The 127,602-nt window shown below is 42.3% G+C and overlaps 11 protein-coding genes across 12 annotated transcripts in view; 4 read left to right on the top strand and 7 right to left on the bottom strand.

Moving 5' to 3' along the window:
* Window positions 1–10,700: 10,700 nt before the first annotated feature.
* Window positions 10,701–26,882, bottom strand: cpe (carboxypeptidase E). Its single transcript, XM_086157445.1, has 9 exons — window positions 26,449–26,882; window positions 16,763–16,959; window positions 16,445–16,612; window positions 15,744–15,861; window positions 14,882–15,064; window positions 13,610–13,749; window positions 12,931–13,030; window positions 12,070–12,188; window positions 10,701–11,816 (listed from the first exon to the last, which is right to left on the bottom strand). The coding sequence occupies exons 1-9, from the start codon at window positions 26,708–26,710 to the stop codon at window positions 11,718–11,720; spliced, it is 1,386 nt and encodes a 461-aa protein (XP_086013571.1). The 5' UTR covers window positions 26,711–26,882; the 3' UTR covers window positions 10,701–11,717.
* A 4,131-nt stretch (window positions 26,883–31,013) lies between these two features.
* On the bottom strand, window positions 31,014–35,590 carry msmo1 (methylsterol monooxygenase 1). Its single transcript, XM_086157432.1, has 6 exons — window positions 35,458–35,590; window positions 33,876–34,169; window positions 33,296–33,444; window positions 32,482–32,608; window positions 32,241–32,395; window positions 31,014–31,810 (listed from the first exon to the last, which is right to left on the bottom strand). Exons 2-6 carry the CDS (start codon window positions 34,128–34,130, stop codon window positions 31,621–31,623), a joined length of 876 nt encoding a protein of 291 aa, XP_086013558.1. The 5' UTR covers window positions 34,131–34,169; window positions 35,458–35,590; the 3' UTR covers window positions 31,014–31,620.
* Window positions 35,591–36,045: 455 nt separating this feature from the next.
* On the bottom strand, window positions 36,046–48,753 carry klhl2 (kelch-like family member 2). Its single transcript, XM_086157431.1, has 15 exons — window positions 48,239–48,753; window positions 45,749–45,868; window positions 45,545–45,651; window positions 45,328–45,449; window positions 43,652–43,814; window positions 43,257–43,366; window positions 43,016–43,132; window positions 41,760–41,909; window positions 41,556–41,673; window positions 40,540–40,737; window positions 40,317–40,418; window positions 39,665–39,793; window positions 39,425–39,565; window positions 39,202–39,345; window positions 36,046–37,570 (listed from the first exon to the last, which is right to left on the bottom strand). The coding sequence occupies exons 1-15, from the start codon at window positions 48,304–48,306 to the stop codon at window positions 37,542–37,544; spliced, it is 1,818 nt and encodes a 605-aa protein (XP_086013557.1). The 5' UTR covers window positions 48,307–48,753; the 3' UTR covers window positions 36,046–37,541.
* A 4,609-nt stretch (window positions 48,754–53,362) lies between these two features.
* On the bottom strand, window positions 53,363–55,862 carry med28 (mediator complex subunit 28). Its single transcript, XM_086156218.1, has 4 exons — window positions 55,684–55,862; window positions 54,586–54,652; window positions 54,366–54,478; window positions 53,363–53,917 (listed from the first exon to the last, which is right to left on the bottom strand). Exons 1-4 carry the CDS (start codon window positions 55,840–55,842, stop codon window positions 53,714–53,716), a joined length of 543 nt encoding a protein of 180 aa, XP_086012344.1. The 5' UTR covers window positions 55,843–55,862; the 3' UTR covers window positions 53,363–53,713.
* A 380-nt stretch (window positions 55,863–56,242) lies between these two features.
* Window positions 56,243–61,536, bottom strand: lap3 (leucine aminopeptidase 3). The gene is made up of 13 exons (XM_086157443.1): window positions 61,325–61,536; window positions 61,040–61,155; window positions 60,523–60,577; window positions 59,909–60,014; window positions 59,665–59,824; window positions 59,425–59,589; window positions 58,724–58,882; window positions 58,522–58,646; window positions 58,011–58,099; window positions 57,840–57,942; window positions 56,927–57,006; window positions 56,723–56,835; window positions 56,243–56,640 (listed from the first exon to the last, which is right to left on the bottom strand). The coding sequence occupies exons 1-13, from the start codon at window positions 61,409–61,411 to the stop codon at window positions 56,454–56,456; spliced, it is 1,545 nt and encodes a 514-aa protein (XP_086013569.1). The 5' UTR covers window positions 61,412–61,536; the 3' UTR covers window positions 56,243–56,453.
* A 1,205-nt stretch (window positions 61,537–62,741) lies between these two features.
* clrn2 (clarin 2) lies at window positions 62,742–65,722 on the bottom strand. The gene is made up of 3 exons (XM_086157444.1): window positions 65,157–65,722; window positions 64,398–64,577; window positions 62,742–64,003 (listed from the first exon to the last, which is right to left on the bottom strand). The coding sequence occupies exons 1-3, from the start codon at window positions 65,407–65,409 to the stop codon at window positions 63,735–63,737; spliced, it is 702 nt and encodes a 233-aa protein (XP_086013570.1). The 5' UTR covers window positions 65,410–65,722; the 3' UTR covers window positions 62,742–63,734.
* A 1,365-nt stretch (window positions 65,723–67,087) lies between these two features.
* tapt1b (transmembrane anterior posterior transformation 1b) lies at window positions 67,088–78,019 on the top strand. 2 transcript variants are annotated; one of them, XM_086157427.1, is made up of 14 exons: window positions 67,088–67,295; window positions 69,790–69,920; window positions 70,013–70,131; window positions 71,675–71,837; window positions 72,086–72,221; window positions 72,679–72,776; window positions 72,862–72,931; window positions 73,399–73,479; window positions 73,695–73,804; window positions 75,057–75,116; window positions 75,434–75,502; window positions 75,589–75,665; window positions 75,766–75,938; window positions 76,046–78,019. In XM_086157427.1, the coding sequence occupies exons 1-14, from the start codon at window positions 67,115–67,117 to the stop codon at window positions 76,297–76,299; spliced, it is 1,722 nt and encodes a 573-aa protein (XP_086013553.1). In that variant the 5' UTR covers window positions 67,088–67,114; the 3' UTR covers window positions 76,300–78,019. The 2 variants fall into 2 exon arrangements, with proteins under 2 accessions (XP_086013553.1, XP_086013552.1); XM_086157426.1 differs by having other exon boundaries at window positions 76,043–78,019.
* A 181-nt stretch (window positions 78,020–78,200) lies between these two features.
* On the top strand, window positions 78,201–103,368 carry prom1b (prominin 1 b). Its single transcript, XM_086157430.1, has 29 exons — window positions 78,201–79,293; window positions 87,339–87,400; window positions 87,667–87,693; window positions 87,785–87,990; window positions 88,640–88,760; window positions 88,871–88,934; window positions 89,053–89,142; window positions 90,141–90,164; window positions 90,465–90,682; window positions 90,762–90,836; window positions 90,949–91,012; window positions 91,133–91,141; window positions 91,265–91,424; window positions 91,601–91,753; window positions 91,855–91,978; window positions 92,113–92,216; window positions 93,201–93,285; window positions 93,376–93,522; window positions 93,743–93,814; window positions 94,978–95,070; window positions 96,418–96,435; window positions 96,600–96,653; window positions 96,745–96,825; window positions 97,156–97,224; window positions 97,486–97,575; window positions 98,965–99,080; window positions 99,672–99,771; window positions 101,746–101,780; window positions 101,893–103,368. Exons 1-27 carry the CDS (start codon window positions 79,047–79,049, stop codon window positions 99,739–99,741), a joined length of 2,643 nt encoding a protein of 880 aa, XP_086013556.1. The 5' UTR covers window positions 78,201–79,046; the 3' UTR covers window positions 99,742–99,771; window positions 101,746–101,780; window positions 101,893–103,368.
* Window positions 103,369–106,289: 2,921 nt separating this feature from the next.
* fgfbp2b (fibroblast growth factor binding protein 2b) lies at window positions 106,290–107,863 on the top strand. The gene is made up of 2 exons (XM_086157429.1): window positions 106,290–107,309; window positions 107,541–107,863. Exon 1 carries the CDS (start codon window positions 106,575–106,577, stop codon window positions 107,295–107,297), a length of 723 nt encoding a protein of 240 aa, XP_086013555.1. The 5' UTR covers window positions 106,290–106,574; the 3' UTR covers window positions 107,298–107,309; window positions 107,541–107,863.
* Window positions 107,864–115,978: 8,115 nt separating this feature from the next.
* Window positions 115,979–118,381, top strand: LOC147229003 (fibroblast growth factor-binding protein 1-like). The gene is made up of 3 exons (XM_086156185.1): window positions 115,979–116,065; window positions 116,125–116,255; window positions 116,357–118,381. The coding sequence occupies exons 1-3, from the start codon at window positions 115,979–115,981 to the stop codon at window positions 117,051–117,053; spliced, it is 915 nt and encodes a 304-aa protein (XP_086012311.1). The 3' UTR covers window positions 117,054–118,381.
* Window positions 118,382–125,385: 7,004 nt separating this feature from the next.
* anxa5b (annexin A5b) overlaps window positions 125,386–127,602 on the bottom strand; it is an 8,663-nt gene continuing 6,446 nt past the window's right edge. The window contains exons 9-13 of the mRNA XM_086157425.1: window positions 127,331–127,424; window positions 126,807–126,902; window positions 126,659–126,717; window positions 125,859–125,981; window positions 125,386–125,777 (exon numbers count right to left, since the gene is read on the bottom strand). Of these exons, the coding sequence (XP_086013551.1) occupies window positions 125,715–125,777; window positions 125,859–125,981; window positions 126,659–126,717; window positions 126,807–126,902; window positions 127,331–127,424 (435 nt within the window). The 3' untranslated portion in view covers window positions 125,386–125,714. The remainder of the gene's footprint in view (window positions 125,778–125,858; window positions 125,982–126,658; window positions 126,718–126,806; window positions 126,903–127,330; window positions 127,425–127,602) is intronic.

Here is a 127,602-nt window from a genome sequence, read left to right as displayed (position 1 = left end):
AGGGGATTCGAGGTGTGATCTCTGAGCGCAAAGACGCGCTGCTGCTCTCTCAACAAACATCCGCCTCCTCTCTCTCTCTCTCTCCCTCTCTCTCTCTCTCTCTCTCTTTCGCTCTCTCTTTCTCTCACACCAAGACGACGCACCGCCTACACACACACACACACACACACGCACACACCCTTCAAAACAACCCAACTTTTTTTGACACCCCCTCCTACTTTTAAAAAACTCCCGCAAGGGAGCATCGATCGGATGGTCGTGGGTCACCGGAGCCCCACTCGTGGGTAAGAGTAAAAGGTGTGTGTGTGTGTGTGTGTGTGTGTGTGTGTGGAAGGGGGGGGGGTAAAAGTAACACTCGGGTTCCAAGTTGGCCCATCACCTGCTGCACGATGGCCGTGAAAAGGTCATTTAAAGGCAGGTGCCAAATGGGCGGCTGCAAAACCATAAAGGCCCGCAGGCGTCAGAGAGAGGGTTTTTATTCGCGCCGCTGCAACAAATCCGCAGATAAAATAGAAATTGCAGTGTAAAAACAAAACATAGATAGACAGACAGACGGGGAGGCAGCAGGGCAGAGAGCTTAGTGCCTCACCAGACTGTCATTCACCTATGATGTCTCCGCTAATCGGTCATAAAGGTCATGCGGGTTCAGCCTCCGCCGCAACCCAAACAAAAAAAAAAAAAACTTCTGCTCCTGCGAGACATCGCGGAGGGTTTACTGAACCCCCCATAGAGAACAACCTCTGCAAAAGAGTTGGGGTGTTTGGGGTTCTGGACGCGGAGGAGTTACCCGCCATCGATAATCTCTCTCTCTCTCACACACACACACACACACACACGACCACACACACACACACGTACGCAGGCACGCACACATAGACAGTAAAAATAATACTGCAGCAGTTGTTGACAGACGAGCGGCGCAGCCTGTGTGTGTGTGTGTGTGTGTGTGTGTGTGTGTGTGTACCTTGCCAAGGTAAATCCTCCTGAGACGAGTTCGCCCTCCGCAGCTTACCTGCCGCGTCCACCTGGCCGGCGCGCAGCGCTCCGCCGCGTCCGGAGGCGCGCCATCCCGCTTCCAACGCACGGTATCCGGTCTGCAGCGGCGGCGGCGGCGTTCGCCCTGCACCGGCGGACCCGAACGGTACCTTCAACCCCCCAATTTACTACCGGGAGATTACCGGAGCGCTCCCTCCCCGCTGCCCCTGACTAATCCTGCCCTCGGGAAGAGGTAGCGGCGCCCTGACGTCACTCTATCAATCCAGCCGCAAGCTGTCCACCGCACACGCCCCGAGGCATGGACGCAAATCCCTTCCAGGCGCGTGCACACACACACACACACACACACACACAAACACACACACACACACACACACACATGCACGGAATGCATTCGATGTCAACCATGCATTTGCGCCCAAAAAACCGGTGACAGATGCGGATCCGCTCCCGCTCGAGGTTGTTTTTGTTCCGGCTCTCTCGCATCCACGTGCACTCGCAGTCGTGCGTGTGACAGCTTCAAGATTGACATGTGCCAAGACTTCCGGGAGGGGAAAAAAAAAAAAAAAAAGTTCCACCTTTCACCCGGGGACACATGTTGATGATTGATATTGAAATAATACAAAATGAGAACTTGGATGTGAGAACATGGAGAAGCAGCTGAGGAAGATTCTCTGTCAGGAGCATCAATGATTCTCATCAGCTTCTCCATGCAAACATCTGGAAGTTCTTACATTGAAGTAATATGAAAATGTCCCATCTAAAACAGCCCGGGGCTGTTGTTATTGGGGAGGAAAACATCTGCAAGGGAAGTTTCTCTTTGTCAGCGTTACGCGATGTTCGTTGCTATGTTCAATGGATAGACGGTTCGATCGGAGAAAATTGTGGTTCCTGTAAGTGTCGTTTAGGTGGAATTAAAAACTAACTTTTAATTTGGTTACTTCAAGTTATTTCTCTCATCTTTTGGTGCCAGATGTCGCTTCCTGCTCCCAGATGCCTCCTTCATTCCTGAGTCCGGATTCAGAGCCGAAGGTGGAGGGGAGCGAGGAGTTCGGCCTCCGAGGTCCGTTTATTTAGTTTCAAATTTTCCTCCGTTTGATTCCGTCTGTGTTTTAGTTTCACGTTTGTACCTGTTCTTGAAAATTCTGTTTTAATGTTCTTTGTTTTCGGTTTCTCCCGTTTCGGAGCGTGTTGGGTTACTAAATACAAACCTCGCCGCTGAAAATAAACAGACCTTTCATGCCTGACCTTTTCAAACACACGTCATATTTCCCTATTTTTCCGGAAATAGATCCTAAAACAAAATTTCCAATCTTTGAGATCCGGTTACCGTCACTGAAATTCAATTTTGATATTTATTACCGGCAGGAATGTTACGGCCGATTGTCTTTCTTTTGATATGTTAAACGAACCAAACTTCCCGGTGTCTTAAGTTTCCACGGCCTAAATAATCTGAAACTTTTGATTTGATATATTGTGTGCGTGATGAGGTTTTCCCTCCTGGATTGTGTTTTGGCCTCTCCAGCCACTTACTGTATCTCTCCGCGGTTCCCGTCCAGCCTCCTCCCTCCCAAACAGGGTCTAATATTGAGATTAATGCAGTGTGCAGGTGTTTGTGCCCCTATTTAAAGCGCCTATCGATCCCTGATTCTCTGGAACTATGAAAGTACCAAGCCAGCATTCCGACCCGGTCCCACAGTACGTGTGTGTGTGAGTGTGTGTGTGTGTGTGTGTGTGTGTGTGCATACACACTCAGCAGCAGCCTCTTGAGATCCCCCCCCTTCTCCCCATTATGCTGTGGTCTGCAGGTATTGCTGCAATATTATTAGTTTTCCACAAACAAACTTCCGCACATCAGATTATTCTGATTTCAGACAATCTGTCTTCCTTGAAAAGGAGGTTTTCTGGCCTGTCAGAAGTTGGGGAACTTTTTGGAAAGTGCATAAACCTTGACTAAATGTAAAATGCGCAGCCTTTTACAGTTCTGTTTTCCGAAAAAAAGGTCAGTATGTACTTGTTGTTATTGTTCTGTGATTTCCCCCATGACTGCAATCGCACAGTCGAGAAAGTACAAAAATTTAAAAAAAGGTAAACGGACAAATACATAAATTAAAACCATCGCGAACAAGGGGGGGGGGGGGGGGGGGTCGTAAAACATTTTCACAACCCCGCACTCTGGAGAATCACTCATTCCAAGCCCGGTTTTGGAGGAGGCCCCGCAGCCTCTCGTTCGCCGCCAGAGTTTTGATTCACACCTCCAGTCGCCTCCGGAGGATCCGGCGTGTTACTCGCCGCTCGAATAAATGACAGTTGTTTCTTCAGCGCTAAAACAAACATCCGTCACGTCTCGGATGCAACCGTACATTCGTAAGAGCCGTGCGAAGTCCCTGTGTAAACAGAAGGAGCGAAGGGAAGACGGGGTACAGAGAGGAAATCCTCCGTGTAAATGGCAGGCCGTGCATGCCATTCTCTCCGTCTCCAGGTCCCGTTTCCTCTCCTCTGCACCTCTCGTGACTCGGATACGCAGCGTTCATCTCTCTTCTGCTACCCTGGGGAGGGTTTTTTAGGCGGCGGCTGCACAGTGTGTGTCAGAGAAGGACAATAATGGAAGCGTTTCCTCTCCGGCGTAGGGGAGAATACAGGTGTAGAGATAGCTTAAAATAACAAAACACAGCAATAGGGAGTGTTTATTTCAAATATCAATCACGATATTGAGCGAAGTGAACTGTGTCTTCGTGAACGCAGCGGAGGGATTTGTTCGACTGTCCTGTCATTGACCCCGAGTTTGTCTGTTTTGCATTTGTTAGGAAAAAACGAGTTTAGCTTACTTTTGTGTTTCCTCTGGAATAGATTTTATTCAAATGTAAACCATTTCCAAGTAGTCACACGCAGTAGAGCCATTGCACTCCTGTTGCTGATTATGTTTTCCATTTTTTTTTTTTTTGGCCGGGGGGTGTTTTGTAGTGAAAGTATGAGTACGGCTCATATCTTGTGGCCACAATATACTACGTGCACGTTAATGATAGGAAGCACTTGAAATGCACAGCTCTGCAGCTGGAATTTAAACTGTTGCACCTGCACTTTGGGAGCTGCGCACCAAGCTGGACTCTGTTTTACTTACATTGCCTATTTATTGTCGATAAAATCCAAATGCACTGTGGACAAGCAAAGTAAGAATTTCATTGTACAGGGAAACGCATTTCCACACCGTAAATATGACAATAAACACTATGAATCTTGAATTACATGTTTTGGCTCAACTGTCCCGACTGGAATTCCGAGTTTCAAGTAAGTTTAAGTAATCAATATCTCAGTGCCTTGAAATCTTTCAAGTGCATTATGGATAATATGTCGTGGCCACATATGATATTTTTTTTCCAGCCACTTCTGGGTTCCAGTCTGTGTATAAATAGTAGGTATAAAAAGAAAAATAAAGCCCATGACTCTTTTCAAGAAGAATACAACAATAGGTCATTTTTACTGGTTTATAGCGATCAACGTATTCATTATTACTTTTATTATTTGGTGTGTCCACTGAGACCAAAGCTGGGCATTTTACTTTTATATCCGGCCCGCCAAACTACTTTCTTTAAATATTTTAACAAGTATTTTCAATCGATAATGAATTTAGAAACTTTTTTTTTTTCCCTTTTGTTTAATTTGGAAGAATAATTAAAAACAAAAATAATGTCAGTACATTTAAATGATCAATAATTATTTTAAAGTTGAAATAAAATGCCAAAAAAAGTAAATATTTAAATTGCAGTTTTCATTTTGTTCATTTTACATGATACCAAGTTGGCCCGCGCATAAAAATTAAATAAGAAATGCCAGCCAAAATAATTGCCCACCCCTGACTCAGACCTTTCACAAGAAAATTCAAGCTATAACTTTTATTTTTTTATTTTTATTTTTTAAACTGATATGGCCTTCTGTGTCGCTGCTGCAAATCTGGATCAATCGTTCAATAACAGAGCGATCGTGTTTGGTCAGCCGGCGTCGTATTGAAGGGTTACAGAGCGAGAAGCTCGCCGAGAAAACAGTAATTCCATAACGGAGCAGCTTCTCCCATTGACACCGTCTACTGGAAGGCTGAAAGGTGAAGATGTGTGTGTGTGTGTGTGTGTGTGTGTGTGTGTTTATGCACGTGTGTTTGTGTACTTGTGCATGGGGCCGCTTGCAGCACACCGCTTGCTGACATTGCACTTATTCAGGAACTTGTTATTGTATATGTGTGTGTGTCTACTCAGATGCTTTCTTTCACAGAAAAGTTAGCATGTCCTATGGAGAGGGCGCACATAACAGTACTCATTGGTTAATTTGAAAAGGCTGCTTTGGGGATTTTGCACTCCTGAATTTGCTGGAAGTGCATTACGTCCTCAGCAAATCCAGAAAGAGGAGTGTGTGTCTATGTGGGAGAGAGAGACAAGGAACTTTTTGAGTCCTAACAAAATGTGAAGACTCACTGCAGGATTCCTGCAGGTGGTGAAATGCTTGAATCACCTACAGAATGTGGCGTGACTACGGTCCGTAAGAGCAAATAAAGGTATTAGACTCTAATTTCTAAAGTAAATAGAGGGTGGTAGGAGATATCCCTGGTGTATTTTGGGGGAAAATCAGTTGCCAAACCAATAATGATGGGATGAGATGAGATGTACTTTAATGACCCCATGCTTGGGAAATTGTTTAGCAGCAGCAGCAGCAAGACATACAAGGACAAGACAGTGACAAGCTACCTGAAAATACAAGAAATAAAATAAAATAAAATAAAATAAAATAAAATAAAATAAAATAAAATAAAATAAAATAAAATAAAATTTATATAAAAAATCCTCTCGCCAAATTTACTTATATACCCAATACACAGGAATAAATAATGAGAAAAAGTGGGAAATCTTGCTATGTCACCATCATTAATGATAGTCATAATACTGTATTATGATATAACATATATTTCTTCGACCGTATGATAAGATACATATATGCACATGAGGATTGTTGTTTTACTTCCTGTGTCTGCTTCTACTTCCGATTAAGGTATTATTTTTTCACTGGTCGGGTAAAAGAAGAATTAGCATCAAAATATAATACACTTCTTACCTTGTGCAATTTTACTGACGTCTCACTGCTGCTTCCCTGAGAATGTGTAAAACCTTGAGGCCGTCTTATCCCTCCGTATTGTTTTCCCCTCCAGATAAAGCCTGTGAGTTACCGGCTCTCCTGACACACTGGTGTGGACCAGGATCCCCTTTGATAGGTCATGAGAAGTCGCGCGTTTACAGATTTTATACCTTCTTCTTGTCTGGCCGCCCAGGAGGCTCCTGAAGACGGGTCCCAACCTCCCTTTCGAGTTGCCGTCGACGCATCGGGGCGTTGATGCTTTGTTTTCATTGATCTCCCGTGGCTTAGGAGTTAAGCTGACCATGGGTTGCGTCTGACCTTTTGGCTCTTCGCGCCTCTTCACCTGAAAAGCTGTCTCAGGGAGGATGGGATCTTCCTCCACAACACTCTGGCTTAACTCCTCATTCTCTCTTGGGGTTTATTTTCTCAGCGTCAGTCGGTGAGGAGACCCACGCGCACACGGTCAACCCTGCGCTCTCCTCGGATATCACTCCTGCTGGGCCTGCCTTCAGGGTCCTGTGTTTCTTGCTTGCAGCGCCGTTCCTATCTGCTCACTTCTTTTGCACTTCTTTTCCATCCTTGTTGATTCCTTGGCTGTTGGCCGTTCCCCGTACTGTTCCTCCCGAGGGTTTCATCCAACGCTGTTGGGTTGCTGGTGTTCTCTTGTCCTACAACGGGTTTGTCGTTGCCCGGCTGTTTGCTCTGAAAGGTTGCCACTCCTGGGTGGAGACGCCAGAGTAAGGTTTCCTTGTGCCGTTTCCCAGCATTTAACATCAAGCTGCTCCAAAACAAAGCATATGTAACAATTTGTGTGTCTTTTCTTTTTTATTTTTCTAAACAATGTAGAGTACACCACAGCAACCGCGTTGACATGCCGGAACCTAGGAAGGGCGCAGTGATCATTTTTAAGAAAAAAAAAAAAAAAAAATTCACAAAAAGGCAAACCAAGAATTCAACGGAGCGTTTCGTCTCCACTTTCAATGTCAGAGTCTCAGTGAATATAATAAGCTGAAGTATGGCAAGTTGTCATATTTCTACAAAATCCCCACCTGTTGTCGATTAATATCGGGTCGGGCGACGTCCACTTGGATCAGGCTTCCTCTCGGTCCAGCGCCAGAAGCACCTTGATCAATGTTATTGATGAGGATATGCTAATGGCAGAAGCTAACAGGAACAGTATGACTAATAGGCTGTAGGGTCCATTGATCTGCAGAGTTAGCATCTAATGGGAAAACAGCTGATTCAACCGCAGAGTTGAACTTAAAGTACGAGCCTCTCCGGCCGTGTGTGTGTGTGTGTGTGTGTGTGTGTGTGTGTGTGTGTGTGTGTGTGTGTGTGTGTGTGTGTGTGAACCGATATGAACACACATTCTTTGCCGAGGCAATATGGATTTAAAACTTGATAGTAATATGGATTAAATTTGTCCACATGTGTTTAGCCCTCATCACAGGTGCACACCACCACCTTTTCATTTCTATAACTAGTTTGTGGATTCCAGTTTGGTTTACAGTTTATATTAACTCTGCAGTTTATGAAAAACAAGAATGTTTTTTTCTTCTTTACTCTGTCCAAACTGTGACGCTTGTTTTGTAGTGGTTGAATGTGGTCCGAGTTCCAATATTAGACGGTGTCATTTATAAAGCATCTAATTTACAGTTTACAAATTTAAATAAAAAGGATATCAAGGTGCCATGTGGCAGAAGATAGCGTCCTGAAAACAGGACGCGTGTCATTTCAAAGACGCCATTCAATAATACACTAAAATATAACGGTTAGAAAAGCGTGTGTATTATTCGAAAGAGTGGAGTGTTTCTATTTCAGCCCAAGTCGGACGTGTTTGATGCCATAATTGTGTCCTAATGAATATAATGTATGACGATGACAGAATCCAATCTTTGTGCAAAAGATGGATGCCACTGTCCTTTTCATGTCTGTTTGTTTTCTTTTCTTGTGAAACCGAAGGTGATGGGGGGCGTGTCTGTTTGGAGCCTCGATGTTCTATCGGGTTTTTGAGCACAGTTCAAACTTGCAGCAGGTCCATTGGAGATCCTAGCTGGCAAATGATTCAGTGAAATTCAGCATGAACGGAAATAGACACGGCACAGACGTGCTTTTCTGCTCCAAGGTTTATTAAACCCTTTCCTCTTTGTGTCTGTGTGATGGAGTGTTGTAGGTGGGTTGTAGGAAACCTTGGAGCCAGAAAATCTGCAAGCTCATATTTTATCTGACCGATGGGATTTGGTCTGGAGATGTCAGTGCAAATTGCAGGGTCAGCTACTTGAATATTCAAGAGCCAATTGTGCCTGTATAAAAGGTGTGTTGAGGCAAAATTACAGACTTGAAAATGTATGCATTGCAAATGTATGAGCTCAAAATAGCCTGACCTCTGCACCTCAGGGAGTTAGATTTTTTTAAATGCTTTTTTTTTTCTTACATGTTACTGAGATTTAGAAATTATTGTAGACAAAACAAGCTTTAAAAGAGTATAAAAGTTGTAAAGTGCTCAGTATTTCCATGATACTGTACATGTGTGTGTGTGTGTGTGTGTGTGTGTGTGTGTGTGTGTATGTGTGTGTGTGTGTCACTGTATTTATATCGTTGATTAGTTCTGATTGTGTATTTTTCACCCTTACTGTTCCTTAATGTTATTACTATCCCTGATGTTGTTGCTGTCTATTTATTTGTTGATGTCTTGCTATCTTCTGTCTCTCTATTTATACTTATAATCATATTTATTTTTTTATTTTTTATTTTTTTGACATTAGAACTGTTACACTGCTGTGACAAAGGAATTTCCCCTATGGGGATCAATAAAGGTAATCTTATATTGTCTTATCTTATTTTATCTCATCTTTTATATATATTTAAATGCAATATTTTCTTAACAAACATTATTTTTAATGCTTTCAAGTCCCAGTCCTAATGTGTATGACTGTATCTGTGTACGTATATCTATATGTGTATGTGACTCCTTGCTTCACAGGTAAATTAGTGCCAACAGGGTCAAGAGGCTTACTAAATTGTTACTCTTACTTGTTTACATGTTCACATTTTGCTCCTTTTTTTTTGAAACTTTTTTGCTCTTCTATTTACTTTTACAAATGTCATACCACATACCGTAAAGGGTGCTGGTATGGCAATAAAAGTTCATTGAATCCTTGAATATAAAATATATAACATAACGTAAATAGCACATTGTTATGTATAACATGTTTTACATATATATATATATTAGGGTTGGGATTTAAAACGCGTAAAAGAATATGCGTTAAGAAAATAATGCATCTTAATTTTGCTTTAATTTGCACCCGGAACCTTTCTCGGTGCACAAGTTTCCGAGGGACACATTAAACCGACGTACAGCGTTTGTGCATGATGGAAGAGACGACGCTCGTTGGAGGGAAATTTAAATGTAAGAAATTTCCTGGTTAGAAGAATATACAAAAGAGCTGTTCTTTGCCCTTTAGATGAGAATGAGTTTCACAGGAGCGTCTCAACGGGAAAATTATCGGCTTTAGCATGCCGGTGCAATGTCAACTGTTCGAGCATGCTAATGTTTGCTTTGCACGGAAGATAGCAACATTGCTAACAGCAGTGGGCAGAGTTGCAAGTCAATACCGCCACATGTTCGGGTTCAGATCCAAAAACAAACCGTCCAAATCCACTTGGGATACTTTCACTGGCGAGATGGATCGCTTTGGACTGCGGATTGATCCAGTTGATGACAACAAGGAACTGCTGTCCAGAGGGAAAATCAAAACAACCCCAGCAGCTGGATGAGGATGGAAGGGGAGGAGCGCAGACTGTGACGAAGAGACACAGGTGTGTTTTCTGCACTCGTTTTTCTATTTGGAAAATACGCGGGGTTTTCTTTCCAGTTAAAGATTGTTTATTTTGAAGAAGTCTCAAGAGTGAGAGGTGAAGAAATCCTGAAAAAAGATTAACCATGACCAGGATGACTGAAGACCCTCCATAGACTCGTTGCTATTTATTTATTCATGCATCAAAAAAACAACAACTTTTTTTTCCCTCATGTCAAATATTTCAAACTTTCTCATTTATTGGATTATTTTTAAATCAAATATTCATATGGATATATTTGACATGTACATAATCTTACTCTGGTCAGTGTTTTCAACATCACCTCTTTATAATCATGGACAACTTTGATATGTCATTTACACTTACAAATCTATTTGTTAAGGATTTCGGGCAGGGGTGTCAAACTCAAGGCCAACATACCAGGTTTCAGGGGTGAATAGAGCAATAGACATATTAACAGTAGTTAATAGGTCTTGATTTTACCTGTGCAACCAACTTGAGAATAGATTTTCCTCCATGTGGTCTCTGAGCTAAAATGACTTCCCTGATTTAGACATTTTAGACAATGCAAAATATTACAGTTGTGATCTGGCTATGATTTAAAGTATGTTAACTTTAATGAGAACGTGATGTTGTGCAGTGGGATACTACAGACAGAATGATTGCTTATTTCGAAACCATGTATTTCAATATTTTAATGCGTAGTACAAATGTTTTGCTAATAAAAGACACACCGCCGAACAAGGATGACATCACTGCAGTTTGACAGCGTAAATGGGGAGTTTTATTGATCAGTTTGGTGTTTTTTACATTTTGGAAATTCTAATAGCTATACATTCAATAAATTATTCCTCTGGACATCCATGCAGTCAGTTCAACCTCCTTTGTCCTCTTACTAGACTAATATTAAGTATCCAGTTCCTCATCGTATTTCCCGTGTAGTGCAGCTAAAACAGAACAGCTTTGGGCAGACGGTTGAGTCTCAGGTGTTTGTTTTCTTCTGATTACTTTTAATCTGTTACAAAAAGCATGTTTCTCCTATTTCTCACTATCTCTAATTCATAAATACATATATATATGTATATCTCTTCATCCCTCATCCTGTGCTGAAATCAATGCTGTGCTCCAGTCAGTTAAAAAAAAAACTGCTTCTCAAGACCACTAACCTACAGAAAAATGAGTTTTCCTTTATAGCATTGTTTACATGACATATTAAGAGGTTTACAGTGGTTTGACAGTGTTTTTTTATGTCGAATCGTACCTCCAAACTGTAATAATTAGATTTTTGACGCTGTGGAGGCGTGTGTATTTGTGAGTGCGCGAGGGTGGCTGTGTTTACACGAAAGCTTGGAGAGACATTTAAAACAGAAATGGTGACAGAGCCATGTGGCGTTCATGTAAACTGCTCTTTTGCACAGGTTGTCATTCATCCGCTCCTTGGTTATATAGGTGGGTGCCATGGTTCACCAATCACGTTTACAATAATAAAGGATTAAATACCACAGAAATCAACACTGATCTCAGCGCCACCAAAGTACCTGCAAATTCCTCCTGTGTCCATCTGTGTACGGGTTTTTGCAGAATACTCAAACGATCAGGAGTATGAGGAAACTCCAGACACTGATAAACAATATAATACATTAAAAATGAAGATTAAAAAGAAAAGAAACAAATGAGAGACAATATATTCCTTTTGTTTTTAGAAAGGACGGGCACACAGAATGTGGAATATATTACATCGATGTGCAGGCGTCCCGATCACAAGCCCGACCAGCGCCTCAGAAGTTCAGTGTCTCTGACATCATCTTCCACCAGTCCATCAGCTCCTCTCTTTCCTCCTCTTTCCTCTCCATCAGGGACTCCAACTCAAAGTCAACCTGTGACAGACAACATGACAAGTTAAGAAACGAAATATAAAGCAATGTTTTTGCAGATACTTTTACCCGTTTTCATCTGGTTATGGATAAATTAATGGGAATAAGCCGCGAAATCAAGACGGGACGAAGTTTTTGATGACGTTCAGTCAATAATAGTGTCTTCTCTGCTAAATGTGTGATTTGGTCGTCATTGATAAAGGGGCAGCAGAGGTTCTGAGGCAGGTTTTGGTGGGTTTGCTGCAGTGGCTCTCACCCTGGTGGCAGGACTATAGGGTACAGCCACTTTTTTGATGACGGTCAGGTACCCCGGTGCAGAGGCTGCAACTTTGTAGTTTCCTGGAGCCAGCAGGCGCCAATAATCTCCATCTTTGGCTGGAAAAGATTGGTATTTCATTAAAATTAACCCAAAAGAAAGTACGCCAAACTGAAGAGCGGGGAGGTTTTACTCATATATTCTCGGGATTAATGAAAAGGAATTACAACAGAAATCAGCTGCTCAATTGCGATGCAATACCCGATATGTCCACTAGGTGGCGACATTGTATCATTTTTTTTTCCCCCTGTAATTTGCGTGAATCCTGGTTTAATGTGTGTGGGTTGTTTTTATTGTGTACAACACCCGGATATGGAGCAGTAAGTGAAGTTAATCCAATTTAAGCCGTCACCTCCAACACAGTACAAATGACTGCAATTTACAAGCTAAATCGCATTTTAAAAGAATTTCACTGAAAAAAGAAATACATATGTTTTCAGACATAATAAAAGCTCATATGTAGATAACCAAGAAAGCGTTTTAACTTTTGTTTTTCTACCTATTATTGGAAAGGTTTCAAAGGTTCAGTTAAATCTAGAAAAGGTGTCTGTTTTATGTGAAAAGCTTACATTTTCCCCTTGAATATTATAATTTTATAAAATATGAAAGATTACCGTAGTTGACAGACAGTCAGTGTGTACTAGGACATATAAATAGGATGCTATGTATTTCCAAAAATGTGCTACCCTCAAGGAAATCAATTTTTTGTTAAACAAACCCTGTGCATACAACTTCAGTGATTCTTCACAGATGCAACATACATTTTCTACATCCATAGATTCGAATTGCTTCCAAGGTTACCTGTGGTAATGTCATGGGCAATACCATCCACAGAGATGGTAGCGTTGGAAATAGCATTTCCCTGCAGGTCACGCACAAAGCCCTTAACACCACGGTGAACCTGCAGACACACACACACACATTGACAAAATGAAACTTGCTGTTGTGCCAATTCACTAATTCGGTTGTTTAGGGCCATTTATTCATTTAATATTTGTCTAATTATCCTGTGGGCTTTGGAGTGTGTGCATGGTAAAGGCCTAAGGTGGCCATGGGTAATCAAGGCACCAACAAGCCACAAGCAAACGGGCTTCTTCTGCATCCATTCCTGTCAAAGCCGCAAAAACCCAAGCCTAAATTAGGAATCGGGTTTAATATCATGCTTGTGAACATCTATGGAAGTACTGTAAAGTTCTGTCACCCCATCCTTGCAGCCTATAACATGGTTGTATGTTTTCCTTCCAACTGTTATGCGTCCGGGGTTTAAATGTTTCTCATTACCATGCCAGTTCATTTAATGCATTCAAAATCTTCCAAAGCGGAGCGCCTTGGAAATTTCTTTTTACAACCATTGCATCCAAGGAGCACCCCTTCAGCTACCTGTGCCTGGAAATCCTTTTCTGGCTTTTTGGTAAGACTGTTACGCAATCAAATGGACCTTAAAAGGTGCCATTGTTTATGTTCCTATGTGCTGCCAGACCTGCTGGATGTAGTTGACAAGCGAGTTGCGGTTCTGCTCCCAGTAGGTCTTGAGCGTGTCCTCGGGAGGGAACTTGTCACAGCTGAGCTCCAGAGTGATCTCAAAGCAGTTGCTGCTGAGGTAGTTGAAATCCTGCATCCCTTTGTGTGGAAAAAAGAGGTAGATGAATGAAAACACGAGTGAGTGAAGTGACCGACAAGAAGTCATTTGGCTTCTCAAAATAACCCGAGATATAAGGGAGCGGCACCAGCGGTTCCATTCCCGTCTGAATGTAGATGTGTTCTTGGGCAAGAACCCCCATTTGCTCCCAACGGTCCGCTTAGCAGCTCGCCTGGCAACTACGTGTGCGTGTCTGTGTGTGTGTGTGTGTGAACGCCATCTAGTGTAAGGCGCTTTGAAACCACTAGTTGTGAATGAGTTCTGTAAGTTGAGACCATCTAAGACTTAAATATATGAACTATGTTGTATATTTTATGCCATCTTCATGTTAGGCTAAGATCATTAGCGCAATTAAACATCATCCACTCGATATTATTTGAGGTGAAGTAATGTAATCGTTGTAAACAGGCTTTTTATTCTAAGATAAATCGGAGCTTTCCCTTCTTGTGAAGAACATACAAAATAAAAGCTTGCAGATTAAGAACCCCCTTCTTTCTTCTGACTATGTATCAAAATGGAAAACCTATTCAGGCACTACCTTGTGCAGTTTAAAGTTCTCCCCTATTACTCATGGTGATTCTCTGTCATGATTTAAAAAAGAAAGGAATGAATTTGATTCCAATTTAGCAAAATAAAGTCATTCAATTAGCACAAAACAGGATTGCAAAGTTTAATTCACACCCAGGATGGCTTTATTCCTGAGTGCATTTCAATTCTGAAACAAAATTTGTAAGATGATTTATAGAAAGTAACCATTTCTTTAACTTATATTGTTGTCATTACTGAGATGAAGACATCGGATGTTACTGAACATGTGTGTCTTAATTGATTCTGACTTATTTATGCTGTCCGTGGTCAGTTTAGTAAAAAAATATATATACTACTAAGTCTTGAGGGAACTTTGAGATAATCCTTTAGGGCTGAAGGATACATTTCTCTAAATATCAGGTTATCCGTCATTTTTCAGATTGTAGATTTCCATATTCATGCAACTACGGGCTGGAGGTCATCAGTTGCAGAGCAAACACTCAAGGCAGAAGACAGAAGCTCTTGTGATAGCCTCGTTTTTCATCTAATCCATCCAGTACTTGGACCGTTTGTCTTGTCTCTCACCTCCTGGCACGCTGTACCAAGCTCCTCCGTTAGTGATGCCATCCTTGAAACTGGAGTCGTCGTCGTTCTTGCGGCAGGGAGGCCGGTGTGGGTCGGACATGACCGGGTTGTAGATGGAATAGGCCTTTGCCAGTGACTGGAAGGTCACGTCGTCTGGGCTGGCGCTGTACTCGTGGGCGGAGCCTGAGAGGAAACAGCTATTAGTATTAACTGATTGTCTGGACTACTTTTATATACAGTACTTAATAACACTTAAAAACAGTGACGTGCAGTCAGGGGAGGCAGGTGAGGCATGGAAAGAAAAAAATGTCAAATGAAAAAATAGATAAATAATCATATTTGTCAGTGATTTGCACTATAAAGGTATTTTCCATTTAAGTTCACCCGTTTTATTGTTTTTCTTTTATTCAAAATTGCTGGATTTTCACATTTACTGTTAAAATACTGAGAAGGGACATGCTGTGAGGCAGCGGACTGTTGAGCCTCAACATAGATTGCGCAATGACGACTGACTGCTGGCATACTCTGCACTAAGACCATCGTGCTGTCTCTATTAAAATGTTGAAACATTTTGCGATATGAACTACATTTCCAATGCACAATGATTTTTTAATCAACAACTGTGTGTGTTACTAGTTTCTTGTACTGAGCGATCATAAAACAGCTGCAAAGAGCCACTGAGTGAGGCATGCAGTTCTCCTGCCTCAGGATAGGGGGCGCTTGTGTTAACTGCTGCCAATCAAATGGTGAATAAGCTCCTCTGTAAGTTTGTAAATGTGATTGTAATGAAGTCAGTGCCTCACCAGCCATGAGCCTCTCTGCACCTCACTGTATTCTTATATACAACAACATGTTTGTTTACCAGTGCGGGTCTCATCATAGGGGTAGTTGGCCACCACGTCCCCCCCATGCAGATTAGCTGACAGGACAAAGGGGATGTCCATGATCCAGTGGATCACCGCCTTGGATTCGGGCGCCAGCTGCAACAAAAACATTCTCCATTTGATAACACAGATATTCAAAAACTCTTATTTGAATGCAAACCGGACAGCTATATAAGAATAATGCTTTTGTATAGTTTTTGTATGCTGTGATTTATCACGCTTTAGTGGTTGTGAATCAAAGACAGAGCCTGTTTTTTTTAATAAAAAATAGCGTAACTTGTCTTTTAGCCCTTTATCACAGTATCCATGAGCGCAGACTTGTAAATTAATAATTTGTGAATGAACCTGTGCATCTCTTGTCATTAATCAATCAAATTATTATTATACCGTGAATTCCGGATGACGGTCCACAAATTTTTTCACATGCTTTGAACACTACGCCTTAAACAATGATGCGGCTAATTTATAGCTTTTTTAGGGGGGGGGGGGCTAACGAGCTTCACGCCGCTAAAACATTTATCCTCGTCACCGAAGAAGACGACTTTGACATTTTTAGCGAGCAAGAGGAAGCTATAGGTAGCGATCAGCTAGCCGGCGCGGCATATTTTGAGGTGTGCTCAATAGTCCGGAAATGACGCTAATAGGAATTGATGGGCATTCTAAACATTGATTTGCACACCTTGGTGTTCTCGTCCACGGCCTTCTTCATGCTTTGCAGCAGGTGGTTGTTGGCTCCGCCCTCCCGCTCGTTGACGTAGATGATTCGGTCCAGATCGGGGAAGTTGCGGTTCAGATCCACACCTTGTGCGTTACTGCGTCCCACAAACCAGTCCTTGATTTCCCCAGGCTGCAGGGAGAACGCAACACGCCGGTTAACACGGCAAGCTTGGGTCGCTCAGTGCACTTTTCATTCTTGACTGATTTGCAGTCAGGAGTTAAATTGTTGAGCTGGTAAACACGTGCCAGCTGCAGGTTTCGCCCCAGGCTTTTTCCTCACCTGTGAGGCGGCTTTCTCAAAACCGTCGGGGTTCATGGAGGGCATGAGGTGGATACGCGTGTTGTGTATCAGGTTGATGACTGTCTCGTTGCCCTGCTGGTACTGGTTGCACAGGTACTGGGCGAGGTAGATGAGCAGCTCCCTGCCCACGGCCTCGTTCCCGTGCATGTTGGCGATGTACTTGAACTCCGGCTCGCCTGCGGAAACAGTCACACACAGTTCTTTCAGTCTGTTTCCGGTGCCAAATTCCAGAACTGATTAACAGAAGGAAATACAGGTTGAGTTAGATGTCCTAATTATAGGATAGCAAAACGCGGTGACGCAGGACATAATGGATGCTGAACGCAGTCGCTAGAGGTGCGGTGATTATATGGACATACTATGCAAATTTCAACCCAAGCTATTTTCATGAGACTGATATAAAATGGTGAATTCCAGATGTCGGGCATCAGATGTGACATTTGGTCCCATTTTATGCACGCTGCTAATCTACCACTGACAACATAGCGTTGCGGTGACGTCATCGCTGTTATCTTTTCTGAAAGAATAGAAGGTCACTGACGCTGATGGTCATTTGTTGCCATGGACACACGCATGACGTCTCCGCTCACAAGCCGACTCATCGACTGAGAGGTTGAACAGAAGTGAATGTTGAAAGCTCAGAACTCCATTAAGACAATGAGACGTGAAAACCCGGCGGGTTATTGAGTGACCGGTTTGCAGATGGAGGTGGGAGAGGAGCGGAGCCTGACTCCAGGACAAAATTAGTGCAGCTTCACATCTGGGTTGTCTCATCGCTGGCATTGCTCTGCTTTGTTTCTCCAACATTTCACGGAAATTCAGAGCTTCTTCGGAATTAAACACTTTTAACTCGCATGCAGGACATGACGTCTGGCTAACGTGCCTGTCAGAATCAGAATCAGAAAAACCTTTATTTGGCACCAAGGGGCAATTTGGGGGCACATGGGGTTGCAGCATCAGATGCTGTTGTGAGCATGTGAACATCAAGAGTAAAATAAAAAAAAATTAAAAAAAACACATGTATGATTTTATATTCATATTATATATACACGTGTGTGTATGCATGTGTGTATATATATATATATATATATATATACACACATATTCATATATACATATGTGTGTGTATATATACATACACGTGTATATACATATATATACACGCTCATATAAACATGTGTGTATATATATTTATATATATATATATTTATAAACGTGTATATATATATAGATACATATATGTATACACACGTATACAAACACACGTATATATATATGTGTGTATATATATACACACAGACACATTTTCATGTTAACGTGCGCATCTTTCAGTCTGTATATATGTGTGTGTGTGTATGTATATATACACATATATATACGTGTGTTTGTGTATATACTGTATATTTATATGTATGTGTTTATACATGTGTGTATATGTATATACACGTATAGAGTTATATATCAATAAATAAATACATGACTTATAATAATTAAATTACTTAACTATATTTAATTAATCCACAATTTATCTTTCTAGATGCTTCGAATTATTCTTTGTATTAGGTGCATGAAAATCGTGAACCTTAATATGACCTTAAAAACAAACTACAGAACCGTTCTTTTAACATGTTCATCCTCCATCATCAATTATCCAACCGTCACTGGGTGGGTGTTGGGGTTCCCCCGGGACAAATGCAGAGAAACATGCATTAAACCGCTTATTCACACATCATTTTGACATCAAACCATCCATTGGTTCCCAACAACAAGCTTCAGCCCCCAGTAACCCTGAGCAGGATAAGTGCTGTAGGGAATGAATGAATGAATGAATGAATGAATGAATGATACACTCGTAGCATCTTAGCATGGCTATTAATCAAAACTGTTGAGTGCATCCAAATCAGATAAATCTAGCTTGTTAGTTTGCCGTCAGCCGTTCCAATCCGCCTCTACGGTAATCTTCTCTGCACACAAACACGCAGGGCAAACATTGGAAAGCTTTTAATGGATGCTTTTCATGTTCCTCAAACAGAATGGCTGTGCAAACATTGCCATCTCTACTTTTGTTTCTTCGCCCTCCTTTACACCGGCTTTATGGCCGAGAGCCTATTTTTATCAGAACGCTCGGTGAAGCTGTGTTTTAAGGAACCGCGCCATCTGTTTCGTCCGCTAACGACCTGCAGTGCGTCCGTTCCCCCTTTCTCTGCACGGACAAAAGAGAAGGAGGTGGATGAGATGAGTGCTGCAGAGAGGCCGCGCATTCAGGGAGTGACAGAAGTATGAGCGGCGACACACCGCACACACTTTTCTGATTAAGCAGAAGCCGCAGATTATTTACTTTCCGCCGCAGCGAAGAAGAAAGATACGTCTTTGAGCGCTGACGGGGGCGGGAAAAATAATTGTTTACATCAGTTGCGAATAATGATAGGGCATTGCAAATGTTTCTCATGTTAGCGTTATTTTTTTCTGATTTTTAATTGCTTACTTTTTGGAATTGTTCTCGTTTCTGTAAAGCAGCCCCCTCCCAAACACACACACACACACACACACACACACACACACACACACACAGAGAACAGCATGCAGGTTGGGTTCAATTATTTTTAAACCCGTGAATCTGGTTCCCCTTTGAGTTCCTCGTAATGATTCCAGGACTCTTTCCACCCCGACATCAGTGAATGTTTTTTACAGGCTTCAGAGGCCTGAGAGCAGCCAGGAACATACATGTATGACACACACACACACACACACACACACACACACACACAGTTATTGAAGTTAGAGGCCAAGTTAGTATCATTCAATCTAACTCCCAGATGTTCGGAGACATTTTCTGTTATGTTCCTATAGTTGGTTTTTGACAGAACAGGGCGCTGCAGGTTTTTCAAAGCAGCTGAAAGTGACAAGATTATTTCTCTGCAGATGAAATAAGAAACAATAGGATTAAATTCAAATCATACAAGCAATAAATAAAACTCCAGAGGGACGGATAAAAAGTAAGAGCCTGAGATGAATTCTAGATTAATCAAAGAGAGGATAGGAGAATTTCCTGATAAAAAAAAGTTGAAGTATGCATGAAATTTTATAATCCAGTATTCAATTCTTTATGGTGCTCTCCTTTACTATAATATATATAATATTCTTCAGGGCCACTTATAGACACACAACCGTCATTCACACAGCTGAGCATTTTAGGGATACACATTTAGAATCAATTAAAAAAACACACACATTTTTTTCTGACTGATGAGTTATTGTTTTGCAGTTACACTTCATAAAGTGCACACTTAAAAAAAAAAAAAAACTTTTGACCACAAGATTTTTATGCAGTGAGTGTGAGGCAACGCTGCGTGGGAGGAAAAACTGTCCTCGTAATCCGCCAAGTGACGCGCAAGTCACCGGATGTTTCTTTCAGCAAAGTCACTCGCACTGGGAAATAAGAACATTTAAAGATAAAAAGTCTCAACTTCACATGTACTGTAAATTCCATGGAAATATAAAGTATATTATGTTTCATAAAGTGGAATACATATGGTGCGAATATTGTGTAGTAAATCAATACAAGTAGAAAAAACACCTGAATAGAAAAGGTAACATTTTTCACATTATTTTTATTTCATTATTTAAAACAATAATTTATTTTTTTATTTTTTTCATAGTATTTTTTTAGTAAAGTAGTCCTACATCTATCAGTGACAAATGATGGATGTAATTATTTTCGTATAATATGTGGCGATGGAGATGAGGGCTTGATATTTATTGATTGAGTCCAAGATTCTTAACATGTGATGTGTTTATCTTTCCGTCCTCAATGTAAAATAAACCGTTGAAATGTCAGTTACAAAATACAGAGTTCCTTTTCTCTCAGTCGATATAAACCAATTCATTGTTCAGATGATGTTACACTGAATCATTTAGTTTCGAGGATTTTGTGCAAAGGCGTTGATCTGATTCGACCTTCTACCAATATGAGATCATTTCCGCTCTTAGTGGATCAATAATACAACAACTGGACCGTCCTGGTGTGTCGGGAAATGTTAAGAGAACCTGCTCATCAGTACAGTTGCCTTGGCGACAGAGTAAGAATGACAGCTGCTGGAAATACGTCATCTTGTCATCTTGGAAGCACGACCCTTTGTGGTCCCGGTCGCCATGGCAACCCTAACTGGGACAGGTGCACTCGGGTAAACACACCGTCAAGGTCTGTGTCATTCTCCTGATCATTCCAATTGGAGATACGAAAATTTTATCTCTTATTCGACTACCTGCTGAGTCATGTGATCGCGCGCACGCACACACGCACACACGCACACACACACACACACACACACACACACACACACACACACACACACAACACGAACACACAGGCTAGAAAGAGAACAGTTAATAATGACTCTTGAATTTACAGATACTTGATAGGTCTTTTTGAGAACACGAAGGCTTCATTTGCACAAGAACTACCTCTTTCGCAAATGATAGACATGCAATATTCAGTTTTCATGACTTATTTTTTATCTAAACATATACAGGACTGTCTCAGAAAATTAGAATATTGTGATAAAGTTTTTTATCTTCTATAATGCAATTACAAAAACAAAAATGTTATACATTCTGGATTCATTTCAACTGAAATATTGCGAGCCTTTTATTATTTTTATATAGCTGATTATGGCTTACATCTTAAGAAAACTCAAAAATCCTATCTCAAAATATTCGAATATCATGAAAAAGTAACTGTTGTCTTTTTAATTGCATTACAGAAGATAAAGAACTTTATCGCAATGTTCTAATTTTCTGAGACAGTCCTGTAATGGATTTTATTATTCATATTGAGAATGAAATATCTTCTCTTTCAGATAATAAATGCCAGCGTACGCTGGAACTTGCAAATAAATGCCTTTATAAACCGATAAAGATAGCAGTTAGTTTGAAAGAAAACACATTACATTGCACACAAATGGAGTGGATCATTAAATAATAATTCTGAATTAGAAAAATAGAAAAAAAAAATTTACCCTCATACCAACCATGAAAATTAATGTATTATTCTTTTTTTATTTGATTGTCCTCTTTGATGGGAAGGGCTTTTTAAATACATTTATTATTATTGTTTCTGGTCCCCCTTGAAAAGGAGACTGTCAATCTTGACTAGCTTTTCAAGGTTAATTAAAGGTTAAAAATTCTTCTTATTATTATTATACAGCCCACTTGCATGATTGTCATACAAAACCCACAGCAAAGATGCACATTCAAGTGTAACTTGAGACGAATCCACATCGAAGGTATTGATCCCCCTGCAGCTGCTACGGCAACAGATCAGACATGATCATGCAGCACTCATATTTTTAGTATCCTCATGTCCGTGAGAGCCAACATGAATCAAAATCTCAATATTCAGATTTCAAATGTCATGAAAACGTTCTCTATTCCTAATTCTTAGCACATGGCCCACCAGCATGGGTCATTATATCAGGATTCCCCCTGATAGCGGTTGACATGGCAACGTCGGATGCCCTGCAGTTTTTTAGAAGCTCCAAATCAGCAGGTTGGCAGCAGCTGCGATGAGAGGAGAATTGAATTTGAACTGAGCGTCGGATCTGATGGTAGACACCTCTTTCTCCGGCATTAATGTTCTGTATCTCGGTCTGAGATGCTCATATTCTCATATTATATAGATAACATGATATATAAACGATATGTCAATCCATATCTTGAGATATTGGAGAGGCTTATGAACAGCGTCGGTGTTGAAATCTACAGCTGAAACAAACGCTGCAATAGATTTGTCCCAAATTCCGAAGTGCTAACGTCTTAATATCATCTGGCCCCAAATAATATCCATAAAAATTTCCGGAAATCCAACTGGAGATGTTTTGGCTTTTTGTTAAAAATGCAGAAGGCGAGAAGATGAATCAGCAGGACAGCGTTATTTTTTTGTTTGTTTGTTTGCTTCGTTTATCTCCGCACAGTCAGTCCAGAAAAGACAAAGACGGTTCTCAGAACCCAACAATAAACCAGGAAAATAAAGAATAAAGCGTGTCACGAGGCAGCGGAGGGGGAGGAAGGAAGGAAGGAGGGAGGGGGAGAGAGAGAGAGAGAGAGAGCACAACGGAGGCAGATGAAGAAGAAGAAGAGGAGGAGGAGGAGGAGAAGGATGCACGCGGGTGTCTGATGTATAATAAATGACCTCTGGCTGCGGCTCGCCTCCTCTCCTCTCTCCGCCTTGCACTGACTCCCTCCTTTCACACTGTTCCCGTTTCCTCCATCAACATTCCTGCCCTTTTTTTTTTTTTTTTTTTAATCCCCGAACTTCGTTGTCTCCTCTTCCCTTTTCAGCTGTTTTCACCATCTGTGTGAGCGACTCCACAGCTGGCCCTCTTCACCTTTTATTAAGAACGGCTTTCATCACAGTTATGGTCTTCTTTGCAGCGTGTGTCACTTTTTAGGGCCACGTTGTGCAGCGTGTCGGTGCGTTACGCATTTCCTGATAAATTACCGCTTGAGATGAATATAGGATGAAAAATACATCACGCTCACATTTAGACAAAGCCCTTTCCTGCGCAGGATGGGTTTTTTGTCCATGCATAAGGAGCGTCGTTTGAATGTTTCCAGTTACAATCGTGAGGAAAAGAGTAGGCAGAATCCCCTTTCAACAGAAAAAGAGCGGCCACCCACCCCCACCCACATTTTAACTCCGGCGTCCTCAAATACAACCCAGCTGTGAGATGTTGAAACCCGCCAATGAGGAAAAACACATCACCATTGTTCTGGGAAGACATGCATCTTTGCAGCAATTAAAGCGAAGCGTGCAACGCTGCAACATTAACCGCTGGCCCCAGGAAAGGGAGGGCAGGGGCTACTGGTGCTCGCACAAGAAAAAACAGGCGTCCATGATCAGGCGGTCGGAGAGGTCGAAAAAAACAAAAATAAAAGGCCTTTTATGCGATTATGCGACTATTATTATTATTATTATAATTGTTCTAGTGAACAGGCTCAGCATGTGTCGTGACGTGACTTTCTGCTGGTATTGGTAACGAAAGACTTTTTGTCTGAGATGATGTGAAGATGTTGCTCGCCGCCATGCCGTGTCGACACAGGGGTCTCATTACTTGATGCAATATGCGCTCCGGTTTGACATCACTGCAGATCCGCAAGCGCCGTTCTTTGTTGTTTTTTTTTTTTTTGTTTGTTTGTTTTTGCCTATCCAAGCGATTGGTTGCTTTTTAAAGGGTTTCTTAAATCTCTGTTTTAGCCATAAAAGTAGCCCTTTGCATGTACACGAGAGGCTGTGTCACTGTTTCTGGTCGCTGACGCAATATTGTTAACATCAAATTTAGATTTTGTCGCTTTAAAGAGACCAGACGAGTGAATATTGCAGGTTTAACGCTGCTGGGTATGTTAATATCCAGCAAAACATCATATTTTTGGTGATATTACAATTACGGGAAGGGACATCTTGTCAATCTTTTCCATAAGCAAGCAGACATATAATGCATGCATATATATAAATGATCAAAATAGATCTAGTGAATGTTATTATATAATTTTGCCCATAGCGGTCTGTGATTGACCACCATGTTTACGCTCTCGGCTTTAGGCGGCTCCCGTCCTGCAGCCCACGACAGATGGCTGCTCACTGACAGATGCATCCGCTCAGGACCGCCGTCTTACGGAGACGGCCAGCCAACCGCAGGCTGCCAGTCAGCTCAGTGCGCTAAGCCGATCTGTCGCCCCGGCAACCGCTATTCTGGCTCCACCTTAAACTTTCAAAAAGGGTCGGGGGGCGGGGGGGGGGGGAGTAAATATTGGCTGACACCGGGAGTGAAGATTTCATTCTTCCTCTTGTCCGTAATACTCCTATCAGTCTCAGGAGTTCCCCCTCCCCTGTCTTCGCTTCATCTCTCGCTTTCTCCTTCTGGATGTTTTGCTCAGCTAAAGTGGAGGGGGGGTGAAAAAAAAGGGGGGAGGGGTGGCCTCTCTCGGTGTAGCAGCGGCTCGGAAACTCATCTGGTAGTAATAAGGGCTCCACATCGCTACTGTGACTCATGCCGGCGCACGCCCACCCGGTTATTACCGACTTATTTAGCACATTCATATATTCATTACACCGGCGGCCATGCAGGCTGCACGGCGGGGGAAACCTGTGACACACACGGTTACACTCCGAGGAGGGGAAAAAAAAAAAAACACCTGAGCCCAGAATGATGCGTGTTGAACCACTGCGACCCGGGCTGTCAAATATTTACATTCTGGCTTCAGAGAGGTTCTCGAGGAAAACGCGGGGTTATGAATCCTGCCCGATAAGATGGCCCTACTAAAGCTCCAATTAAAAGCCAGACAGGACCGGATGACCTGTTTCTCCGTCCATTGGAGCTTAAATCTTGGTCAGGTTAATCCATTACCGCTGCCTCGAGTGTCGATACACTCTCTGGCACTATCAGGAGAACGGCCTGCAGCCGTCAGGTGTCTCCTCGGGGTGAAGTGGTTGACATTGAACCGCTAAGATGGCTTCAAAAACCATCTTTACTGCTCGTCCTGCGGTCAGGGGTGCAGCAGTTGGGGTTTAGCCACCAATAAACCTACTCCCGTGTTTTTGGACTGTGGGAGGAACCCCACTCCACACAGAAAGGCCACCCCTGTTGGAATCCAACCGGCTACCATCTTGCTGCGAGGCGGAAACGCCAACCACTTGAACCACCTGGCTTAAAAACCTGCATTTTGGGGGGAAAGTCATCACGTTAATTTGTAAAATACGACTAATCCAACTTTGCTAAGAAGGAAAAGCGCCACGCAAGGACGTCAGACGTCCACCGGGTTCGGATAAACACGGGCCGATCCAGTCCCGGCCAGAAAAACGACACAATAGACGCGTATAAATGCAAAAGTAAGCTCAGTGTTAACGTCTGGAAAACAAACAGCTCATTCAGGCCCAGGCTCCGTTTCCATAAGTCTAGAAAAAGGCCTCTGTCGCGTCTGAGCCGAGGAACAAAAAGCTTATTTAAACAGTGCAAATATGTAAATGCGCACCAGTCTGCTGGATTCCAATGTTCTTGCTCGTGATGACCATCAGACCTGATGTTCCTCCTCACCTTTCTTCTAGCCTGGATCCACAATCTGATGGATCCAGGGCGTCCATCCACACTGAAAAATCACTCTCATCCCCGCAAATATGAATATATGTATCATATATGGAGCGATCACATCCCAGCAGGGGGTTGGAATGGCGGATGGAGGCCTCGGAGGTGGAGGTGCTGCCCTGCGGCCCGGCCTGCAGGTCCGATCCGCTGGACAGCCCGTGGGGGGATGGGGTGGGGGGTGGAGGGTGGAAGAGGAGCGCGGTGGGGTGTGTTTTCTCAGAATCACGACCGTGCACAAGCACGCAGAGATTCTCGTCCACCAGTAAAATGGCGGCTCTGCGCGTTATATCCGGGGTTTTGTCACCTCTCACGTCGGAGCGATGCGGTGTATGTGCGTGCAGACACACCTGCGCCGCATTCATCGCGCTGCAAAGCACAACCGGAATTTTTCTTTTTTTTTTTCCCCAATCAGCAGGCTGCGCATTAATGCGTGATGTGCGTTTTTTTTTTATATATATATATTTTTTGCATCCCGCAGAGGAAAGGGCACAATAATTCAGGGCGCATGTCGTGCGTAAAACTGACCAGGCTCATGCGTCCCGGGGGTGTCGGACATCTCCAGCACCAGCAGCTCCCGGCCCTCGAAGCTCTCCCCGATGGTGTAGATGCGGGTGATGGTGGGGCACTGCAGCCACACCGACACCAGCGCCTTCCGCAGCTCCTCGTAACGGTGATACTCGAAGGAGATCTCGCCGTCGGTGCCGGTGCCGGTGCTGGGGCCGGCGCCGGCCGGTGCGGCCAGCAGCGCCGCCGCCCCGAGCAAGAGCACCGCGAGAATCCGCTCCATGTCGCGTCGCGTCCCCGTCCTGTTTGTCCCGCAGCCCCGGCTGTCCGCTGCCCGTCCCTGCGCCTCGGCTCGGCTCGGCTCGGCTCGGTTCCCAAGCCTGATCTCCGCGCCGCAGCCGCGCCGTGGGTTATAAATAGGCGGCCACCTCGCGCTCCCCCCTCCGCCTGCGTACCTGCGCGCGCTGGAGGGTGGGCGCGCGGGAGAGATGCACTTCCGGTGGATTTTCAAATTAAAAGCACAGCATTATTTTGATGACAATGAATGATAATCTTCTTGAACAGAGGAGTGTGCATGTCCAAACCATCTCGTTCATCACTTTGTCTCGGTCATACATGTCCTGCACCCCTGTGACAAAGTCTTCTTTTCCTTTGGGCTTTTCCCTTCAGGGGTCACCATCGCAAATCAACCCTCTCCATCTAACCCTATTCTCTATATCCTCCTCTCTCACGCCAGCTACCTGCATATCGTCTCTCACAACGTCCATAAATCTTCTCTTTGGTCTTTCTCTAGATCCCCGGCCTAGCAGCTCCACCTTCAGCAACCCTCTACCCAGATCTTTACCATTGTTTGGACATTAACAGAGGAGTGTGCATGTCCAAACCATCTCGGTCATCACTTTGTCTGGGTCATACATGTCCTGCACCCCTGTGACTTTGGGCTTTTCCCTTCAGGGGTCACCACAGCGAATCAACCTTCTCCATCTAACCCTATTCTCTGTATCCTCACACCAACTCACTTTTTATCCTCTCTCACTGTGTCCATAACTCTTCTCTAGTGACAACGCTGCTAGTTGCCACTTTTGCACATGTGTACACAGTTAAATTGTTTATACCCTTTATTTATACTCCTTGTTTATTTTCTGTTTTTCTGTATTTACATTTATATATAACAGCTAGGCAGGTCTAGAGCAAGGGTGTCAAACGTTTGGCCCACAGGCCATTACTGGCCCGCCGGGGGCTCAATCCAGCCCATGAAATAAATCTACAGTTTGAAAAAAATACAAAAAAATTCATCAACTACTTTTTCGAAATAAAAATGCAGTTCCTATATTGTCTACTGGGGCGCACTGTTTTAGTTCGTGTTAGCAACATGACATAACAGTATGTGACTCAGAACTTACAGCAGACGGCAGCAAAGCGTCTTCCAGTTCTGTAAATAGCATTATTTATTGTTTGGACATTGAGTGTTGGGTTTTCCAGGAATAATGGACCTTTTGTCATTTGTTCATTGAGGTTAACAAGAAACCTGTATCCTTGATGTGGATGCAGCAGGTTTTGGTGCCACTGTGAGAATTGCCATGGCGGAAAACACAACAAAATGCACAGAGAACTGAGAAGACAGAAATGAGGCACAGTGTTGTTGAAATTTCACTTACTTTTCTTAAAGAATCTCAGCTTGTTCTTCATGTATTTTTTAAAGGAACAGTTTATTACATATAAAGATTTTTATCATTTACCTTTTACACTACAACAAAGGAAAAATTTGGACTCAGTGTTACTTCTAGGTCGAGGGTCGCTAACCTTTACCACTCAAAGAGCCACTTGGACCCAAGGAATTCCAAAACCCCTTTGAAATTCAAAATGAATAAACACAGCATATAATGTTTTGGGTTTTCTTGCCTTCATGCTATGTGTAAACAAAATATGTGTTGCATGTTTTTAAAATCAATGAACAACTGCAGAGAAAACTAAATTATATTTTTACATGCAACAAAAAAATTTGAGCTCAGAAAAAAAGATGTTGGGTAGAAGGTTACTTTTAAGCATAATAGGCATTGTTTATTTGAGCCCTTTTTTTATATTAATGAATAAAATGATTCACAGGCAGCAGATGAAAAATGCTGTCATTTCTTTGTACCATCATCCTTTTACTGGCATGTGCAGTTGCCCATTAAGAGCGACAAAAATATTTAAAATGAATTTTATTTAGATGTTATAAGACTGCCATTTTGAATCCCATTAAATTCCATTTGGAAAATGAACAAACTAAAATAAAACACATTTTAATTAAATACTCATCATTTATTTTCAGAAGCCACAGGGAGCCGCAACAGAGGGACCAAAGAGCCGCAGGTTGCCGACCCCTGTTCTAGGTAATAATGGTATGATTTTACTGGTCCGGCCCCGTCGGCATCAAATCCGGCCATATGTGGCCCCCAGACTAAAATATGTTTGACACCCTAGAGGACGACCAAAAGAAGATTTATGGATGGAGTGGAAATAGTTCAGCCCTCGCGACCCGACTTCGGATAAGCAGCAGAAGGTGGATAGATGGGCTAATATTATTATCATTATTATTATTATTATTTTTATGGGGTTTGCATGCGCTTCCTTTGTCAGCGTGGATTTTTCCCAACAGTCCAAAAACATGCAGGAGGTTCATCGGAGACCCAAAATGATCTCAACGTGTAAATGGTTGTGTGTGTGTCATTATTATTTTTATTGAATCTTGGTCTGGACCACACTCTTTAAAATAATTCACAGAAATCCCAGCATTCCTCCTGCGAGCGAGAACTTGAAACAACTGCCCCTTACACAGGATGGAAACCTCGTACAGATCCCTGCTAGATCTGGGCGGCCTTCTGCCTCCAACGGTCAGGGTAGAAATTGCGAGAGAGACGGACAGAGATAGAAAATAAGATTGTGATCGAAACGGGAGGACGGAGGTTGGGAGGGACAGGTATTGATTAATGAGCTCTAATTAATAATAACACAAGGGCTGACAGTTCTAAAGTAGCTCTAATATTCATAAAATAAATAACAATTCCATAGTCAAAAATTTTTATCATTACTATTATTATTTTTATCGAGTTCAAAAAAATGTCATCCCCATTTGTAGGGAAATTCAGTGTTTGAGAGATGGGTGCTTTATCAGTCTATAGTCAGAATCCACCAAAGATAATCATGTGGATGTTAAAAATTGATGAATTTGTAGAGTTAACAATAGCATCAATGATACATCTGTTAGCAAGTTTAACTAAAGTCTAATTTCCAAATGGGTCAAAAATAAGATAGGGTCTTTAGAAACGCCTTAATCTCAGAGAAAGCAGGCCTATAGTCCATCTATTCTCAATCAAAACTACATTAAACTTGCGGTTCTGATATAAATTCAGCTTTTCTCTGACCGTTGTTTCATCGCGTTGATCGATGAAAAAATGTTTTTGTGGCATCGCCGGTGACATGAAATGATTTGCTTGTGGGAGCCGATCCCATTTCGGTTTCATTTTAAGCACAAATAAGAGCATAAATGTATGCATAATGTGGCACAAGAGCAGCCGGACTTAGGACTTTCTTTTTTTTTGTGTGAGTTTAAAAATCAGTCTGCCATATTTATCCAAATGATCTGTCAGGTCTCAGCGTCTTTCAGTTTGTGTTTACGGTTGAAAGGGAAAAGAAAGGCCTCTCAGACGTTACAGAAGAACTGGTGCAAGGATTTGACGCTGGATGTCATATTTCCTTGTTCAAAGTCTGACTGTAGTTTTTTTTACCTGCAGAGAAACTTACAAGGCCAAGTTCTCTCTCCATAAAAAATGAAAGAACAAAGCAAACATTTTGATGATATTATTTAACATTTCTATGCATGTGTGAATGTTTTTGTGAAACTACATGTGATATGATTATGTTAAAACTGATTTGATTTAATTCAAAAATTTGGCGATTGAACATGGCAAGATCTTCCAACGCTGCAAGGCAGCGCAACTGCAGGAATTATGGGGTCCAACTATTACGTAATCAGACAAATGATCCAAATAATTTTGTTTTCACTTTGAATGGAGATTTCAATTTATTTGTTTTTCTTATCTAGGAACTTTGCGGTCTGTTTCACCAGCTTATTTCAATTCTTATTCTATTATCCTGCATCCTAACAGAGAATAGATTGGGTATCAACCGTGAATATTATCATGAGTCTAATGTTTCTCTTGAAAATAATTTTATTGGAGTGATTTTATTTGCTTATCTAATTAAGTTACACTGATAGCCAAACCTTGAAAAAAGAAGGCATGACTTCCTGTCATGTAGTTGCTGCTGCCATCCAGCTTGACACAGCACTGAGGCGCTGAGGCTGCAGGGGTGTGTCCTCTACAGTGCAGCAGAGATGGAGGCAGAAAATTTATACTCCCCACAAAAATCTCCTTAGAAATAACCTCTTGCAGATTTAGAAGCGTGTTGTGCATCTTAAACACCAGTATCCAATGTGTGTAACAGATAATATATGAGTAATCAGTAGCATGGGTTGTTTTATGAGTCGCATAAAGCAGCACTTTTAATTTGTCAACGTCGCCGCTCAACACAACCAAACAGAATTGTTCAAATATCTTTATTCTAATTTCACAGACAGAAAAATAAAACATTGAATGTTTCTTTTATAAAAAATAATCACTTGATTATTCTCACAGTCCTCCACAAAACAAGAAGTGCTTATCTGGAGTTGCCACATCCGTCCCTTGTCATCAATTTCAATGGTTTTGTAACATGCTTAAGCCCTTTTCAAAAGTCTGCGTGAGCGTTATCAGGTCCACAGCAGCTATCAAAGCATAACAATGTCATTCTGACTCAATTTAACTAACGTGTTAAAGTGCTGAGGCGTTCAGAGTATATACAGAAGCATTTCACAAAACAAATGCTTGTTTGTTTCTTTGTTATTGTTGTTTTTTAATTCAATTACAAAAGCAAACCGAGAGATGAAGTGAGGATGTTGACGGTTTTATTTCAGAAAGCAGCTGCTGACAAGCAGGCTACAAGACTTGTAGAGGGCTCCGAAACAGACACGAAGGCTAGCTTCGGAGTCAAACACCCCCAAGGTGCTGATTCTTTGAAGGACACTTTTAGTATTTCACTGCAGGGAAAAGCCACTAAGTGCTCATCGCCTCTCCTTGCAACTGACAAACTAGGTGTGTGTGAATGAGTTGCTCACTGCTCTTTCTTTTCTCCTTGCTTCTCTTTGTATTTGTTGTACTGACTGTCCGTCTTCAGCAGCCGATCCCACCAGGTGAAGGTTGAGGCGTAGTTCCCCACAAAGTTCATATGGTGGAAGTCATGGAAACGGGTGCCGGCATAGAATGGGATAAGGTGAAGTGGGTTCAGGGGGATGTCATAACCACTGTTAGACAGAGAAATTAAAGTCTGTGACTGAATAATAAATACTTCATACATGCATCGTGAACATAGAGCCATTTTTTAACAAATAAAAATTGACAATGACAGCCAAAATTAACCAGACATGTTACCGTCCTTAGAAAGACAGTTACTTCTCATTACATCCAATTTATTGGATGATATTTTGCCACAATTGCAAATGATACAAAATAATAATTGTGTAATTATCTTAAAACTAGCAATCAATTGAATAAAGAAAGCAGGACAAAGCAGGAGAAAAAGATTACGGTAACTAAATTGTCTTATATGGTTTCCTTCTGCTAGATCTAAGATAGGAGGGGTTCCATCACTCTCTGAAGCCCTCTGGTGGCCAGCATTGTAAACATGAGGCATGCAGTTTCATACTTGAACCACACGACTCAGTGTCCACCTACCTGTGGACGTCAATGGTCTCCAGCAAGCGAAAAGCAACCCATGTCCAAAGGAAGAAGACATGGTTACAGAAGATCATGATGCCGATGAAGAAACCCGCTCCAAGGATGAGTGTCTCAGCAGGATGAGCATACTCTGCCTGCATGCCGAATGGAGCCTGACAGACACAAACTTGGTGAGTCAACATAATCAGAAAACTTACCAGATGTTTTATTCAAGTACTCCCACACTGGTTTCACTCACAGTGAACTCATGGTGAACCTTGTGGATGTATTTGTAGATCCTGCGGTGGTGAAGCAGCCGGTGGAGGAAGTAATGCCAGGCGTCTTCAACAACAGCGCATCCAAAGCACTGAGCCAGGAGGTAGGTCCTGCGGCATCGCACATGGTCAGCCACACAACAATCACACATAATAGATGCGGTTGCAAAAAACTGATGCTGTCATGTTAAACTTGTGGATGGATCAACTTTGGATGAACGTAATTACAATGAAACCAAAATATATAGTGTCTGAAAGTATTTGGATATTGTAACTTTTTTTAATCATCTCTCTTCTTGCTTTAGAAAACATTTTATCTACAAAACATGTTATTAGAAGATTGTTTTTTATGATGAGATAATTTAAAATGGTTTAGTTAATACGCCGTGTATGACTAGAATTGAACCCAAATAAATGGAATTATTATGCTTAACAAATGCACAGAGATTTCTCTTTAGAAAAACTTCATTGTTTATCTTGACCCTTTTAATTTCATTAGCTCTCTACATGACAGGATATGGGGAAAAAAAAACATGGGGACCATACTGATTTTGTCCATACTGCCTGTACTTTGCTTTATTAAAACAAAAAAAAACAGGCTATAGACTAAACAGGCTATTTAGTCTATTTATACGTAGTTCAAAAACTGCTACTACATGTAAGAGAAGGAAATCTTGAATATTAGCTCTTAAAACTATTGTAAAGGGATGACAATGTTTCTGTGCAACCTGGGACCAAGTGTCAGTTTTATGCAGGAAATGTGTAACTGCTGCAGGAAGTGGAATTTAAAATACTGACCAGCGTGGCATGGAGTCCCAGTCGTAAGGAATGTTAAAGTACTCGGTGAAGTAGTAGGTCCCGCAGATCAGTGGCAGCTGGATGCAGAAATGGTTGAAGAGTAGCATCTTGAAACATCGCCATTGTTTTTCCCACGTCTCTGGTTTATCCTGTGCGTGCGCACAAAACACACAAATGGCATACACATTCAAAACAGACATTGAAAAGGTAGAGCTGTTCTGTTCAGTTTAGAATATCAATTTCCACAACAATGCATCCATCCCCTTGTATTTTCACAACGCCGCATTACTCCTTTTAAAACCTGGAGTCTCCATCTTATTAGTATTTGCCTAAAAAGTTCAATTTTGTAATTTTTGAAATAATATTTATCACATTTTTAACTTTACATCCCTGATTTATGACTTCAAGTATCAGTTCTTCAGATTTTCATAATTGTTCACTTTCCCCCTTACACTTGTGACTCTGTAAGGTATTTCTTTTTATTATCAAGGCTGAGTTTAATCCTTTTTTTTTTTGGTTTGTTTGTATTAGAAAACGGGCTCTTTTCCAAGTATCTTGTGTAACATAAACACACACATACCGGCTGAATCTTGTATTTCTGCATGAAGGGCAGGAACTGGAAGAGGAAACCAGGGAGGCAGAAGAGGAAGTAAATGAACTCGTGGACGATGAGGGACCCCCAGGTGGCAATCTGGAACTTGGTGTAATTGTCCATCATGTAGCCCCAGGCGTGTTTCAGGGAAGGCTGGAAGGGGTTCTCGGGCAAAACAGCATCCACATATTCCACTGCATGGTAGGCAGAGCTCAAGATGTCTGTTGTGCCATTCACCTCCATGATGGATGTTGTAAGGTGAGCCCAGGTCTAGACAGAAAACTGGAAAACAGAAAAATACATTTGAAGTATAGGTTAAAAAAAAGTGGAAATTCAGCTGCAGGACTTAATAATAGTTATAATTCTCCAAAGATTACACAATAATTCTGAAAAACGGGCAATAGGGTGACCCATCAGTATCCCTTCTTAAATTTCACAGAAGAGAAAACGTGCGACAACATCAAGCAAGAGGCTCCAACACAGCATTGCTCGTCACATGGATTTGGCAGAAGTTACAGCTTCACTAGAAGTAACTGTGACTCGGATGTGGGTCGGGATCACGTTCAGAATGAAAGCCACACTAGCAGCTCCTCTGACACTGTCTCACTATTTATTAACAAGGAATAAACAGGGTGCAGGCTGCATATCACTAATGCTGAGATGGAGGTTACATTTACTGCTATGTCTGTTGACTGGAACTGAAAACCTATTAATATAGATAATACGTTGCAAGATTTTGAATTGTGATTGTTTTTAGCACTGAAAATAGGCATTCTACATTTTCCTCCCTAAATTAGCACTAAATAGCATTGTATTTGCAGTAGGTTGTGACTACTTTAAAAATTGGTTTAATCTTTCTTAAACCCATGGAAAAAACCATTCAGAAATAGTTAAATAATCATTTTCTATTATTTAAATGAGTATAGAGGTAATAACCGGGGCAGAATTTGCAATGCTAACAATCATGTCAAAATTTAGTGGGATTCAGCTGTAAGTCTGACAAAGTACTTGCTTCTCAAAGTGCTGTACAGCTGGAATAAAGATACTGTAGTTATTTATTATTCAGCTACTGTTATGTATACAAAAAACTGAACCCCCGGATTAATAATAACACTAAGTGAAACAGCCGTACAAATATGATTCGATCATAGCATTACAAATTAGTAACCATATGAATGAAGTACATCCTAGTATGGAAGGTTGATGTTGCTGTTTAGTAGAATAATTGCCTGCTTGCTTGAATTGTGCATGTGTATCCCTTTGCTACGCAAACAAACCTGGGATAAGGGGTATTGTTTACCGACAAACGTGAAGACTGATTGCGGAATTACTCGTTTACGTGACATTAGTGTATTTTACATCTGTTATGCTAGCGTTGGCCATTACGTCACAATAATAATAAAAAATAACCCGTGGGCAGCGGATGGGTTTGCAAACAAGCCGAATTAGTGTCGTGCCAAGTTTTTACAACATTCCCAGCACGACGCCTCGGTTCTCACAATTACACGTGTGATTTTAATTGCTCAATTTGAAAAATCTGCGAAATATTTGAAATACAATGGGCACTTACCTTCCGATGGTACGTTCCGTCTACCTGCGAGAAAGGCGGCCGGCTCCGGTGAAGTAGAGTAATATCGGACGATCTGATTGGCCCCGGGGAAAGGAGACTGACGTCGAGCGCCGAGCGGCGTCTTTGATTGGCCAGCGTGATGGAGTGATGATAGTGAGACTGAGAGTTTCTGCAGTCACAGCCAATCAGAGACGAGCTCGCCTTTCATAACTTTTGCAGCGTTAAATGAACGGTAGAGGCAAGAGATGGGGCGGTCACTCATGATTCTCACGTCTTACATCTGTAATAATAAATCAAATCTAAATTGCAATTTGTTTTAGGTACACCGTGATAAAAGCCTACCATTAGGTTTTATAATTCATGTTTTCTGTTTTTCTCTTTCGTAAAAAGTAGAAATAATAAAGTTGAGTTGAAAAATTTCCACCTTGTATTGATCTTTCCAGGCAGTTGATATTAAATCAAGAGAATTTATGATCTTAAACATAAAGTGAAGTAAAGTTGTTGTTTCAGATCAAATGTTAAGGCAAAAGATTTGACAGATTAGGGATTAGCGGTAAAATTACATTCCAACACACACAAACACCAAAGTCCATTTTGATATTTTACTCATTTGGCAAAGGTTTAAAAACTGATTATATCATTTCACAGCTTAAAATACAAGAAGCATATTTATTAATGATAATATAAAACAAGTAATGAAACATCTGTAGTCGTTAGCCTACATAACATTCGTCAATACACTGACAAGAAACAGCAATACCATTACTATTATAGCAAATTTCCATAGAGGATGAGGAGAGGCGAGAGAAAAAGACTGGAGAGAACAAAAATCAAGAGTAGGTTTTGGTCACTTTCCAGAGAGAAAGAGAGAGAGAGAGAGAGAGAGAGAGAGAGAGAACAGATTAATAGCGTAGATTAATAAAGAGACGGAAATAAAGAGACGCTGTAAAATTGGCACATTCATAGCAGTCAGTCGGGGTGCGCAGTAGTTAATAGGGTTGCTACACCAGGGGCGGGTTCAGCTGAAGGATGAGCTCGGAGTCGGGGACCATGCAGTGAGTTCAGGCTCTCATTAGTGGTTAGAACCACGGCAAACATGGCTGCCAGGTAACAGCAAAGCACTGATACAGTCACGGTTTTATCTCAAACTGCTTCCCAAAGTATCACTCAAGGCTTTTGGCGACATGAAGAGTTCCGGTGAAACTGTTTGGGTTTTTTTTTTTCTTTTCTTTATTTTTTTGCTCCCCCAGACAAAAAAAAAAAAAAACAACAAAAAAAAAATCATCTTTTGCATCATCTTTCAACTTGGCTCATGTGCATTCATGCGGGCGAACACACCCCGACGCACTGTCACGGACCTGCGGTCAGTTACGAGGTGTGTTTCTGTCCTTCGGAGTCCAGCTGCAGTCTCCCTCGAGTTGACAGTATTAAAGGCATAACACAGGAGAAGAAGTGGTAAGCGGGCTGTCGTTTGACATTCAGACACTCTGCAACACTGTAAAGGTCAGAGGTCAGACAGAGTGCAATCATGCGGCGTCGGACCAGGCGTCACCACGCACAAGACTCAAATGCACAGAAACACGCAGGCGCACATGTGCAAGCAACAGTACCTTTAGATGCAAGCGCGCACAAACACGGACGCTCTTCTCGGGATGGTGAAAACAATGGCGGAACAAAGATTCGAGTCCCAAATGATCGATCTCAGCCTCCCTCGCCCAGAGATTTGGATCAGTGGCTTTCCTCAGAGCTGGTTCATGTTAACATGACTCATGTTTAAGAAACTCTGCAGTTGTAGTAGCTTCATATCAGTAGCATTTCAGTGGAACTGTAATGGTGCTTCCTTCCGATTGCCCGCTGCAATCCTGCCACGATGGGATTAGAACACGGGTCACGCCTCCCTCCGCTGGTCAGGTAAGTGCAAAATCCTTCACGTCAACAAGAATCTTGTCATTTTCTTCATCTTCTTCAGTGCCTGAGCGATTTGCTGCCCAACATCGAAGCATTGGCATCGTAGACAGATCATAGATCAGTATTCAGCAGGAGAATACATTCTGCTCCGAATCAGTGGCAGGGGTCAAGAGCAGTCATAAGGGCTTGTCAATCACAGTCACACCTGCAGAAAGGAACACACAGAAAGAAACGCAAGCTTTTATTTTGAGATCGTTTCTCGATTATTTGGACTTTCTCTGATGTTTACTGCTGGAACGTTACATTGATATATGTTTTCTTCTTTTTCTTTTCCCTTCGGCTTTTCCCTTCAGGAGTCGCCACAGCATATCAACCTTCTCCATCTAACCCTATTCTCTCTACCCTCCTCTCTCACACCAACTAACTTCATATCGTCTCTCACTACTCACACCAGAAATCTTCTCATCGGTCTTCCTCTAGACCTCCAATTCCAGCATCCGTGAACCAAGATATTCACAATCCCTCCTCTGTACATGACCCAGCCATCCCAGTCTGGCGTCTTTGACTTTCTCTCCAAAACATCTAACATGTGCTGTCCCTCTGTTGGACTCATTCCTGATCCTATCCACCCTGGTCACTCCCAAAGAGAACCTCGACATCTCAATCACTGCAACTTCCAGCTCTGCCTCCTGTCTTTTGGTCATTGTCACTGTTTGTAGAGCATATAGCATTGATAGTCTCACCACTGTCTTGTCCACCTTTCCTTTCATTCTGGCTGATAATCTCCTGTACCCCTGACACTTTTCTCCACCAACATGCTAACACGAACCCGTTTCTGTAACTCTTTTTCATACTCTCCATTGCTCTGGACTGTTGACCCTAAGTACCTGAAGTCCTCCAACGTCTTGATCTCCACTCCCTGTAGCCTCAACGTGCCACCAGGGTTCCTCTCATTCACGCACATATATTCTGTATAGTGTTGAACTTCTCTAATACACCTTCAGCACACCTCACCACTGTCTCACAGCTAGCATACATGTCCTGCACCAGTCTAACATCATTCTCTGCCACCCCAGACTTCCTCATAGAATACCAGAGTTCCTCTCTCGGCACCCCGTATGCTTTTTTGAGTTAATATAAGTTTTCATTTTCCTTATTTCTGTTGTAGCAATATCCTCTGTGACTTCATTCGTGCTTTATTTCTAAATGTAATTTAAGTAGTTGTGCAAATGTGACAAATGTCATCAGTTGCCATGACATCAACTAAAAGGGGTCTTTTGAAAATAATACACAGAGTTGTTCTGGACAGCAATACAATAACTGGCAAATACTGGTTGTGTTTATCAAATGTCTCATTATCTGATAATGGCTTTTCTCTGATGTGGGATACAAACTGAGCTGTTTACAAGCCCTTTGAATGCTCTGATAAATCCATGACAATCTCAGAGCAGACTGGAGCTCTCAGCGTGACCATCCTCAATAGTTTTTGCTTGTACATGTTGGATTCTTGGATTTTTACCCATAGGTTAACCTTCCCGACACACCTGGAAGACCTATTTCAGCCAATTCTTCAACAAGGCAGGTGTGAGTATTATGTGTTCCAGTATTTCAAAGGTGCTCAACCATTGTCTTTAATAATGCATAATGAATAATGAATTCCCGGATAATAAACATTTAGATGATGTAGTCAAGCCTTTAGGTATTAATTGATTAATTCATTCTATTTATGGCTTTCTGAGGATCTGAGAGTCCTGCTCTTACCAAAATGATGCATGATGGCACAAAAGCCTCTCCAGATAATTACAGTCGGCGTATTTGTGCCTGCAGCCTACACACCTGCATAACTGCGTCCTGTGCTCATGCAGGTGGGCAACAGCGTCCACTTGTCCGAGTTTGGATTGTAAAACTCCACGGAGGCCAAATTGCAGCTGCCGTCATCTCCTCCAACCACATACAGTACATTGTTCACAGCACACACACCTGGAACACACATGAAGAGCTCACTTTTCGTCGTCACAGGATGACCTCACAGCCCGGGGGTGTCCGTCTTCGGTCTTACCTGCATTACGGCGACACATGTTCATGTCAGCTACTTGCCGCCAGCTGTTGGAGGCTGGATCGTAAACTTCACAGCTCTTCCTGACTAATGGGCCGTCGTGCCCACCGACAGCATACAGCAGACCTTTTAATACACCCACACCTGAGAAAGACATTGGACCCGTGGGGAGTAACTTGGGACAGACTTTTGTTGGGCAATTCATTACTATTTTGCTCTCAATGTTGTTCTGATATAACTAACCGGCCCCACTGCGTCTCGTGCCCATCTCTGCAATGTAGTTCCACGCGTTGCTTTTTGGGTTGTAGGCCTCTACGGTACTCAAACACTGCCTGGTCGCTCCATCATAACCCCCAACTGCATACAGGATCCCTAAAAAACAAACAAACAGATAGATATGCAAATGCTCCATAATCCACTGTCAGTCAAGAGGGAGCCTTTTCATTCATGACAATGAGGCTGATTCAAAAGCCATTGTTTTTGTATGTTTAAGCACAATACTTGTCCTTGTGTCTTTTAATTTATTTGAAAAGTCTACTTGTGGACGCTGAAGTGGATTTTTGTTTTGCAATGACAATGAAATCCAGAATATATTACAAAACCAGAATCATCCTGATTTTTTCTCTGTTAAAAGCGAAACAATCACATCAGCATACGCGGGTGAAAACGTCTCTAGATAATGGTGACCAAAGATTTATAAGTAAAGAGCTTCTTATATGTAATTTATTTCTTGAATATATATTATTTATGTGGCTAAGAATCACAAATAATCCCATTGACATGGGAAAATGAATGAAAATGTAGCAGACATCGTGCATTGTTTCAAACACTGGCCATTGGTTACATTCTAAAAGTAATTCTACTGCCATAACAGTGAACATCAAATCATTTTCACCATTGACTACGCCCACGCCAACACTGCTACGTCGCGTGCTCATCGGCAGCACGTGAAACCACTCGTCCGTCTTAGCGTTGTACGCCTCGACTGTGGAAAGACCTGCAAGCACAGGAGATCCATGGACATCTATATTATTGTGTTTTTACTGCACAATCTTTATTGTGTCCCGATAGCGCCTACGCTCTTGAGTGACAAAACTAAACTTTTAAGACTTTTCTACCTGTGCTTCCATCGAAGCCTCCCACAGCGTACAGGAGCCCGTTGAGAACCGCCGCCCCGAGCGTGGACCGCCTGTCCTGCATGCTGCTCACACTCGTCCAGCGGTCCATCATCGGGTCGTAACAGTCCACAGTCCGCACGCGCAGAGATCCGTTGAAGCCTCCAACCGCATACACGCATCCGTTGACGTACACCACGCCTAAAGGCAACATGGGGAGGAAAAAGGGTTAACGCAAATGCTGAGCAGCAAGAGCGGCCGTGAAAGTGGTAATTATGAATTTATTTACGTTTCCGATTCTGATTCTAGCAGGTTTTAATGAAATGAGTGTAACGTGGTGGATGTTTTGCCTGGGGTTCATCAGCAACTGTTGATTTTACCCGTTTCTGCTTATTTTAAATATTGACATGTTTTCAGTTGGTGGACATCAGTGGGCAGATCTTACGTCTTACTTTCAGTTGTTTGCATTGATGAGTTCACCAAACACTGACAAACTTTACTTTAAATTTTAAACAGCGGGAATGACTTTGATTCATTTAATTTCATATGAAACTACAGACAAAAGAAATTCAACAGTTTCAGTTGAAATTGCTACAATATTAATAGCTCTGGGTAATTTGAGGACACTTTAAAAGCAATCTTTTTTATTTGAATTCATCTAAAGAAGACAGACATTTGAGGGTTTGAACTAAATGCACAAAGTTTCACAGCAATTCTATTTCAGTAAAAGGCAGAAAGTAGCTAATTGCAGATTACTTGCAGGCACCGTCGCATTACTGTAGAACAGTGAGAATCAGCCCAAGCATCTTAAAATCCCAATCTTGCGATTGACAGCTTTTTAAATTGAAGGCTAGAGAAAGCTATTTTTCAGTTGCAGTGAGATATCCCCAGAATATATTGTCAGGAATAAAGGATTCCATCCAGTAACTGCAGGCACACTGAGGGATGTTTCTACCTGACCTTGACCACAAGGTCAGCAGGGACCACAGTTCAGTTTGTTATTACTGAAAATTTCTTGCCTGCTCTGCACCTCCTGGTGGGGAGTTCAGCCACCTGGTACCACCGCTGCTCCTCAAAGTCGTAACATTCAACACTGCGGATGGCCTTGGGAGCCTGACCTCCGACCACCACCATCACCTGCACACACGCCAGTGCAGACAAAGACCGCGTAAGAAATATAAGTAAGATCCTCACGCTTCGCTCTAAGAGTAGTGGGTTTGTACCTTCGGACAGCAGGCTGGAGTCCTCATACGTGTCCGTGCGGTTTTCATCAGAGCTCTCTGGTCAGCAGGCAGCAGATGGTACTTCATGGCTTCAATCAAATAGTCTTTACATGCACTGCTATTCTTAATCAGGGACTCCTCCTCCACCCGCTGGAACGGGAAAACAACGAACCACGAACCAGTCAGGACTTGAAGCCAGATTGCTACTGTAGTATTGGAATTATCATAAAAATACATGCATTTTGAAATAGTATCAATCTGACTAAAACATAAATTCAGATGCATAAAATATGTATGGTTAATGTGACACTTTGCATGCTGGTTATCATCAGATGCTCATTGAAAACCAACAACATGTCTGATTCTGCAAGTCTACAGGCAAAAATCGAATTTCGCCTGACTTTTCCGCATCTATTGCTATGTAACTACAGCCTACAGTTAATTACATCCTGTGTATTTTTCCCATGAAGCTAAAAATCTTAAATGAACAGCAGCCTCAACTGGCAAACAATAACCATAATTAGACCTTTCGTCTATCTGGCTGTAAACGCACACTGATGAAATAGAAAAAAATAAAATAAAAGTCTGGTGATGTTGGATGAAGTTTAGCTTTTCTCTACATAATATTCAATATGACTAGGACTGACAGTGTAATAAATACATTCCATTGGACTTTTTTTAAATTTCTATTGTAATGTTATCTTATTCAACATTCCATTGTCTCAATTTTCCTTGTCGTCACTTGAAAGTCTACCTTATATTTTATACATTATAAAACTAGCAGAGTAGTAACGGTGAACAGTGACGGTTATAAAACACTGTCACATTTCCACTTTTAACAGGCCATCGACCCTGAGTCACAGAACACAGCAGTAATATAACAACCATTATATCCTTGCAATGGATTTTTTTCCATCATTTAAAATTGTCCTGAATTATGCACACAAATGGTAATTGGTGTTGAATGCCCACATATTGCAATGTATGCGGAAATCAAAAACCAGGCATCGGAATCTCATTGTTTTGTTCTCACAGAGTCACGCTGGCGCACCATCCATTCCGTCCAAAATGCCAAGATTATTTTCCCTTAACCATGTGCTTTGAATTTGTACACTGGCACAAACGGCGTGGCCGCTTGCCTACACCAAGAGACGCGTCAGATGATGAATAACGAGACCCGCTTCACCACCGACAAAAGACTGGAAGCCTCGCAGGCTTGAGCTGCGAACAAGTGATGGTGAGGCGAAAAAGCGTACCTGCACGAGGTATTCTCGAGAGAGAAGCGGCAGGCGCACGTGTTCCATCAGGTGAGCGAGGTGTTCCTGGCGGACGTCTTTGTCATGGTTGACCCAGGCGATCACTGCTTCAAAGACCTGCACGACAACAAACATGCACACACGCAGGGCGGATTCGCTGTTGTTCCGTTCATACAGAGCAGGGTGAATGTGTGTGTGTGTGTGTGTGTGTGTGTGTGTGTGTGTGTGTGTGTGTGTGTACCTTCTCCTCAGTGGGAATGGTGAGTTTGTCGCTGGCGATCAGACTAGACACTTGCTCCATGCCCAAATTGAGGAACTCTTCACTCCCAACAACTTCTGTGAAATGTTGCTCTGTAAGCAAAAAAAAAAAAAATATATATATATATATATATCCTCCATTATTGTTGCAGAGGAGGAAGACGCTTTTTTTTTTCATGACCCTTTTTTCTCTCCACACATCTCCATTAATTATCCAGTTCCCTTTCTGTCTTCTCCTCCAGGACACACTCAACAAAAAAAAAAATCTTGGCTCCTGCAATCTGTTGGTCCCAGTAGGAAGTTTTCCTCCAACACCACCATCAGCTCTAATGTTTCATTTGTCTTGTCTTTTTTTAGTTTACACACACACACACACACCTGCATAACTGTTGGCCTGTGCAAGCAGCTGAGAGCAGGCATGCAGGTCGGCGAAGGCTCGGATTCCTAGACAGTTGGAGGGATGAAGCTGAGAGCTCAGGAACTCGCAACAAGCCTTCTTCACCTCATTGAGCTGGAGCAGCCCTGCTGCAGGAAGCAAGGCCTGCGGAAACACACGGCATTCACGGTATGTGATCCCACACGCTGAAGAATAATGCAACGTTAAAGCACTCGTCTTTACTTATCAGGCCATCCACAGTCACATTTAACTGAGCGACCGGCGATTCCTCTGTGCAGGAATACCATCTTTATGTCGGTTCAGCTCCAGTCTAATCGTAAAAAAAAAAAAAAAAAAAAAAAAAGAAGGCCAAAGGTCCCGCAAGTCTTTGCTTCAAAACCATGCAAGACATTTTTATCCTTTAAAGGTGATAGATGCTTGAGCTAAACCTACAATGTGAAATGAAAAGATAATAGGAATCTATGTGGTGTGTGTGTGTGTGTGTGTGTGTGCGTGCGTGCGTGCGTGCGTGCGTGCGTGCGTGCGTGCGTGTGTGTGTATGTGCTGGACTGACCCGATTATTCCCTAATCTAAGTAAATATGCACGAGGCCATGAAAACAACACTCCCATTTTTAGGATAGACTGTAATGACAACATTTGACAGGAGAGCAGGACAATAATAGAGAGGATGGACTTCTCTGTGACACGCATTAGGTAGTTGTGAATAATGTGAACAGTGGTATAAAGGAATAAACTTTGAGTTTGTTTTTAATCTATTTCCGATTGTGTACTCATATTGTCCACGTTGGTTGTGGCTTTAGCTTAAATCAGATTATAGAGGCACAGGCCGATATGTCGTCCCATTTTTATGAGTGAACCAAAAGTGTGCTTTGTAAGCCGTGGCCACGTAGATCAAATTTAGATTCGTAGACTCGTCTTGATTTTGGCGACAAAATACAAGCGCCACAATGTAAATGGGACAAATCAGAGGCCTCCCAACTGTTTCTGTGGCGGCTCAGTGAGTGGAGGTAAAGGACTATTAAATTAGTTATCACTAAACGTAACATATATTCATATATGTTATTTGAATATGTGATTTGGAAAAAATAAAACTCAGAGATACACCTGCTTATGATTTATGAGACGAGTTTACTATTTTATTCATTATCATTACATCAAGTACTACCGATATGAACAATACAGTTTATATTTAAAATGGTGGAAATGCAGCTCAAAGTAGAAACTGCATAAGTTACAGAAAAATAAAAGAGGAGAGAGACAACGGTATCGCAATTACGATTAAAAAAAAAAATTAATGGAATACGCTTGATTTAGCAAAATAACAAATCCAAGATTATCATTTTGCAAGCAAAAGTGATAAACAGGAATGGAGAATTCCTGTAATTTAGATTCTGACTGGATATTGCTGTAATAATGTGTCAAAATAATGAACCAATCACAAAAATGTCTGTAGCTACAGTTATTTGAAGCGGAGTCATTCTTGGAGATTAGTTGTAAACAGTTAACTAAATGGGAACAGCACTTTTTTTTACTCAGAAGTAAATCCCTATATTTTTGGGTAATAACTGAATATAAAGTGTAGTTCTGGCCAGTAGACATATCTTTAGAGGATGACCCATGAGTGTGTGTGTGTGTGTGTGTGTTTTGTGTTTTCACCTGCACATTATCCTCTGTGACCTGTATCTCAGCTGTGTAGATGTAGTCAACCAGAAGGCCCAGAGTCCAGCCATCCATCTCTTTTATCCTCACTCGTTTTGCTCGGCTCTCGGCCATCTCCCCTGACACACACACACACACACACACACACATGCACTCCCATCATCAGTGCATTGAAAAAACAAATGTGCGGCTAAGAGACACGGACGGGAAGTACCTGTAAACATGGCGTGGAAGTAAGGGCTGCCAGCGGCAAGGACCACTCTGTGGGCAGCAATCTCCACATCCTCCGCTACGATCGTCACATCACACAACAAGCTCTGGCTGCCCGGAACACGGACACACGATGTTTAGCCCGAAACCCAAAGATAGAGATTTGAGGATATAAAAAAAATATTGAATAAAAAACAGTAGCATATACCTGCGCAGCTCGTTCATGACTTTGAAGGCCTTCCTCATGTGCCGAGGGTTGAGCGTGACGGGACCCTGCCTCTCCACTCCATCGTCCTTGTCGAGAGCGTGTGGACAAAGGCGCGTGCACCTGAGTGGGAACGTGTGTGAGGCGAACACACAAACGCAAAAGAGTGAAAGGGTGAACAGCTAAATAATTGCATGAATGAGGGAATACATTTCGCATGAACAAAGGCAGTACAGGTGATTTCTTATACAAGGATCGCTAAAAGAGGACACCTTTGGAACTTTATTATGATATTTATGTGTGTGTGTGTGTGTGTGTGTGTGTGTGTGTGTGTGTGTGTCTGTGTCTGGTTTCGAGACATGAAGGAAAAGACTGGGGACAGCAGAGATGAAGATGTGGAGGTTCCTCGCTTGGGATGAGGAAGACCAAGAGGACCAGAAATGAGTCCATCAGAGGGACAGCACATGTTAGATGTTCTGCAGATAAAGTCTGGAGATGGTTTGGACATGGACAGAGGAAGGACAGTGAAGATCTGGATAAAAGGATGCTGAGGTTGGAGGAGGTTTATGGATGGAAGGAAAGAGGACAGGAAGAGGATGTAGAGGTTAGAAGAAGGAAGATGATTGGCTGTGGTGAAGGGATCAGCAAGAAAGGGATCTTTTTTTTTGTTCAACCAAAACAGACATTTGCACGGAGACACTTAGTCTGATTCTCCAAAACCCTGAGATTTCCGACTGAACAAAGTTCTGCATCTGCATGTTTGACTCACTCTCGTCATTTTTTTTTGTTTGGTCCTATTTTTCTCTCATCTATACAGCGAGAACCACCGCTCTAACCAGTCACCAACGAGCAGTTCAGTCACTTGCGGCATCCGTTGAGGCATCCGTTAATCATAATGTTAATAATAATTGTTACATTAGTAATGTTACAACCATGAATCTGATAACACATGCAAACACAATGCAATGTTTTGCAACAATCATCACGATTCATGAGATTTTAAGGTGGCATCTTATATGCATCATGATTTTACAAATACTAATTCTGAAACCCTGACACTTCGGACCAAAACATACGCACAAGAACACAATATAAACTAGTCGTAGCCTCATTCACTTTGGATAAAGTGTTATCTGATAACACAGTGTTGGTCTTCAGGGGTGAGTGCGATGCAGCTGCCTGACCAATTGCAAGTTGATCAAATTAGGTGAAGTGCTGGACCCGCTGTGGGCCGGGGGCATCAGAGCTCCTACGCGGCTGATAAAAAGTCAGTCGCGGAATAAAAGGGAAAATTAGCACTGAATGTAGAGGTTGGTTTTGGGGGTTCCAGCTGTCACTGCTTTGCAACAGCCGAAATGGCCGATGGGAAGTGGAGTATATTCTCCAGACAGGCTTTTTGTCGGATTTTAAAGCTTTACAACTTACCCATCACGATAGCTCTGTGTAGACAAAATTCATCACAAAGTGTTTATAAACTGCATAAAAAAATAAAAAAGTCCACACTACATACATTTTGTTTCTTTACGTAATAAATCCTTTTACCACTCACACTTCCTTCCTGTTGTAAAAGTAAACAAACAGTGCGTATGTGATACTCCGAGAGGCACAACTGGATACAATAAAGAGAACAAATAACACGCAAAATAAATATATGTAAAGAATATGACATTCTTCTATTGGGATGTAAGCTGGGACTGTTTGCCTCCTGACCATTATCATTTCATCAAGTAACATTAGTTATAAACAAATAGTTACATGGAAATTAAGTCCAACATCTGGCTAAATTAAATCTCCAAAAGGTTTGAGAGACCAGAACGGAAATCACAGCGTCCGACCTCACACACAACCAACAGGATCTATTAATAAAAGGGCTGTTTATCAATAGATATTCAAATATAGTTCCCTAAAAATAGCACTTGCCCATGGCAGATAAAGTCAGCCATATGAAGAAAAAAAATGTCAGGGGTAATTTTTAACTTATTTCTCTTTTCATTCATTCTTAGTGCAAAAATGGAGCCGGTGGCTGCGGGAGGGTGGAAAAAAGAACAGGATTGTTGAGAAATAGGAGTTACAGACGAGAGAAGACGCTGCAAGACAACTGGTGGGCATCGAGTGTGTGTGTGTGTGTGTGTGTGTGTGTGTGTGTGTGTGTGTGTGTGTGTCTGTGTCTGTGTGTGTGTCTGTGTGTGTGTCTGTGTGTGTGTGTCTGCTGCCCTGCATCATCATGTGGCTGTTGCATTCTGTCACAAACACTCCCCCCCACAAACACACACACATACACACATGGCAACACAGCGGCTCACACGTAAACAAAAACACCCCTGTCATCCAGAGCAGACGTCTCCATCGCAACGGGGCGGGCCGGTCCCGGTCCCGGTTCCGGTTCCGTGGAGCTGGACGTCTCTGTCACTGCGGCACCATCAGTCAAAGCAGCCACCGGGAAACGTCAAAACACACACACACACACACACACACACTGGTGTTTGCACTCACAGCGGATGGCTGTCCATGGCTCCCGAGCTATTCAGAGGCTGCAAACTTGGCCCAGCGGGATGCACCATTCCATAGCCACGCTGTTTCCTTCCGCGGAGGCTCAATTCAACGATCCCCTGCGTGGGTCGCGACGATCGGGCGTCCGGTGGCGGCGGGGCGGGCTGGCGGCAGCCCCGCGGCGGCGGTGGCGGCGGCGGCGGCAGCCCCGCGGCTCATGCGGGGAAAGGGGGGGGGGACGCACCGCTCGGCTGCGGTGACGCTCCGCGGGAACACGTTGCGAGTTGAGCGGGGCTGCCGAGCCCTGTTCCCGGCCCGGTCGCCGATTCCACCGGGGTGAAGAACCGGTTTTCTTTTTGGGTTGTTTTTTTTTTTTTTTTTTACTCCTTCTCTTCCCGCGGCTCTCGGAGACGTAGCGGACACAATCGGCTACCTGTTATTTTTTTCCAATCGCCGATTAAAACGCACAAACAAGGACGCGTCGGCAAAGACGGTCCTCCGAGCGGCCAAGGTGTCCCGCAAGAAAGCACTGTCTCCCCCTAGCTGCGGGAGAGCGGCCGGCGGGAGGAGGAGGAGGGGAAGCCGGGTTGCGGGGTCAGAGGGAGGCTTGCGGAGGCAGGATGGACAACAATGGAGGAGGACTTGATTCAAGGGAACCCCGCCTGGGAGGACTAAAAAGCATAAATACGCTTTACTGTTTGTCTCATACTAGAATGCCTTGCTTTAAAAAAAGAATGTCTTGTTTAAATTAAAGCACAGACAATTGCCACTTCTTTCAAAATCGCAATTTGTAATATATTTTAACCCTTTTTTTGCGAGCATGATACATCCTGCGTTGATGACGTACGGGGGTTGCTCATGATAACTTTTTGCTAGCGTTAGCTTTCGCTACATACGGCCCATGTATGCGCTAATAATCCCTATTTGTGTAGCTTTTAGATGCAATTTCCAGACCAAGGGAAGCAACGGAGCGGATGTTAGTCTACGTAGCTTCTCAAGGCACAAGAAGAGAATTTGTAACATATTTTAATCCTGTTGTTTTGCCAGCATGATATATACTGGGTTGATGACGTACGGAGGTTGTTCATGATAATTTTCTGCTAGCGTTAGCATCATGCTCACAAAACAACAGGGTTAAAGGGTTATAACAGGGTTATAAGTTCTCTTCTTGTCCCTTGGAAACCTGCCTAGACTAACACCAGTCCCTTTTTTTACCTTGGACTGGAAATTGCATCCAAAAGCAGCACAATGACGCGTTTTATCTTATATGTGCACCGTCGCGAAAGCACACTGGGTTGATGACGTATAGAGGTTGCTCATGATAACTTTACGCTAGCATTAGCTTTCGCTCCACACGGTGCATGTATACGCTAATAATGCCTCATTGTGCTGCTTTTCGATGCAATTTCCAGTCCAAGGAAACCAAAGCGTAGACTAACATCAGTTAGTCTACACTTTGGTTCCCTTTCCAAGGGATGAGAAGAGAAGAGAGGAAAGGAGTGGGAAATTGTTTGTGGACTCACATAGCATCCTTGGGATCCGTGATCGTGTTCTAGTCTAGCATTTGACGCATTTAGCCGAGCTAAGCTGCTGAAAGAGCTCATGGATGGTGCTAGTTTTAAACGGACACTAAAGCCAAATGCTCTCACAAGCAGACAAAAAGTCCTTGAGAAAAGAGTGAAGCCCACAGGAAGAAATGCCACACCCAGGAGACACTGGATGTTCTTCTTCTGATGACAAAAAATGGAGCTCCTAAAAACAGTCACTCTTTCTCTGTTAGCTTAGCAATGCAGTTGCTGCACTTACACCTTCGACTTTGGCCACCTCATTCCTCTTTGCATCTTTGTTTGTCTTCATTTTGAAGCTAATTAGGGTTTCTGTCTTCAGTGTTCTTCTCCTTGCTCACATCTCTCTGGGGTCCAAACGGGAATAGTTGCTTAGATATAGTTTTGCAACCTAGGTTTAAATGAATGGGACCGAGCCCAGGACCAACTTCATAACATCACTACCAAGACAGCGTTGCCAAGTGATACGTTTTTTTGACAATTTTTCACAATGTTATGTCATTATTGTTTTTATGTAGCTGGTACAAATATTGATCAGATTGGACAATAACATCTTGGTAACTGGGGATCCCGTTGATCCCGAGAGAAAGTCTTTTGCCAGAAGGCTCCAAAATTATATCCCAGTCACTGAACATAATACTATTGTGTCAGTAGGGGAGGAGTTATAAAGATGATGGCCACAGGAAAGAAAGACCTCCTGTGGCATTTGTGGTGCTCCTCAGTAGTCTCTGTCTAGGGCTGAAAATGCTTTGGTTAGACTCCAGGATAGCATTCAAGGGTGAGAGGTGTTGTCCATGATACTGATCAGCTTCCTCAGCATCCTCTTCTCTAACTTACAATTCCAGCTCTACTCCTTGGACAGAACCAGCCTTCCTGATGAGCTTACTGTGAGCATCAGCTACTTTCAGCCTACTTCCCCAGCACACCATAGTGCAGAAGATGAAGCTGGACACCACCATGTGATAGAACATCTGTGGCATGGTTCTGCAGATGCTGAAAGACCTGAGTCTCCTGAGAAAAGACAGGCATCTCTGACCATTCTTGCATGTCTATGTGGACGTCCAGGTACCTGTACTCGTCCACAATGTCCACCTCTGTTTCATAATTAGTTAGAATTAGATTGGATTCAACTTAATACAAATATAGGGCAAGTCTGTGGAGGTTCTCAGTCATCCAGGTCATGGTTGATCTTCTCGTGGCGACTGGACTTGATGTTCTTCCCTGATCTGAGAGGTCTTTTCAGTTCGAATGGCCTGTGGGGAGTTTCCAAATATAACCCAGAACGATCCACCACCAGAACCAGACCCCAGTAGCCACCCCGAGCCTCAGTCCATGTGATCTGACGGGTTCCTCTTGTTGCACACTCTAAAAATTTCGGCTGCAGCTTTTCAAGGTTTAATTCAGGGAAGTCCCCAGAAGTTGTACACAGCTAACGACACCCTCATTAACACGACAACCCCCTTTGACCTAGTTTCTGCAAAACAACTCTCCCATTTACATAACAAGCCATTGCAAGTTAGACCGGCCGCAGACGCGGTGCTCTCTTTTGAAACTCCTAACTCAAAATGAAGAAGCTTTTCAGATGAGAGGTTAAAACTTCTTTAAGGGAAGAAAATCATGCCCGGTTGCCACAAGAAGATTTTGACAGGAATTGCAACGAAATGAAGTTCACCATCTCACCAGAAGTGCTCATCATCATTTAATTTTTACTACCCACACCTCCTACTGTACACCTGTTATTTCTATAACCATTCTCTGCACAAAGCATTTCTCTTGTTTCTTTTTTCATATTTTTACATTTTGTTTCTGATTGTACATAGTCCTGTTCACTAGTATATATATATATATATATCCTTAATTACAGATGGACATGTGCATTAAATGTGTATATGACTATAGGCGGGGACTATGGGAACATAATTTGCAGGAGGAAATCTACAGATAAGATATACTATACAAAAAATACAGTTGAAATGAACATTTAATGGTGCATAAATAAATGTAGACAGTAGCTAGCGAGGGTTACTAAACTAGTATGGTCTTGTTCAGCAGCATGTAAGCGTGCAGGACAGTTCAGCGGTACAGAATGCATTGGAGTCAGACGTAAATCTCCTTTTCCCAGCTACTGTTTGGCTGCTTAGCACCCAGCTCTGCTCTCAGTTAATTAATTTCATAAATTAATTAATTGATGGAATCATTAATTCATCTATTTCACCCATACATCCATAAGTGTTGCTGCTGTAAGGAGTTGTTTTCTGCTGCCATCTTTTCCATTTGTGCACAAAACTGTTTCTATTTTCATTTGACATGTTATGAAATTATTGTAAACTGATTCTTTTTAACTTCGAATGCACCGACTACCTCAACTGCACTGTCCACTTTCTGCGGTGTAAATTGAAATGTCCCCACTGTGGGACAAATAATGGCACGTTCCATTCCTTCGTAGTTTTCGAACTTGAGCAGGAACCTGGAGAAGCCAGAGGAAACCTGCACAGACGTGGGGAGAAGATGGAGGCTCTGCACAGAAAGGTCCAATGTCGAAATCCAACCACGGACCCTCTCGCTGTGAGGTGGAAGCACACACCAAAAAATGCAAGAAAACAGGCAAGGTAACAATCAAGTTAGATTCTATTTATTTGGTGCCAAATACCAACACAGTGGGCAGAAACCTCGCAGATTCCAGCTCAATGCAGGCGGCCATCTGCCTCGACCGGTGGGTTAGAATAAGGGGACACACAAATTGTCTTACTGATAATATTAGTAGCACTGACAGCTGCATACTAATCGCTAAAGTGATACAATAATACCATTCATATAAGAAATACCGCACAAATAGCATTAGACTATTTATATGTTCTAATCTCTCAGGCATTCTCTTTGCATTCCTTTATATTTTTGTAGCTTTTCTTTCAGCACTATTTGATTGTCTCCCTTGTGATTTCATCTTCTTGTAAGTCTCGATTCGTGTAATCTGGTTAATACAATCTCATCCGCTCAGCCTGAATAGTCCCCATGGTTTAATGCGCAACAGGGCTTGTATGTTCTTCCTGTGCTTGTGTGGATTTCCCCTGGGATTCTAAACCACTTTAAAAAGAAAAGGTTTGCATGGAGATTCGTCAGCAGTTACTTATTTAGAAGGACATTATTTTACTCAGATATTGCTCTTGAGCTCAGTTGTGAGTTCAGCTGACAGATATAAATTTTTGGTCCAAAGCTTTCGTTTCAATACCGAATACCCCGTTTGTAGAGCTTTGTTCCCAGAGCCCATCTGTGAGGGTTTTTGCTTTGGCCGCGGTGCCGGCGGACAGGCCGTAGCTGTGAAGCTGGGTGGAACAAGTCTGTCCTGGTGTGAAGCCACTGAATGTATTTAGAAAGAAGAGGACGTCTGGGAGCCCAGTCTTGGCTTTTACAGCCCCTTGCAGACAGTTTACTCCGTTCAGAGTCACAGATGAACAGTAACAGCCGTCCTTTGTATATTCAGCAAATACCTCTTACTGACCCTTGAATAAATGCTCCTTTTCAAGTTGTTTTTAAACCAAACGACAAATCAGAGATCGAGTGAGAAGATGTCAAGATTTATTGCAGTAAAAAAGGGTGCAAAAAGAAATATTTACAAAACGCAACACGCTGAAAAATGTTTAAATAGACAGTTTCTGCAGGTCTCCACCTTCTGGAGTCAGTGGTGAGTGTTGTATTTCTGTGTGCAGGTTAGGCCACAGCAAGAATTTACTTCTACGGAGTCCTGGATGACCAGTGAATTTCAAAACTCCCCGAAAAGGTGAGACTTGGGAGTCTGCTTGTGTAATCTCAGCGACAGGTAGAAAAACGACAGCGTTATGTTTAAATCTCAGTATCTTGTGATTACTCAGCTGTACATCTACTTTAAATGCATTTGCGCTGCATCTCCGCTGTGTTAATTTGGTTTTAATGGTGCCGGGGGCAAACTAGCTGACGCCTGCTCCAGGAAGGCCAGCGGTCCGGGAGGAGGAAGGTCTGTGGGCTTGCGATGCTGACCGCTCACATCCTCCAGCACTTGTTGCCAATGGTGCAGTTTAGATAAGTGTTTCTGAACTAGCGACTCCTTCCTCTGTAGTTCGTTTCGTAACTCGGACACATCCTGAAGTAACGATAAAAATATGATGTTAAATTATTGCAGGTCTGGGGAACGCCTGAAAGGACAAATTTGTTTTCAAAAACACACTTCTTAGTATTACAGGTGTGCCAATACACCATGGTATAATGTATCACAGTTCAAAAATAACTATATGACTCAGGGTATCAACTGAAATAAGTGAGAACCCTCAAGATCAAGAGGGTGGAGCAGATATCTCTGTTCTGTTTAGTCTGCACACTAAAAGAGCTGGGAAACACAAAAAGATCCAAGAGGTAACACTAAATTAGCTAAACATGACAGAATGCTTTCTCAAAGTTTTTAGACAAATCTTTCTCGATTTAGTACAACAGAAAGCTGATCCACATGCCCAGTATGATCTGTAACCAAATCTTAAGTCGTGAAATGAAAAGCTGGTGATTGGGGCGGGTCAGGTCAACTGAGATTTACTCACCTCTTTCACCACCTGCTCGGGTTTCTGCACCGACAGCTGAAGCCTCTTCTGCAAAAAGAAGCACTCCGTCTGCCGAGCCACATCTAAGAACTTCTGTATGCACTGGTCAACACCTGCAACCGACAATAACAAAATAAGTAAATTATCCAAACAACAGGACAATAATGAAAAGTAAAAAGTTTTAAAATTAAAAAAAAAAAAAGGGGGGGGGTCTACCCACCAGTTCGGATCTCCTCCTGGTCAGTTCCATTGACATAGTCTTGGCTGACCAGAGATGCAAAACATGCCTGAAGGGAAAATGCAAGCAAACATAAAGTGGTGGCTGTGCCTGCACAGCTGATGGTCTCAAAGCTTCGGCTGCAGTGGTTTCTTGCATTCCAAGCAAAGCCAAGGCTTTTTTGAGAGGGAGATTCCAAATTGATTTCACGCATCTCTATAACGGAAAAGATCCCTTGGAATAAATTTCATTCACTATATATGCTAGAAGTTTTAACTAAACTTTACAATTACTTTAAACTCCTACTGATTAAGACAGAGTGGTCAACCAATGCTTAGAGATGCTTTTACTTTTTCTATTGACTTGTGCATTTGTAAGAGAACAGAATGTCTGTCATCTCTATCTTACAGAAATTAGCGAAGGCGAAAGGCTGGAAAGAAGTGGAAAAGAGCCGAACATGACTTTGATTCAGGTAATGTACTTACTTCAAGTGCATAGGTTTGCAAAAACCTGATTATCTTCAAGGGAAACAGGTCATTACTGGGTACTAAAAGAGACTGTTCCGATTGTAGCAGTAGCTTTATTTGAGTGCAACAGGAGGCTTAAATCATTGACCCTGGACTTGATCCACAACAGTGAGGGGGGCTGCTGTCACTTTGCTTTGAGCTGCAGCATCGGCAGTGTATCTCACTGTAATATTTACGTGAATACTTGTTTAAAAGGAAATGAGCGGTGTATGATTCCCAGCTCAAATTTTGCGATGATGTGGACGTCTTACACGGCCTGACTAGAGGCACTTTGTATTGAAAATGAATGACTAAAGAGCGCATTTAACTTCTGGCGGCTAACGCCTGGAGCTAACGAATCAGGTTTCGGGTAACTTAGCATTGACATTAGTAAATATATTCAAACGTCTATTTAAATACAGACTGTACGTGGTTAAGTCACTCTAGTTTGCTGTTCCATGAGCCGTATGCTAAGAGCAACACCATTTTTAGGTGATAAATTGATAGGAAACTGTCACACACGCTTTTCCTGAGAAGCTTAGTAAGTAAACAACAGTTAGCCATAGCCGCTAAAGATAGTAATTGGCAAACCCACCTCGAACGAAGCCTCCAGCTCGTCAACGAGCGTGTTGTTCCCCTGGGCTCTCGGAGCAGCGCCGGGGAATCCCGGCTGGTTCGGTCCGCCGGGACCGCCGACCGGGTGGCCGCTCGGCGGCTGCTGACCGGGGAACATTCCGCTCATGGAGGACGCCATCTTGGACCGCCTGCTTCTCCTTCCCGTTCTGCACATGCGCACTGGGCGAGGAGGGTTCAGGCGCGTCTCCTGGCATTAAGTGCGCAAAGTTTGCGCAAAAAGTTTGACCCTTTCTCGAGTTCCATGGAAATCCTTGATTTTCAGGCGCATACTTAATTTTAGGGCGAAAAACAAACGCAGTGAAGTTGCATTTGTGCACAAAGTGAAACCCCGGCGGCTCAGCCCTAATCTCTCAAGATGGGCCGCCTGTTTGTGTCTGCAAAGAACAATTCATGTCCTTTTCAGTAGCTTGTTAATCGAGTCTGGAAAAAAGCCTTTTTCTCGACTACAGTTTTCTGAAAAATGTCTAAAATTAATAAACTATATTAGGTATTCTCTTGCACATCAATGACAACAAATATTACAATGTATCACAAGTTTATTAACAGCCGATATACATAATGTCAACTAATACACATGGATTAGCGTGGAAAAGAAATTAAACCTTCGATAAACAACTATGCTGCTAATCAGTGCGGGTATTTTGGAATTAATCCAAGGGAATTATCCTGTTCTCTTAAGCCTGGACTTTGAAATGTGGCCACCTGTTTCATGGAGATGTTTTTTTTCTGTTAGCTTTGATGAGCCAACCCGGCGGCAAACTCCACCAGTGTGCGGGTCGGTCTTCCTGACATGCCCTTCCTCAGGTAGGGGATTTCATCTTTGTTACTCATCACCCCGGCGATATCCAGATGAGCCCAGTGCGGAGATGTGACAAACTCTCGCAGGAATGCAGCAGCCGTGCAGGCGCCACCAGACCTAGAAGGGAGTCAGGCAGTCAGATATAGGTCAGCTCCTCTGACTCCTCTCAGATGTTTCCTGAGCGCAGTGAGATACTTACCGGCTGTACTTGCCGATGTTATTGAGGTCAGCCAACTGGCAGTCTGTCACCTGTCGGGTATAGTGCTTGAACAGAGGCATCCGCCACACTCTGTCACCCGTCACGATGCTGGCCTACACAAGCGCAGGCATACATCATTGGTCAACACGGATGAGCTGAGGGACTGAATTGTGTGTCTGTGTTTTATGTGTCTACACTCGGCACCTTGTGCAACTGTTCCCAGAGCCAGTCAGAGTTTGTGAAGACTCCTGTCGCTGCTGAGCCCAGAGCAACATCCATTGCACCTTTAATAAAGAAAAAAACATATTTAGCGTTTAATTCAGTTCCATATAGCTTAATGGAACGTTTTTTTTTCAGCATTATTTGTCGCTGTTTTGGTCGAGCAAGATATAAGATAAACTTTATTGATTCTCATAGGGGAAATTCCTTTGACACAAATATAATGCCAAAAAAAGGAAATAAATATGAATATAAACAGAAAGGCAGAAAATAGCAAGACAAAAAAAATCCATTAATAAATAGACAACACACAACAACATCAGGGACAACAATGGGCAACTTGAACAGTGAGGGTGAAATTTACACATAGTGACAAAAATAAATAGCAATGAATATCACCTAGAGCGCGGACGTTTTGCTTCATACCAGTTAGATTTGGAAAAAAAAAGTCAAAAAGCATAATATTCCAAACACTAAATCTTAACAGACTTTAGAAATGAATGTATATCACAACATATAAGGAATTTTGTAAAACATAGAATGTCAAGGTGTACTTATGGAGTAGTTTTTTTTGGCAATGAACCTCTTGGAAAAATCCATCCTAGTTTATAAAAATAGGATGGCAAACAATATGTTATATGAATAATATCGAAGTGGATGATCATTCATTATTTCTCTAAAATGCTGGGGGAAAGTACAAACAATTACTATGAAAATCCAGGTGACTTGTGCTATGCACAAACATTAACAGTAAATAATTTCCATTTTGTTTGATATCAGTTGTAAAAATAAGCAAGCCTGCAGGCATCATTTGCTGCAACTCAACACTATTTGTCAAATATGATTCTCTTTGCCGCAAATCAAAATAACCGTGTGTTTGTTACATCACAGATCCCACCTGTTAGCGTTGCAACATTGACGATTGCTCTGGGGTTGAAGGAGTGGCCATAACAGAGTGCGTCAGCGAGGATCAACCTTCCCTCTGCATCCGTATTATCAACCTGTGCGTGCAAAAACAATTGAACCCTAGTACGCAATATCGTAAACATAACCCATAAGTTCCACCTACCTGGATTGTTTTACCGTTCTTGGCCCTGACGACATCTCCCGGTTTTGTGGCTTTTCCGCTGGGCATGTTTTCACACAGTGGTGCAAGACCTGGATGAAAAAGACAGACACCTTTGTTTTTACTTAAACGTAATTATTTTTCAGACACTAAGAATTCAACACAAAATTTGCACTAAACTCAGCACAAACCTGAACACTTGAACCTCACATACAGTACAGTGCAATAAAACCGTTTTACCCACTTTTCACTTTTTTTATTTTCTACAAATTTATCTATTTATTCTTTTCTTTTTAATTATATTTCTGATATTTCATAGATTTTTTTTTATATATATATATTCTTGGTCTTGTTTTTTCTGTCTACTATCTCAGGGATGCTGCTATCGTTGTATTGTTGTGCTGTGTCCTGCTTCTTAAAGTTGTTTTTGTCTTGCATTGCACTCTGTGTAATTAACAAAAGTCTTGAAACCTTGAATAAGACACAGGAATGTGTTTTGTGTCACAGAGCTCACCAATAATATTGATGGGCAGTTTAAGAGACGCTGCAGTGATGATGGACGCACACACAGTGGCAGCTCCCCCCATATCGGCCCTCATTGCATCCATCGTGGCCGACGGCTTCAGAGAAATCCCCCCGCTGCAGGGCCAAAGTGAAGCATCAGCGGTGTGTGACGAGGGTATTGAGCAGGAGTGTGTGTGCTCTTATGTTTTTACGTGTCAAAGGTGACGCCCTTTCCGACTAAGAGCAGCGGAGCCTGCGTTCTGTCCGGGGCGCCGTTGTAGTGCAGCTCCAGGAAGACGGGCGGCTCCTCTGAACCTCTTGACACGCTGAGGAACGCTCCCATCTGCTGCTCCTCAATCCACGCTTGGGATCTGACGGAAAAGTTGGATGCAGAATTCAAAATGGGCTACAGGCTACGTATGTGTGTCAGCTTATTCGTTTTGCTGGACTCCACGACGAACCGTGGGGGATTTTTTTTTCTCGTTCAGAGAAACTGAATATGTAACTCTGTCCAGGATGATATCATGAGAACCTGAACATCTGCCGCGTCTCCCATCTAGATCTGCAATATTTGTTCTGCAAAACGTACAGCCTTTCCAGGAACTGCTGGCCTCACATCTTTTTGTTCATTGAAAAAGTTTCAAACAATAAGAAGTCACTGAACTTAATATCAAAATAAGGTTCGGCCCTAATCTTGTTTTCTCCTTTTTGACATGACCTTTAAATCAAACTCATAAAAGACATGGATTAAATTAATAAATGCACAACAACACGACCAATTATTGTTTTGTATTGGAAATTTGGACTGTTTAAAATAGGACCAGAGAAAACGGAGACACTCGATCGGAAATGACTTTGTTGGCGCAGCTTTTCTGTTTTCTGACACTTAAACATTTGTAAATTCAGAACAAACCTCTTTTCCACCACGACACGGTCGGCGTGCTGCGCTAACTTCTCTTCAATTGTGTTTGCGAAAGCGGTGGGGGTGATGTGATTGGCTGGAGCTTCCATCAGCATGCGTGCCAGGTTCTGCCCTTCGGCATAACGGACTCCTTTCTCCCATCCGACAGAATCGGTGCTATTTTTACACAAACATATGCAATAAGTTGGTAATGCATTTTCCAAAGTGTGCCTGGTGCGGCTGTCGGTCTACCTTCCGTGAAGCTGCACTGATACTTTGTTCTTCTTTTTGGTTTTTAGCTGGTCGTACTGAAAGAGACCCAAAAGGGCGCCCTCCGCGGCCGACTGGGCGTCACCGCAGCCGTCCACCTCCACGTGATTCACCTCCAGGTCCTGAAGCAACCGGCTACCAACTGAAACGCACAGAGAAATGCAGATATGAGCCGCGTTCCTCCGCGTCAGCGCTGAACCAAGAACTACAGGTCAGTGTTTCACACCTGATATTGCCTGTCTGATGCTCTCCTTGCTGGAATCCCAGTTCTCCGCCCCGCACAGACCGGCTGTTTTCTTATCCAGCCCGACCACTGCGACACAGGGAAAGTCCTGGTGGAGACACAGACAAGGCCTCATTTCTCGGATATTGTCTTTCCTTTGTTTCCCCCTGGCGTACGTTAGATAAATAGTTCCCCGTGACTCAGTTTGTTTTCACAGGGAAAAATCCAATGTCCTCTATTAATAGGTCAGATTTGCCGACGGGGGGGGGGGGATGAGTCACTAAATACCAAAGGTGGGATGAAAAAAAAAGCTAAAACATGTTGAGATAATTACCCAATTACCCTACAAGGCCATTGTTGGTAAATTAACTATGTTTGTATTGTTTAAAATATTATGACCCAGGTGCGCAACATAAAAATACTCTTGTTGCTTACGGGAGAGTTAAAATAGGCAAATAACCACCCTTAAAACCTTTTCAGGGGGATTTATGGTGGTACGTTCAAACTACAGAAACCACACCACTTCCTAAAGCAAAGTCTCCATCTAGTTGATTTGTTCCAGATGCGATTGCCCTTATTTACACCATTACACCCCCAAACTAACAGCGCCGTCTCACCTTGTGGATCCCATAAAATACTCTGCTCTTGCCTTTCTTCAGCGCTGGTCCAGAACTGGAATTAGAATCAAATTTATTGATCACCAAAGGGAAAATTGCCCCTTGTTGCAGTGGCTCCAACTCACACAGTACAGACCAGAAATACAAGCACAAATATGAAAAGATACTAAACTAAAACCTAATATTCAAAGCATTAATTGTCATATGTACATTTTTGAAATATATTTCTCCATACAATTAAATTCTTACTTGCTCTATTATATTAGAATAAATACAAATGTGTGAATTAAGATGATGTTCTGAGGCACAAATTCAACTTTTGTAACTCAAAACAAGTCACTAAAAGTCAGGTCGACTGTCTTCAACGACACATTACATGGTCATTCTCTGCAAGCCTGTGCAAAGCTTGCAAATCAAAAGTGTGCAGGTACATGCTGCTGGGATGCATTCCTGCAGGTTTGTGATTAAAGTTTTAAGCAAAGTGTATTTCTTGTGTCTTCACAGGCGTTATACTTGCATTTTGAGCAGTTCGGAGAGTTTCCCAGACACCGTGTGGTCAAAACCTGCAGCAGTGTCCGTCAGGTGAAGGCCTCCGTCCCCTCCCTCCTGGTCATACACCCCCAGCACCACACCCTGAGGGGGGGGGGGGTATTTACCTCCAACAAAACAAACTAAGGATGTCCCTGCACAGACCCCATCTAAACAACATTCTACACTCAAGTAAGTGAGTTCCACTTTCTGAGATGCTGTCATTGAACCTGAAGGTGGTCTCCTCACTGCCAGCTGACGTTCATCTACTCACCTTCCTGTCGGTGTTTCTGTGACTTTGCGAGGTAGAAAACGACCTGCCCCGCGCAGCCGAGGGCACGACCCTCCTCAGAAGGAGCATTGCGGATTCTAGATGGTTTTCGGCAAAGGAGAAATCAATGCCACTGAGATTTAAAAAAGAGTTTAAATCTTCCTTTCCATGTGCTGAAGTTGGTTTTGTCGATTTGACAGAGGCGCGGGGTGATTGCGTCAGCGAAAAGCGACGCGGAGAGTTTTGTCGCCATCTAGTGGTGAAAATGTGAAATGGCTTTGGAGTCAAATGTGTTTTGAATTCTGAAGTTATCCCCTAAAAAATAATCTTTTTTTTTAAACTCTTCTTCTTCTTTTTCTTCTTCTTTTCCTTTCAGCTTTTCCCTTCAGAGGTCACCACATCTCACACCAACTAACTTTATATCCTCTTTCACTACGTCCATAAATCTTCTCTTCGATCTTCCTCTGGATCTCCTGCCTGGCAGCTCCAGCCCCGGCATCCTTCTACCAACATCCTTCCTCTATTCATGACCCAACCATCCAAGTATGACTTTTCTGACCTTCACTCCGAAACGTCTAACATGTGCCGTCCCTCTGATGGACTCATTCCTGATCTTATCCATCCTGGTCACTCCCAAAGAGAACCTCAACATCTTCATTTCTGCCATCTCCAGCTCTGCTTCCTGTCTGTTCTTCAATGCCGCCGTCTCCAAACCATAACAGCATCGCTGGTCTCACCGTTGTCTTGTCCACCTTTCCTTACATTCTGGCTGATCGTCTTCTGTCTCATAGTACCCCTGACACATTTCTCCAACCATTCCAACCTGCTTGAACCTGTTTCTTTATCTCTTTTCCACACTTTCCGTTGCGCTGGACTGCTGACCCGAAGTACTTGAAATCCTCCAAGTTCTTGATCTCCACTGCCTGTAGCCTCACCGTTCCACCCGGGTTCCTCTCATTCACGCACACATATTTTGTCTTTCTGCAACTAACCTTCCTTCCTCCCTTTTCTGGAGCATACCTCCACCTCAAAGTGTTCCCTGCTCTCACCACAGATCACGATGTCATCTGAAATCACCATGGTCCATGGAGATTCTCGTCTAACCTATTCTTCTTTACTAATTAAAAAAAATATACAGCATCAATGTTGGAATCAATGTCATCAATTATCAGTCAATATACCCTTTACACAGAGGTTTGTGCTTATCTTACTATAATGTGGTGTTCATTATTGTTTTAATGTATGAAACTAAGTTAACTTTACCGTTGGATTTGAAAGCAGCTTTTCTGTTTCTTCCTATTTTCTAGCCATACGATTTCGTTATGTACAACTGAGAGGTTTTATGTGTCTTAATTCAGGGCAAAAAAGGCGGAACAACATAGCTTACATACTGCATGTACACATTTATTCATTCATTATCTCATATACATTAAACATCAAGAGCTTATATGAGGACAGTTTACCTTAACAGGAAAAAGCTGTCTTATTCTTCTCCCATTTAAAAAAAAAAAATCATAGCTACATTTTTATTACAAAATCCCTGTAGTGATTAGTGAACCCAAGGATTTTTGTCAGCGTACTGAATTCTGAATACCATTACATTTATTGTGGCAGTTCTATTACACTTTCTATACAATATTATATATTTAAATCAAAGTCATAGAATTATACCTGAACAAAATTAGAATCTTTTTAACGTTATCCACCATCTCTCACATAGAAAAACTACTGATACATGCTGCTTTCATGTCATTCACAAAGAGCCTCAATCACAGAGGACAGTGCGATGATGACACTACTGTCTTACATCCATATATGGCATTACAACCATAATTACACAGTGTGTTTATTGCGGCTGATGACGGACCAAGCGAAAAGTTAATTTCTGTTTCGAGAGAACTCCATCACAGAGAACAGCAACATATGTAAGGCAAATTCATCCCCAGCTGACGTTTTTTGGGTGCCTGGTCCCGTCTTATCAAAATCTTATTTGTAAAACAGTCATTTTGTGTTGACCAAAAAGTCAGGACGGTAAAACCGGTGGTGGAGAATCAGCTGAACATCATTCCGATCCTTGGCGTTTCTAGTTGCTTGTGATGACGACCGCTTGTCCCTTGTGTCCCAGAAACCCTCACCGGTGAACATTTAGTTGAGAGTATAAAACAGTCATGACGCATGTGTTTTCACATTATTATAAATGTTTCAAGTGCTCTGAAGAAAAATCCATGGAGTCTAGTCAACCGGCGTCAGTCAGCCGCTGCTGACAAAGCAACACCAGACAGTGACTTCATGGAAAACAAACCGAGGCCCTGAAAAAAAAGGCCACTGGCACGATGTCGGTTTCACTCTGTCAGCTGTCAGCCATGAGGTTTGCTCCGACGCATGAGCGCTGAAAGATCATCGGGCTGGTTCCTCAGTAGAGTAAATCCAGGGCGGAGATGGTGGGTTCTTCTGGTATCTTCACCTCCGGTTTGGGCAGTTTAATCCGGCTCATTGCGACAACTCCACCAATCGCAAAGTGAGTGGCGACGCTGGCTACACACAGCCAGAAGGACCAGTCGAGGCTGTCGTCCAGGACAACCAGGATGAAGAGGTTCTCCCGGAAGTTGGCGACCCGCTCCGTCAGACGGTGGTCCCTCACGGCTGCCAGGAAACACAACGTGCCCAGGGAGCCAAACAGAGCTGGAGAACCAGAGGGACAACGGATGAGATCAAGATGCCGAGTGCACCCAGACGCACGAAAAGGATGGAGAGTTCCTGGCAAAACAGGACTTGAGAGGGCGAGTACTTTCAAATAGACCTACATATAGAAATGTAGCCAAACACCTGGCTGATATTGACATTATTTAGCAACTTAAAAAAAACAACAACAAAAAAAAACTATGAAATGGATAAATAGCTTGGGTCGTTTCGGATGAAAAAAGATGTTAATAGCAAAAAGGTCCTGAAGTGTCTCTTTCACTGAAGAGAATGTTTTTTCATGAATCTTCACCATCAGATGTTTTGCTCCTTACTGTTTTGGGATGTTGGGTCACCCACAACACCAAAGAGAGATTTGGAGAGAGAGGACACATACCAGCGATGGTGTTCCACAGGTAGAGTCCTTTGTGTCCCCTGATGCTCTGGTAGGGGACCTTCCGAGCATTGTAGATACAGAAAGACAGGCTGACCAGGGCGAAGCCCACGGCCGCCAGCAGGAAGATGATCACCATCATGTGAAGGCCACCGTTTAACGTTCTCACAAGCTTCGGGAAAACTGGACAGAACAACGTATTCGACGGTCACCAAAGTGTTTGTGGGTTCGGTGTGTGTCAGCCTGGACAGCACGTCACTTTGTCAACATTATATATGAATGACAAATATTGCTGAACCATCATGTGTTATGTGCTTTATAAATCTAAAATATTGAAGAATATGTCTAAATTGAGCCTCAATTCTAACCCCTACCCCATCTTTAACGATGATAAATTTGTGATTTTTTTTTCCCCCAACAGGATATGTATTTAATTGGTTTGAAAATAATAGGAAAACAGTGCCAATCAGTGAAGTATTAAGGAATGACCTGTAAACATCAGCAAAGTACTACCTAATATCAGTAATAAGCTGATTTAGAATGCAGTATGCGTCAGGAAATTGAGGAACAGGGTTAGAATAAGGTTACCATAGTTTTTAAAGTAATGCCAGGTATAACTATAATTGTCTGAAAGCAGATAAACAGATGAATAGTCTTTATTAATACGTTCTTTTAATGTTAATTTCTTATGAAGATTCCCCCTATTCATTACACATACAGCGTCATAAATGTACATTAGAATCTTGGAATATTGAAACTTACTGTATATTTTGGAGCGCCTGTTTCCCAGCCCACACTTTTTGGTCTTCCCTCCGCGGAACAAACCGTAGTAAACATCCCCGGTGAAGAGCTCCATCTCCGGGTGCGATGCGTTCACTATCTCCACCCCGGTTTTACACAGGATCCTGCCGGTGACCCACCGCTCCGTGGACATGCCCACGACAAGCAGGACGACGGAGCCCACGCAGAGCACGGAGGCCACCGAGAACGTCACCCGTTTCCACAGCGAAGGCATTTTAGGAGCCCATGGCGCCCCGGAGGAGGTGACACGATGCCACGCAGCGACCGCGGTACGCAACCTGCAACTACCATGAGTTTATCTGATGGACTGAGCAAGAAAAATAAATCATAATCTTGAAAAATAGATAGTTTTTCCGGTTTTCTCTGTTCAGTGCTGTTTCGATATGTGAGTCACCGGGGAGGAGAAACCAAATCCAGGGTGCTTGGAGAGATCCCTTACTGCAGGAAACCCTATCCGGCCTTGCGCGCCTGCCGCCCCTCCGCCCTCTTTATCCGGATGACGCGCTCTGGCCTTTGGAGCTGCGAGTGTTCTGTTAATTGGTGACCTTATAAAAAGGCCTGAGCGCCGTTACTGGTGTCAGGATGACAGATGTCATCCGTTTTCATTGGAAAGGTTATGGAGCGTTGACAGTCCCATATTTTGACTTTATGTTCCCCAAAATGTCAACCATTCACAACCAGGAAGTCTCTATCCAGGTTCATCCAGAGGTGAGCCTTCAGTGCTTTTGCACACTTTTGCACACATTTTTTACATTGTGCATAATATCGCCATCCAAAGATTCTGTTTGGATTTTGCCATTTCTGTAATTTACACTTTGTGTTATGACAGGCTTATTCGGAGATGCTCCATGTTTACGCCATCTATTATTTTATATGTATATATGTATGTGTGTGTGTGTGTGTGTGTGTGTGTGTGTGTGTGTGTGTTAGGCTTGTAGGCTTATATGTTATAAGCCATTACATTTTGCTAGATGTATTCACCAATTTTGGCATTTATTGCAAGTGATATTTTTTATACTACCTGAGTCCACATGAGTGGTAATGTTTCCATTTCTAAACAGAAGGCACAAGTGAAACTCATTATTTGTAAGTGATAAATCTGACTTCTTTCTTTTTAACAACAACCTCCTCCTCTGCATCCTCTTTTCTCACACTAGCTAACTTTATGTCCTCTTTCACGCCATCAATAAATCACCTCCGGACTTCCTCTGGGTCTCATGACTGCCACTTCCAACCTCAGCATCCTTCCACCTAGATCTTCACTATCTCTCCTCTGTACATGTCCAGATCATCTCAGTCTGACTTTATCTGCAAAACATCTGAAATGTGCTCAGATGGATTCATGATGGACTCATGATCATATCCATTCGTCTCACACTCAAAGGGAACCTTGACATTTTTTCTGCTTGCTGTCAGTGTCTCTGAACCAGACATGGTTGGTCTCATTTCCATCATCTACACCTTTCCTTTCATTCCGGCTGATACTCTTCTGTCAGGCGTAACACTTTTTCTCCAGCCATTCAAAGCTGCAGCTCCCACTACTCCAAGTACTACTCCCTGAAGATTCAGTGTACTCCCACTTGGGTCCCTCTCATTCACATGCATTCTTTCTTTCTGGAGCAAACCTTCTGGAGGCATACCAACACCTCTCGAGATTTCCCTCCACCTGCTTCCTGGTGCTCTTATTACGGATCACAATGTCATCTGCAAGCCACTGAATCCACGGACATCCCCGTCTAACCCCATCTGTCAACCTGCCCATCACCATGTAAACAAGCAAGCCTCTTGGAATTACTACACCGGTTCGTCAACAACACCCCAACAGCGACACCTAATGGCCATAATGCGTCACTGCATGCGTGATGACGTATCGGGGTGACGCAGGTCTCCCCGGCAGCAGCTGAGGCCGATAAGTAAAGATGGCGGACTCGCTGTCGACAGGTCCGGGAGAGGAGAAGGAGAAGGAGAAGAAGGAAGACCGGGAGCGAGAAGGCAACGCGGCGAAAGCAGGGACGAGTCAGGAGAGACGCGGATTCACGGAGATACTGGACTTTAACGACAAAAACGGCAGCGGAAGGGGGAAGAAGCGCAACCTGTCAGGTGGGAGCTAGCTTCGTTTCGGTTTTGACAGCAGGGGCTAATGTTAGTTCCCCGGAGCGACTGCTATCGAAATGATAGCATCACATTAGCTGGTTTCCGGAGACGCTTTTGCAAGGCGAAGACGAAAATCTCATGACTGCGAGGTCATTTAAGGACGGAGATGCTGTGTGTGTGTGTGTGTGTGTGTGTGTGTGTGTGTGTGTGTGTGTGTGTGTGTGTGTGTGTGTGTGTGTGTGTGTGTGTGTGTGTGTGTGTGTGTGTGTGTGTACACACGCGGGCGGGCGCTGGATACGCGTGCAGCTACATCTGTAATTACTGCACAATGATGCTATGCAGCCAACTTATCCTCAAGGAACAACTTCTGTCAACGTAAAAGTCTGAGTCCTGCACGATCTCATCAAGACCTGCACAACCAGTTCACATACCTTGTGCATAAGAATATTGCCACATTGTTGTCTTCTATCTGTCTGCCCTCTCTTGTTTTTAACCCAACAGGTTGAGGCAGAATGCTGCCCATATCTAGCTGGTATCTGTCCAAGGTTTCTGACCAGTCAACACCAGTGAAAACTTTGCTTTATTGAACAATGTTGGGCTCCTCTTAATCATTTTAAAGTGTCTTCAAGACCATCTCGACACATGTCATGAGACAACTATGTCATAATTTGGTGCCTTATAAATAATCTTTGGCTCTACTTGACCAGAAGTAGAATCCACACGCTTTCAATCATGCAGGCTCATAGTCTCCAATTTAAGATCATATTTTTGTCTTAAAAATCAGGCCAAAGTAATGTGACAGTCACCCACGACGCTTCAATCATGACCAGTGTAACAAACTCACCGCGCAGTTCAAATGGGTGAAAAATACAGAGTTATAAAAAGACTAAGTGTAATTAAGAAGACTTTAATTGTGACATCAGAGTGTAAAGAAAGATGGTGAGGATAAGTCTCAGGTGTAACTGCATCTGGTTATGTACTCGGAGCAGAAACTGAAAATCGTTGACCTTAACTTGAGTCATGGCCCTGGAACATATGAGGAAAGTGTTTATCTAAGTGACCTCTTGGTGAGGTGAAAGCCAGTGCATCTGATAGGAGCCTTCTGACAACATTTCGCTGTAATTAAACAGAAGTTTGCCAAATATAACGACTGATTTTACTGGCCGCTTTCTTTATCTGTATTTTGACCGTCACTCAGGTGAACACCGAAACGAGGATTCTAAAATTCCATGGAATTCAGGTTGTGTAGTATGAAATGTCAAGGTGATATTGGCAAACATTTGACCAACATGACGCTAATGTTTTGTTGTTTCTCATGTAACCAAAATCCAACATCTTCTGGACTTCAAACCATTCACTCAGTCCCATGTTGACATTTGACTACTGCTGGAATTTAACATGTGCCTGGGTTTCAGTTTTAGCATTAGCTGAACATCTATTATCCGTCTCCCACTACAATTTTATGAGGAATATTGTTTTTTCTCTTATTACCTTTAGTCGTGCACTTCTACAAAGTATTTGAATTATGTTTGAATGTGTGTCCTGATATCACAATATTCCAAATTGACTTTAAAAACTAAAAATCGTCAGGTCTTTACTTAACTTGGTTGCCTGAACTTGGAAACAAAAAAAAATTTTCAAAACAAAATAACTGATTGTCTTGAACCGCTGTGGTGCAATTCATACATGGATGATCTTACATCATGGCATACTTTTGTTTAATTTTGCTTTGGACTGCGGCATTTTCTTTTTTATCAGTTAAGGTAAATTACCTAGCTTTTCTGCGAATTGTGTGATTTAGACTGACTTCATATGAATGGCTCAATAAAATGCACATTAGAGCAGACTGTAATTCATTTTTCACAGAAACGTTTTGTCCACTGTATGTTTGCTTGCCACTGTAAACATTACCAAGCAGATAATGGCATTATGCATGATTATATCTTGGACTGCCTACACATGGTTTTAATCTAATGCCATCCCACAACTTTAAATTTGCTGGAACACTCATTTTGCCCGTGGCTTCATCAGTCCGTACGCCTCAGATCACACTTGAAAGAATGAGAGAAAATCTTTGGCACCAAATTCTCAAATCTTCTGGAGAGCTTTCAGACAAGTGGGGCTGCTCGAGCAGCCTATTAAAATCCTGGAGTTTGGGATGATGTGAAGTAAACAAGGCAATTGTGATTTTACGTTTTCACATTTTGGGCCGTGTACTGCAGTTATCTTCATTGGTTGACGATGTTTGTTGTACTCTCCGTCGACCGTTGTTGAGATCTGTTATTGTTAGGCAATGCTTTAATTGCATCACCGGCTGGTTGTAATCAAAAGTATCTAAGGAAGAGCACCAGGAAGGTTGCCCGGGTTTTCTCGTATCGTTAAGACAACTCTTTCCAAAAGAAAATAACGGTTTCATGATGCCGTGAAGGGATTCGGTCATTTAGACAAAGAGCTGTGAATTCAGTTTGGCTTAAAATGCTTCCTCTATGTGTGTCCACAGACCTGTCCCTGTGCAGGTTCATCACTGCAGAGCTCACCAGGGGCTATTTCCTGGAACACAATGAGGCCAAATACACAGAGCGAAGGGAGAAGGTTTACACCTGCCTTCGCATCCCCAAGGAGCTGGAGAAGGTAAACAAAGAAACCGGCAAACGAAACAGGATAGTGGAAAACCGCTGACTGATGGATCATGTTTTTTCTCCTGCGTTTCTCTGTCTTGGTAGTTGATGACCTTCGGGTTCTTCCTCTGTCTGGATGCGTTTCTCTACGTGTTCACTCTGTTGCCCCTCAGGGTGCTGCTGGCTCTTCTACAGCTTCTGACATTGCCATGCTGCGGTCTTGGGTAAGGCAATCCTTGTTGGAATGAAGTTTCACATTTCTGTTTTTCTGTTACCCCTTAGATCCCCTTTTCTGAACTGCACAATACAACTGCTGTGGTTGTATAGTAGGTGGTGTCAAGACTTTTGCTGTAACCACAGCAACAAAGCAGCTAGTACTTTGCCATAATTGAAACAATAGTTTCAAACAATAATTGAACCTCTCCCACTCATTTGTTACTTGCAACGCACACAAAAAAAAAAAAACACCATTCTAGACACAAGATAAAAACACTGTTATTGTAAGTCTACCCAGTCAATTTTCCCAAACCAGTTTAAATTTCCATGAAGAAAGATACAGTAAGCAGTAACCACCAGAATGATTCAACCACATTTGCTGTTCGATCAATGGTTTGGGAACCTAAGAAAATGAATAGTCATGGGCAGAAAACATGCACCACCTTTTGAAATAAGAAGGTTGCTTAAGACCTTTTAAGAAGGAAATGTATGAAGGGACTCTCATCAAGATTCAAAGGTCTTTCCCTGCAGCTACCTGAGAACGTCTGTATTGGAATTTTATGTAACCAATATTCTCAGTCCTTAAATGAAAAATAAAGTGCAACCCACACCAAAATAGATTTATGCAACCAGATGCTGATCCCTTGCAGGGCAGTTCTCACACTTAGTCTTGTTTTCCTCTCGCTATGAATAGCGTTTTGGAATTGACTACTTGTTCCACTTGGTAATCAGTTCTAAATGGTCTGATCCGTGAGAATTGTACGCTTAGTAATCCCTTCCATTAATGCAGTCTTGTTAACATGCACACTACAAAACCACAAGTAAGAAATGAGCAACAAGAAGCCATGGCAGGAAGGAAAGCGGTCTAAAGCGGGGCTTTAGTTCAGAAAGCAAGTGACAAAAGGGTCAAAAGAGTGTGAGAGGTCTCACGATATTGGCGTAGATTCCAAGAATACAGTGCGTCTCTACTGTTGCCCCCCGGCAATGAGGGTGACAATTGTAATATCGTAATCAGCCCTGTTTAAAAACCACTAGCATCATACAGACAAGCTTTACACAAACAAAACACTGCCTTTTCAAGGCAAGCTTTACAAAAACAAAACACACTGCCTTTACAAATCCGCATGTTTTGAAAAGGCTAGTTGATGTATTTAACAGTGTAATGTAAATATGTTGCTTCCTCACCGGAGGGGTGTGCCCGTCCAGATGAGTTGAGACATCCTGTGAGAACTGGTGTTGAAACATAGTTATCTTTGTCTTAAACAAAACAAAGAATGATTTCATATCATCATAGAAAAGCTGCTTGTGGTATTCATTGAGCTTAAATGTAAAACTTTTTGTTGTTCTTTATTTTATGTCAACATGAAATCCGGGTTTTAAATGGTTGACAAAGCAAAGCCATATAATTTCCACTGATCCTCCCTTCCTCAGCGCAAACTAATTATTATCTCTAGAGGGCAGCAGAGCTCTCTCACTCGGCTCAAATTAAACCCTTCGTTGGTTATTCAGCTCAGTTCAGCCAACTGATTTTTATGTTTTATATTCTTTTAGTGGCTCTCGCCTGCTCCAGCCGGCGCAGGTGTGCGACGTGCTGAAAGGCTTCATCATGGTGCTGTGTTACTCAATGATGAGCTATGTGGATTACTCCATGATGTATCATCTCATCAGGGGCCAGTCTGTCATCAAGCTCTACATCATCTACAACATGTTAGAGGTAAAATGTCAAGGGCTGGGCTACATGGCCAAAATGTATCACAATACCAAGATGCCTTTTTTCAATAGAGATCATTATATCTGCTTGTTTATGTAAAACGTGCAGGACTTCTGATGAGCAATTTCATTATAGTAGGATTAGCATTCAAATTCTGACATTGCATTTCGGATACACAATGTGAAAGTGCAATGTGCATAACACTGGAAATTCTCCCATATGGCCTCAAAATCACTTGTCTTTCTGTCCAGGTGGCAGACCGCCTCTTCTCCTCATTCGGCCAGGACATTCTGGATGCTCTGTACTGGACTGCCACTGAGCCCAAAGAGAAGAAGAGAGCACACATCGGTGTTATTCCCCACTTCCTCATGGCCGTCCTTTACGTCTGTATCCTTGCCAGCAAACACTGGTGTGACCTACACTGTGAATTTCTAGACGAAAAAGTCCCGGCCAAAAAAAGAAAAACATGTATCAGCGACAACCAAACGATGAAAGCATTGTTTTCTTCTTAATTTCGTAAAGTGTGAGTAAATAGTATGGGTAAAAATGAGTGAATCAGGGTTTTTGACAGAATCGTATCAATAAACAACGTGGTATAATCCTGTGCCTTTTTCTGTATCACGTTTCAAATGTATTTCTCAATTTTAGGCTGTAAAACTGGTCAAGCAAATAATGTCGGGAAACACTTTTCGCTGATGAAATGACAGAACTGTTTACGGTGTGTGTCAGTGTGTGAGATAGAGAATTACTTCTGAAAACCTGTATTTCTGAACTTGTAATGAAGACAAAATACTTTACTGTGCTCTTCAAGGTGCTTTATTTCTCTTGACAAGCTCTTATCTAGTTCTCCATGCCATCCTCATCATGGTTCAGGCGACCACCCTCAATGTGGCTTTCAATTCCCACAACAAGTCCCTCCTCACGATCATGATGTCGAACAATGTAAGTGGAATACAGTTGTAGAAATGTCAGAATGATGATCCTGTCAACAGATTGACATTCTCCTGATCTTATTATTCCTCAATAGTTTGTGGAGATCAAGGGAAGTGTTTTCAAGAAGTTTGAAAAGAACAACCTGTTCCAAATGTCAAATAGTGGTAAGTGGTAACTCATGCGGATGGGTGATATTGGGGAAAAAAATGAATTGCAACGTTGAGTTCCTTTTTCTATATTGATGTGAGACAATGTCAGCTCAGTCTGGCATGGGAAATCACATGCTCACTTTCTAGGAGTTAATATCACTCTGATTCTTGAAAATCAGATAATTCAATCGGTTCATGTGTATTTCGATTTCAAGGTGTGACTTACCTGAATTAGCTGGAAAATGTAATAAGAATGTATGACGTTTATAGAACGTACAAGTACCTGACAGTCTCATATCAGGATACTGACCTGGCCTATTAAATTGAACATCCAGATAAAAGCTATATATCCGATGATAGAAAATCATCGGTCGGGGTATTTTTAGCCTCACACTATGAACAAGGTGGTTTAGGACAAGGTAAATTTCTGGAAGCCAGTGCAAAGTAGGTTAATCCTGGATTGCTGTGTTTGTTTCCTGCAGACATAAAAGAGAGGTTCACCAACTACATCCTCCTGCTCATTGTCTGTCTGAGAAACATGGAGCAGTTCTCCTGGAACCCCGGTAACCACCGCAGCGGCGCCTGTGGCACGTCGGCAGCCTGCACCGCTGCCTCGTCTTTACGATGCTTACTAACTCTGACCCAGTAGGATAAAGAAGTCACTTTAGTCCTGTCAGAACCCAGTGACTCTAAATCCAAATCCCTCCCTTTATTGGAAACCTGGGCTGGTTTTACTGAATTTCGACACTGATCAGGTGCTTGATGTGTTCATTTTTAGACCACTTGTGGGTGCTGTTTCCCGATGTAGTCATGGTGATCGCCTCAGAGGTCGCCGTGGACGTCGTCAAGCATGCGTTCATCACCAAATTCAATGACATTAGTGCCGATGTGAGTTCCTCCTCTCTTCCTTTTATAAGTTTTATGTGCTTTCAAATGTTTTATTGCCTTTTGTATCATAGTTTAAGATATTAACACCCTTATTGTAGAATCAGCTATTGTATAATCAGTCCTATTCGAAGCCGAAGGAATAACATCTTGTCTACAGGAATGGTGGGGAGCCTTTCCTAAGTGTCTTGAAAAAGCCACTTTTAAGATAAGATAAACTGTATTGATCCCCCATAGGGGAAATTCCTTTGTCACAGCAGCGTAACAGTAATAATGTCAAAAAAGGAAATAAATATGATTATAAATATAAATAGAAAGGTAGATGACAGAAGATAGCAAGACAAAAAAAAAATCCACGAATGAATAGACAGCAGACACGTTGTATCTGCTTAATATTTCTTGGTCGTCTTTGTTTTGTTTTTGTAATTCCCCATTAAAGTTTGCTTATTCTTCAAATGTTCCGGTAGCTTCTACCTCACTTTCCAGTAAATTCTCACTTTTTTTGATAGTGACTGATCATCAACATACACATAGTATTGCAAGATGATTTTGAAAAGTGACATTTCAAAGGGAAACATATGATTTGTAAAGAAGCAACTCATAAAATGTATCAAATTATAATTGTTAAAAACATTGTTTTCACCAAAGAATGACTGATGCCTGTACGTGAAAGCTAATATTGTGTGTTACAGTCATCAATCATGATGTCTTTTGCTAACAAGTGTTCATATTCCTTTCTCACACACATGCTGCCCAGATACACAATAGTGCCAGTGGGAAAGTCCGTAAACCCATTTTCTCTTGTTGCTGGTCTCCCTGTCTCCTCACATCCCCGCCTCCCCAACCCACCTCTTAGATCTTTCGATTTCCCGGAGTTGCAACCAGGGTTATGCAATGGATCCCAACTTTACAAGAAGGGATTAACCCCTTTATCTCCGCTCTGTCAAACTTAATCTCTCAAAGATAACTAGCGTTAAAACACTTTTAAATCCGATCTCGGTTCCAGTATTCAGGTGTTTAATGTAAAGCGTTTTGTCTTTGAAAGGAATAGATTTAGCTCTTCTTCACTTTCCACAAACATATACATCACTACCAAACATTAGATTAAACAAGTGTTCCATCAAGCAGCTTAAACACTGGAATGTTTCCAAGTAAATGAACATTTATTTCTTCATCTTACGCCATAAATACTGCAACTTGTTTTTTTTTTTTGTTTTTTTTTTAAATCATCTGCTGTTGTATTCCTTTTTCCCAGGTGTATGGAGAATACAGAGCAAGCCTTGCCTTTGACCTCGTGAGCAGCCGACAGAAAAATGTGAGTCAAATTAGAAATAAGAACTGTGTTATTGTGTTGACCGCGTCCACCAGGGGCTGGGGTGAAGATGTTTCTAACCAAACTGAGCATATGATTTTCTTCCTGGACATGCGAGGTCTATGTATATTTATGTCACCTCGCAAGGCCCGATAATATTGCTTTTGTTCTAATACGACCTACTCGCTTTTCATGTCTAAATAGTACTTCAAACTTGTCGGTCATATCATTCAGACAAACATCCCAGTTTAAAAAATTTGAATGAAGTACGTGGATGTAAAGTGCTGCTTTTTGAAGCTTTTAAAAATCTGTGCCCTCAGGCCTACACAGACTACAGTGACTCCGTCTCCAGGAGGATGGGCTTCATCCCTCTTCCTTTAGCCCTCCTGGTCTGTTGATATTCTTTGTTTGGATTTATGTGGTGCACCTCACGGTGTCTGTTTTCTCAACACTAAAATGGTGCTTTTCCTTTCAGTTGATCCGGGTGGTGACCAGCTCCGTGAAGATCCACGGCTCCCTCTCATTTATGTGTGTGCTGCTGTTTTACCTGGGGTAAATGTTGCTTTGTTTTCAGTGAAGGTATTTTTTCACACCATAATCTACGCATTCCCCTCATGTCATGAGTGTGTGTTTGTGTGTGTGTTTCTGACAGGATGATTACTCTGAAGGTGCTCAACAGCATTGTACTCCTGGGAACATCCTGCATGTTTGTCAAGGAAGCCAACATGGAGGAAAAACTCTTTGAACCTCCACCCTCTGCCGTCTCCAGCCGCGTGAACTCCAGAGCTCACCGGGTCAAGCAAGTTCACACAGCACCTCAGCAAGGTAGCACGCAGGATCAACATCTCCTTTTCTAAGCTGCTGAATTTTGTGGTGTATGTGCTGCTTTTTATTTATCTTGGCCTTTGACTCTTGCACGCTCCCTCCAGCAGACACCAACCCCGATAAGAAAGGACCACCGCCGGCATCGTTCAACACTCAGCCTGAAAATATGCCACAGAGCTCAGCCCACACGCAAGACAAATGCGACTCCGACACTTTTCTAACCACGCCGGATGAGGACGATGACAACAAGATCATCAACTCGGATACGGGTCTGGAAGAGGACGGAGTCAAGCATAGAACATCTAAGAAAGACCTGCTGGAGATAGACCGCTTCACCATCTGCGGCAACCGAATTGACTGAGGTTGTTGTCCTGGCAGCGCAGCAAGTTTCAGGGATTAGACGCGGGTCACGGAGCACGCTCAAACTCCTTCAGTCGACCCCAAGGAGTATTTATTAATTTATTACTGAAAAACCAGCCAAGGCGTAAAGCTGTTACTTTGAGCATCAAAGGCCACGTCTAATTGTCCAAGTCGACCGGGGTCTCCGTCCACGTCTGGACCCGGCAGGCTCTGGAGAGGGTTGCCGGTGACGCGGTGAGCCTGCCGTCGCCGCTCGACTTGCGGCAGCGATGAGGGACGACCGGCACGCAGAGAAAAGCACAAAGAGAGGAGAGACCGAATTTGTGAAAATGTAGAAAATGGCTCGGTGTGATGGAGGAGCAGCTGGACTGTGCGAGTCTACGTGTTCAAAAGCACAACACTTTGTACAGCATGGCATTGTTTTTAGAAAGAACAACTTTTTCAAAAAAGAAAAAAAAAAACAACTTTCATTTCTTTATTTTTTTTCCAGCAGCCTGAGAATTTTTTTAATATTTGAAATGAAATTTTTACAGAAAACCTTTTTTTCTTTTTTTTCTTTTTTTTTTTTTGTAAAACTGTCTGTTGAGGGACAGGTGAGAGACTCACAGTCGCATTGTTGAAATATCAGATTGGTTCTGGGGACTAGCTCACATTAAGAGAGCTGCTGTCCAAAAGGAAACATGACAACTACAAGTCTTACATAAAGCTTTTTTAGATACAGGTTTAGGTAAAAGGTTGTCAAAGTTTTAATATTCTGCCTTTTGTATTGACATCATTATTTATCGCTGCCTGTTTTCTGAAACTTTTGGTTGTTTGAATTTGACGCAAAAGTCAAAAAGGTTCAGAAGCTTTTTCAATTCTTCCACTGAAGTCAGTAAGCTCTCGTGTCGTCAACACAAGTATTTAGCGTGCAGTAAAACCGCCACATCAAGCAAAGCAGCCGCACAGCATCCTTTTTTTATTTTGGAAACGATAGACTGAAGAAATGCCTCGCTTTAGCATCACCATAGATTCGATCTCATTCAGTTTCAGTTATAAACTGTTCACCGTTGTAAGAATCATGCTGCTTCAGTGTGTGTAGGTAACATTATTTAAAGGTGTACCCGTGGACCAAAACAAACCAGTGCTGATTAACACCGAAGCTGTTTAAGAAAGTTTCCTTCTTTTTGATGCATTGAGACTTCCGCCCGGAGAGACCTGGTAAATGTCTGTCTTTAGGCAATACTCAACTGAATAATCCCTGTAACAGTGACCTCTGCTGCCACAAAGGGTAATAACATGACCCCGGTGCGTAATCCGTTAATTTAGGGGCAAAAATAATGCAATTTTGGGACGGGATTGCTATTTGAGCGTGAAAGAGAACCTCCAGCAGACTGTATACTCAGAGATGTTTTGAGGGTGTGGCTGTGTACAGTGATACATGAATCCAGCCGGGAGGGTTTGTTATATAAGTGCATCACTTTTAAAGAAGAGTCAGTGTATGGACACATTATCATGAGCTGTGTGTGTGTGTGTGTGTGTGTGTGTGTCTGTGTGTGTGTGTGTGTGTGTGTGTGTGAGATAAAGCGAAAATGTGGTACTGTAATGTACAGTGCACGTGTGGATCTTTATGGGCGTACTCTTAAGTATGCAACATGTTGTCTTGATTTATCATGCGCGGTGTCTCTGTCATGTATCTTCTACGTAGTAGAAGGAAAATAAAACATGATTTTGTTTTGTAACCCTTTGCGGCGTCACGTCAGTGTGTAACCGAGGACTGTGGAGAAGAGTCACCCCGGCTCCGTTCACAGCGCCAACACAGCGGCCCTCTGTTCTCCCTGAATGGCCGTTCGGATTTAGAGTCTGTCATCACACACATTAATGCACAAAGAAAGTTTTTTTGTGTTTTCTCCCTCCCTGAAGGTTGAACTGGAAGCTATCTGCTCCTGTTTCTACAGCGTCTGTCGGTGCTGATGAAGTGGTCCATTCAGCCGCTGCTGTGTGTGTTACGGAGAAACCAAGATGACGGAGGAAAGAGTCACAGGTCACCAGCAAACATCTCAGCGTTCACACTTGAATCAAGGCAAATGTACAGATGATCACATTCATTATAATAAGTACTTAAAATGGCACTCCCATCCACCAGAATATGAGAAAATGCTATAATCCCATGTCACTATTTTGTCCACTCTCCATTTTAATTTTTTTTTTGTAAACACGCAGTCCTCAAATCCCCTCTGGTAAATACCAGACCAGGACCAGCTTCCGGTGAACAACTGAGCTACTACTTTCACCAGGAATTAGCACTCCTTCCATCAGCAGCAAAAAAAAAAAAAAAAAAAAATGGACCACCTCTGGGTTGCCAGATTATTTGGCAATTTCATGTAATCTGTCATCACCGTCTGATAACTGTCATATAACATTCAAATTCTCATCTGATTGTGTTATCTCTACAGTTTAAACTAGTTTTAGTCCTTAACTTTTTTTCTTTGTTAGGAGGAGGAGGGGGGGTGGATGGGTTGCCATCTTAATCCATCCTAATCCGATGAGCGGCAGGACACGGAGGACGCGCACATCCCCGTCCCGTCGGTCCGCCTCCCGGGAGGATGCCAGTGGGGGGTCCGCACTCCGCAGGGGACTGACGGCCGTCACACTTCCCGAGCCTGCTGGATGTTCCGCCCAGAAGTTTCCCCTTCCGGACGGCTGTCGGCGCTACATTGGGATTAAAAGCCCCGGCAGGTGTCCCGTAGCCGGACAATTTCCCGGGCCATGCCGTGGACGCGCTGGCTCGTCCTGCTGCTCTGCTGGGGGGCCGCCGGCGGACAGCCGGACGCGCCCCCGCCGGGCTCCCGCAGGCAGCGGGGGCCTCCGCCGCCCGCGGAGCCGCTGGATTTTGGTTTCGTACCGGCGGCCGTTTACGACACCCACGCCTACTACGAGCCCGGGGCCGTGGGGATCCTCTTCCACATGGTCCACGCGTTTCTCTACGTGGTGCAGCCGAACGCCTTTCCCAAAGGTGAGCTCACCCTTCCATCCCACAAAATTTTAAATTAAAAAAAAAAAAAAAATCCCCCCAAAATTAAGGTTTCATTGAAACAATATTTAATTCAGTGCAATAACCCACATCCAATGCAAATATAGTGCATTAATCATACTTTGATATTTTTAATTTTTATATATTTCCCATGCACATGTTTATTTTTTATCTTGCATCATTTACAGCTGCTGCCGTAACAAAAATCAGTTTCTCCCTCTGGGAGCAATAAAGTAATTGTGATTCTGAAGAGTGGATTAAAGCTGAAAGTAACCCCAGATGGGTTGCGTCTAAATCAATATTCCCATATGCAGTGACATAAATTGCATTTATATGCAAATTATTTATTGTTTTTTTTTAGGCTCCTGATCTGGCTTCACTGTAGACAGCAAATTAAGAATTTCATTGTACAGGGAAACACATTACCAGACTGTACCTATGACAAACTTTTGAACAAAATCAATGCCATCCCAAAGGTTATATATTAGTTACATGGTGTGACATAGAAGAGCAATTAATTGGGGTTTATGTGTAGTTCATGTGTAACCTTATGAGGCATTGTGTTATTTTGTATCTTTCGTATCTTGACGCTGTCAGTTTTCACTGGTCAATACATTTAGTTCTACCGTCATGGACTTCCTCAAGGTCAAACTTCTCCTTTTTCTTGGGTTCACTCTTTGTCTAAGCCTGCACTCACTTTAGAGTTATTCCTAAAAATGTTCTCATTTCATTAAAACATATATATTTTAATGGGATACCAGATGGAGTGTTCGACACAGGAAACAGAGCATTTTTTTATCCTCGCTTCAGAGATTTGGGGCATCACCGGTAACACAGGAGCAGATGATCTGGCAAAACAGCTGGTCAAAAGTGAGACTTGAAATTTATTGAAACCATGGAAACGAAAGTCTGAATGTATAGTTTTAAGCCTGAATATTGAACATAGACGCAGAGGTGGGAACCTACTGACCCAAAGTTGACTTTCTAGCTTCAGAGTCTGCCCAATGTTTAGCCGCAAACTAAACAGCAAAGTCCAAAAGCCTGCCATTATTTGCAGAGCGGGACTCTTCCTGTTATCCCTCTTTCAACTTCTATCCTTTCCATCATTATGTATACCGCTTAGCCTGTGCTCAGGGTTGAGATCCAAACTCTGAAACAGGTAAAAACTGTTCTCTTTCAGGACTTTTTACTGCGCTGATGCCCGAGTTCAGGTTAGGCAGCAAGTTAGGCTATGCAGTGTGCATGTGTACGTTTGTGTATGTCTTTGTCAAAAAAAACAAAAAAAAAACCTCACTAACCCAAGCTTACTGTTCTGTATATTTCCTGTGCATCATGTATTTGCAAGTGTATTTGCATTCCCTATGTCCTCTATTGTAAGTCGCTTTGGATAAAAGCGTCTGCCAAATGCAATGTAATGTAATGTAATGTAATGTTATTGGTTCGAGAGCTGGGGTTCACCCTGGGCCCGGCATGAGTAGATCGCAAGGCAACATATAGAGACGTACAACCATTCACTCCCTCATTCTCACATCATGAACAACCATTCATCCTCTCTTTCACATGTAATATATAGACATGCAGGTATTTCTCTGCCAAATAGAGAAGTACAGCCCTCTCATTCAGATGTAATATACAGAAATACAACCATTCATTTCCTCATTCTCACATCATGTGCAACCATTCACCCTCTCATTCACATAAAACATAGGCTATAGACTTACACGCATTCACCCTTTCATTCACACTTCATATATAAACATACAGTCATTCATATGCCAAATAGAGACGAGCCATGCGTCCATTTATTTCCTCATTCTCCCATCATGTACAGCCTTTCATCCTGTCATTCACGTGACATATTGTGACGTCCAACCATTCACTCTCTCATTCACACATCTGGACAATTAAGTGTCTTCAATAAACCTGCATGTTTTTGGAGTGTGGGAGAAGATGGCGACTCCACTTTTAATATGTTATGAATAATCACAGCGTGACTTCCAAACACCCTCCGTGACTCGATGTCCTGCCCCTGGGGCAAAAGAGCATGGAGTCTGCATGAAGGGAGGCCGCGCTGAGCTCATAAACCAACGTTTTGAGCAGATTAATGTCATTACTGGATCAATAGCTGTCAAAAATGATCCTCTCTGTGTATATGCTGAGGCAATAAAACACTGCTCATGCCGGTCATGTGATCACAACCAGGGCAGCGAGGGCTGCTTCTAGTATCCAATCAAGAATATTTGAAGATTTGCCAACCTAAAAGTGGGTTTTGTATGTGCAAAGTATGGACGACGATGTGTGGTCACGTTGGAGGATGACGCCGCGCAATAGGATTGAAGGCTTTAAGTTGCTGCCATTTTGGTGTCCAGGGTTAGAGCGGCTGGCTGGGTAATCAATTAGCAGATCAGCGATTAGAAGAGGCTTTCTCGGTCACCTGCATCACTGCGTAATACCTTAATCCAAAGGACCATATGCTGCCACTGACAGGGACTTTCCACTATGAAGTGTTGCCACTGGCTCGTACAGGTGGACCACCTCCCAGGTGGAAGTGGCCCACATCCCAGAACGACCACGGCGCCCTTTGCACCTGCACAGTTGTGATGTTCGGCAGCTCCAACCTCACCCTGTACCTGCTAATCCTATTTTAGTGGCAGCAACTCCTTCGCAAATAGCATAGATACTTGATGACTCGCTCCTGAAGTTACGTCAGTATTTCTTTGGACGTATTAAACAATGAGAAACTGCAAAAATCACCAAACAATGCTGGGGTTTCTGGTGCAAATTTGAGACCAAATAAGCAGAGATTTACATCTAAAATCGAGTAATTAGCTTTTGATTCAATTTCCTTATTTATTGAATCTGATCGTTTTTTGTTGTCGATCAATGGATGCATTAGCAGTAACTACTGACGTACCCTTTCGTACATTCCAAGTGTGTGTGTGTTCATTTATTGATAATATCCATCGCCTGGCTGAGCACTTATAATATATCAGGAAAAAATAAGAAGCGTTTTTATAGATAAAGTTGCATGACTAAAAATGATAAGCAACGTTCTCTGTAGAAATTTATTTAAAAACAAAGACAAACGTCCTGAGGAAGCCAGTATTTTTCGGACGACTAAAATCCACAGGATGGAATTAACACATTTATGTCATGTTATAGTTTGTCTAACTTTGTGTTTTTTTCATTTAAATATGAGTTGTTTGTTATATCATTTTTGCTTTCACACCATGAGTCTTTAAACCAGTAATACACCACGGAGAGGATCCGAAATTAACACCTCGCGGGCGCCAACCGCAGTTGGATGTTCAGTTTAATTCTGGAAGGCGTCAGTCTAAATCTAAAGCCCGTGTTGACAAGTTATTTAGGTCGTCGCCGGCGTGACAGACACAAAAACAACTCAGGGGGATTGTTACTCCATGTGTTCATGAGAACGTGTGATTCCTGCTCCATATGACCTTTGTGGAGATGTTGTGATGGAGTCAATGGAGGTGTGGTGACATCTCTGCTGGTGGGCTGTCATGCCATTACACTGGCTTTTACCAAGTTTCAATGAGAATTTTGCATCTTCCGTTTCACCGGTGAAGCCCCAATGGTGGGTTGGTCACATGACCGTGATAGCACGTGGGCCTACAGCGGCGTTTTGTATAAATACGCTAACATTCGGGTTGGTTTATCAATGATTAACCTCCATCTTTAAACCCACACCTGCATCTGACACCATGATCCTGGTATACACCTCAGAATCTTCACATCACCTGAACAGGCTCAATCTACCTGAAGTATAGCTAGTCCTCACTTCAAAACAGGGTTACATTGCAAGGGGCCTGTTGTTAAGCGATTTGTTTTTTTTTGGTTAACCAAAAAACTTGCATTTCTACCATACTATGTACAGTATGTGCTTCCATGTATGCCATCTGTACTGAACTATTTTACCTTTTCTTTTTCTTTAATATTTATATTTGGTTGAATCTAGGCCAATTATAAGCGCATACAATACGCACTCGCTCACAGCTCCGCTGCCAGTGCATTCTGTGCGTATCTAAATTTTGTAGTAATGCCCATCATAACTCTGAGTCGTCGTTCATCGAGTACGTCATCAATTGAGGACCACCTGTGTTCAGAAGTAACAATTTCGACTGAAAATGTTGATAAATCCAGTGTTTTGACCAAATTCCCGACTTACAAGGGGTAATGGGTTGAAGCTGTAAATTTTTGATCTGTAAGTTTGCACATCTGGTAAAACATAAGTGTTATGATATTAAATAAGACCTTGCTGATGTAGCGGCTGTGGTACAATTATGTTGCTGAGTTGCGTGGAAACAAATCCACGTTGAGGAACAAACAGTCTGCAAAACACCAGCCAAACCCACCCAGTGTTGTAGGAATAATCAGAAAAAAAACTGGCAATGAATGCAAACATGATTGCTTATGGATCAATCAACTGTAATTACAAGTGTCATACAGTGAAATGAAACCTTACAGGATTTGGGTTCAGGAGCTGGGGTTTGGTTGCAGAAATGACTTGATGACTTGCTCACTGGCACACCGGCGTGTGCGTGTCCCTCCAAACCGCTGGGAAAGTTCCTACTCGTGTTGAAGAAGCCTTTCGGGCTGCTTCGCTGTTTGAGGAGGCTGTGTCTTATCCCTCTGCTACACACGGGGGTAGATTAGTGGATTAGCATCCGCCGGGCTAACGGTAACACGGCGCGGTGGCCACTACTACAGATGGCTTTGTCACACAAACACGAGCGCAGCCGCGCATGCACACGTGCACGGGAAGAAAGTGGGTCATAGTTCTGGTATTTGTCTGTTCGACTTAATTACTGTAATCAGTAGTAAACAGGGGGCTTATCAGAAAGTGAGAGTGTGGAATCAGATCATGCCGAACGAAACAAGGAGTGAGGATTTGTATTCCTCTGTAAATTTGTGCAATTGTCTGATCCCAGTCTGCAAATTTAACCTGTGTTTTGATAAACAAAAGCCATTAAAAACACAAAGGGGTTCTGCAATCCTGCAACGCTTGCATATTAGCATCTCATCACCGTGGAAATTGTTCTTCAGTCTCAATGAATTGAATATATTTCCTGCACAATCTCAGTTCTGGATTAGGCAGAATTATGCAGAAACTAAAACAAAACCAAAATAATGTTAACTGTGTCAAGGTTTTGGATGTTAGATTCAAACCGATTGACTTACATCTCTGTACACCTGCTGCTTTTAAACAGCCGATTTCTTCTGTCCTTTCTCAGCCTGATCCGTTTTCCGATATTACACGGCTCACCTCATAAGGTTGGGAATGGGACAAGGAAAAGATGTTTAATAATCCTCTTAGATGTTTTTCTCCAGGTTGTGTAACTTTTTTAGCCTCAGTGTGTCACAGAGATACAAAGAGCAGGAAACAGACTAAATACTTGCTATAGGACTGCCTGTACATCAGGCATGGACATTGTTGGTATAACAACGGAATTTTCACAAAAATAAGGAATGAATGGACCATCCATCAGCCAAACTCAAAAGTCATCTGCTTTGTTTGTCAAATTTTGTTGACCTTTGCACTTTGACCCAATGGGTCATCTTACCCAGCAGTACCATCGGGACTGTAAAAGTCTCAAGAAGTCAAAAAAAATCAAATTTGTTGACTGATTTTGAGGTCCATTCTGATCAAATGCATTTTATATTGGAATTCTTATTATCTAAACTCTTTTGACAAATTGTAAAACTACTGTTTTTGAATTGCTCTCTTTATTAACATGATTATTAGTAAGCAACCACTGTGATATGTGAAAACACCAACATTGAATCCAGAACCGAATAATAATGGTACTTGTAGTTTTTCATAAAATATAAGAGCTAAACAATGAGATGTTATTTAACAACATCCAACTTTTCAGATTGTCTTTTTTTGCTTGATTTTTATAAATAATTGATATATAAATTAAATCCTTATTTTATTACTTTAAAGAAGATGTCTTAAGTCTTTTTTTTTTTTTTTGAGGGGGGTGAACTTCTTTGACTCCATCCAACCATCAACACCGTTAAAATGAAACCGTTCCGGCGTCCAAGTCCTTTTTTTTTTGCCACGTAATCGTTCCCCTCAGTGTTTCCATGATAGATATTAATGCAGTTATATGAGTTCCTCTGCGCAAAAAAGCAGAAGAAATACTGGCGGAGTTGCGTAAGGTTTTGTTGACACCTGTCAGTAATCTTTGCAGGTCAGGGAAGGATTGCGGTAAATTATATTTACAGTAAGAAGGTTGTAAACTTACACACCGACTAGAGGTTGTGTGTGATTTGTGATTGTTTGCTGTTGATGGGTTTAGTCTTTGCTTGGTTGTAATGTCATTTGCGACTGCTTACTGTGCGTTTCCTCAATCTGATTTACAGTGAGTCGGTTACGCGGTCAAAAGACGCAAATAAGGCATTCAGTAATTACCAGTGAGAAGTGATTATTGTTTTATAAGAGGTAGCTGCTCTGCACAAATGCTCGAAAGTGTGGCCTTTTTCCGAGAGATGCTGGTTTTAATAATGAATCGCCCACGTTGAGTGGGTCTCTCGATGCTTTCAGGTCTAATTGCGAATGTTGTTTATCCCCCTTCGCCCCGTCCCTTCGTAGCGGATACCTACTGGGTCACTGAAATAAGCTTTCAAGCTTAACTGCCCTCAGTGGCTAATGCTAACTAAGCAGCTGAGCACCAACAGGTGGCATCGACACGACTGGGATGCGCTCATATGCTGCATCTGCAGAGCTGACAGATCCCGTCGGCCTACATATCGGCCCCGTGCCTCCTGCGGTCCAAACACTTTGCAAAACCTTTGTCGGTGTTAAGATGATCATCCATATGGTCGAAGAAATATTCAGAATGTACACACCGGTGTTTACAGAAGAATTCAATGATTTGCAAGTCACTGGCTTTGAAGGAAAGCATTTCCAAGAGCTGAACCTATATACACTGCTCAAAAAAAATAAAGGGAACACTTAAAAAACACATCCTAGATCTAAATGAATGAAATATTCTTATGAAATACTTTGCTCTTTACACAGTTGAATGTGCTGACAACAAAATCACACAAAAATGATCAATGGAAATCAATTGTATCAACCCATGGAGGTCTGATTAGGAATCACACTCAAAATTAAAGTGTAAAAACAAACTCCAGGCTGATCCAACTTTGATGTAATGTCCTTAAAACAAGTCAAAATCAATCTGTGTTGCTTCCTGAGTGGACACTATGATTTCACAGAAGTGTGATTGACTTGGAGTTACATTGTGTTGTTCAAGTGTTCCCTTTATTTTTTTGAGCAGTATATTTGCTGAAGCCTGGTGTGTTGTTCAATGAAGTGTCTAGTTGTGGCCGAAAATATCATTATGTCTGCATGTGCCAATTGAGACGCCATTATTTTAGGAGGCGTTAGAAGGTAGATAAATGTTTTGTCTTGGCTACATTGTCCGCAACCAAGCTCGGATGTATCAGGATTTTAGCAAAAAATATCCATGCTGCATCCCTTCTTCCCAAAGGAGAGAGAGACAGCTGTGTCAGCATCGTCCACATGCTAACTCCATCTGTTTCAGCTCCATAATGGCATCAAGTCAAATCTGTCTTACTTCCTGTTTTTGCAATTGAATGTTCAAGTGAAAAAGGATGTGCATGAGTTTTACACTAGTGTGTGTGTGTCTGTGTGTGTGTGTGTTTATCTGCTGGGTAACTGCAGTGATTCATGGTCCAGCTAGTCTTAAGATTAGCTGCCCTGTAAACACACACATCGACTGAGCTGCCGTGGTAAAAGTTTCCCGCTGCTTCCAAAGTTATTCACTCATCAGATATATGAGGAACTATAGTAGAATTGAATTTAAAAATCCACTATTTGGTTGTTTAGGAATGAATAAATAGATGTTTTGACGGACATTACACTGAATATCCATCCCATCTGCTGGCTGTAGATGGGCGCTATTTTATGGATTATCACATTGGAAAATTTCCACAGTTGTAAACAAGTTTTCCCCCCTTTTTTCCTTTTTTTCCAGATCTGATTGTTAAAGTCATTCAGCAGAACATGGGGGGAATCAAACTGGAGGAATGGAGAAAGGTATGATACGACTTTTTTTGAATTATTAGAATAAAGATCAATAGTGTGCACATTCAGTATTTCACGCGATGAGCAACTGGGTTTCTGTCATTCTGAAATTTTAAATAATTTATAGCACGCCATGAATATTCTACAAACTGAAATTCTCATGTCTTGTTTGATGCACTGAACATTTTTTCAATTTGTGCGTCTTTTCCCCCCTATTTTTCCTTCTCCCGGCTTCGTGCGTTTGTGTGTGAATGGATTTCCGTGCACGCCTGGAGCAGCCGGAGAACGTGGTCCTCCTTCTGCAGGTAAACTCCTGTTAACAGCGCGCTCGCGTTCGAACCGTATATTGGAATTGAAGAGGGGATTAATGAGTGGACCATCGCTCTCCTCCCGCAGTGGATCTACTACGAGGCCGGATTCCTCATATGCTCGACCATCGGCGTCTTGTTTGTGGTCCTCACGCCCATCATAGCCACCTGTTTCTGTATCTGCCGATGCTGCGAGAACTGCGGCGGGGAGATGCACCAGCGGCAGAGGAAGAACGCGGATTGTCAGCGGGGCTTTTACACCGCCTCGCTCATCGCCACCTCCGTCTTCATCATGTGAGTTTCCCATTAGCATCACTTTTTTTTTTTTTTTTCGCATCATCGGCCTATGGGTTGTTCGAGATGTGAGGTGTGAGTGATTTGACTTGGCTGACTGTGAGAGGGTTCTCTGTCTGAATGAGCGCTTTCACCTCACACACACACACACACACACACACATTGTTGTCCCATCTGGGCGGGTTTTGTGTTTTTGACCCCACAGGGAGCAGATGTTTTCTCCAGAAAGCCTGAAAATAACAACGGGTTCTGTCGTTTTCATATTTTCTAGAACGGTTTGTGGAGTAAAAAGCAAAGATTTGCAACCCAGTCGTTCTGCATGTGTCACATTTTAGTTAATACAGAATTGACGTTTTCACCTGCAACACTGTTCCTCGTGATTTCAACTGAATTCAGATAAATGAAGCGTACAATTTACACATTTACAGCTGATTGGTTGCTCCTTATTCCTAAGCTAGGTAAAGATATAAACTGTTTTTTTGAAAATCCTTTGACTTCTCACCTTGTCGGGTGTATTCTGGTAAATTTGCAGGCCCGGGTACTCATTGGTTTAAATATGCAAATGTAGCTTTGCTGCCCTCTGCTGATCCAGAGTCATCATCACTTGTGTGTGTGTGTGTGCGTGCGTGTGTGTGTGTGTGTGTTTTAGTTTGGGAGTACTGGTCGCCTACGCTGCAAACCACAATGTCAGCGCCCAGATCAAGAGCACTCGTCGCTTCATCAATACCAACATGAGAGATCTCAGGACGCTGGCCAACAACACACCCTCGGTAGGAACTCGCTGACACACACTTGGGGATGGAGACAAATACGCAAACATCTGGTTTGGCCTCTCACTCTTTTTTTAACTTATTTTCTATTATTTTCGATGTCCCTACAGCAAATCGACTACTTGACGGCTCAGTACACGACGGCCAAGAATAAAGTCCTCTCGGACCTGGACAGTGAGTTTACTCGTCTTCTGTCCTGAGTGTGTACGTGATCACTTCCTGTCCTGAGAGGAAACTCACACACACGTGTGTCAAAGACCGTCATCAATCTTGTTTCCCCGTTTCCTGCCAGACATCGGCCCCCTGCTGGGTGGGAGGATTCAAAGTCAGCTGGAGAAAGAGGTGATTCCCTCCCTGGACACGGCCCTGCGCATGGTGGGAGGTAAAACATGACACGTTACACACACACACACACACACACACACACACACACACACACACATATGCACACACATGGTCTGTCCATCAATATTACAATTACATTCTGTGCTGCTGACACAGCCAATGGGCTGCTCAGAATACTAACACACGTGTGTGTGTTTGTATGTATGTATGTATGCATGTATGTATGCATGTATGTATGTATGTATGTATGTATACACACAGAAAATCATTTTTCTTCCATCTAATCCCTTTTCTCTGCATCCTCTTCTCTCACACAAACTCACTTCATATGGATTTACATCCATAAATCTTCTCTTCTGTTTGTGTGTGTTTGTGTGTGTGTGTATAGATATACGTATATACAGGACTGTCTCAGAAAATTAGAATGTTGTGATAAAGTTCTTTATCTTCTGGAATCAAATTGAAAAAACAAAAATTACTTTTACATGCTATTCTAATATTTTCAGATAGGATTTTTGAGTTTTCTTAAGATGTAAGCCATAATCGGCAATATTAAAATAATAAACGGCTTGCAATAATTCAGCTGATTTGTAATGAATCCAGAATGTATGACATTTTTGTTTTTGTAATTGCATTACAGAAGATAAAGAACTTTATCACAATATTCTAATTTTCTGAGACCTGTCCTGTATATATGTAAATATATGCCAACTGTATCAGTATGAAGTGAAATGAATTTGCAGTTATGACGATAATGATATGATAATGATAATAATGATATTATGATAATAATACAATAATGGAACAATTTTAAAGATAGGTTTACTTAAAGCCACCTAATGGCATCAATTATCATTTTAAACATTTTAAGATGAAGATAGATATATAAGCAATGTCTTTGCTGTGGCTTCTAAGGATTCCCACATGTGTACATACTACAGATTGTTTCTGGAGCGTGTTGCATCCTTTGAGGGGAAAAAAAACCCAATCCTCATATCCCTCTTTCATTTTCTCACATTTGCTTTTCATCTAAAGCCAAAGTCGAGGGCGCCATCAACGGTAACGAGAGCGGCTCTGAATGTCCTCAGTGTTCGTGACTCCACGTCGTCGGACCCCAAGTGTTAGACTCTGATCCCGAACCATCCCGTTTTGTGTGTTTTGAATATTTTTGTGTGGTTTTCCTGTGGTGCTGGTGTTTCGATTGTTTTTTGGCTGCACGCGTCTGTCCACATTGTGTGCTTTGTGTGCATTTTGGCCAATATGAAACAAACAACACTTGATAGATCAGTATGTTGGGACGTCGCTGTATACAAGAGTGGCTAAAAACGATACAAATTCCATCTTCCTTGTCATTTGCAGCATTGCGAGAGACGAATGGAGCTTTGGAGAGCGTCAGCTCTTCTTTAGAGGTTCTCCAAGAGGGAACGGGGAAGCTTCAAGCCAGTCTCTCTGGAGAGCGCGCATCGCTGTCCAACACCCTGTCTGATCCGGCCTGCACCAACGGAGCCGTGTCCCCGACCTGCAACGGCATCAGGTCCACCCTGTCCCAGCTGGGAATCAACGCCGATTTCTCCAGGGTGCGCGTGAGAGCGTTTCAGGAAAATCGCAAGGAGACGGCATTCAAACGTCACACATTTACACTTCCTGTATTTTCAGCTTCCGAATGTCAATCATGCTTTGGCTAATGTCAACGTGGTCCTGAAGACAGATCTCAGTAACATTGTGCAAAAGGTAGATGCTGCTCTTTCGCCTCTCTCATGGTTATTCTTCACATTAAACACACTCGTGGGTGAAAGCTGACGTCTCCTGAATCGGCTGCTTTTTCTTCCCACCTGTCCGTCAGGGTTATTCATCCTTTAACGATACACCGAGAATGGTTAAAGACCAAACCAGAAATATTATCGCAGGTACGCATGTACGTGTGTGTGTGTTCGTGTGTGTGTGTCGGCGTGTTTTCTTTGCTAAAATCAATTCATACTCCTTTCCTCTCATTCCCACCCGCATCATTTTGGGCGATGAACCTCCAGCTTTGCCTCGTAAGTCCCGTTCTGTCCATTATGTTGTCAATAGAAGACGCCCCTTCCTTCCTCTTACGGCTGCACCATATTGGTTGATTCATGTGTGTGTTTCTGATTTTTCGTCCATCTGTGCGTGTTTAGGAGTGAAAGGCATGCTGGATAAGATCGGTACGGACATCAACAGCTTTGCGAAGATGTTTCCAGTGGAAGCGTCGCTGGCCAATTTCACCGTTTTCCTCAACCAGGGGCAGAAGAACATTGAGTCCTATTATCCACAGATCGACCAAATGGATTTCTACAGGTTGGTGCATTTATGACGTGCTCTGAGGGACGAACCTCTGTCTGGAGGTTTATTAGACAATAACTGACCGGGAGTTGGATGAATGAGAACCTACGCAGACATTTAGAGTTAGAATTACTTTTATTGTAACAGTGGGTTTAAAGCTACAGTAGTTGATTTGTTTATCGGTATCTCAGGTGGATCGGCTGCGTGGCAGTGCTCTGCATGGTGGTTCTGGTCCTGGCCTTCAATGTCCTGGGTCTGTTGTGTGGCACCTGCGGCTACGACAAGCAGGCCACGCCAACAACACGTGGCTGTTTGTCAAACACTGGAGGAAACCTGCTCATGGCGTATGTTACCATAGCAACGGTTTGACTGGAGGGGGAGAAAAACGGAACTTCAAGTTTTCGTATTTTTACCTGCGTATCCTCTGTCATTCTGTCTCTTTCAGAGGGGTGGGCTTCTCTTTCCTGTTCGCCTGGGTGCTCATGGCCATCGTGACCGCTTTGTTCGTCGTCGGGGGCAACACGGAAAAGCTGCTGTGTGAGCCGCTCGCCAACCGACAGCTCTTCAAGGTGCAGCACGGGATTTCAGAAAGGGTTCTGCCTTGCATAACAGGCAACACTGCCGCACTGTGCTGATAATTACAATAATTACACATCTGTGTGTGTGTGTGTGTGTGTGTGTGTGTGTGTGTGTGTGTGTGTAGATCATAGACACACCTTTTCTGGTCCATCCCAGCAAGAAGAACTTCCTTCCTGGGATGCTGTTTCAGAATCCAAACATTGACTTAACTTTGGGAAGCATGTACAGGTAAAAAAAAAAAGTCTTGTTGCACGTTTTTTATTTTGATTTGATTTCTGAAAGTAATGCATTGTTAACTGACCTTTCATCCTGAGTATAAAAACTTTTCAGGTTTGTTTGTTTTTTTTCCACCAGTGATACTGATTGTTATTCAGCCTGTTGATGTTCCAATTCTACGAAAACTATATTTTAAAGGTGCCATCATATGAACATATCTGGCTGAGTTTCAAACTGCTAAGTATAAATACTCGAGTGAATTCATTTGGGTCTGTTCAACATGAATAAATCAAGTACGTAAAAATCTCAAATCTGGTCTCGGCCGAAGGTTCAGCATATTTTGCCTTCCCTTCTTACATTTTAGAAATACAGAAAAAATAAATATATCATACACTATGTCATACATACAACAGTCAGTTTACAAGGACTGGTGTTCATAATTCAGTTTTATGTTTTTAATTATATGATTTCTAAGTGAGGTTTTGATGCCATGAAGTGTGATATATGTTTCTATTTTTAAAATTATTCCATCGACTGACCACTTTAATGATATGCATCTTTGTTTTACATTTGTTCTTGCATTTGTTGTTTTAAACATAAAAGTCCCTTTGAGTTCATATACACAGGCTTGGATCAGGAACATCTTTGTTGACACGATCTGGAAGCATATTATTATTTGCTTTATAAATTATTTGAGCTGTTTGAAGTCCTCCAGATCGCTGAATTTTAGCACTTTTGAGTTGATGAACAATTTGCTTGTTGGTTGATGGAATAATATTGAAATTAGCTCTGTAATTTTTTCATATGAATATGAGTGCAAGAAATGTTCAGAACAGGAAACAATGATTTGGAGATCACGTTCCATCAACATCACTGGAGACACATGCAGTATGATTTTATAGTTTTATCTCTGACCTCAGAGAAATTTCTCGATGCTGATAGCAATTCAATGATAAAATTACAAAAAAACAAGTTTACATGGCGTTTGTTCTGCAGGGAGTGCCACGAGAACAACGGTCTGTATCACGCTCTGCACTTGGAGACAATGTTCAACATCAACTCCTTCCTCAACAGAACTGTGGTAAAAGCCTCCTTTCCCTGCAAGCCTGCAAGCACTGTGTTGTTTTCAGTGGATTTTGATTTTTGATTTTGTAAATTTGTCTCACAACAGTACAACAGGGATCTGGCCAAATTATTTGGCAGCGTGAAGGTTGATCTGCAGGACGTCACTCTGCTCGAGGAGGCCGACAAACAGAAGCTCATCAACTTCGCCAACAGCGGAATCGGACACATCGACTTTGAGTTATACCTGGCTGAGGTACATGAGGCTAATATCTGTTAGCACGGTCACATTACTCAGACTTGCCTTGCGGCACGAAAAACCTCCTGCAAGTTTATTTTTCGTTATTATAGTTTGTTTAAAGCGCATTTCCACTCCGCTATTTTTTGAGAATTTATTAGGAATGTAAAAGTGAAATAAACACCGAATTCAGGCTAATCTGTATTTTTGTTCACATTTATATTGTATCTTGTCTTAGGTAAATAAAGGAGTCACAGTTGTGGATCTATTAGATTTCGCTGCTGACCTGGAGGCTCAGGCAGACCAACTGGTGAGTTCATGGGTTTATTAATCCACTTCTTGTCTTCGCTAACAACTTAGTGTGTGACTTTTTGCTTTGGTTTTCTCCTTAAACAGAAATTAATATTGTATACCTTACATTAATGACATGGGAAAAAAAAATCAGGAAGCACCCCCAAATAAAGCCAGACAGCGTTTCCTGAATAATTTCTTTGCCTAATGCTCATGACGTCGGGTGGAACAAGGTCCCCATTCACCTTGAGCATATGCACACAAATCAATGCACACACACACACACACACACACACACACACACTCACACATTCATGGTACATACATCTCGCAGCTGTGGCATTTAAAGGTACATGCGGCGTCGCAGAGAGATTAGTCTATCTGTTTTTTGGGGGGCCATTCATAAGTTGCCCAAGACTTAATTGAGCTATAATTGCAAACAGAAACAGTTGTGAACAAATGTGGTTGTGTGTGGGTGCCCAACACACACACACACACACACACACACACACACACACACACACTGGTACCTCTGAGTAGTCTTATCTGATCTACGCTGCAATTTAAGCTTTCTTTGCCGTGTGTCATCTTTTTAAATGGGTAATAAACCACTTTGATTCACCTTTTTGGTCCTGATATATTTAATGATATTTTCCAATCACTAAAATGTGGAAGTTTAAGTTCCAGACAGTTGGATTTCAAAATGTCCAGCAGAATTCTCCATATCTCTGGATGTTTTTGCAAGTGAAACACTACAAGCAGGTGGGGCGTAATGTTATTATGGTGCCAGTCATCTGGAGGGGAACACAAGAGAGGCACTCATGTTTACTCTCGGCTGCACAAAAGTGCACATCCGAAAACAGGGTGACAAACATGGGGCTCATTTAGCCAACAGAATCTGTTACTTACTGAGGTAAAGCAAAACTGATGCAGCAAAACTTGCTCCGTTGTGCCACGGGGTTGCACCCGAGTCGAGAAGATATACTGTGTTCATATATTACAAATTTATCATCCCTCTTCTATTTCTTTTTCTAAAATAACTGTCAACCGCCCTGCAGTGTGGGTTTATCGTACTCTCTGCTAGATAAATAGACACTGGTGTCAGCTGGATATAAATGTGATTGGCATCCCTTTTGACAATAAACAACATCAGGCTCCCGTCTCCTCTTGCATGTTTTGCAGCCACGCGGTGCGATGGAGAACGCCCTGAAGGGACACGCCAGCAGCATCAGACAGATTCACAGGGACCAAGTGATTCCGATGGAGCAGTCCATGGTATTGTCTCTTATCACGCCGCTCTTACAAAATGCACGTCATAAACAAAAATAATATCATGTCATCGATCGTATGGCTTATTACTTGATTTGGGACAATTTAGCTCTATCTGCATAACATTGGTTGCTGATCAAGGCTACTTCTTTGATTTTCCAAATGACAAAAATCCATCCCAGACAAGCAACCCTCACTTATAGCCTGGCCACGCCAGCTTTCTGCTGTAGACCAAAGCTACGTGGCTCAGTTTATTAAAGGCTCTGAATAGCCCTTTGTGTGACTGTGAGAGTGAATGGTTCTATTTATGTGCACGTCAACCCTGCGATTGAGTGACAGCCGATCTAGGTTGACCTCCACCTCTCCCTCTGTGTCACCTGGGATTGGCTCCGGCTCATGTGCTGGACAAACGTTCAAGAAAATGGCTCCGGCGGATGTGTGAAGCCGCCGTCGAGACCAAAAGTGGTGATATCAGCGTGCAGTCACGGATGAGGAGCTCCTTTTTGCCGTGGAGACTCATCATTGCACTTTGAAATCTAAAATATCAGATCTCAGCGATGCCAAGCTACCTGTTTGCAAGAGAATTGTCTTTTATTAGCTAGATACCCTTGCAATAAAATGAAGAAAATCTTAATCAATTACTGTTTACTTTTTTTCGATTGAAATAATCAGGCAAACAGGCAACATAGTAGCGCTGTGATTAGCGCCTCCACAAGAAGGTCCCTGGTTGGATTCCGGCTTTCTGTGTGGCGCTTGCATGTTCTCCCCGTGTCTGCATGTGTTTCTTCTCGGCTCTCCAGTCTGAAAACATGCAGGAGGTTTATTGGAGACTAAAACGTCCAGACGTGTGAATGAGGGAGTGAATGGTTGTTTGTCTCTATATGTGGATCGACTGGCGAGCCGACCGGGGTGAAGCTCGCCTCTCATCCAATGACGGCGGGTTTAGGCTCCAGCGCCCCCTGCTGGAACGCAGGAAAAGCGGCATCGATAATGAAAGAATGAACACTTAGTCAAGCGAAAAAATATTTTTAATCTGTAACTTTCTCTGATAATCTATGTGCCTGATCAGCAATCAGTGTGCAACGTCCGTCTGAGGCTTATTTACCGATTCTAATGAGTCCCGATCAGAAATGACAAAAACGGGGCAAAACGGTTCCGGTTTGCTCGTGTTCTGAATAAATCCACACAAAAAGGAATTCATTTTAATCACATAAAAGTTAAATAAGAAGCAGAGCAAAGACTGCATTCGGCCTTTGAGCTAAATGAGTTCAGTATTGATGCACAAATACTCCTCGGTACTTTTCATCTTCACTTTTCCTATTTCCTGTCTTCTCTCCCGTTCATTGGTGACAGAAATATGTGAAGGCGCGGGTAAGCTGCTGTCGTTGCACCGGCTGTTTGTGTTTCGTGTGTGATATAGCGGTGTCGTTCATGTGGTATCAGCACCAGTGACATGCAGTGATGGAGTGGAGTTCCGATTCAAAACGTAGATCTTGTTTTGTTTGACGAACTCCTCCGGTTGTCTTCCTGTGCAGAGCACCATGAGTCAGAGCATCAAACTACTCCAGAGAGCCTCCAATGACGTGCCGGTGAGACAAAGGGCAAAATGTTTATTTTGAAATGTCAGGACGGGAAGTCCGATCGAACAGTTACTGTGAATAATGAATGTGTCTCTGTCAGGCAAAGGTCAATAATATCCTGAGTGCCATTGATGCAGCAGAGTACCTCATCTCTAATAACGCCTCCTCTGTGGTGAAGAAGGTACGACGTTTGGGTTCAAAGCGTTTGCATTCTGTTAAATACCAACAGCGCATAAAGAGCCCAATCCTTCTGATTTTTGACGGGTTTGGGTTTGAGTTTGTATTATACCGCAAACAGATGCAGTTTGTCTGCGCAGTAAACAGAAATCTGCAAAAGCCTCCTGCAAAGCATTCCACCTGCGTCCAAAAGACAAACAAAGTGTTTATCCAGTGACATCTGTTTGCCCTGCATCCACAAATTTGAATTCAATTGCGGTGGTTCAAATTAAATCCCAGAGGAACCTGGAATACATGGCAGTCACACAACTATTTTTCTTTATTTTGTATCAAGGAAACAAGAGGTTATGTTCAGAGCTTGGAGGGATACTTCACACAATACACAGAGTGGGTGAAAAATTCTGTGAGTACACCGTGCTTCTCTTTTATTAGCTAACATGGTTGTTGAATAAAAATATTCTACAATATATTAAATATATTTTTCATCAAATGATTTAATAATTGATTATTATAATGACAATTATAATGTCAGTATGCACTTTGGGTAAAATGCAGGCACTTTGTGAGATTCCTCATTGTACACAGACTACTTTAACACTGCACATTCAATTTTCTCCTATGTGTGTGTGTGTGTGTGTGTGTGTGTGTGTGTTTATCTCTACAGCTGACTGCAGAAGTGGCTCAGTGTAAACCCATCAGTAACCTGGTTGACAGCATGGAGATTGTAGCATGCAGCTTTATAATCGATTCAGTGGTAAGTAATATTTATTTTGTGTGTGTGTGTGTGTGTGTGTCTGTGTTTGTGTCCTTTTGTGCACGTGGCAAACAGAAATATCAGGTCCAAGTCAAAGAGCCAAGACCCAAATCCATGACCAATCCTAAAAATCTCAAATGTTTCCTCGAAGCGCTGAGCAGAGAACTAAATCACTGATACAGAAATGGGTCAGAATAAGTCAATGTGGATTGTTAAGCATTAATTCATCACATGATTATAAATAAATGAGTGAATGTGAGGGATTTTTGTTCCTATTAAGACCGTAATTTCTGCTGTGCGTGTGTGAGTGTGTGTTATGTGAGTGTGTGCGCAATGTACAGTGCACGTTCCCTACATGTATCTGGACTTCACCCAGCCATATAAACGGCTCTTTGACTGGATGAAGGACCGCTGGGTTTTTGGCTGAAAGACGGAGAAGCTGGTCACATGTACGAGAACAGAATGTTCTCAAGTCTTCAACACAAACTGAGATGGGACAAAGTCTGTTTTGAGGAAAGGTGGCAAGTAACACCCATAGATTCCGTGCTGTTCTTGCCGAAGCCACTGAGGAGTTTTGTATTGACATACGAGCTATAAGTGATGCTTATAAGAACCTGATGACCTCAAAGAAGCAACAGACTGCGTCCAGTATTAACAGGGAATCTAAATATCTGCGCCTGAGCTCCATGTGGAGATGTTTTTGTATTTACATAACGTGTACCGCATGGATATCTGTCCCGTAGGTGCGCTTTTCATCGGAACGTACGCGCATCTCTTATCTGCCGTACACATCTGTGGGGTTGTTTGATCAGAAAATGTTTTCACAAGTGGCCCTGCAGCCTAAATGACACTTAAAATAATATGTAATGTAATTAACGGAAGCCGATCGGGCTAAAGATCGAGTTCGGTGCACGTTGCACAAGTGACCCATTTATCCAGACAATAATGGAGAGCTCAGCAGACGTCAGATGGAAACTTATTTTAGCTTTTCGCATTTTATTCGAGCCCGATCAGTTATATTGTTGACCTCATGTTGATACCAATATCTGTGCATAAACAATTCCGCTCTTAATATGCAGAGCAGTTCTTTTTGCAGCATTTAAATGTCCTTCTATTGGAGGTGGTTTGATCACATGATGCACTTGAATAGTAACAACTGTCTGCACTTGAATTGAACACCGATAAGATTTAATTTTGTTAGAAATCAGCATTAGGTTAGATTTAAAACCCTTTGAATATCAAATAGATAGCAAATGCCATTTTTTTTTTCTCATATTGAAGATATTTTGGTTTCTTAGCAACATCATTTCAAACCATTTCAACATCAACTGCCATCAGTATTTGAGTCACATGGTTGTTAACGGAAATATCCCAAATGGTGTTTTCCAGAACACGTTCTGGTTCGGTCTGGGCGGCTGCTGCATCCTCCTCCTACCCAGCGTCATCTTCTCCATCAAACTGGCCAAATATTACAGAAGGATGGACACAGAGGACGTCTTCGAAGAGTGAGTCCTACATGCCAGTAGATTGTCGTCGTCTTTAGCTTTTCGGAATCACCCCCCTTTAAATAAAAGCAAATGAATTAACACCTCCTCTTTTCCCTCTTCCCCCCTTTCATCACCATTCTCTGTATTTTTTTTTTTCGTTACTTTGGCTGTCCAGCTCTTACCCGTGGCTCATCGCACTCTGACATTTTGATTTTGCATGCATCCTTCCACCTCCTCCGACTCGCCTCGCGACGTTTCGGATCTCTTCAGTCCTCTCTCAGTCATATCCTCTCGCTCTTCTTTCTTACCACCGTCTTTTGAGCATCACTCCATCTGTCTCTCTTTTTTTTTTTACCTATCCATCCTTGCTCTTGTGTTGCAGTATGGGTAATGCGAGTAATCACGGTGATCAGGTGTGCGGTATCTATGGAAACCTTGCAGTGGTCAGGTACAAGTAATGCCAATCTGCATGCTGCGGTGTTTGACCGGTGGAGGGATTCATCTTAATTGAGACTTGGAGATGTTAGATTGCTCTGCAGATACTGGATATACAAAGCTACTGTGTGTGTGTGTGTGTGTGTGTTTGTGTGTGTGCATGGGTGGCTGTAGCTCTCCATATTGCGACACTCTGACCCACTTTCCTCGAGCCTCTGCCCCTCCGATCTACTCCGACGGCTGACCAAAAAGGAACGTTCTCCTCCTCAGCGAGGTACTGACCGTCACCGCCGACTAATCCGCTCTGATTCGCCGTCACAACCGTCAATCAGTCACCGTGAACCAGACATCACCATGGAGACCATGACTCTTACAGCATTTCTTCTTCATCCTTCACGTGTCATCTTTGTCTCCATTAATATGCAACTTCATTCAAACCACTGGGCTCAACATGGAGAAGTTGTGTGTGTGTTTGTGTGTGTGTGTGAGCGGGCTTTGTCAATTCCACTCATGAACTGTGTGCAGAACATCTTGCGAGGAGGCGGCGGGTCTTCTGGTCCATCAGGAGATCCCAAAGAGGGGAACTGGAATCTCTTGGCGTTCTGAGACACGGACGGTTTAAATCAGGGGTGCCCACCTTTTTTGCTACTTTTCAAATGACCAAAAAAATGATCTACCTGCACTAAAAATGCTGAATCTATATTTATTTACCGTATTTTCCGGAGCGCACTTGAATATAAGCCGCATCGGCGAAAAATAACTAGATAAATATTTGTGCGCATACAAAGGCCGCACTTGTCTATCAGCCGCAGGTGTCCACGCTGTAACATGAGATATTTATACAGAAAGATGTTACACAGTTTTTTAACTTTTAATTAAATACATACCAGTAACATCCACAAATACGTACTGGAAATGCATTTTTTAAACCGAACAGTGCCTGTGACACGGCTTATGAGAAAGATTAATCATAAATAACAAAGGAAAGTCAATCCATTTTCTATTTTATTCCAGCTGATCGCTATCTTGGTCTTCCTCCTGCGCGCTAAAACCGTTCAAGTCGTCTTCTTCGGTGTCAGAATTGAACCGCTCCCAAAATTTCACTGTAATTTCATTGGTCCGATGTGACGAAGCTAAACGTTTTGGCGGCGTGAATCTCATAAGCCCAAAATAATCCATAAATTAGCTGCATCATTGTTTTAGCCGCAGTGTTCAAAACCTGCAAAAAAAACTCCGGAAATTACGGTAGATATCGTCTTAGAATACTTAACACAATATATGTGCAGCTTGCATCGCTGCATGAACCCTTACGGCACATGAGTACATTTTTGGTCATTTCCTTACTCCGACGAGTTGCACAGCCAGATCGGCCTTGTCCGAACATGAGCTGCTGGTCGACAGTCTCGAAAAAATGACCGGACAACTGGTTTCAGTTCCTCCACCTTTTTCTCCTTCTCAGCTCGCTTTTTTGGAGAGAAATTCATGTTGTAGCTTTTATGAACGGTCCAAAAGTGCCGCTCTTTTCTTGGAAAGACCAGTGGTAGATTGACAGATCAAGCAAATGCATTTTGAATGTGCCATTGTGAGAAATGTCTTTGGAGTGGTAAGTTTTTAGTTTCTTACGTGATTCGGCTCCCGCACTTGTGTTTTACCATTTTCTTTTGTTGAAATGATGTGGAAATGCTAACTTGCTCGCTGGAACTTGCAGTTGCTTGCACATTTGGGGGGTTTGTATCAGAAAAAAAAAAAAAAAAAAGATTTCAGCCTGGCTGCCCTGTATTTCAGTCAGTCAGTAGAGGCATGCGATCTGCCAACATTAACTTCGATTGCGATGGACGTATCGGGCATCCCTGGTTTAAATGAATATCATGTTAATGAATCATTTAAGTACCTTTTATAACCTTTTTTATTGTTTCAAAGCTAAATGAAGGGGGAATTCATGAGTTGCAGCAAGAAACAAGAAATTCAACAAGAACATGAAATGAACGGTGACCCAGATGTCACCCAGTGAAGAGCACCCGTTGATAATTGACAATGCGAGTCCGTAACGCTGAATCGATAAATGAAAAGAGCTTAATTTGATTGCGGATTTTCGTCCGGTTGCCCGATGACCAGATTAGCCTCGGAATCGAGGAGCGGCATCACGTCGGGCTTTCGTCTCCGTTCGAGCTAGAAAGAAATGCGGCGCTTTTCTGAAAGACGTGTCGCCGCAGTTGCAATCATGAACCTCTCCTCCTTTCTCCTGCAGCGGACAAGAGAACTGGAACTAACCTCTCCTCAATTGTAAGGACCTCTTTCTTCTTCTTCTTCTTGCACCAAAACACAACTGCACAACAGAGACTCTGTGACTCATAGGTAGGCTATTTCTGATTTTTCGCTCATTTTTTATCTTCAGGATCACTGGACTTTCAGGCTTTTATACTGAGATGTAAAGAATCTGAACTCTGGTGAGGATGTCCCGCCCCGCCACCCCATTGCCCCTTCAAGCCATCCAACCAGAACCTCTGATGCCAGCCAACTGTCATTCTGTGTCACACTGTAAATTTCCAACTGTTTGAATGCTGTTTTTGTGGCTAGTTCTATCAGTAGACCAATGAACTCGTATCCGATTAACTTTGGGCCACAAGTGTACATTTTTTACACTTTCAAAAGTTTTGAAAGTTTTATATATATTTTTTTTTTTTTTTGTTAATGTCTGTTTTATAATTTTCACCTAGCTCTCGGTAGATGTAGTTTCTTTGCTGAATCCTGCGTGTGAATTGTTGGAGGTCAGTTTGCATTGCTTTGGTTTGACAAGTTTCATTTACCATCTTTTTGGGGGGTTTTTTTTCGCCCTTTTTTTTCAATGGTTCACATTTTTGGAAACGCTAGCGAATAAGCTGAAAATATTGATATCAATAACTGAAAATGAATACATGAAGCCACTACCAGCCGTATATTTTGGCTTAGCTTCGTTCAGTTTGTTCACCCGGCTCCCAAAAACATCCTAATGAGCTTCGGCGGCTGAATATTTCACACTCAAGCCACATTTTATTTACATAGAGCCAAATCGCGGCGCGGTTTTCTGACGACACAAAAGTCAACATTCCCTTCATCGTCAAGCACTCGGTGACAGAAACGTTGGACAGATCCCAGCTCAGTGTGGGCGGCCTTCTGCCTCCACCTGCTGCAGAGGAAAAACAGGCAAGAATGATCTGTTGCGAATAACACCGACAGTTACATGCTCATAACCTTAATATGAATAAAATAAATGACATCTGGCAAAAGCCTTCACATAATCAAACATCGCCCCCTACCTGATATATCCTGATTAAGCTATAAAGAAAAGGGTGAGATGCATTTTTGTCAGGGATTTTTTTTTTTTTTTTTGGAGTCAATGCAGTTCAATATTTGTACAAAATTAAACAGGAGGAAAAACCAAGATTCATGAATGAGTTGGGAAACTTGTTGCCAGCAGTTTTCCCAGCTTGAGCCCTTACGCTTCTACGCTCACAACGACGCCAGCTTTGCGTTAAAAGAGACCGGAGACTGATATCAATCCCATCTTAGTCAAAAGAGGTTTTTCACGGAATGTTGAATTATCTATCAAAAGACAAAATGGGGAAATTGTCAGCTCAGTGTGGTTTCTCCCGCTTAGGTTTACGGCAACGACGGTAAAGCCAATACATACACGAACAAAGGTTTGAGATAGAGACAGACAATATGCATTGTTTGCCAGACAATTAGAGAAGGCCTAGTTGCTCATGTTGTCAGAGGGTTTTATTTTATTTTTATTTTTTTTCTCCTCATCGTGTTGCATAAATAAACACATGGAGCACAAACAGCAATCCAGCAGGAGTGTAATGACGGTAAATCTCAATTAAATATCTCGGTCTAACACGGGTCTGCTTGGTTTCTCTTTTCACGTGATTCACAGACGAGACGGATTTGACTGATTCTTGCTTTGTTTGTCTGGTTTTTGGGATTTTTCGGGTGGGGCTCTATACCAAGCCCATTAATCTTTTAAAGTTTCGGGGTTTGTTAGAAGTAAGAACGGCAAGCAAGGTATTTGATGGAATTAGAGATGCAAACACATCAGATGATGAAGGCGCCCGCCTTCCAAAAGCAACACGATGCCTCTGCCAAACCACACAGGACGTTCATGTAACGTATGCAGATGTGGAGTTATACACTCGCTGGCGGGAAAAAGTTCAGGTCTGTTTTCGGGGCCGCTGACAGGTCTGCAGCCGGGGGGCTGGTGTGGCGTGACACCATTGCATCCTATCAGAGCAGGACTGCTGTAACTTAATTTAGGAGAACATCTGTTCTGGACAACATGTACATACACTTCTTGTATTTACTCCCTGTGTCTCTCTTTTTCTTTTTTTTTTTTTTTTTTTTTTCCCTCTCAACTCTCCCCCCAGATTGATGGCTGTAAAAATAAAACTTCCTGAATGCACTGAGGGCATGCGTGCAGCGGGCTATAAACATATACCCTCATCCTCCACTCTCCTCCCAGATCAGCCAGCATACATTAAATATTTAGATCTCTGTAATGGTACTGTTTATTTTTTGGCTAAGAATCAAAAGTGAGGGCTTATGGTGAGGTGCGGTTTGGCCTGAAACTGACCACTGTGTCTTATTATATGACTTTATTATTATTCAAAGCGTATTCACCTCACACAGTTAATACCAAGGCTGTTCTACCGCCGTACAGTGTGACACACAATGAATGACTGCATGACTGAAGTTGCCCTAAAGCTATGTAAACATATGGGCACATGTAGAAGAATTTGAGAGACGGTGGCAGGCTTAGTTTGCTGGCTTCTGTCCTGCGTCAGGGGACGACAGGAAAAGAAAGCAACAACCAGAAAAGGGTGATTTATATGTCAAATTTGTCCAAAAAACAAAACAAAACAAAAATGTGTGTGTGTGTAGATATGTATGTATGTATATGTGTAAATATATATATGCATTTTTGTGTCTATATATGTGTGTGTTTACATATATAGATACACACACACACACACACACACACACACACACATATATATATACACACACATACACATATATATAGACACAAACACATATATATATGTGTGTGTGTGTATGTATATATATATATATATATTTATATATGTATGTGAGTGTATACAGGTCTGTATGTATGTGTGTGTGATATATATATATACCTGTATATATATGTGTATGTGCATGTGTATATATATATGTATGTATGTTTGTATGTACGTATGTATCTATGTATGTATGTATGTATGTGAGTGTGTTTGTGTGTGTGTGCATTAAATGTAAAAAAAAAAAAGGAAGCACATGCAATATATCTAAAACAATATTTTCCCTCTCAGGGTTTATTGAATGAAGGAAAGGAAGGGGAGCCTTGAAAGAGGACAAAAAAGCAAAAAAGGGAAATGAATAACCGGTGTGTATTCAATGAAGAATGGAGTTCCCCTGATAGGAAAGACCCTTTTGAACCGCTTTCATCATCCCGAGCCACCAATCACACTGAAAGCCAAATGACAAAGTGGTGGATAAGCATCAAAATAGGAAGTAGATATTCATGTAAATATTTAGTTGAGGATTGAATAGTTCATGTGGTTCAGTGCAGACTTCAGATAAATTATCCAAATTGTTCATGAAATGTCAGAATTCAATTCATTAGGCTATTTGTTTTCTTTCTCTCTTACCTTTGTGATGTTTGTTCCTAATTCCATCTAAACTTGCATCCTCTCAGACCCCCTGCAACCCTTCATGGTTTTTACTTCTATGAGTTATTACTTCAGCTTGCACTCTTGCAATGATTCTGTTTTTGTAGCCTTATTTCATAAGTTAATCCTACCTTGGATGAGTTTATTTTGTGAGTTTGCTTTTGAGATTTTAGCGTTGTTTATAATTGGCTCCATTATCCCGTCTTAAATTCCTCTCCGCCTGTCTTTCGCTGCATATTCGACCTTTAACGATCACGATTTCCATTCTTTCAGGTCGCTGTGCATCAAGTATTCATTTATCTAACGTCGCAAGATTCGCATACAACCAAAGACAATTCAAACAAAGCAGCACTTTATCCTGAAACGCTCCATGATATTTGAATAGGGCAGTTCCAACTAGATGAAACTCGGGGACGGCTGTCAAATTCCAATAAGGCGATGAAAACATATTTCCAGCAACATCCCTCAATTCAAACAAACAAATATCTTCATGGGATTTGGAAAATCATACTTAGCAAACCAGAGCGAAATGCATTTTTCGGGATGCATTTTAGTGCTTCAAACCAACTTTCTCAGCATTATATCACAAAATCAGTTATTATTTTCTGAACACAATGTATCGGGCAATATTTAAATTTTGCATTTTTTGATAGGCTACGGGCAGGTTTGTAAAAACGAAACAAACGATCGCTATTTCTTTGTCAGCTGCACGGTGTTAATTTGTGTTTTTTGTCATGGCCAGAGTCTCTCCGATGAGGATTGTTGCATCTTAAAATAATATCTTTACACTGATCAGCTTTAATTCTTCAGTAAATAACTCCAGACTGCCTTTTGGCTCGCCATCTTTAGTGCTCCCCCACAACATCAATAGTCAAAGAACCTCCTATGTGCGATTATATAATGTCCCACGAAGCTGTTTTCCGCCAAGTTTGGCTTCATGTGTGTACCGTCCTTCAGCCTCTCTCCCCGACCCCATCGGCCCCCCACCCCAAAACCCCGACCCCACCCCGTCCACAGACCCGTTCACCGGTCCCCGTCTTCCTCCTGGTTCAATTTATTCTTTCCCCTCCCTCCAAACATCACTTTTTTGGGGGGGGGGGGGTTAGCATATCGCACTAGCCCAATGTGGTCGTTTTGTGTGTGTGTGTGTGTGTGTGTGTGTGTGTGTGTGCATGCATGTGTGTGGTGTGAAGCTGTAGACGAAGGAGGAGTTTGACTCCACCTGAATAGTACCTTCTTTGTAAGCTTTGGCCTTATAAGGACCCACTCAGAGGCTTATTGCCCTTGCACACCATCAACCACTGTGCGCTCGCGTAGGTATCCATCATCCTGTACCGTCCGTTCATCACTTGCACATTCCTCCGGCACGATGAGATCCAGTCTAAGAGTTTTGCTGCTCCTCGCGGCGATCGTTTACGTGTCGAACGCTCAAGCCAACAACAGCAACAGCAGCAATGACAACAAGCAGCGCAGCATCTGGGACGACCCCATTCGCTTCAGCACAAAGACCAAGGACTCCTGCACCATGGTGGTGTCAGGGGCCGGGGACTATACTCGTCTGCGTGTCTCCTGCAAAGGTCAGAGCCAGGGCCAGAACCCGGGACGCTCCTATTACTGCGACTTCCAAGGGAAACCCAACCTCTGTCGCGCCTACAACCTTAACCCTCGCCACTACTTTACCCAGATGATGTGGGAGTTGAGGAAGCTGAGCCATGCCTGCCAGGGCCCGAAAATCTACCGTCCGCAGATGTGCAAGAAATACCCCGACGAGACCCAGATGACCTTCCTGGCCTCCTGGCCCAAGACCACCACCCCCAAACCTTCCAAGCCCGTTCAGGAGCCACGTAAGCCCGTGGTACCGTCCCAGGCCAAGCCCGCCACGACTCCCAAACCAGTGAAACCCCAGCCGCAGCCCGCCAAGCCTCAGCCCGGCAAGGTCCCCCAGACCAGGAAAACTACAACCAAGCCCGGGAAGACCACATACCGTCCCACGGAGCAGCCTGAGAGCAAAGCTGCACGCATGGCTTCAGAATACTGCTGGAAGAGCTTCCACGGCATCTGCACCTACGTCATCAGCTGGTTCCAAAACTAAGAAGACTCGCCGGTGAGTGACAGATCAATGAAGTGACGATTGCGTAGAGAATTTTACTCGAGGAGGCACTTGAAGAGTTGATATGTGACAGAGGGGAAGAGAAAGATAAGAATCAAGCAGCAGTAGATACGGTAGCTTATCCCGATCGTACCCGCGGAGGCCAAACATGACGAAAAGTCGAGTTCCGTAAATGTCGAGGAGACGTATGTATGATGTGAACCCGAGCTCCCTTTGTTGTTCCAGGTTGGAAACGGCAGCGTTAAACCCAGTGAGAATTCTTCTTGCCCATCTTTGACCTCTCCAGGATCAACAGACACGCCTGAGGTTGTGACTCCCCACGCTGTAGCATCATCTGGGCTGATATCCAAGCGCTCTCCTGTGTGCCGTCAGAGGATAAAGTGGTGTAAATGTCATTAATAACGCACAGCAAGGCGACGGAGGCTATGACAGGCATGTGATTCTGTGTGATGTAAAATCCCCCTCCTCGTGTCACATGAACAAAGGGGAGTATTTTAGTTTTTATGCAACAAAATGTGAAGAGAATAAAATCCGACTGGTGACCCCTCCTCTGCTGTGTCCTTGTGTTTCTTGTGACGGCTTGAAACGCCAACTTTCACCCTCACGCGCTCAAAGGACTCCTTGTTCCCTTTCATCGCCGGCTGTAACAACACGTCCGCTGTCTGGCGGAGGAAGCTGTTCACATTAAGAAGCCCTCGGTGGCGTTGGAGATAATGCACCTCAGTCCCAGAAGGTGTCTGAGTAAAGCTAAGCACGTCTTTGTGTGACCTGATGAATTGGGTGTTGAGAGCCGCCAGACGTTCACGAACAGAGGGCTTTCTGTGTGAAGGAAGGGTCTTCAGAGCGCAGGACCACTTCTGCCCGTCACCGAGATCGCGGCGTCATCTTTCATTATTTCGCCAATCGTCTTCGGCTCAGTTTAAAGTAAGTAGCGGTAAGTAAGTATGCAAAATGTAAGGTACCGTTTCACTTTGGTGATTTCTATTCGCAGACTGGAATGAGAACAGATTCTGTGACGTGTTTTGTTAAGTTAGAAATGTTACAACTCCGGATAAAAGGAGCAGAAAGCGCTTCTTTTTGAGGTGTATTTAAAAACACTGTGAATAGCCAGATGTGCAAATTACAGGACTGTCTCAGAAAATTAGAATATTGTGATAAAGTTCTTTATCTTCTGTAACGCAATTAAAAAAAACAAAAATTACTTTTTCATGATATGCTAATATTTTGAGATTTTTGAGTTTTCTTAAGATGTAAGCCATAATCAGCAACATTAAAATAATAAAAGGCATGCAATATTTCAGTTGATTTGTGATGAATCCAGAATGTATGACATTTTTGTTTTTGTAATTGCATCACAGAAGATAAAGAACTTTATCACGATAAAGTGCAGTCCTGTAGATTGGTAAAGTCGGACGAGGCAATAGACAAAAACCAAAAATGACTTTCCTTTTTTAGCAAAAAAGAAAAAAAAAAAGTTTTGAATCAAGCCTTTTAAAATCATCTCAGGAAGCAAATTTCATTTTTAGTCACGTCCCCGTGGTAAAGACGGGACGCAAAGAGTCAAACGTCTCCTTTCAGACGGTGGAAAAGGTTGCTGTCCACATCCGTCCACAAGTCAAGGTTATCCTGCCATCAATGGGAGCGAAAGCCAGGAAACGTCTGACGAGGGTTAACACACAATAAACACACTCGTAAATGCTCCATTCATAAAGAATTTACTACGGCCATGAAGTCATTAGACTGAAATTTGATTGAATGCAAATCAAATTAAACGTAATTAAATGCAAAAGTGAAACCTTTTAGTTTTCTCTGCTCATAAGCATCCAGATGCTCCAGATGTGTAAAGTGGAAAAGAAATCTTAATGCCCCAATATTTAAATGCAAATGTTTATGGTTTCTCCAGTTTCAGGAAATCACTGCACCAGCAGGCCGACTCACAGTTTACGTTCTTCACTTAACCGGATGTTTTCAGAGTGAGGGAGGAAGCTGGTGAACCTGGATCTGGATTCTCTTTGCTATAATATTCAAGAGTGTTGTCGAGATTATTAAATTGGGAGTGTTTGCAAAGGAGCTGATAACACAGCTGAAAGTAAATGGGAAAATATACACACATATATACTTTTACATATAATTTTCCCCATTTATTTTCCATTTATATGTTATTTCTTTCTTTCTAATATATTCATTATGTTATATAAATAAGTTTACATTATTATATATATTATACATTATTGAAATATATTTCATTCACTCAGATCCAGGATATGTTATTTAGTGTGCTCTTTATTTTTTTGAGCAGTGTATATATATATATATATATATATATATATATACACACACAATATATTGCCAAAAATATTGGCTCACCCATCCAAATAATCAGAATCAGGGTTTCCAATCACTTCTGTGGCCACAGGTGAATAAAATCAAGAACTTAGGCATGCAGACTGTTTTTACAAACGTTTTTGAGAGAATGGGTTGCTCTCAAGAGCTCAGTGATTTCCAGTGTGGAACTGTGATAGGATGCCATCCGTGCAACAAATCCGGTCATGAAATTTCCTCGCTCTGAATTATTCTGCCAACTTTCAGATGTATTATAAGAACATGGAAGTGTTTGGGATCAACAGCATATCAGCCAAGAAGTGGCCGGCCACGTAAACTAATGAAGCGGGGTCAGCTGATGCCGAGGCGCACAGTGCGACGAGGTCGCCAACTTTCTGCAGAGTCAAATACTTTTGGCCATATAGTGTATGTGTGTATATTGTAGCGTGTCACGGGTGTTGGGGTTTATGTTGATGCTTGTTTTGTGTGATTTTTTTGGGGTGCAATGAATTCTGTTTTTTTTTTTTTTACCTGGAATTGAACGGGAACAGAGTTGTAATTGCAGGCTTTTGTGGCGCAGCTGTGGCCAACAGCTATTGCTCATTGAACAGATGTTTCACCATCACCCGGATGTTTCCCTGACTAAAACGCTACAATATTTTTCTTTTCCCTATTCTCTATCCTCCTCTCTCACATCAACAAACTTCATATCCTCCCACTACGTCCATAAATCTCTTTGGTCTTCCTCTAGACCTCCAATCCCAGCATCCGTCTACCAATATATTCACGATCCCTCCTCAGTACATGACCCAACCATCTCAGTCTGGCTTCTCTGACCTTCTCTTCAAAACCTCTAACCTTCCTGCTCCCAAACAAAACCTCAGAATCTTCATCTCTGCAACCTCCAGTTCTGCCTTCTCTCTTTTTTTCTTTTTTTTTTCATTGTCACTGTTTGTAGAGCATACAGCAGCGCTGGTTTCACCACTGTCTTGTGCACCTTTTCTTTTATTCTGGCTGATAGTCTTCTATCGCATAGAGTATATGGCGATTATTTCAGTTTACCAGGTATGCAGCCTGTGCTCTGGTGCTGGGGACATGGATAACAAACCGTCTGCAAGGAATCTGCTTTAAATACTGTGATTTCTGTCAATCATATTTCTCATGTTACCATAAGCTTTAGCTGAGTCATAATATTACGTCATGAGATGGTAAATGTATTAGGAACAGAAAGGAAAGGAAAAGAATTCAGACTCCTAAATAACAGCAAACGAGAGCTGAAGATGTGAATGTGGAGGGAGAAAAATGGGAACAGGGAGAAAAAAGGGAGAGTGTATATGGGGGGCGGATGATGACATGATAGTAAAATAAGAGCTTGAGGAAAATGGCAAGGGAAAAAGAAATTATATGATAATATATCACGTATTTCTGGCATGGAGACAAGTGAGGACAAGACAAGCATGTCGTCCCCCGAGGAGGCAGGAGAACCCAGACCATGTGCTAATAACAGAGTGGTAAAACGGAGGAAAAATCCAATCTAAATGTTTTCATGAGGAGGTTGACAGGAGAAACAACAAGAATGTCTTCGAAATTAGGGATGAAAAACATTCTAATAAAGAACGATTTGGGATTATTTTAATTGCCTTGTTACAAGCAAAAAAAATCACTGAAATTTGATTAATCATCACGAAAAAACAAGATTTAATTTACAATTTCTTATCTATATACTCTCTAAAATTGAAATATGTCTTGAGTATTCTAGAGAAAAACTGAATACTGAAGTTCAGAAACGCATTGCCTTTGTCTTTTGCTGTGATTGAATGGAAATTGCCCTCAAATGTGCGGAAAAATATTATATTGGAAACAGCGACATCTGCTGGTTAAAATAGCGTATTGCATTAGTTCTCACCAAGTCTTGAAGCTACAATGAATGCAGTTTGTACTGCAGTTGTTCTGGAGCCCTTTTTTCCCCCTGAACATTTGAAATAACCACCTAATGCCCGAGACCAATCTTGACGGTTACTTCTTGTGAATGCCATCATCGCAATGAGCCAACGAAGGTGTTCTGCAGGACTGGTCAGCAACGTGTCTGCTCTCATTGCTCCATGGATAAACCTGTGAGCTGAAGACAAGCTCTGCCGTGAAGCAGAAGATTATTTTATCATTTCAGGTGAGGCTGAAACGGGAGATCATTGACTGACATGACAAGAAGGCAGGAAGATGAATTTGGAGGCAGTGATGAATCCTGGGCTGTAAAAGTTACATTTTGATCCACAACGAAGTGTCACATCTCAGGACCTCCATCATCCAAGGTGGGAGTTTCTCCGTTGCAGGCGTTGCAACTTTTCACATTATCTCTTGAATACTCACAGTTTTCAGTTCAAATTCACTTGGTCTCTGTGTTAAAGACTGCATTGCGATTGAGACCAAAGCACGTTGTCTCTGCAAATTCCAACTTGGCTTCGGCATACCCATAAACACGCTATTAAACAGCGGTCATGTGTCGATCCAGGTGCCAGTGAGCAAGGCAATGAACTCTGAATTACCCTTGAACATCCGCCAGCGAATGTGATTATTACTGGGGGGAAAAAAAAAAGTTGGCAATGCATTCAAGAAACCAAAATCAGACCCATTTTTTTCTGGTCCATCTTTGGAATGTTACTGAAATGCAAAAAAATTCCGTCAGACCACAAGGTGAACGGATACGACGGATACGACATTGTATCCAGTAGAACCTGGGCTCATGCACACCCCTAATCGCGAGCGAATTGACCTATGTACAGAATTTTTGATAAAATTTATAAATTAAACTGCTAACAATCCTCGGTAGATTGTAGCAGCAGTAGTGTATGATACTACACGTTTACATCGCTCATAGCTGCATCCTCCTGTTATAATGCTTTTTTTTCAGTCAGTTAGCTTTATTATGGCTCCATAAACAGTCAGGAGTCCTCCTGATCGTGGCTATAAGCTAACAATTTGCCGATCTGAGGAAGGCTAATAGCTAAACGTGAGAGCAGCATCCGTGTTAAAAGTCTTGAGAGGGCGAAGTCAACCATCCGTACAATCGGAAAGGACAGCTGATGTGGCTAAAGGGGTGGCTACACGAACGAAGCGAAGGTCTAAAGTCCGAGACGTAGAAAAGTTTGTTAGTTTGGAAGAATGAAAGACTGCTTGCTGGAGATGGTGTTCGCGAGGGTCTCGTATGCAACGAGGCTTTACTTTTGCATGCTGATTTAGAGAAGCAAAAACTGGCAAGTAGAGAAAAACACCAGAAACAGTAAAAATTAAAATCATCTTTAATTCCTTTCTGTACTTTCAGCACAAATAAACCTAGAAGAGTTTCAAATCAGAACATTTTTAGTCTCTAAGTAACAATTGGGGGACACAAAGGGTAGCAAATCTATAAATTTAGGTTCAAAAATAACTATAGAATGAGGGTAACATAACAGTTGATCAAAATAAAGTGAAGAATACAGTTAAGTGAATTCAACACCTGTAGATTAACTGTATCTTTATGAAAAGGCTGTACATCTATACAAATGACCGTGAAATCCATAGATACAGTGGTATGAAAAAGTTTGGGCACCCCTATCATTTTCAAGATTTTCCCTTATTATAAGTCATTGGTTGTTCGTCACAGCAATTTCAGTTTAATATATCATATAGCAGACAAACATAGTGATATTTGAGAAGTGAAATGAAGTTTAAAGGATTTACAGAAAGTGAGCAATAATTATTTAAACAAAAGTAGGCAGGTGCATAAAATTCGGGTACCCTTATTGTTTTATTGATTTGAATACCTTTAGCACTAATTATTGGAACACAAAATTTGTTTGGTAAGCTCATTGACCCTTGACCTACATACACAGGTGAAGCCAATCATGAGAAAGGGTATTTAATGTGGCCAGTTGCAAGTTGCTCTCTTTGCATCTTCTCTGAAGAGTGGCAACATGGGAGCCTCAAAACAACTGTCAAATGATCTGACAACAAAGATTGTTCAACATCATGGTTTAGGGGAAGGATACAAAAAGCTAGCTCAGAGATTTCAGCTGTCAGTTTCCACTGTGAGAAACATAGTGAGGAAATGGAGGACCACAGGCACAGTTCTAGCTAAGGCCCGGAGTGGCAGGCCAAGAAAAATCTCAGATAAGCAGAGGCGAAGGATGGTGAGAACAGTCAAAGTCAACCCACAGACCAGCTCCAAAGACCTACAACATGATCTTGCTGCAGATGGTGTCACTGTGCATCGTTCAACTATTCAGCGCACTTTGCACAAGGACATGCTGCATGAGAGAGTAATGCGGCAGATGCCTTTTCTGCGCACACGCCACAAACCGAGTCGCTTGAGGTATGCTAAAGCAAATTTGGACAAGACAGCTTCATTTTGGAATAAGGTGCTGTGGACTGATGAAACTAAAATTGAGTTATTTGGACATAACAAGGGGCGGTATGCATGGCGGAAGAAGAACACAGCATTCCAAGAAAAACACTTGCTACCCACAGTAAAATTTGGTGGTGGCTCCATCATGCTGTGGGGCTGTGTGGTCAGTGCAGGGACTGGCAACCTTGTTAAAGTTGAAGGTCGCACGGATTCCAGTCAGTATCAGCAGAAACGTACGAACAATGTTCAAGAATCAGTGACACAGTTGAAGTTGCGCCGGGGCTGGATACTTCAACAAGACAACGACCCTAAACACTGCTCAAATTCTACTAAGGCATTCATGCAGAGGAACAAGTACAACATTCTGGAATGGCCATCTCAGTCCCCAGACCTGAATATTATTGAAAATCTGTGGTGTGATTTAAAGCGGGCTGTCCGTGCTCGGAAACCATCAAACCTGACTGAACGGGAGATGTTTTGTTAAGAAGAATGGTCAAAAATACCTTCAACCAGAATCCAGACTGTCATTGGAAGCTATAGGAACCGTTTAGAGGCTGTTATTTTTGCAAAAGGAGGATCTATTAAATATTGATGTAATTTTTCTGGTGGGGTGCCCAAATTTATGCACCTGCCTACTTTTGTTTAAATAATTTTTGCTCACTTTCTGTAAATCCTATAAACTTCATTTAACTTCTCAAATATCACTGTTTGTTTGCTATATGATATATTAAACTGAAATTGCTGAGACGAACAACCAATGACTTATAAAGGAAAATCTTGAAAATGATCAGGGGTGCCCAAACTTTTTCATACCACTGTAAGATTGTGCAGGGAGCAGAAGAACAACTACATATGCATTATATGCTGAGCAGCAAGAAGTTGAACAGCTTTTGGGGTTTTGCAGCCGATTCTCCGACCCGGGAGGCCGGGGATCGGGATGCAGGATGGATTATTCTGTCTCTCCTGTCTGTTTGCTGGTTGTGGAAAGAGTTCAGACGGGTCGGCGCGCACTCTAAACAGTATGTTTTTTGGGGGAAGAATGCAGAAGTGTGAGACGTCCATCGATGTCGTCACTCCGTGGGCTGATTCGGACACAATGAGAGGGTTTTGGGATCTGCAGGGTACGGATTAGAGGGTGCACGTACGGAAAACCCCACAGAGGGCTGCAGCTGCTGCCCCTCACCATCAGAACACCAGGGGAACCAATTCAGGATTCAAAGTGTTTATTGTCATATGTAGAGCATGGAAATGTTTCCCTGTACAATGAAATTCTTACTTTGCTGCCGGCAGAGCATTTGGATATGTATTGACAATAAATAGTTGTGTAAACATTATAAATATGAACACCGGCAACCTTTCAAATCCCTCATCGCCATGCCAGCCCTGTCCGTAATAAGTGTAATGCCGCTCATGATATACTTACTATATAAATGCAGGCGAGCTTATGTATGATTTGCACAATTCTGTAATTTTAAACATATATATTAGTAGGTAGGTGTAGTAGTAGTTGTGAATTAGAATAAAAAACTTTATTGATCCCCACAGGGGAAATTCTTTCGTCACAGTAGTGTAATAGTTTTATTATCAATAAATATGAACATAAATAGAAAGACAAATAGAAGATAAATAGTAAATAAATAGACAACAGGGAGAAGAACATCAAGGAACAGAATGAGGGGAAAAAAACACAAAAAAATAAAAATAAAAAGGGTGAAAATGGACAACGAAAACGACAACAAGGATAGGAACATAAACAGAGTGACAATAACAAACAAAAATAAACAAAAATTAAGCAGGATGCGAATGGGCTGAGATCATTGTTATTATTTTTTATTTTATTTTTTTCAATTTTATTTCATTCATTGATGTTCACAATTTGATGCTGCTGCCCCATGCTCATCTGGGAAAAATAAAGTTGTTTTTTTTCTGATTTTGAAACAGCCCATGTTGAGGGTGGGCGATGGATGGCGACTCCACGCAGGATCTCAGACAGGCAACATCATCCGAAGATCTGAGGATGAACTTCTCCCAGAGTTCAGCGCAGACGGTGCAGAACGACCCCCTCACCCAAAAACAACCGCGCATATTTCTTTCTTTGATTTGCAGGAGTGTGTGTTCGAACACAGGCGTGTTATTGGACGGGAGCGGTGGGCGTGCTGCGACGTGCGCGTATTAAAACCACATGGAGGCCTTTCGAGACCCAGACTCAGCTCGACGCGCAGCCGGCGGTGCCACTGGTGAGTGATGGACACGATGTGCGCTCTTTTTGCATGTTAATAACTCCACGTGGACGCGTCCTCCGTGGATGTGGACGTGACGGAGCCGTTTTGTGTTTCAGTGACCACGCGTTTGCAGAGCTGCAGAAGATGATGCTCACGGCGGTCGCCGCTCCCCGCGCACCGCCGCGCCTCCTCCTGGTCTTCCTCCTCCTCCTCCTCGCCGCGCCGGTCCCTCCGTCCTCCGGCGCGCCCGGCGGAGCGCGGCGGGACCGGGGCAGGTTCACCCTGGGGAAGATGCGGTGCACCTGGGCGGCGAGAGAAGCGGAGGACGCGGTGGAGCTGACCGTGAAATGCGGGGGAGACGGAGGAAAAGCAGGGGACGCGGAGCTCCGCTGCGTCTACGAGGCGCGTCCCGGGATGTGCCCGGGTTTCCGCTCCGATCCGCGGGGCTTCTGGAAGCAGGTGGGACGCGCCATGAGGAAGCTGCGGGGAAAGGTGTGCACGGATGCGGGTGCGCTGGTGAAGGCGGGTATGTGCAAGCGTGCGCCCCGGGATGCGCACTTCAAATTGCGCGTCAGCGACCCCGCGGCCAACTCGACGTCCGGTGATCCGGGCGTCCGGGCCCCTCCGCCGGGGCTCACCGCCACCGCTTCCGCCACCACCTCCACCACTTCCGCCAGCACTTCCTCCGCTTCCGCCACCACCGTCTGCACGAGGCGCGCGAACCACCGGAAGACAGCCGAGGAATACTGCAGCAGCTCGTGGGCGAGCGTGTGCACGTTTTTCCTATCCGTGCTGCAGAGCGACGACTGCTGACTTCCGGTCAGACATGATGGTTCGGTCACTTAAACCGGAAGTTTGTTGGTCGCCGGTCACCGGGGTTTACCGTGGCTTAACATCGACGGGCAGGAGATTTACCTCGTTACTGAAGTATTTAGTTACTTTGGCGTATCTGTAATCAATGAGTATTTTTTCTAAATGTAGTTTTATGAGGTACGGAGTATCTGCCCTGCAGAGTCTTTTTTTACTTCCTGAACCGTACAGATGGAAACGGGATTAAAAGGATTTAAATTATGTGTTTTATAATTTCGTTTTTTGATTTCCTTGCTTTCTGTCGTCAGGAATTGTAACAAACATTTTAAAATCTAAATAGTTGATAACAGTTTTTTACTTAAATTATGGCACATGTTGATATTTGTGTCAGGAACCCTGATTTGTGTGACTTCAGCATCTTATTTCGTGATTTAAGATTTACACAATCTATGCAAATATAAAGTATAATTTTATTTGTGTTTTGATTTTGGACCTAGACTTTGGGATTTTTGTGGAAAAGAAGTAAAGTAAAGCAGCATTTCGTGTCTGTCTCTCCAACAGCGCCTCATTGTTGTGAAGATATAGAAAATATACATTTTGTCTTCATGTGCATTATGCAATTATGCTTCTGTGCATTATGCTGAAACTGTAAACACTTATCAGAGGAGGACGATGTTGAAACACGTTTGCGTCCGTCATTCGTGAAGAAGAGGCTGGTTTTAAGACTCGTGATGGAGCTGATAGGGAACATTATTTGTCTACCTGAGATCTTTTCTCTATGTGATGGGCCTCATGGGATTTTTATAAAGAAGCTGCGTAAATACTTGAAGCGCAGGAGTGGAAAGAGCGCAGGTGTTTGTGAGGCTTTGATAAAACATCCGCTAAAGACCGGGACAGGATGAGACATGTCGCCATGGTGCCAGATTTGAAAAGGACACACATGCCTGAATGTGACTGAGATCCTGATTATGGACAGTAATGTGCTTTCCCTCAGGAATGTTTGCCCTCAGTAAAGATGCTTTATTGGGAGGTTTAGGGACAGATTCCAGTTCTTTCACATCAACTCAAAGAACAGTGTGAGAATAAAGGCTTTTTCAAAGTCCTTGGGCTGGAGGTGGCTGTAATGGGTGCTCAGAAATGTTTAAATCTTGGATTTGTGTTGTGTATGTTTTACATCTCCTTCTTTCCCTGTTTCCTTTTCTTACTGCAAGAGAAACCAAATCTATTGGTCGTCACACCGACTGGTGACCATGTAGTGATGCATAATCCAATTATCAATCAGCCGACTGTAACGTTGTATTTATGCAGCATAAATAAATATTTTCTATTTATTTCAGTGTGTTTTTTTCCCTCCTTGTTACACCTTGAGAACTTACAGCTCTTAAATTTGTTTCCTTGGTTTATCCTGCATTTTTAAATACATTTCAAGGTGCTTTATTTCCTGGAGAGAAAATGATCCTATCATCCTCTGTCATATCTTGAGGATTCACTCAATCATCTTATCCCAGCTGCTATTGGGTGAGAAATGGACTTGTTGCCAGTCAATCGCAATGACACATAACTAGACCTAGAACCATTCACCTCATTCACACGTCGGGACAATTTGGGTCCTGTTAGAATCTACGTAGGGATCTTCTTGCTGTGTGGTGGAAGCGCGAACTAAAAAAGCAAGAAAGCAGCGGTAAATTAGTCAAAGGATTACCAGAAAGAAAAATCAATGGTATATTACTTGGAAGTAAACAAGTTGGGGGGCGCGGTCTGTTAGGTTTCATGTTAGACTAAACTCTGGCTTTCACAAACATTTAACTTGAAATATAATCAACTAACTCGATTTTGTAGTGACTTTATTTTCTGTTGGTTAAAAAACACCACAGTTGGAAGGATTTTGGGGGCCTTTAGAGGTCAGAGGCCCTCTTGAGCCCCAAGAGTTAATCTTCACCCGATGGGGTCTTGGTGGTAAATGATGTATAGCTGCTGTACAAGCTTAAACATACACATTGAAAAAAGATTTTGGGGGGAGGATTGGGCAAGAGAAATGATATATTTGTATAGCAGACACATCCTGTTTCTCGTGAGAATTAGAATGTGAAATATAACAAAAGGTTGCATTTGCAGCTGTCAGCAGGTTGATAGTGTCAACATTAACATTCAGACATAGTTAACTATAAGTTAAATCTCACTCAGAATGTGATTTATGGGCTGCACTCCTGAAAAAGCAGTCTCTGAACTTCCGCCGATCAAAGTTTCGATGGGCCAAACAGGAAAAGATACAGCATGATGGCAAAGAGAGGTGGCGGGGCATTACGACTGGATGCTATCCTCATTTCCTTCCTCACCCTTGACCTGTAACCTCTAACTACTTCCTCCCCGACTGTGGGGAGATGCAGGAATTTGTCCTTGAGTCGCGGCGAGGTGGTCGGTAAAACAATGTGTCTTCGGAAAAATCCCTTTTGCCGCCATCAAAGGGCTTCGCTTCTGTTTAAAGGTGGAAATTGTTCTCCTGTCAGCTTTTTAAGTGTCAGTCAGAGGGGACAAAGAGCAGTGGGTCAGGGGTGACGGGGGTCAGGAGTCCACAGGAAAGCATTAAATCCACATCTGGGGCCACATTTGTTTAGGGATCAGACATTGCGTATACTTACAGCTGGATTATAGCACTCCTCACTCCCTTTGCGCCGCCGATACAGCTGTCTGAGAAAGTAATTAGAGGCCGCTGCAGGAAACCCGAGCGACAAGCCCTTTATTTGCCTGCCGTGTACGATCCAATCGCTCCTCTTCTGTGTGTATACGACTCTCTTATCTGAAGATATGTTATCAGTCAGGTAGAACATGGATAGTGCAATTCTATACCTGCCAAAATGGCAAATATGCGTACGTCATGAGACAGTTTGTTCTCGGAGGATGAGCGCAAAAAATTTTGCCTCTGCGTCGTTGCCACAGGTTTGTGTTGAGCCTCCAGAGTAAACTAGAGTAATGGTTGTATGTCTTTACAGTATATGAAGTATGAATGACGGAGTGAATTATTGCATGTCTCTGTGGCAGAAATCCCCAATCACTATTTGGTAGCAGGCCGCAACGAAATAATAAAGTTGTTTGAAATTACTTTCACTTCCGGGTGTTTTATTTTGAAAAATTGCCACTTCCGTCTGCCACTTCCTTCCTGCACTTGACTCAGTTATGGCGTTTTTCGACAAGCTAACTCCCGTGAAAATGGCCGGAAAGCAAATGTCACAGGAGGGTCTATTTGAAAAGGGAGAAAGATGTGACATCAGAAGGGTCTCAGATTGGCCACAAAAGAGCTGCATTTAAACCAAAATACCAAGAATCCGACTTAAACCACCGGTTTATCGCAACAGTTGATTTACTCGCTTGGCTAGCTAATGAAGCAATGGAGCTCTCAAAACCACTCCGCTACATAGAGACCAAACGCCCCACATTAAAAGACAAGCTCCGGGAATTATTTTTAAAAGATTAAAAAACATGAATATGAAGAACATTAAGTGCAAAACCAATAATTTAGGGCTAAAACACTTTTACGGTGTAGACTGGACATAAGGGAACTCGCTGAAAGTGTCACCGTCTACTTGCTGGGAAACAAGCTCAAGCTCTCCCAATGATTCTGTTATGGTGAGTAGATATTTGTGTTATAATCGTTCAACTGTCATTAAAGGTGCGTAATATAAGGTATGGTGATAACATTTACTTTCCCGTGATGTATATTCATAAATACACTGCTCTAAAAATAAAGGGAACACTAAAAGAGCACATCCTAGATTTGAATGAATGAAATATCCTTATGAAATACTTTGCTCTGTACATAGTTGAATGTGCTGACAACAAAATCACACAAAAATGATCAATGGAAATGAAATGTATCAACCCATGGAGGTCTGGATTTGGGGTCACACTCCAAAATTAAAGTGGAAAAACAAACGACAGGCTGATTTAATGCCCTTAAAGCAAGTCCTCATGAATAAAGTGTTGCTTCGAGTTTGATTTCACACAAGTGTGATTGACTTGAAGTTACATTGTGTTGCTTCCTCGTTCCCTTTATTTTTTTGAGCAATATATATATACATATACTCACACACACACACACACACACACACACACACACACGCGTGCGCATAAATATATATATATATATTTTTTTAAAATAATAATGATAAGTCTTATTGAGGGTGCATCAAGGACATCATATTGATCTAGGATTTAAAAGAAACAAAAAAATAAAAATAGTTGTGACAAAAAAATAAAAAAAATTTATATCGATATATTGTTGTTTTTCAACCACTGTAATTACTTCATCTGGGATGAAAGTGATCCGTGGCACAACAAAGGTTGGGGACAGCTGCGCCAAGACACATTTGAATGAGAGGGTGAACGTTGTGTGTTTCTAGATGACTTGTATGAATAAGAGGGTGAATGGTTGCATGTTTTTAGTACATTTGAATGAGAGTGTGAATTGTGTGTCTCTGTTGGACATTTGATTGAAAGTGTGAATCGTTGTATGTCTCTATATGAACCCCAGCCTCTCGACTCAACAACCCTGACTGCTGCATACGTGGTACAGCTAATGAACGAACAATTAGATAAATCCTGTTGCTTTTTTTGTAATATCTTGCCAATTTAGTTTTAATTTTGTAACAGATAGTCATACATATTAACTTTTAAAATGAAGATGAACAAATGAATAAAAAATATTTTAATTTAAGACCTCAACTTACAAACAACTGATCTCATACTCTCAGTTTATGTTGCACTGATGTTCCAGTTGAATCAAACAGTTTGAAAACATGATGCCTCAGGGTGGACACACCTACTTACTCGCACCCTTTCAAACATCACATTCCTGGTAAAGCGCTCCATTCAGAAGTGTAGATCTGAGATGATGTTCTCCCCTTGATCATTGGGGCGTTTGCAACCGTCGCATTTGACCAAAAAAAAAAAACAATCCGGCAAAGACAAAGACTGGTAATTACCATCTGCGTCTTGTCCCCTGCACGCGAGCTCATTTGTGGCATCGCAGTGACGCGTTTCATCTCGTCGTTTTCTGTCTTCCTATGTTTTCTCAAAGTGATACAAGCTCACTGATAACTGCCATCTTTTCCCTCCCTACTTAAAGCAATGAATTGACTTAGTTAATTCAATTAAATGTATTCAATTTGCTTATTTAAATACTTTCATATACATTTTAGGTGGTAATTTTTGAGGTTAATTTTTGTCGCATTTTAGACATTTCTTCCTACTTGTAGGTGACTTTAGTAACTTGATAATAACACCATTCAATTGGATCCGCTGAGAAAAACAAGAACCATCAAAACATTATTCAGAGAATTGTTAAAAATGCTACATCTTTGTTTATGTAGTTTTAGACACAGTACATTAATACAATTAATCTCCTCGAAGGCTTTACTTCTATCCTTTTAGAAATAGGTCAATAAAGTAGAATGTTAGACAGACTTTGTTGGATTTGCTGCCATAAACAAAGACAAGGGTAGCATGAAGTGTAGATGCTTACAGATGAATTCTGCATTTATGCAAATTATTATTTCAGCACTGGGTCTTTAATAAAAGCACAGAAAAACAACTGATCCCTGATATTTAACCTAGGAATCAAGCGGCATTTATCATTCTGGACTTCTGTGGTCTGCAGAAATCCTGAGTGGAAAACAAACTTGAATCACGGTGTCATCCTATTCAGGTTCACGGCGCTTCAGCTCTCGGAAAGGAGGGGAGGAGCAGAGCATCAAAACACAACTCAATGCTCCACTAAGTACCAGGGACCTGACCTACAAAGCTGCCCAAAGTCATGCCCACCCACAGACTCTCACACCCCAAAACACGCAACACAGCCAGGGGGAGGAGTCGGAGGTATTGTTCCTCCTGTGGCTCGAGGTGGCCTGACCCCACACCCTACTGTTCCGACTGCGTTATTGGCTGCCAGTTGCTGTGGCAACAATCAAGTGCAGCCGCTACTGTGAAAAGAATAACAGAAAGTAAGAGGGCCCAAGATGACCCCTCCTGTAACACCCAACCATGCTCCTCTTCTTATGTGGATATTTAATGACATAATGCATCACTTGTTACTTTCCATCAATACAAAAGGCCCAGCCCTAATCCCAACTTCTAGTCATAAAACTGCCACCAAAAGGTGTCTTTGGGACTGAATGCCCTAAATCATTTTACTTTCTATTTGATACCTTCACAGCGATGGTCCATCACCCAAACAGTCCTCACTATTGATGGACACACACTTAGAGAAGTTTTGTTTGAATTTCATAATTCTGTCCTGGAGGGATAAGGTTTGGGTCTCAGAATTCAGAAATGGGACTCCCATGATTTGTTTCATGTCTCAAAGTCATTTTGGCTACAGATGTATGCCTCACTTAGCTCTGCTGACTGCAATTATACCAAACTAGGCTGGCGACTCACACAGCAATGGAAACAACATGTTCAAATCTGCAGGACCATGATGTAACTCATGTTCCATTTTATGTAGCCTTTGGCCCTTAATGTCTGTCACACTGGGGGACGCTGATAGGGTCAATGCCCATAAAGTCTGGCCCCAATATTTGCACAACAATACCCAAAGTATTGGTGCACACAGTGGGAAGAACAAGTATTTGATACCCTGCTGATTTTTCAGCTTTTCCCACTTGCAAAGCATGTAGAGGTCTGTAATTTTTATCATTGGTACTCTTCAACTGTGATCGGGTGGAACGGTGAGGCTGCCGGGAGTGGAGATCAAGAAGTTGGAGAAATTGGAGGGTACTTGGGGTCAACAGTCCAGAGCAACAGAGAGTGTGGAAAAGAGGTGAAGAGATGGATTCAAGCAGGTTGGAATGGTTGGAGAAAAGTGTCAGGGGTACCATTGGGTAGAAGACGATCAGCCAGAATGAAAGGAAAGGTGTACAAGACAGTGATGCTGTACGGCATAGAGACAACTACAATGACAAAAAGACAGGAGGCAGAGATGAAGATGCTTAGGTTCTCTTTGGGAGCGACCAGGATGGATAAGATCAGCAACGAGTCTATCAGAGGAACAGCACATGTTAGATGTTTTGGAGAGGTCAAGAGAAGCCAGACTGAGACGGTTCGGTCATGTACAGAGGAGGGATAGTGAATATATTGGTAGACGGATGCTGGAATTGGAGGTCTCGAGGAAGACATTTGTGGACATAGTGAGAGAGGATATGAAGGTAGTTTGTGTTAGAGGAGAATACAGAGAATAGGGATAGATGGAAAAGGTGGATTCGCTGTGGCAACCCCTGAAGGAAAAAGTTGATAGAAGATACAGTTCATATACACATACGTTCATTTTGTTACACTCAAAGTTCATGATCATCTATGAATGACTCAATATTTCAGTTCAAAGACAAATTAGTAACTTATAAGAAAATGTGCAAAATTCATTTAACTCCAAGCAGTCTACAGGTGATATGTGAAATCATATAGTTCAGGGCTTGCAATGTGTGTGTGTGTGTGTGTGTGTGTGTGTGTGTGTGTGTGTGTGTGTGTGTGTGTGTGTGTGTGTGTGTGTGTGTGTGTGTGTGTGTGTGTGTGTGTGTGTGTGTGTGTGTGAAGTTTCATGGGGTTCAAGTTCAGTCCCTCCCAGATGACTGGGTGTGGAGCGGTGAGGTCTTTCTTCAGGCGCCAGCTGCTGTCAAGAGTTGTAAACCCCGTTTGAAATGACATCATTGTACTGATTCCAACACAAGGAAGCTTGCTTGTGTGTGAATCTATGTGTGTATGTGTGAAATAGCAACAGCTACTTTTGACTTTGTGTTAATTGCTTTAAAGTTTATTACATGAAAAGCCACTACATCCTGGTGCTAGTCAAAGATTAAAAGGATTTTTCCCCCCTCAGGTGTTGTTATGGTAATAAACAGTAGTTCAAAAAACAGGATTTTCTTTGATGTTATTGGTATGAAAGAAGGTCAGACTCAAGATTTTGTCAGAGGTGTGTGTGTGTGTGTGTGTGTGTACATATATATATTTTGTGTGTATGTATAATTTAAATTACGAGCCCAAAATTGCAGAACAAAAATGATTGTCTGAATCAGTCACACTCTCACTTGTGTTAATGAGCAAGCAGCGTTGATAAAATTCATTTATATGTATATCATTCACTCTGCTTTGTAGTACTGTCCTAATGACAAATTCATTTTGTGACTCAGAAGTTTGATATAGTACAAGAGGTTCTGTGTCATGTGCCTCAAGTGAGAAGCGAATTGCGGTTGCTCTACCACCATCTAGTGGTCATGACTGGTTAGTGCAAGTCCTACATGAAAACCAGATTAGCAGTGATATTAACAATAATGAGACAGATGAAAGATTTGGTTGTACTTCATTTTTCACGTTTATTGCTGCTTAGCAGTATTGGTTCTGCCATACAGTGCAAACGGAAATATTGGCGGTTGGATACAGAAAACATTACTGATAAATTGAAGACAAAAAGTTGACCAAAACTGCTTGGCATAAATGTTAAATTGTTAGCTACCTTCAGAGACATTATTTGGAATCTTATTCTAAAAGACCTGCTGGGCCGTCTGTCACTCACAAGCAAGTTTGATTGAATTTTGTGTTAGCTTGTTGTTATCTCAGTGAGCTGACGGCCCACGTCTGGCCCAGGCACTTCAGGGATGGGGTTTGTTGTTGCCACGGTTATTCATCATCTCCGCCACAGATCAACAGTAGGGCCTTGCGGTAGTCACCACCGGTATCTCCCTGTTAAAGAACAACAACACATACGGTTAAGGCAGCGTTAAATCATATATGTGTTGTGTGTGTGTATTTGTGTGTGTGTACCTTGATCATTGAATGCAGAGAACAGGCAAACATTCTCCTGAATTCCTTTCTGATGTCCATCATGTCCACCTCGCTGCGAGTCACCATCACCCTAATCAGAGTCTCATCGTCAGTCCCTGCACCCTGCAAAAAGAACACACAAGAACTTAGAAGACAAAATAGATTTTGGATTTACAGAGACAAAAAGATCAAGATGATGTTCAACTTATGCTTATTTGATTATGTTTATTTATTTGCATTCACTCATTCATTTTTATTGCAGTTTTAAATATTATGTAATCACAGCCTTATTCTCCTTGCTTACTAGAGACAAAGAGTGATTCCAGTTACCTCTCTTTACTGTACCTTTTCTGAGCTTAGTATAAAATGTCTGCAAAAAGCTGTTACTGAAACAACCATTTACTTTACACTTCATTTATTTTCACCTGAAAGTCATTTTGATCTCAGGTGATGCTGTAAACTATGGCAACATAACTGGAGTAATAAAGAAAAACAAGAACACCAGAAGTTATTTTAAGTATCGTGATACATTTATGTGATAAAATAACATGTAGAAGTGGATTTCTAAAATTATTTTCAAAGATATTCGAAAAATATTCTCATGCATGACAAAAATGAAATCAAGGTTAAAGATCATTTTCTTAAGAGGAAAAAGAATAAAAAAAGATGTGTAATATATGCTTCAGCCATTCATATTAAAGTATGAATTTATCCTGTTTATGAAAATGAGTTCATAGAGAGATTTTGCCCCAAGGAAATAATTAGGTCTCGTTTGAGCCTCGAAGTATTGGCCATCTTACCTTCATGGCATAGTAGAGGGTCTCAGCAAAATAGGCTGGGACGCTCCTCGCACACTTCACTTAAAGAGAAGAACAAATAAACAAGAGTCATGGAAAGAACATAAATCATGCAAAGTCCCCCTCCCTTCACCCAGGAGTCATCTCATACCGACAGCGAGAAGCAGGTCTCTCAGGTTGCCAGATGTCTCCCTCTTAATGCTCTCTTCCATTTCATATCCAGCCAGCTTCATGTAAGCCTCAAAGACTGAAACGTACAAATTCAGAATAAGTCTGACGAATGTTACGATGCAAATAGGAGAAAAAAACTGTTGTATTCAGGAGTTTCTCAGGCCTGCACTGTCACTTCTGAATTGTATCTGTTTTGAACTAGTTTATGAGGTTCCTGTTTTATTTTGAAAAAGAACTTAGATCTCACCTTATCTCATATTCTGTCCTTTCTGACGCCCCACATTGTCTGCTTCATTTATGAGTTCTCTGATTAGCTCCTTGCCCAACTTCCTGATTCCATGTGTCTAGTTATGTGTTCAACTGCTTTCTTTATCGGCCCTTTTCTTTCATGTACTGTTGAGATTTTTTAATAATAAGAAATGCTAAAGCTACACTCTCTAAAACTTGCAGGCCGACCCCACCGGTCAATATAGCACTTTCTTTTTGGCTTTTTATGAAACACACCTTTCCTGAGATGTTCTGCACTGCGATTGCCCAAGATGGTGACAAATGTTTGCTCATCAGTGCCAAACTTCTCCTCGCCAGCCTTGAAGAGAACCTGTATTGACAGAAAAAGTTCATTCACAATCACGGAATCATTTTTCACTAAAATGAGCCAGGTCTTGCAGGAAGTTGACAGGATCAACTTCAGTGAATCCATGTTGATGAAAGTAAAGCTTAAATCTTACACATTGTGGACTTGAAAGAAAAAAAAAAGCTCAAAGCAAATGAACAGT

This window comes from Fistularia commersonii, chromosome 12 (assembly GCF_037954325.1).
Source record: "Fistularia commersonii isolate RoL2024-O1a breed Wild chromosome 12, RoL_Fcom_v1.0, whole genome shotgun sequence".
NCBI lineage: Eukaryota > Metazoa > Chordata > Actinopteri > Syngnathiformes > Fistulariidae > Fistularia > Fistularia commersonii.
Note: the sequence above shows the minus strand (reverse complement) of the source record. Positions and strands in the feature narration are given on the sequence as shown.

Bases quoted from the DNA above. Each gene is read 5' to 3' on its own strand.
- klhl2 (XM_086157431.1), bottom strand. From the start codon at position 48,306: ATGGTGCATCCCGCTGGGCCAAGTTTGCAGCCTCTGAATAGCTCGGGA. The intron at 45,652-45,748 runs GTATATGCTACT...TGTTCCGGGCAG, and splicing joins GTCATGAACGAGCTGCGCAG to CCAGAGCTTGTTGTGTGATG. The intron at 39,566-39,664 runs GTTAGTTATATC...TGTCTTTCTCAG, and splicing joins CACGAGACGCAGTGGGGCCG to GTGTGGGTGTATTAAAAGGT.
- med28 (XM_086156218.1), bottom strand. From the start codon at position 55,842: ATGGCGTCCTCCATGAGCGGAATGTTCCCCGGTCAGCAGCCGCCGAGC. The intron at 54,479-54,585 runs GTGGGTAGACCC...TGTCGGTTGCAG, and splicing joins CCAGGAGGAGATCCGAACTG to GTGTTGACCAGTGCATACAG. The intron at 53,918-54,365 runs GTGAGTAAATCT...TCGTTACTTCAG, and splicing joins CCGAGCAGGTGGTGAAAGAG to GATGTGTCCGAGTTACGAAA.
- prom1b (XM_086157430.1), top strand. From the start codon at position 79,047: ATGCCGTGGACGCGCTGGCTCGTCCTGCTGCTCTGCTGGGGGGCCGCC. The intron at 87,694-87,784 runs GTAAACTCCTGT...CTCCTCCCGCAG, and splicing joins ACGTGGTCCTCCTTCTGCAG to TGGATCTACTACGAGGCCGG. The intron at 90,165-90,464 runs GTAACGAGAGCG...TGTCATTTGCAG, and splicing joins AGTCGAGGGCGCCATCAACG to CATTGCGAGAGACGAATGGA.
- msmo1 (XM_086157432.1), bottom strand. From the start codon at position 34,130: ATGGAGGTGAATGGCACAACAGACATCTTGAGCTCTGCCTACCATGCA. The intron at 33,445-33,875 runs GTATGTGTGTGT...GCGCACGCACAG, and splicing joins AGAAATACAAGATTCAGCCG to GATAAACCAGAGACGTGGGA. The intron at 31,811-32,240 runs GTAGGTGGACAC...TCTGTCTAACAG, and splicing joins GAGACCATTGACGTCCACAG to TGGTTATGACATCCCCCTGA.
- clrn2 (XM_086157444.1), bottom strand. From the start codon at position 65,409: ATGCCTTCGCTGTGGAAACGGGTGACGTTCTCGGTGGCCTCCGTGCTC. The intron at 64,578-65,156 runs GTAAGTTTCAAT...TGTTCTGTCCAG, and splicing joins CAGGCGCTCCAAAATATACA to TTTTCCCGAAGCTTGTGAGA. The intron at 64,004-64,397 runs GTATGTGTCCTC...CTGGTTCTCCAG, and splicing joins CCTGTGGAACACCATCGCTG to CTCTGTTTGGCTCCCTGGGC.
- fgfbp2b (XM_086157429.1), top strand. From the start codon at position 106,575: ATGAGATCCAGTCTAAGAGTTTTGCTGCTCCTCGCGGCGATCGTTTAC.
- cpe (XM_086157445.1), bottom strand. From the start codon at position 26,710: ATGGAGCGGATTCTCGCGGTGCTCTTGCTCGGGGCGGCGGCGCTGCTG. The intron at 16,613-16,762 runs GTGAGGAAAAAG...TTCTCCCTGCAG, and splicing joins TTGAGAAAGCCGCCTCACAG to CCTGGGGAAATCAAGGACTG. The intron at 11,817-12,069 runs GTGAGAGCCACT...TGTCTGTCACAG, and splicing joins CCTATAGTCCTGCCACCAGG to GTTGACTTTGAGTTGGAGTC.
- lap3 (XM_086157443.1), bottom strand. From the start codon at position 61,411: ATGCTCCTTCTGAGGAGGGTCGTGCCCTCGGCTGCGCGGGGCAGGTCG. The intron at 58,647-58,723 runs GTAAAAACATAA...TTGGCCCTGCAG, and splicing joins AAGGGCGTCACCTTTGACAC to CGGGGGGATTTCTCTGAAGC. The intron at 58,100-58,521 runs GTGAGCTCTGTG...TTTTTCATCCAG, and splicing joins ACTGCCCATCAATATTATTG to GTCTTGCACCACTGTGTGAA.
- LOC147229003 (XM_086156185.1), top strand. From the start codon at position 115,979: ATGGATGGCGACTCCACGCAGGATCTCAGACAGGCAACATCATCCGAA. The intron at 116,066-116,124 runs GTGCAGAACGAC...TTTGATTTGCAG, and splicing joins CCCAGAGTTCAGCGCAGACG to GAGTGTGTGTTCGAACACAG. The intron at 116,256-116,356 runs GTGAGTGATGGA...TTTGTGTTTCAG, and splicing joins CGCAGCCGGCGGTGCCACTG to TGACCACGCGTTTGCAGAGC.
- tapt1b (XM_086157426.1), top strand. From the start codon at position 67,115: ATGGCGGACTCGCTGTCGACAGGTCCGGGAGAGGAGAAGGAGAAGGAG. The intron at 72,777-72,861 runs GTAAGTGGAATA...ATTCCTCAATAG, and splicing joins CGATCATGATGTCGAACAAT to TTTGTGGAGATCAAGGGAAG. The intron at 75,666-75,765 runs GTAAATGTTGCT...TGTTTCTGACAG, and splicing joins GTGCTGCTGTTTTACCTGGG to GATGATTACTCTGAAGGTGC.